The sequence below is a fragment of the Xenopus laevis genome, chromosome 9_10L (assembly GCF_017654675.1).
Source record: "Xenopus laevis strain J_2021 chromosome 9_10L, Xenopus_laevis_v10.1, whole genome shotgun sequence".
NCBI lineage: Eukaryota > Metazoa > Chordata > Amphibia > Anura > Pipidae > Xenopus > Xenopus laevis.
The window spans coordinates 125,476,284-125,591,862 of record NC_054387.1 but is presented as its reverse complement, the minus strand read 5'-3'; the positions used below and the strand labels follow the sequence as shown (position 1 = coordinate 125,591,862).

The 115,579-nt window shown below is 42.6% G+C and overlaps 4 protein-coding genes across 8 annotated transcripts; 1 reads left to right on the top strand and 3 right to left on the bottom strand.

Moving 5' to 3' along the window:
* Nucleotides 1-15,121: 15,121 nt before the first annotated feature.
* On the bottom strand, nt 15,122-42,260 carry bicdl2.L (BICD family like cargo adaptor 2 L homeolog). 2 transcript variants are annotated; one of them, XM_018236741.2, is made up of 12 exons: nt 42,144-42,260; nt 24,077-24,190; nt 22,630-22,681; nt 21,979-22,301; nt 21,384-21,599; nt 20,737-20,853; nt 19,124-19,270; nt 18,707-18,883; nt 18,328-18,450; nt 17,563-17,693; nt 16,860-16,980; nt 15,122-16,420 (listed from the first exon to the last, which is right to left on the bottom strand). In XM_018236741.2, exons 4-12 carry the CDS (start codon nt 22,282-22,284, stop codon nt 16,277-16,279), a joined length of 1,482 nt encoding a protein of 493 aa, XP_018092230.1. In that variant the 5' UTR covers nt 22,285-22,301; nt 22,630-22,681; nt 24,077-24,190; nt 42,144-42,260; the 3' UTR covers nt 15,122-16,276. The 2 variants fall into 2 exon arrangements, with proteins under 2 accessions (XP_018092230.1, XP_041432648.1); XM_041576714.1 differs by lacking the exons at nt 24,077-24,190; nt 42,144-42,260 and adding an exon at nt 22,993-23,027.
* A 6,502-nt stretch (nt 42,261-48,762) lies between these two features.
* thoc6.L (THO complex 6 L homeolog) lies at nt 48,763-66,554 on the bottom strand. 3 transcript variants are annotated; one of them, NM_001096372.1, is given in 14 exon segments: nt 48,763-50,122; nt 50,307-51,050; nt 51,324-51,452; nt 52,358-52,468; nt 53,548-53,610; nt 54,378-54,427; nt 54,514-54,616; nt 58,619-58,690; nt 59,953-60,001; nt 60,083-60,120; nt 60,213-60,316; nt 62,457-62,521; nt 62,608-62,723; nt 66,220-66,554. In NM_001096372.1, coding segments are annotated over 13 exon segments (1,002 nt in total). In that variant the 5' UTR covers nt 66,238-66,554; the 3' UTR covers nt 48,763-50,122; nt 50,307-50,966.
* Nucleotides 66,420-100,060, top strand: srrm2.L (serine/arginine repetitive matrix 2 L homeolog). Of its 2 annotated transcripts, XM_018236737.2 has the most exons (15): nt 66,420-66,559; nt 72,683-72,944; nt 75,175-75,276; nt 75,449-75,613; nt 75,781-75,861; nt 77,903-77,959; nt 78,059-78,091; nt 78,220-78,261; nt 80,638-80,706; nt 81,198-81,348; nt 86,741-93,573; nt 94,272-94,526; nt 95,317-95,418; nt 95,925-96,017; nt 98,360-100,060. In XM_018236737.2, the coding sequence occupies exons 2-15, from the start codon at nt 72,706-72,708 to the stop codon at nt 98,367-98,369; spliced, it is 8,232 nt and encodes a 2,743-aa protein (XP_018092226.1). In that variant the 5' UTR covers nt 66,420-66,559; nt 72,683-72,705; the 3' UTR covers nt 98,370-100,060. The 2 variants fall into 2 exon arrangements, with proteins under 2 accessions (XP_018092226.1, XP_018092227.1); XM_018236738.2 differs by lacking the exon at nt 78,220-78,261.
* Nucleotides 98,518-114,992, bottom strand: mmp25.L (matrix metallopeptidase 25 L homeolog). The gene is made up of 10 exons (XM_041577201.1): nt 114,511-114,992; nt 108,695-108,827; nt 107,469-107,607; nt 107,114-107,382; nt 105,302-105,478; nt 104,435-104,513; nt 103,686-103,768; nt 103,443-103,595; nt 102,967-103,224; nt 98,518-99,409 (listed from the first exon to the last, which is right to left on the bottom strand). Exons 1-10 carry the CDS (start codon nt 114,604-114,606, stop codon nt 99,141-99,143), a joined length of 1,656 nt encoding a protein of 551 aa, XP_041433135.1. The 5' UTR covers nt 114,607-114,992; the 3' UTR covers nt 98,518-99,140.
* Between the last annotated feature and the right edge of the window lie 587 nt (nt 114,993-115,579).

Below are 115,579 nucleotides of genomic sequence, written 5' to 3'. Positions count from 1 at the left end.
CTCATCCCTCCTAAACTCACTCCTACTGTACCTCATCCCCTCCTAAACTCACTCCTACTGTACCTCATCCCTCCTAAACTCACTCCTACTGTACCATCTCACTCCTACTGTATTACCTCATCCCTCCTAAACTCACTCCTACTGTACCTCATCCCCTCCTAAAACTCACTCCTACTGTACCTCATCCCCTCCTAAACTCACTCCTACTGTACCTCATCTCCTCCTAAACTCACTCCTACTGTACCTCATCTCCTCCTAAACTCACTCCTACTGTACCTCATCCCCTCCTAAACTCACTCCTACTGTACCTCATCCCCTCCTAAACTCACTCCTACTGTACCTCATCCCCTCCTAAACTCACTCCTACTGTACCTCATCCCCTCCTAAACTCACTCCTACTGTACTCATCTCCTCCTAAACTCACTCCTACTGTACCTCATCCTCCTCCTAAACTCACTCCTACTGTACCTCACCTCCTCCTTAAACTCACTCCTACTGTACCTCATCCCCTCCTAAACTCACTCCTACTGTACCTCATCTCCTCCTAAACTCACTCCTACTGTACCTCATCTCCTCCTAAACTCACTCCTACTGTACCTCATCTCCTCCTAAACTCACTCCTACTGTACCTCATCTCCTCCTAAACTCACTCCTACTGTACCTCATCTCCTCCTAAACTCACTCCTACTGTACCTCATCCCCTCCTAAACTCACTCCTACTGTACCTCATCTCCTCCTAAACTCACTCCTACTGTACCTCATCTCCTCCTAAACTCACTCCTACTGTACCTCATCTCCTCCTAAACTCACTCCTACTGTACCTCATCTCCTCCTAAACTCACTCCTACTGTACCTCACCTCCTCCTAAACTCACTCCTACTGTACCTCATCCTCCTCCTAAACTCACTCCTACTGTACCTCACCCTCCTCCTAAACTCACTCCTACTGACCTCATCCTCCTCCTAAACTCACTCCTACTGTACCTCATCCCCTCCTAAACTCACTCCTACTGTACCTCATCTCCTCCTAAACTCACTCCTACTGTACCTCATCTCCTCCTAAACTCACTCCTACTGTACCTCATCTCCTCCTAAACTCACTCCTACTGTACCTCATCTCCTTCCTAAACTCACTCCTACTGTACCTCACTCCTCCTAAACTCACTCCTACTGTACCTCATCCCCTCCTAAACTCACTCCTACTGTACCTCATCTCCTCCTAAACTCACTCCTACTGTACCTCACCTCCTCCTAAACTCACTCCTACTGTACCTCATCTCCTCCTAAACTCACTCCTACTTTACCTCATCTCCTCCTAAACTCACTCCTACTGTACCTCATCCCCTCCTAAACTCACTCCTACTGTACCTCATCTCCTCCTAAACTCACTCCTACTGTACCTCATCTCCTCCTAAACTCACTCCTACTGTACCTCATCCCCTCCTAAACTCACTCCTACTGTACCTCATCCCCTCCTAAACTCACTTCCTACTGTACCTCATCTCCTCCTAAACTCACTCCTACTGTACCTCATCTCCTCCTAAACTCACTCCTACTGTACCTCATTCTCCTCCTAAAACTCACTCCTACTGTACCCTCATCTCCTCCTAAACTCACTCCTACTGTACCTCACCTCCTCCTTAAATCACTCCTACTGTACCTCATCTCCTCCTAAACTCACTCCTACTGTACCTCATCCCCTCCTAAACTCACTCCTACTGTACCTCACCTCCTCCTTAAATCACTCCTACTGTACCTCATCTCCTCCTAAACTCACTCCTACTGTACCTCACTCCTCCTTAAATCACTCCTACTGTACCTCATCCCCTCCTAAACTCACTCCTACTGTACCTCATCTCCTCCTAAACTCACTCCTACTGAACCTCATCCCCTCCTAAACTCACTCCTACTGTACCTCATCTCCTCCTAAACTCACTCCTACTGTACCTCATCTCCTCCTAAACTCACTCCTACTGTACCTCATCCCCTCCTAAACTCACTCCTACTGTACCTCACCTCCTCCTTAAATCACTCCTACTTACCTCATCTCCTCCTAAACTCACTCCTACTGTACCTCACCTCCTCCTTAAATCACTCCTACTGTACCTCATCCCCTCCTAAACTCACTCCTACTATACCTCATCCCTCCTAAACTCACTCCTACTGTAACCTCATCCCCTCCTAAACTCACTCCTACTGTACCTCACCTCCTCCCTAAACTCACTCCTACTGTACCTCATCTCCTCCTAAACTCACTCCTACTGTACCTCATCTCCTCCTAAACTCACTCCTACTGTACCTCATCTCCTCCTAAACTCACTCCTACTGTACCTCATCTCCTCCTAACTCACTCCTACTGTACCTCATCTCCTCCTAAACTCACTCCTACTGTACCTCATCTCCTCCTAAACTCACTCCTACTGTACCTCATCCCCTCCTAAACTCACTCCTACTGTACCTCATCTCCTCCTAAACTCACTCCTACTGTACTCATCTCCTCCTAAACTCACTCCTACTGTACCTCATCCCCTCCTAAAACTCACTCCTACTGTACCTCATCTCCTCCTTAAACTCACTCCTACTGTACCTCATCTCCTCCTAAACTCACTCCTACTGTACCTCACTCCCTCCTAAACTCACTCCTACTGTACCTCATCTCCCTCCTAAACTCACTCCTACTGTACCTCATCCCCTCCTAAACTCACTCCTACTGTACCTCATCTCCTCCTAAACTCACTCCTACTGTACCTCATCTCCTCCTAAACTCACTTCCTACTGTACCTCAATCTCCTCCTAAACTCACTCCTACTGTACCTCATCTCCTCCTAAAACTCACTCCTACTGTACCTCATCCTCCTCCTAAACTCACTCCTACTGTACCTCATCTCCTCCTAAACTTCACTCCTACTGTACCTCATCTCCTCCTAAACTCACTCCTACTGTACCTCATCTCCTCCTAACTCACTCCTACTGTACCTCATCTCCCTCCTAACTCACTCCTACTGTACCTCATCCTCCTCCTAAACTCACTCCTACTGTACCTCACTCCCCTCCTAAACTCACTCCTTACTGTACCTCATTCTCCTCCTAAACTCACTCCTACTGTACCTGCATCTCCTCCTAAACTCACTCCTACTGTACCTCATCTCCTCCTAAACTCACTCCTACTGTACCTCATCCCTCCTAAACTCACTCCTACTGTACCTCATCTCCTCCTAAACTACTCCTACTGTTACCTCATCCCCTCTAAACTCACTCCTACTGATACCTCATCCCCTCCTAAACTCACTCTACTGTACCTCATCCCTCCTAAACTCTACTCCTACTGTACCTCATCTCCTCCTAAACTCACTCCTACTGTACCTTCTCTCCTCCTAAACTCACTCCTACTGAACCTCATCTCCTCCTAAACTCAACTCCTACTGTACCTCATCCCCTCCTAAACTTCATCCTACTGTACCCTCACTCCTCCTAAACTCACTCCTACTGTACCTCCATCTCCTCCTAAACTCACTCCTACTGTACCTCATCTCCTCCTAAACTCACTCCTACTGTACCTCATCTCCTCCTAAACTCACTCCTACTGTTACCTCATCTCCTTCCTAAACTCACTCCTACTGTACCTCACTCCTTACTGCTACCTCATCCCCTCCTAAACTCACTCCTACTGTACTCATCTCTCCTAAACTCACTCCTACTGACCCTCTTCCTCCTAAAACTCACTCCTACTGTACCTTCATCTCCTCCTAACTCACTCCCTACTGTACCTCATTCTCCTCCTAACTCACTCCTACTGTACCTCATCCCTCCTAAACTCACTCCTACTTACTCACCTCCTCCTTAAATCACTCCTACTGTACCTCATCTCCTCCTAAACTCACTCCTACTGTACCTCACCTCCTCCTAAATCACTCCTACTGTACTGCCTACACCTCTCCTCCTAAACTCACTCCTACTGTCCTCATCCCCTCCTAAAACTCACTCCTACTGTACCTCACCTCCTCCTGTAAACCTCACTTCCTACTGTACCTCATCTCCTCCTAAACTCACTCCTACTGTACCCTTTCATCTCCTCCTTAAACTCACTCCTACTGTGTACCTCATCTCCTCCTAAACTCACTCCTACTGTACCTCATCTCCGGTCGCTAAACTCAACTCCTACTGTACCTTCATCTCCTCCTAAACTCACTCCTACTGACCTCATCTCCTGCCTAAACTCAACTCCTACTGGTACCTCATCCCCTGCCTAAACCACTCCTACTGTACCTCATCTCCTCTAAACTCACTGCCTTACTGTACCTCATCTCCTCCTAAACTCACTCCTACTGTACCTCATCCCCTCCTAAACTCACTCCTACTGTACCTCATCTCCTCCTAAACTCACTCCTACTGTACCTCATCCCCTCCTAAACTCACTCCTACTGTACCTCATCTCCTCCTAAACTCATCCTACTTGTACCTCATCCCCTTCCTAAACTCACTCCTACTGTACCTCATCTCCTCCTAAACTCACTCCTACTGTACCTCATCTCCTCCTAAACTCACTCCTACTGTACCTCATCCCCTCCTAAACTCACTCCTACTGTACCTCATCTCCTCCTAAACCTCACTCCTACTGTACCTCATCCCCTCCTAAACTCACTCCTACTGTACCTCATCTCCTCCTAAACTCACTCCTACTGTACCTCATCCCCTCCTAAACTCACTCCTACTGTACCTCATCTCCTCCTAAACTCACTCCTACTGTACCTCATCCCCTCCTAAACTCACTCCTACTGTACCTCATCTCCTCCTAAACTCACTCCTACTGTACTTTACCTCATCTCCTCCTAAACTCACTCCTACTGTACCTCATCTCCTCCTAAACTCACTCCTACTGTACCTCATCCCCTCCTAAACTCACTCCTACTGTACCTCATCTCCTCCTAAACTCACTCCTACTGTACCTCATCTCCTCCTAAACTCACTCCTACTGTACCTCATCCCCTCCTAAACTCACTCCTACTGTACCTCATCTCCTCCTAAACTCACTCCTACTGTACTTTACCTCATCTCCTCCTAAACTCACTCCTACTGTACCTCATCTCCTCCTAAACTCACTCCTACTGTACCTCATCCCCTCCTAAACTCACTCCTACTGTACCTCATCTCCTCCTAAACTCACTCCTACTGTACCTCATCTCCTCCTAAACTCACTCCTACTGTACTTTACCTCATCTCCTCCTAAACTCACTCCTACTGTACCTCATCTCCTCCTAAACTCACTCCTACTGTACCTCATCCCCTCCTAAACTCACTCCTACTGTACCTCATCTCCTCCTAAACTTACTCCTACTGTACCTCACCTCCTCCTAAACTCACTCCTACTGAACCTCACCCCCTCCTAAAACTCACTCCTACTGAACCTCATCCCCTCCTAAACTCACTCCTACTGTACCTCATCCCCTCCTAAACTCACTCCTACTGTACCTCATCTCCTCCTAAACTCACTCCTACTGAACCTCATCCCCTCCTAAACTCACTCCTACTGTACCTCATCTCCTCCTAAACTCACTCCTACTGTACCTCACCTCCTCCTAAACTCACTCCTACTGTACCTCACCTCCTCCTAAACTCACTCCTACTGTACCTCACCTCCTCCTTAAATCACTCCTACTGTACCTCATCTCCTCCTAAACTCACTCCTACTGTACCTCATCCCCTCCTAAACTCACTCCTACTGTACCTCACCTCCTCCTTAAATCACTCCTACTGTACCTCATCTCCTCCTAAACTCACTCCTACTGTACCTCACCTCCTCCTTAAATCACTCCTACTGTACCTCATCCCCTCCTAAACTCACTCCTACTGTACCTCATCTCCTCCTAAACTCACTCCTACTGAACCTCATCCCCTCCTAAACTCACTCCTACTGTACCTCATCTCCTCCTAAACTCACTCCTACTGTACCTCATCTCCTCCTAAACTCACTCCTACTGTACCTCATCCCCTCCTAAACTCACTCCTACTGTACCTCACCTCCTCCTTAAATCACTCCTACTGTACCTCATCTCCTCCTAAACTCACTCCTACTGTACCTCACCTCCTCCTTAAATCACTCCTACTGTACCTCATCCCCTCCTAAACTCACTCCTACTATACCTCATCTCCTCCTAAACTCACTCCTACTGTACCTCATCCCCTCCTAAACTCACTCCTACTGTACCTCACCTCCTCCTAAACTCACTCCTACTGTACCTCATCTCCTCCTAAACTCACTCCTACTGTACTTTACCTCACTCCTACTGTACCTCATCCCCTCCTAAACTCACTCCTACTGTACCTCATCCCCATCTAAACTCACTCCTACTGTACTTTACCTCATCTCCTAAACTCACTCCTACTGTACCTCATCCCCTCCTAAACTCACTCCTACTGTACCTCATCCCCTCCTAAACTCACTTCTTCTGTACCTCATCCCCTCCTAAACTCACTCCTACTGTACCTCATCCCCATCTAAACTCACTCCTACTGTACCTTATCCCCTCCTAAACTCACTTCTTCTGTACCTCATCTCCTCCTAAACTCACTCCTACTGTACCTCATCCCCTCCTAAACTCACTCCTACTGTACCTCATCTCCTCCTAAACTCACTCCTACTGTACCTCATCTCCTCCTAAACTCACTCCTACTGTACTTCATCTCCTCCTAAACTCACTCCTACTGAACCCCATCCCCTCCTAAACTCACTCCTACTGTACCTCATCTCCTCCTAAACTCACTCCTACTGTACCTCATCCCCTCCTAAACTCACTCCTACTGTACCTCATCTCCTCCTAAACTCACTCCTACTGTACCTCATCCCCTCCTAAACTCACTCCTACTGTACCTCATCTCCTAATAGTCTAAACTGCCGCCTACTGTACTCTACCCTGTCCCTTAGCCTAAACTAACACCTACTGTGCCTCATCCCCTCCTAAACTGCCACTTACTGTATTCTACTCTATTTCCTATCCTAAACTGCCACCTTCTGCACTTAACTCTATTCCCTATCCTAAACTGCCACTTACTGTTTTCTACCCTATTCCCTATCCTAAATTGCCGCCTACTTTACCCTATCCCTATTGTAATCTGGTATCTACTATGCCCCATCCCTATTTTAAACTGGTACCAATTGTTCCTTAACCTAAACTGGAACCCCCTTCCCTATAAGGGATATCACTGATAGTCTGGGACCTGACCCCCATCCCTATGATATTCTAGGAAGCCTCTTCTCTGGGTGGGAAACAACCTCTGTTTCTTTCCATACTAAATTGGGAAGGGTCTCCTAACCTTATCCTAAATCAGGCTTTTTAGGCCTGTGACCCCCTTGTTCAACTGTCATGTCCATAATAAACTGGAGATCAAACTGGGTCCCCATCCTTGGTGGGATTTCAGCCACATCTCATGCTCAGCTGCTTTATTAGAATGTATTGTGTCCCATTCCCAATATAAACTGGGACCAGACCCCCCCACCCCCAGGCTAAGATGGGACCTTGAGTACCCCAACCCCATGCTAAAGTGATGCCCATCCCAAAACTGAAGCCCTGGATGATCAGTCCTGACCTCTGCAAAGGGACAGACTGCACCATTTCAATATGAGGGTGGGAATAAAAGCTCTTACCCCAGAATAAACACAGTTCCCACCCTCATATTGACATGGTACAAGTCCATTCCCTCTGTTGAGGGAAGGTTTTCACAAATACAGAGGGGGTGTTTGGGAACACAAATAATGGCCGCATTTGCAGCTCTACCAGCTGGATTTCACTATGGCAACATCATTCAAGTTTTCCTATGCCGTGGGCCACTTATCCACAGTTTCACATGTTCTAGGCCCGATTATTATTTTCTTTCAGCACAGATGAGATTCGGAGTGTTGGACAAGGCATTTCCTGTTATCCAGATTGTGCGGGGCCCCTGTACATATTTACATTTCAAGTCTGAAAATTCTGATGTAATCCACCTGTTAAATGATGTGTCAGAGCCCTCTTCACCCCTCTAAACTAATGGATATTTCCTACAGTCTCTAGATGAAGATGTGAAAATGGGACGTGCCATTAAGTGTAGGGGCGGGTGCAGCAAGTGCCTGGCACGCTGGCAGAAACAACACCCACGGGGGATCATATATTGGTGGCTGCCATTCCATTTATGCAGCTGCATGAGCCTAAACTGGCCCAGCTGTCACCAACATTAAAATTAAGCCGTGTAAGGAATGCTGGGAAGTTAACATCCCCAACAGCTGGACTGACCCCCTCAGCTAATCCTTAGTGTATACTGTGTGGAAGGAACCATTGTCGTGAGAGAGGGGATTATTAAACATATGGTTACTAGAAAATCAGATAAATCCTTGACATACAGTAATGGAGACCATAACCTATACATTTCCATGGATTCAAATTTACATGCCATTTTAATATTAAAAAAAGAATGATTCTAGCAACTTTTTTAGTTGGTCTTCTTTATTCCACATTACTTTTGTGCCTGTGACACCATGGTGCCCTTAGATAGAAAAGCACGATTCATGGATTGCAAAAAAGGTGTGGCTTGTGGGGAGTGTGAGGGGTTTGGGTTGCTCATGGGCGGAGTTTTGACATAATTGGGGAGTGGCTTTGCAAATCAGGGGTGTGACCTTGTGTGCAAGGGAATTTTTTGGGACTCTAGTTTACTTGTTGACAAGGTCCACAACCCAGGGGACCAATAAATGGGGGCTCTGGGGCAGTAACCCATGGCAACCAATGAAAACCTGCAGCTAGTTTAAAAAATCGAGTCACTGGTTGCTATGAGTTACCGCCCAAGTGTAAAAATGACCAATGTTGATGAATGAGCCGTATTGAGTGCTGTGTTGTCAAGGGATAATTGGCTGAACCAAATTCTCCAAATCACCCATTGTGCCGTTACTCTGAGAGTCGCAGAATGATGGATAATAAATAAAAATGTTACCAGTGAAGACTAATTGTAGATTAGCATTAAATACCGTTGTATGTGCCGTACCAAAAAGATAAACGACTCCTTTAAAAATGCCAGGCTTAAAGCCTCACCTGCCTGATGGCAAATGTGGGTGTCACTGACGTCACAATGCTAACTGCCAGTTTCTGAGGCATTAGGTGTGCCGTCGCCCGAGGGAGTGTTTGGTTGCATTATATTGTATTTCACATCTGGGCTTGTCCCTACCCTGCTAATGACTGTGCAGTCGAAAGTCCTGAGACTGGGGCGGGTCCTTTCTCCTGAAATATAAACTGGAATTTCATCTTCTCATACTCAGGGGAGTCTGAATAACAAAATGCAGAATTGTGCTTAGTACAGGGAATACCTATGCTGCCATAGTTTTATGGGATCTCTCTGTACAGACTATGAGCAAACTTAGGGGCTGTTCCTGCTGAATTGTGCTTAGTACAGGGAATACCTATGCCTCCATAGTTTTATGGGATCTCTCTGTACAGACTATGAGCAAACTTAGGGGGCTGTTCCTGCAGAATTGTGCTTAGTACAGGGGAATACCTATGCCTCCATAGTTTTATGGGATCTCTCTGTACAGACTATGAGCAAACTTAGGGGCTGTTCCTGCTGAATTGTGCTTAGTACAGGGGAATACCTATGCTGCCATAGTTTTATGGGATCTCTCTGTACAGACTATGAGCAAACTTAGGGGACTGTTCCTGCTGAATTGTGCTTAGTACAGGGGAATACCTATGCTGCCATAGTTTTATGGGATCTCTCTGTACAGACTATGAGCAAACTTAGGGGACTGTTCCTGCTGAATTGTGCTTAGTACAGGGGATACCTATGCTGCCATAGTTTTATGGGATCTCTTTGCACAGATTATGAACAAATTTAGGGGACTGTTCCTGCAGAATTGTGCTTAGTACAGGGGAATACCTATGCTGCCATAGTTTTATGGGATCTCTCTGTACAGACTATGAGCAAACTTAGGGGCTGTTCCTGCTGAATTGTGCTTAGTACAGGGAATACCTATGCCTCCATAGTTTTATGGGATCTCTCTGTACAGACTATGAGCAAACTTAGGGGCTGTTCCTGCAGAATTGTGCTTAGTACAGAGGAATACCTATGCTGCCATAGTTTTATGGTATTTTATTATTTCCATCTCTCACCAACCTTTCCGCCCCCCCTCCTTCAGATATCAAGCAAATCCCCTCACCAAGATTGTAATACTGACACCCCATTATGCTTATGGTTGTTTGGCTAGGCATGTTCTACACGTGTTGTTTAGCAATGAGACCATCAGGCCTAGTGGGAACTCACCAAACTCTACAATATAAAATTTAATTCCTGAACCAGCAAGTGTATTTTTTAGTTGTAATATTAGTGTGTAGGTGCATCTCAGGTCATTTTGCCTGGTCATGTGATTTCAGAAAGAGCCAGCACTTTAGGATGGAACTGCTTTCTGGCAGGCTCTTGTTTCTCCTACTCAATGTAACTGAATGTGTCTCAGTGGGACCTGGATTTTACTATTGAGTTCTGTTTTTAGATCTACCAGGCAGCTGTTATCTTGTGTTAGGGAGCTGCTATCTGGTTACCTTCCCATTGTTCTGTTGTTAGGCTCCTGGGGGGAAAGGGAGGGGGTGATATCACTCCAACTTGCAGTACAGCAGTAAAGAGTGACTGAAGTTTATCAGAGCACAAGTCACATGACTGGGGCAGCTGGGAAACTGACAATAAGTCTAGCCCCATGTCAGATTTCAAAATTAAATATTAAAAAAATCTGTCTTTTAAGAAACGGATTTCAGTGCAGAATGTAGCTGGAGCAGCACTATTAACTGGTGTGTTTTAAAAGAAAACATTTGTTCCATGACAGTATCCCTTTAAAGCTGTCCACTACTACAAGTGACGCTTGCATGCATTCCTCAGCAGAGCAACATGGGCGGGGCATGAGTCGTATGTGGGCGGGGCATGAAGCAGATGTGGGAAGGACACGGAGGGAATGTGATGCCTTTGCTGTACACTGTCCCCTGATTATTATTAACCCTGATGAGAATTATTCTAGTGCAAGCATCTCTTGAGGACTGGGGCTGTCAGGGAATGCTGGGAAGTGTAGATGATGCCGGGACTCTGCCTACACTCTGAGCTTTGTTTGGCACTTGTGTGTTGCTCCAGCACAGCAGGCTCCTTATTAACTCAATGGGCCTCCCTCTCCTTGTGTCTAAAGCCAATTCTTTCCCTGCACTTCTCTGTCCCTTGTTTGTCCTCAGACCCCACCCCCTGGCATAGTAGCTTAACTGTCAGCTTTTTAACCGTGGCAGTCGGGGTGAGGCCAAAATGTGACTACAGCTTGACTGGATTCTCAGAAAGACCACAGAATAAGCCTTTGGGGAAGCGACTTTCTTAATTTCCTGGCTTCCTGCTATATCGAGCACTGCGGGTTATGACTCCTGAGCTAATCAGGATTATTGTTCTCCCCCTTCCCATGCAGTACAAGAAAGCACTTGTTACTGAAAGCAGTTTTTGTCTGTCCCTTCCTGTTCTTTGGTTCTGACTCTCCAAACAATGTAGCAGAAGTCAGTTCTCCTTCAGTGGGTGCTACCAGTGCATCGGAGGCAGGGCTATTCCCTTGTATAAGTTCCTTTTTATCAGAATTCGGAGTGACCCACCCATTAACTGCTTGATAAATACGCCCTTGAGTGTCACACGTTTAGTTGAAATTGTTGGTTTGGGTGTTATAGAAGTGATAGTTCCCCCTTTAATACTGGTTCCTGTTCTTTGAATAAACCGCAATACTCGGCTTGTCTCGGCTATCAGAGATGTAGGGTTGTACAAAATAACAGTCGTGGGATTGTGATATCATTGCTGCCCCCCCCCCAAAAAAAAACAGTATTAAAGGAATTGTGCAAGTAAAAATAAAAACTGGGTAAATAGACAGGCTGTGCAAAATAAAAAATGTTTCTAATATAGTTAGTTAGCCAAAAATGTAATGTATAAAGGCTGGAGTGACTGGATGTGTAACATAATAGCCAGAACACTACTTCCTGCTTTTCAGCTCTCTTGCTTTCCACTGATTGGTTACCAGGCAGTAACCAATCAGTGACTTGAGGGGGTGGGGCACATGGATCATAACCAGGGCCGCCATAAGAAATCACTGGGCCCTGTACAACAACATTTTCAGAACCCCCTGGGCCCCCGCCCACCACAGCCGGCAAGCCCGACCCCAGATCCCGCCCACTACACACCACCACAGACCGCACAGACATCAGCGCTAATAAAGGTAACCCCCCCCCACACACACACACAAGTTATAAAAAGCTATTGATGGTCAGGCCCCCCTTATAAGTTAAAAAAAAAATTGGGGCCCCAGAGAAAATCTTTAACAAAAAACATTGGTGGCAGGGGCCTATAGAGTATTAAAATAATACATTGGTGGCCAGGGGATTAAAAAAAAACACACACACACATTAGTGTTCAGTAGAATTGAACTTGTGGCTTAAGGACTTCAACTTTGCCTCTTTTCATGAATGCGGGTCTTTCCGCTGCTTCAAGACTTCAATTTCAACTGTTTTCGTGACTTGACTTCGGGTCATTTCGCCACTTCAGGACTTTCATTTCAGCTGTTTTCCTGACTTTGGGTCTTTTTGCCACTTCAGGACTTCAATTTCGGCTGTTTTCGGGACTTCGGGTCTATTCGTGGCTTCTGGACTTCAGCTGTTCGGGGACTTCAGGAGAGGCGGCCGGGCCAGGACAGCTGGGCGCCCAAGGTTGCCTGGCCAGCCGTGCCGTCCCTACCCGCGTGCGCACGCAAACAGACGCACAGACAAGCACATGCGTGCGTGAACAGGCGCGCCCCGATGCAGAGCTTGTCTGAGATAACACTTGCCGGACTAGGGGTAGGCCTTGAAAAAGCTGACATTGCGAAACGCGCGTCTGCGTTCCTGTTTTTACAGATCTTTAGTCTTTTTAAAATCAATTTTTAATACTTAAATCATCGGTCAAATATTGGAGGGGTGGTGGGAACTGCTCAGTTCGTATCTATTTCTCTCTTTCTGCATATCTATTTTCTCAGGAGGCCGCGGATTTGTGTTTTTTTTAGGATACATTAGCCTTCAACAGCAATAGGGCTTAGTTAAATTTGAGAAAATTTAGAGAAATTAGAGAAATTTTTATCCTATTAATTGTGGTCACTCTAATCAATTCAATTATTACCTTCTAATGAATTATTCTGCACTATCAAGCACTTTATAATTTAATTCTCAAGCAACGTTGCTAGTTATAAAATTCACCATCATTTAGCTAAGGGTAATTGGTGGCTTATAAACTGTTGAAGCCGAGGTATAAAGTATTCATCAATTTTCGACCTTAAAATCGAATCCCTATAGGGCTAATATTGCACTGCACTTTATTTAAACTATTACTGATCAATTCTAAACAGCTTTTTAATGAATTTAATATAAATATAGCACTGCACGTTATATTTATACTTGAGTTTTAAGTATAAATAATAAGTAATTGAATAAGGCCACAAGCTGGCCCATTCTGTGACTACTGGTTTTTGAGTGATTAAGCAAAATTTTACTGAATTAATCTGATCTAGGTCAGACCTCTGCATTAATACAAGGATAAGAATTGTTTTATTATACAAGGGAATCACTGGTGTGTTTGGACTAGGGGTAGGCGTCAGGGAAGGTAAGTGTCTGGCACCCCACAAACTTTGAGACCTAGGCACGTGCCTCTTCTGCCTACCCCTAGTTCCATCCCTGAGTAGCGGCATGGCTTCGTCGCTGTAAAAGGAGGCCCAGCTATTTAGAAAAGTACAGCACAGCCACAGCCCGGGCCCGGTACAGCAGTACCCCCTGTGCCCCCCTGATTGCGGCCCTGATCATAACTGTTGTTTTTTGAATCTGAGCTGAATGCTGAGGATCAATTGCAAACTCACTGAACAGTTATGTCCCATGTGGCCCCCATTTAAGTCACTGACTAACTCAGAGTTAGAGAGCTGAAAAGCAGGAAGTAGTGTTCTGGCTATTATGTTAGACATCCAATCACTCCAGCCTTTATACATTACATATTTGGCTAACTAACTATATTAGAAACATTTTTTATTTTGCACAGCCTATCTATTTACCCAGTTTAATTTTTACACTCTACAGTTCCTTTAAGGCTTCTGACTGCTACGCAGGGTGTCACTGTAAGTGAGAATGTGATGGGGTATGCTGGAGTGAATATGTCTTTATATGCTGGGGCGACTATGTCAAGAAACACTGAGGAATCTGGGTCATCAAATACCGGCGCCACTGGGACTCATATTGCTGGTGACACTGGGGCTCATTTATAAACACTGGGTAAATTTGCACATGGGCAGTTACCTATAGCAACCAATCAGCGATTAGCTTTTTGTAACCAGCTGCAAGTAGAACAATGAATGCAGCAATCTGATTGGTTGCCATGGGTTACTGCCCATTGGCAAATGTTGATAAATGAGCCCCATCGTGTTTTATATTTTTGGGGTCACTGTCTAATGAATTGCTGGGGTCACTCGTACCATGTCCACGAAATGCTGGGGTCACTGAAACATATATTGCTGGGGCCAATGTGCCACAGCGAATCACAAGGTGTGACTCATATCATTGGTGACACAAAGTTATATGTTTTTAGGGCCACTGTCTAATGAATAACTGGGGTGACTCTCGTATATTTCTGGGGCCTATGTGCTGTATATTACTTTGGCCATGAAAAAAAAATCTAGAAAAAAAATCCATATTTTAATTTGATACATTTTGTATTGTAACTGTATATATTATTTAGTGAATTTGCAAGGCTCTCTACTCTAGCCCTAAACTACAACTCTCATCAGTCTAATGGCAGCAAGTGTACATCTGTTGCTATAACCACCTACACCCAGCAGAGGGCAGGATACAGCCATTCCATTGCCCCTAGTGAATAGGCAGTTGCAGGAAGGTGTTGGGAGTATTACTCACAATTATATTTACAGTGAAGCGGCCGTTGAACATGTGACTGGCTGAGGATGATGGGAGTAAAAACCACTTACCACCACTCTAAACTGTTACGAAGGGACGTGTTGCTTAAATTGAGGCACTTTAAGTTTCTATGCATTTCAGCACACACCTATGTGTAGATAAAGAATGCAAAGGATGCTGGAATTTGTTAAAATAGGCATATAAATATTCATTTCTATATACAGCCAATCCATGGACAGTATGTACAGGCTATAGAACTTTACAGGATCAGTGTACAATGCACCATTTATTGCGTCGCTCAGCTCCCTTCCGTCCCCAAATCGCATGGCAGGAGTCATTGTCAGTTCCAAAATGGGAGGAGCCACCCATCATGGCGTCTGTCTCCTTCTCTGCTAAGTAGCGCAGTGATACCATAGGCAGCTTGGGGTTGATATGCCCCACCCACTGCAGGGCACCACAAGAACATTCATCAGGGAACGTGTTGTCATACACACTCAGGGTGGAACAGGATAGTAGCTAATGAAATGGTCCTCTAATCACTGTAGGCACTTCATTATCTCCCAGGAGTCTGTGCAGTACGATAAGATCATTGAGCACAGCCAATGAGATGAGTGCATGAGCTCACAGAGGCTATAAAGGATAGATTGGGGGTGTAGATGTAAGGTCCTGGTCCAGGTCAGAATTTTCTAGTAAGGGTCAGGTTGACCTTCTTGATGCCTTCTGATCACTGTAGACACCTCATTATCTCCCAGGAGTCTGTGCAGTACAATAAGATCACTGAGCACAGCCAATGAGATGAGTGCACATGCTCGCAGAGGCTATAAAGGATAGATTGGGGTGTAGGTGTAAGGTCCTGGCCCAGGTCAGAATTTTCTCGTGAGGGTCAGGTTGACCTTCTGGTTGCCTTCTGATCACTGTAGGCACCTCATTATCTCCCAGGAGTCTGTGCAATATGATAAGATCATTGAGCACAGTCAATTAGATGAGTGCATGAGCTCAAAAAGGCTATAAAGGATAGATGGGGGAGTGTAGGTGTAAGGTCCTTGTCCAGGTCAGAATTCTTTCTTGAGGGTCAGGTTGACCTTCTGTATTTCCTCCAACTACAGAAAGTCAGTAAACCTTGAGAAAGTCAGTAGGTCTGTAAGTTTAGACAAAGAGGTAACCTTGGGAGATGGGCAGTATCCTGAGCATGTGACACAGTACCAAGGAGTAGGACAACGTGCAATGTTCGGTCTTTCCCTCTCAGAGGTATTTCCAAAATTATATTAAAAAAAATAGTAACATTGCTCCTCATGGGCCGCCAGTCCGGCTGCTCCTCGTGGGCAGTGTCCTTCACCATCATATATTCTTGAAGAAGGAGAAGATCCTCCCTCGTTTGCTGTCCCTTCTCATGAAGGAATTCGGAGGGGTCTCTGGAACCTTCTGGGTCTCTTGCTGTTTCTGGGATTGCAGCTGCTGGTTGATCACGATCTGCATGTCGTCCTGGAAAGAGAAGGAATGGCAGCGACTGAGATGTCACACCAGGGTTTCCCTGATACTATGGTAGGGGTGTTAAAGGGGTAAGTCCACTTGGCATGAAACCTTGGCACATAGGCATTAAGTACAGTGTTAACTTTCTCCCAGGTACATCAATCCAGTCTCCTTCCAACATTAAACCAGGTTCAAAGTTCTCATCTCTGAACTTCCTGCTTCTGGGTTGCTCTCATTCCCATGGACAGGCAATGGGGTGGGGCACCAGTGAGATCATTTTAACAGGAAAACTCACAATGGCCTCATATTTTGGCCTAAACCCAGCCTCCTGCTTGTTTATGGGAAAGAGAGCAGCCAGCACTTAGGTACCCAAGTCTTATACCACAGTGACTTACCCCTTTACAATCCTTGCACCTCAACACCCCATACAGTTCTTAATACCCCCACTTACCTGCCAGGCCTCAAGCTCTTGACTCAGCATCACCTTCTGTTGGATGGTGCTCAGCAATTGGAGGTTCAGGCTCTCTTTTTCCATTTGACACCTTGCCAGCTCTTGTTCCAACTCCCCTTTCCTAAAACACAATATAAATTATATACATACATAACATACCATCCAACGTTTGAAACCCCAACATGAGACAATGTAGAACACACATTGTAGTCTGTAGCATGAACCACCCATGTCTCTCCAGATGTGAGTTACTAGAGCTCCCAAGAAGTGTACAGAGAATGGACTTCCATAACAGCTGGAGATCCAGTGGTTGATCTAATGGTTTGTCCAGTGGTCTCAGCAGTGACTACAGGTATATAGCACAACTATGCAGTCTCCAGGATCCGTATGCCTGCCACTATGTAGATGTACATCTTGGAAGCTTTGAAGTCTGCAGGACATAGTGTCCCAACGGAGAGCATGAGTAATGTATGAGGGAATACAGCCCTCAAGCATAGAGTAAATCAAGTCACTGGCCCACTACAAATGGTGTAACCAGGATTATACTAGGGGTAGGTTTAAGAGGCACATGCCCAGGGCACAACAGTGGTAGGGGGTGCCAGGACCCCATACATACACATCTGCTGCCTATCTCTGGCAGGGACAAGTACTGAGTTTTCTCCTACTACGTCAGACCTTGGTGTGCTCGGCTTTGTCCACTTACTTCATAAGAGCCTCGTCCCGGTCCAGCACAGCCTGTTTCACAGTGCTGTCTAAATTATTCTGCTTTAACAAATCCCGGAGTCTCTGCACCTCTTCTCGAAGGTCGGTGAGTTCTATATGCTGCATGGTGACCTGGAAAATGATAAAAGAAAAAATTCTATATGGTGCTTGGTGATTAGAGGTAGAAATGAGAGTTCTATATGCTTTATGGGGATCTCGATTACGGAAAAGAGTTCTTACTTAGTAAGTTAGCTTAACACACGTCCATCAAGTTCAACCTTTTAAATCTATATATAACCTGCCTAACTGCCAGTTGATCCAGAAGAAGTGAAAAAAAACAATCAAAGCCTCTCCAATTTGCCTCAGAGGGAAGAAAATTCCTTCATTGACTCCAAGATGGACCAGTCCCTGGATCAACTTGTACTATGAGCTATCTTTCATAACCCTGCATTCCCTCACTTGCTAAAAAGCCATCCAATACTTTATATGCTGCATGGTTATCAGCTGGAGAGAGGAGACATCTATATGTCCATATTCATGGGGACCTAGACATGAAATGAGAGGCCTATATGTTGCATGGGGACCAGGTGGAAAGAGGAAAGTTCTCCATGCTCTTAGCCATAAACTGTTGGATAGTGGAAAGATATTTACAAGAACTTACAAGAGGCAGGGCTCTATATATAAATCGGTGAGTTGAGGAAGGGGATAAACATATATAAATAAATGACAAGTGAGAGTGAACCCATTCTGACATTCCAGCCCTCACCTGGTCCTGTAGCCTCACAGTCTCCTCTTCGCTATCTCTGAGCAGATCCCCTTCCCTCTCTGTCAGATACGTGCCCATGCAGTCAGATGTAATACTTTGGGTCTCGACAGAATTTCTCCCCATCTACGGAGTAGCAAGAATTCATTGTTAGCAAGGTTCACCCATAAGGAGTCTTCATGGGCAAAGATGGAGGCAAGCCTGCCCAACAAAGGTATTATAGGCTTATAGGGAGCGAAAACATATGGGGTGTTGCAGTAGAAAGCAGGGAGTGCAGATAATTTGAGTATCCAACTGGGAAAGAATGCAGAAATAGAACCTGTTGCAAGCTGTATGGAGAGGGTGGGAAATAGGGCAACCCTGGGAAGGCTGGAGCAGTTACCTCATGATCCTGGCCTGCAGTGCTCTGCTGGATCTCCATGCGCAGTGAGGACTGAGTGCCACGCAGGGAGAACTGACTGTCCCTCATTTGCAGCTCATCTTGCAATTCCTTCACTTGGAGCTGCATGGTGCGATGACTGTCTCTCAGCTTCTGGGCTTCTAACTCCAACTGTTGAACCTGAAATAGATACCTTGTGAGCATCTCCCACACTCAATAACTATTCTCTTTTACCAGCATCATCCTGGCAGTGAGGCCAAGGATTATTCACAGGATACTGGTTTTGTGTACAAAGTTATACAGATGAGGCAAAGAGCCAGGTGTATGAGGGTTCATGCTGGAACCTCAAGTTCTACTGCTGGTTTTGCGGCCTCAAACTTCCACTGGCCTACCTTGTGACCCCATTTTCTTTGCCTTTACCTGCAATTGGGCCTCCATCTTCTGTCTCTGAAGTTGAAAGACACCCTCTTTCTCAGAGATCAGCTGGTTCTGCACGTTATCATTCTCATCTTGTAACTGTTTGGTCTGTGACTCCATTTCCTTTTTCTTTTCCAGCAAGAGAGCATTCTGGGATCAGAGCAAAGAAAATCTCAGAGAGGACACTCAGATGAAGTGGGCTAAAGAAATGCATTAGCCTAAAGTTTTTTCTTGCCTATGTAGGGGGAAGGTTGTTGGGTAGCTTTAGCCTTTCCTATTACTACAAGTCAAGGATGCCTGTTTGACAAACATACAGGATCCTCTACCACCTTCTATCCATAGACACAGGTTATGGCTGTTAGACATGCTTACAGGATCCACCCCTCTATTCTGACCATGGGCACAATTCATGGCTCTTTGATATGCTAAGGGAACAAGCCATGTCTTTTTATATGCCTACAGGATCCTACCCTTAATGGCTCTTTGACATGCCTACATGAACCTTCCCTTCCTTCCAACCAAAGACACAAGTCATTGATGTTTGACATGCCGACAGGAGCCTCCCCACCTTCATGACTATGGACATGGTCATGGCTACTGTCATAGCTGTTTGGCATGCCTACAGGATCGTCCCCTCCCTTTTGACTAAAGGTTATGGTGTTTGACATGCTTAGAGGAGCTTGGCCTTCCTTCTGACCATGAAGTCATGGCTCTTGGATCCTTCCCATCCTTCTAACCAAGAACACATTTCATAGCTGGTTGACATACCTACAGGAGCCTCCCCTTCCTTCTGACCAAAAACACAAGTTATGGCTGTTTACATGCCTACAAGAGGCCCCTGCCCCTTCCTTTTGACCATGAACACGACAAGTCATGGCTCTTTGATATGTTGAGAGCATGAGTAATGACGTTTTACATGCCTACAGGGCCCTCCGCTTTATAGCTCTTTGACATGCCTACAGGACCCTTCCATTCTTTCTAACCAAGGACACGTCATAACTGTTTGACATACCTATAGGTGCCTTCCTCTGACCAAAAACACAAGCTGTTTTATGTGCCTACAAGAGCCTCCTCTTCCTCTGAACCAAGGACACAAGTCATGGCTATTTGACATGCATACAGGATCTTCCACTTCAAGATCCTGTGTCTTTTCTCCTGAGTCCCAGGCTGCCTGAGTCTGACTCTCTTGCTGTAATTCTCTTTTCTGGGAACTATTTCACTTGTTTTTTTTTTACTTTTTAAAAAATATTCCATTCTAGGCCTCGCTACTGTTTACTTTCATTATGTGCATGTGCAACGAAGAATGGCTTTTGCTTACACATAGGGAGAGTAAAAAAGCCGAAAGTATAATATAACTATTTATTAAAACAAGTAAGAGAAGGAAAAAGGCTTAGTTTTCCTTTGCCTGTTGGCAAAGGGATTTTTTTAACCCTTATGTGCTAAGCAGAGAAGGAATTAACAAAAAATGTACTTTTATGCCGGAGAACGTCTGATTGGATAATCTAATGTGCATGTTAAACAGCCACAATCAGAGCCAGAATTTCAAAGCCTGAACCTCTCCAACTACAACTACATATTTTACATGTATCATCTATAAAGGCTATGTAGGATCTTACCTCACTCCGTAGGCTCTGCAGACATGGAGCAAATTGTCCTCGGCTGATGGTTAGGTCACGATTTTCTTCCCTCAATGACTTCAGCTCCATGGTAAGAGTTTGTTGTACCTGAGAAGCCTGGATGAGAAGAAGAAATAAGACACCAAGGTAGGAGGGGTGAATCTCAAAAGGTTTATGTGCCAACCTATTTACCTTCATGTTTAAATAACATAATAGATTTATATATGTGAATATTTGTGTTTATTCCTAAGAGCTGGAGCAGCCATGATTGCTCTGCCGAGGTAACCTCATCCACAGACTGTAATAAAATGGTGACCTCCAGTGGCAATATATCATGAAAAATGATGGAACTTGTATTGTGTAGTCTCATTTACTGAAGAGACACGTGACAATGTTGTTTGGAATAACCGTGCTCCCCTCATCAGACCTCACAGAGAGGAATCAGAGAGCACTGACAGGATTATGGCTTTACACAATAATAGGATTGGGAAATTCCATAAGAAGGAAGGCGGGTGGGGGACTGTGACTGCCATAAGTGGATTTGTCTGAACTGTCTCTTTAGATTTGCCATCTGCTCTGTATTCCATCTGACAGTCAGGGCAGTCTTTCTCACTCAACAAGAACACTCTCTCTCCTATGTGACTCACCTGCGCCAACTGTTCCACAAGTCTCTGGTTCTGTTCTGACAACTCTTGTGCGGCACTGGCTGACTCTCTCCCACACTCTCTCTGCTCAGACAGGAGCTGTTGCATCTGCAGTCTGGCTTCTGCTAGGTCACTTTCCAGGTCTGCCACTTGTGCTCTCCACTCACTCTCCTGTACCTCCATCTTTAGCCGCATGTCATGTTTTTCCTGCTCTATCATCTGCAAGGCAACAGTGGTTACAGACATTATGATGTCACTCATGAAATTACAGTATCTTCCTTAGCCCCTCAAATCAGTTTCTGCTACCCTCATGTACCTCTATGTATTGGAGTCAGAGTACCTGAGGAGATTGGGAGCATATAGAAACTCCATGCTGACTAGAGCTCAAAGCAGCAATGCTAACCACAGTGCCTTAACCCACCCTTGTCAACTGATGAAGGGTAGCATGTACCCTGCCCATTATTGCTTAACATTTAATTGTATATTTACAGTTCCATCCCTTCTATCTTCCAAGGCCTTTCTCAGGATTTTATGATATGATCTCCAGCATCCATCTCCTGCCTTGTTAGATGTCTTACCATCCATGGTTATAACTCACCTCTTGGGTTTCTCTCAGTTCCTCTTCTAAAGCATCTTTTGCCTTCATGAGCTGGTCATTTCTCTCCAGTAAAGCCTTCCCTAGTTCTGCCGCAAGGAGTAGATCCTTGTCCTTCCTCTCCAACACTAAGCTCAGATCTTCATCTTCATGTTCCTCTTCGTCCTCCCCCATGTATGAGGGTCTTCGCTCGATTAAGAAAGGATAGAAATGTTCCTCCATGCTTGGAGAAGTGAGTCCTCCGTTCCAACCCATACTTCCTAGATACTCCGCTCCCCCTTCATGAGATTCTGCTCCACCTGAGGTCATTAGAGGGATGAGGGGGGCTGTTGAATGGAAGGAAGAAGACTGGTTAGAAAAGGTGAGAGAGGATCAAGACAAATTCCCACTGTTTAGATTTGGACAGCCCTTCAGGAACCAAACATACAGTTATGTGGGTTTTTTGTCACCACATACACATTGGGTATATTATTTTAATATAAAAGAATGCACATAGCTGATGCAGTGAGTCATCATAAATCACACCTACCAAAAGAACACGTGAAGTATGTATTTATTTTTTTAAGAAGAGACACTGAGCGGAAATTATGCAACTCTTCATTAAATATGTAATTGCTAATTAAATGACAGGTTCATGTTTAGAAAAGTACTTACCTTATCCCTCCTTTGGCAGCAGATGGCAGACTGGACAACCCAACCGTGATGCCTGTCAATATTAAAAACAGCGTAGACTTAGAAAAGAAGAAGGAAGGATACGTTCCTGTGGTCTGCAGACTGGCTAGAGACAGTATCATATTAGATGATGAAGCACATTACAGTATATGGTCAGAAGTAATGTGACTTGGACCGACCAAATGTAGATTATACACTATACCAACTGCATCAAGTAGAAGACACAACCCAAAATAATGATGTATCTGCAGAGCTAGCCAGACTGATGCTCTACCATTGTCCCAAGGATATGTCATATGCTGGTAGCCATATTGATCATCTACAAAACAAATGAAAACAAAGTACCGCCATTCAGAAAGAGACTCTTTCCCACAGCATATGACCTGAAATGTTTGTCCCCCCCTCTCACAGCGGCAAATCCTCCAGCGTGTAATCTCCTTAGTCTGAAGCACTGGCATAGGCACAGCCCACCTTTTATAGGATTATCACGCTAAACTCTACGGTTACAAGGATATTAACTTTCACCACAAAACAGATGAGGATGATGGGATTTGTAGTTCCACAATGGGCGGTGGGACAAAATTATACGATAATATCTATATCTATCTATTTGCAATATTGCATATTATGTCCATTGGTATTTACTGGCTGTTTCAACCTTAACCTCAACAATGTGCCAGAGAAAGGGCTGATACCCAATAAGGTTTCTCAGGCTTTTCCCCTGGAGACCCAAATTAAGTTGCAGAATCAGGTCAATCCTAAACCACACAGAGCTCCAAAGTTGAGACCAAATCCATCCATGAAACAAAAAGTCACGTGACTTCCCTTCACACCCCTAATTTACATATGCAAATTTGGATTTGGTTCGGCCAAGCATGAGTATTTGGCCGAATCAGAATCTTGCTGAAAAAGGCAGAATCCTGGTTTCCGTGCATCCCTATTAAAAATCCATGAACTGTGTGATGATTTTGGTCATCAGCCTGCCCAAGACCTCCACTTTTCATGCTATTATTACGTTTAAATATTGCTGGCCCTAAATATGTTATATATTGAATAACTGACCCATTAAATGACAAGATTGAACCAGTACAGCCCGCTCTGAAAGGACCAGAGATAAGTCCACATAAAGTGGCCAGTGCCTAGGCATGAGCCCTATGTCTGATTATCTGATCCTTAGCCTAAGAACCAAGTGCTTGAATCAACTCAGGTTGGCCCACCACTGGTTGACAGACATGGCTGAAGACATCTTGAATATCATCCAACTCCAGGGTTTTCTCACTCTCAGTCTAGGTTGAAGATTCTCTAGTCTAGCTACAGAACCCAATGAAGAGGTAAATAATAATAATATCAAGCACCTAATTCCAACTAGACCAACAAATAACCCAAATTTATCTGTAGTTCACTTTATCTCACAGTTTTGTTGTTATACCTGATTTGTCAAAAACAGCCGAGAAGTCTCATTCCGTGTACTCAAAGTATCTCAGATACTGAAAGCTCCTCACAGTTTCTGTTCTTCATCGTCCTGTCTTCCTGAGCTCCATCACTGTTGTAAAAGAAACTTATTTTCATACTGGAAATTTTTTTCAAAATACAGATTATCAACATGTTCACATTGTCAGCCTCTATGGCTACATTTGTACGTATTAAAAGGTGGAGGCCACCGCTTGGAGCTACCATGCAGATCAGGCCAAAAATACATTCTCTTACAGTGTTATTATTAATAGGACTGGGATTTTCCATTGCACTGCTAATCAGTGATGAGAAGAGACTCCAGTTGCGTAGCAACTTTTTTACACCTGACTAGTGAACCATAGCTACATTTTTCCACTGTGCACTCGCCCAGAGTTTCTCAAACCAGTCTTGCTTGTAAGAATTGTAATTGACTCTCCTCATACTTCTACATATTTCGAGAAGACACGGGCGAAGACACGATTATTATATCAATCTCTAGCAGGGCTTCCTTTTGGTCAGGAGGGGCCCAATCTTTATATAGTGGAGGACTGCATAACTTATGGCCTTCAGCTTTTGGTAAACTACAACTGAGTGCACATAGGTTGGGCAGTGCGACTATCTAGCTCGTTCTCCCTAAATTCAACTGCTGTTTCTCCCCCACCCCTAATACAGTCTAGTGCATGCGCCATCACACTATGGTTGGTGCTACTCCAGTTTGGGGGGCACCCGTTGCTGCTTGGGGGTAGCAAGTTTCATTGCAGGCAAAAAAGAAACCCTACAACATTTTGTACCTGTTATTTTACCCTCTGCACCTAACCACACTATAGTAAATGAGCTTTTATGTATAAAACTATAAGAACTAGAACACTTCGAGGCATATGAAGGCATGCTGTGACATTTATACTTAGTTATGTAAAACATTCCAGAACCTCACAGTACAAAAGATTTATAGGTGCTTGTCAGAGCGTCAGCTGTCACTGTCTATGGCAGGGGTGTCCAAACTGCGGCCCGAGGGCCACATGCGGCCCAGGATGCATATGAATGCGGCCCAGTTTGAAACGCTTGGTTCCCGAGGAAATAGGAGGAGGGGGGGTTCTGCCCATTGCCCAGTTAGTAATAATAATATAATAATAAGTCTATTTAATATCCAGGTGTCCCATATTCCAGTGTATAGCTCCATCTGGTTATCCAACTGGCATTTTAGTTCTTTTCTGTATATTTCCTTTACTTTTACAAATCAAATGTGTTTTTGTGTATGTCATGTGTGGCCCCAGACAATTTAATCTTTTTCCAATGTGGCCCGGCGAGCCAAAAGTTTGGACACCCCTGGTCTATGGTCAATGATTGGTTATTTATCTCTAGGGGGAGCTTTTGCTATTTTTCCTTGGTTCATCATCTTTAGGGGGAGCTGTTCCTCGCAGATACTATTAAGATATATTCATAAATATTAGATATATTGCATAAATGGCCCACTATGTAGAAAACAATTTGCACAATGCATACCTAGGCCCAGGAATTTTTACCTTTGGGCAGGGATCCAAACAACATATTTGGGATAATATATGAACATTTTTCCAGTGGTAGTGTTGACATGCATGCTCTTTAAATCCAATCATTTTATTGGTTGCTATGGGTTACTAGACCTTAAATAAACCTTGCATCTGGAAACTGCCAGCATGGCACAGGGGTCCCATCAGCCCTAAAGCCCCCTCCCCCCAGAAAACCAAAGACAATAAGCTCTCATCAACAACTGCTAGACAGAACTGTTTGCTTCCACCCAATGCAAACTGGGAAAATATGGCGTAACCAACTTTCATATATAATTGTGATTAGGAAATGTATTTGCAGTTTCCACAACAAGAGATTTTTAAGGGGGTTATTTATTAAAATGAAAATTGATCTCATTGTCCCGATAAAAAAGGCTCGACCAAATTCCCATGCCCGATTCTGCTTTATCTATTAATAAATGAACTCAATTTAAACGGATTGATAATAAACAAGAAAAAATCGAGCGAAAACCCAAATCGTATGATTTATCTAGGCTTTTCTTACAAAAAGCTTGATTCTTCTGAGTTTTTGCCCAAAAATGATGAAAAAGCTGGATTTTTGGGCTAAACCCCCTGAAGACCATGATAACTCTGCCATTGACTTATACAGGACCTCAACAGGTCTGAGATGGTAGATTTTCCGATTCTGGCTTTTTGCAACATCTCGAAAACCCCAACCAGAAAAATTCGAGGTTTAATAAATAACCCCTAAGTATTTTTTACTTTTACCCAGCCTTAAATGTAGTGGTGTCTTTTCTCTCATTAATTCATGGGACATTCAGTGACTAATTTTAACTTCATTTCACTTTATTTACTGTTCTTTTTTCAACGACTAAACACATTCTCGCACTCTTATCTCCTACAGATAAACCAGATGTAAACATTAGGTGATGAACCTATAGGCCTCGCTCTCTATTTATAGCTGGGATTATATTTAATGTAGGTCATCACTTGTTCTGATACAGGTTTATACTAGAAACCAACAGCCCTTCTGCAAACAAACATATAGTAGAGTATATTCTTCTATTCCTGGTTTATCAAAGGGGTAAAAGTCACATCATATCTCCATAAAGTCAGTGTTGTCCAAAATAAACAGAGATAATTAGCACAGGATGGTTTTTTTTATTACGGAAAGGTGTGCCTTTAAAAACATTCCAAGTGGTGTTTCTTTTTCAAAATTGTCTAATTATGAGCCTTCCACCCCACCCCTTGCACGTGTTAGTCTCAGATTCTGACATTCTTCCAACTGAAAGACCCAACTGGCTGGAACTACAACCAATCACATTCTTACTTCTTGTAAATGAAGTCAAACAAGATGGCCGAAGCCAGAGATGAAAGGGAATTTGAAACAGCTGGGTATAAAGGAGCCAACAGAGGGCAAGATGTTAGAGTAGGACATAGGGGATGTTTTTAAAGAGATTCTTGTAAAAATCAGGAAACCTGTCAGTGTCCCTTTAATGAAGGATTATAAGAAGTTCATTATAGTGTAACTTATCAATGCGTGGTCACACAGTTCCTAAAGCAAAGCTCCCTAGTCACTAGCACATACTGATAAATGAATGTATCCTTTAGAGTTATTTATAACTGTGTCTTTGGAGTCCGAAAGATGAATCAGGCTGTTGTAGTTTCTCGTCGTACAAGAAACACCTATAACAAATGACAAAATACTTGGGTCCCATGACTGACCGTAAAAGAGAAGCTGAAACTGAAGAAGACGCTCATTGTTCAAGAGTATGTATGACCAATCAGCTTCCAAGCCTGCGCAATTTCTCATAAGCCCCGCCTCCTCTAAAACAGGTGGTATTAATAGCAGCAATTTGATAAGAAGGAATGAAACTCTCTCTTAGACCTATTGTCCTCCTTTAGTAGAGACTTTCATTGGAATTTCCCAAATGTGTCCTTTTTACTGCAAAAAAAAACCCCCTTCCCTGCATCTAAAGAGAAAACCTTCCTTCTTCTAGGGATTCCATTATGTCCTCTATAACTAATTTTATTGCTGAAGAGACTTCCCCTTGTATAACGTATTCTTGCAAAATGTTCATTTCCTCTACTCTAATGTTACTAATCCCAGCACCTCCAGCCTATGATGGTAACTAAATTCCCTTCATTCCCTTCCTTGTACTCTCCCTGCTATAATAACATAGGTTTTCTATAGAGGAAATCCCTACTGAATCCTCTGGGTCATGGTCTTCACTTATATAATATTCTAATATTCACTTATTCTCCTAGAGTCGCAGGGTATTTTCTAAAGCAGTCATAGAATAATTATTTCATCTGACATGTTACATAAGGCATTCAGTCCGGTGCAGGCCTTGGATTCCCCAGCTAACATAAAGGAATGGTCATGTATGATTCCATAAGACACAGATTTATATGCCTATAACTGATATATCATGATGGCTGAGCAATCTCCTGTTTACCATTACTCAGTATCCGTAGCACTTGATTCTATATAACATTAGAATTGTCATATTTATTTTGTACAAGCAAGCAGAAGACAAGGCCAAGCTCCGGGACATAAGGCTGAATATGCAAGCAGAAAATAAAGCCTGTCTCCAGTACATAATGGCTTATAAGCAAGCAGGGAATGAAACTGAGACCCTGAGAGCAAGCAAAACATTATGACTGAACATCAAACTATACGGCCATATAAGCAAGTAGGAAATTAGACTAACCTCCAGTCTATAAGGCCATAGAAGTAAGTATGAAACGAGACTAACCTCTAGAATATAAGCGTAGAGATTCAATAAACAGAACCATCCAAACAGAGATAAGTAAAAAGCATTTATTGTAATGACATGGCTTTGACCTCATCAAATTCCTACATTTACATGATAAGCTGATTATTATTTCTTCTGGTCTATATAGCCATATAAACAAGCAGACAATGAAACTAATTGCCCGTCTATAAGGCTACACAAGCAAGAGGAAAATAAGACTAACTTCCTGTCTATAAGGCATTATAAGCAAGCAGAAAACAAGACATCTAGTCTATAAGAGATATAAGTAAGCAGAAAATTAGACTATCCTCCAGTCTATAAGGCCATAAAAAGAAGCAGAAAACAAGACAAACCTCCAGTCTATAATTTGATATACGTAAGCAGAAAAAAAGACTAACCTCCAGTCTATAAGGTGATATAAGTAAGCAGAAAAAAAGACTAACCTCCAGTCTATAAGGTGATATAAGTAAGCAGAAAAAAAGACTAACCTCCAGTCTATAAGGCCATAAAAACAAGCAGAAAATGAGACTAACCGTCATCCTATAAGGTGATATAAGCAAGCAGAAAATGAGACTAACCTACAGTCTATAAGGCCATAAAAACAAGCAGAAAATGAGACTAACCTTGATTCTATAAGGTTATATAAGCAAGCAGAACATGAGACTAACCACCAGTCTATAAGGTGATATAAGCAAGCATAAAATGAGACTACCACCAGTCTATAAGACCATATAAGCAAGCAGAAGACAAAACTAACCTCTAGTCTATAAGGTGTTATAAGCAAGCAGAAAATTAGACTAACCTGCAGTCTATAAGGCCATAAAAACAAGCAGAAAATGAGACTAACCTCCAGTCTATAAGGTAATATAAGCAAGCAGAAAATTAGGCTAACCTTCAGTCTATAAAGTGATATAAGCAAGCAGAAAATCAGACTAATCAACAGTCTATAAGGCCCTATAATCAAGCACAAAAAGAGACTAACCTTCAGTCTATAAGGCCATATAAGTAAGCAGAAAATAAAACCAACCTCAAGTCTATACGTGTTATAAGCAAGCAGAAAATGAGACTAACCTCCCGTCTAAAAGGCCATATAAGCAAGCAAAACTAACCTCAAGTCTATATGGTGTTATAAGCAAGCAGAAAATGAGACTAACCTCCGGTCTATAAGGGTATTTAAGCAAGCAGAAAACAAGATTAACCTCCAGTCTATAAGGTGATATAAGTAAGCAGAAAATAAGGTATTATAAGTAAGCAGAAAATGAGACTAACATCCAGTCTATAAGGCCATAAAGACAAGCAGAAAATGAGACTAACCTCCAGTCTATAAGGCCATGCAAGCAAGCAGCAAACAAGGTCAATTCTCCAGTATATAATATCATACAGGAAACCTGTAAGACAGCATACGTGTGGCCTAACCTCCAATGTAAGCAAGCAGAAACTGAGACTACTCTCTGGTTTATAAGGCATATAAACAAGCAGAAAATAAGTCTAAAATGCAGTCTGTAAGGCCATGTACACAAACAGAAAACGTGATTAACCTCCAGTCTGTAAGGCCATGAAAGTATACATAAAATGAGACTAATCTCTAGTTTATAAGGCATGTAGGCAAGCAGAAAATGAGGCCAACTACACAGCATAGGGCCATGTAGGCAAACATGAGTCAAGGGCTTAAGGCACAGCACATGCAGAGCTACCTCATCACCCAGTTACATTCATGGTTCTTCATGTTTTGTATCAGTGCTGAGCCATTCTGTTGGCAGTAGGATATTAAAAACACATCTGAATGAGAGCTTTGTGTCTGTAAGTTAAAATCAAACACTGCAGCTTAAAGGAACGTGTCACTATTATTCTCCCGTCATCTACTAGTAAAGAATCCAAATTCTTTTAGGCAGCCATACAGTAAATTCTGCTGAAGGCTGATTTTTTTTCTCTCTCTCTCTCTCCTTTTAAGATCAATCACCTGTAGGGTTTAAAATTCTTCTTTCGGTGGCTTTACCCATAAATTCTTGCTCGGCCCACAGACTTCCCCTGAGGTTTAACATGATCCTCAAATATATTTACCAAGAATGTACAGGGGATAATAGAAGCCCATATTGTTCTCTACATAAAGCTCCCTGTATCACTAGCATTGCACTCTGCCAATTCATCTTTTAGTAACTCGACCCTGATGCATTGTGCTTTAAGGCTGGTGAGTTTGTGCCAATGCAAAGTGTTCATTTAGCCGTGCAATTTGCCACATTAAAAGGACAACAGAGGTGCCTTTTAGGAGAACTGCTCAAAGAGGCATCTGATCTGCTCCTTTTAATGGAAAACTATACCCCCAAAATGAACACTTAAGCAACAGATAGTTCATATCATATTAAGTGGCATATTAAAGAATCTTACCAAACTGGAATATATATTTAAGTAAATATTGCCCTTTTACATCTCTTGCCTTGAGCCACCATTTTGTGAGGGTCTGTGTGCTGCCTCAGAGATCACCTGACCAGAAATACTGCAGCTCTAACTGTAACAGGAAGAAGTGTGGAAGCAAAAGACACAACTCTGTCTGTTAATTGGCTCATGTGACCTAACATGTATGGTTTGTTTGGTATGTTTGTGAATACAGTGAATCCTACGATCCCAGGGGGCGGCCCTTATTTTTTAAAATGGCATTTTTCTATTTATGATTACCCAATGGCACATACTACTAGAAAAGTATATTATTATGAAAATGGTTTATTTAAATGAAGCAGAGTTTTACACATGAGCAGTTTTATGCAATATCTTTTTATAGAGACCTACATTGTTTGGGGGGGTATAGTTTTCCTTTAAAGGAAAGCTATACCCCCAAACAATAGGATGCGAAAAATGCAAAAATCCCGACAAATTCGTGATTTTGTTTTTATAAAATCGGACTTTTAAAATATCACAAATTTTTCGGAATTTATTAAACCCCGAGGATGGAAAAGTCCGAATTCGAAAATCCGGCATTTCGGACCTGTCGAGGTTGCATAGAAGTCAACGGGAGAAGTCCCAATGATTTTTTGATGTGCGCTGGATTTCGTGCAATACCCCGAAGTTTTCAGGCAAAAAAAGCATAACAAATTGATTTTTTTCATGCACAGCAAACTTTCAGGAAAACTTTAATAATAAATAAGAGTAAAATACCAGAACGGATTTGATCGGAATTTGTAGCAGAAAATGTTGAGATAAAATCAGACTTTGATAAATAATACCCGGGGCATGTTTACTAACATTGGAGATAATTTTCGTGATTTGTTTTTTCATAAAATCTGACTTTTAAAATATCACAAATGTTTCAGAATTTATTAAACCCTGAAAATGCAAAAGTCAGAATTCGAAAATCTGGCATCTCAGACCTTTCGAGGTTGCATAGAAGTCAATAGGACAAGTCCCAATTATTTTTTGATGTGCGCTGGATTTCGTGCAATACCCCGAAGTTTTCGGGCAAAAAAAGCACAAGAAATTGATTTTTTTCCTGCAAAGCAAATTTTCAGGAAAATGTAATAATAAATAAGAGTTAATCGGAGTTTGCAGCAGAAAATGTTGAGATAAAATCGGACTTTGATACATGTTTACTTGGAGACAACTTGGAGATAACATTGGAGATAAATATCTGTAGAGATTTCTAGAGATGTTGCCCGTAGCAACCAATCAGATCTTTGCTTTTGTTTTCTAAGTTATAGGTGGCTGTTTAAATCTAATTGCTGATTGGTTGCTATGGGGAACATCTCCAGAAAACTCTAGATATTTATCACCAGTGTTAGTAAACATGCCCCAAATATATTGCATAAGACAGCTCATGTGTAAAATCCTTCTTCATCTGAAAAAAACATTTTACATAAAATTATTCTTTTTTTACTAGCATGTGCCATTGGGCAATCGTAAATAGAAAACTGCCATATTAAGTGCTAAGGGCCGCCCCCTGAGATCCTACGACTCACGGTGCACACAAACAAACCAAGGGCACACATACAGTACATGTTAGGTCACATGAGCCAATTACAGAACAAAGTTCTGTCTTTTACTCCCACACTTCTTCCTGTTACAGTTAGAGCTGCGGTATTTCCTGTCAGGTGATCTCTAAGGCAGCACACAGACCATGACAAAATGGCGGCTCAAGGGAAAATATGTAAAAGGGCAATATATACTAATATCTATATTCCAGTTTTGGAAGATTCTTTAATAGGCCACATAATATGATAATTTACCTTTAATTCTCAATAACTCCACCTTTCTGTCACATTTGTATTTAATTAATCTGCAACTGGATTCCGTATAACAGGAGGAGAGGCAATCACAAGGTTTAACAACTGTATTCGTTACAAGGTGGGAGTGGAAAGTCACACACTTTACTCGTGGCTTCTCAACATGAAAGATTACAGTAGTGAGATATTAGCATAGAGCAGGGTGGGGCTGTAGTTTCATATGAAGCCGAAAGACAAGCTGATTGGTTAGCCTTTATGCATACTTAATAGTGCTACAGCAAACAGACAACGACTTATGGAATCCAAATTGGTCATAGTAATAAAAAATAAAACAATTGATGGCAACATTTTTTTTTTCGGGGGGGTGGGGCACCAGGCAAGGCTTCCCCTCTTCTCCACTACTATTTGTAGTGTACGATGCACATGGTTTCCCCAGCGACAGAACCATGAAAAACCTACACAAAGTGAATGTGACTTCAGGCCCTCTCATCAATCCATGGCAAAACCTAGTTTCATAATGAGAACAATTCACATGGGAATATGTATGGGCAGTGTCAGGCGTTTATAGGCGCTTCTGCTACTTCGCCCATGCACTGTTGAGAAAGGTGTTCTGCTTAATTTCCCACATGTCATCAGTCAGAGATAGAGAGAGCCACGCCTGCATATGTGCAAAGTGGAAATACTCGCATTTTCTGGCCTAACGAGACGCTCCTGCCCATTTAGATTTCAGTACTGGAATGCGGCGTCTCACTAGAACACTGCTGAGTACTGTACAAATATTGTGCATTTTGGATACTGCTAGAGGCTCCAGGTTATATTAGCTGCCCAATCCTAGTAAGCTGTTGTACAACCATACATTGCTTGGTTGTTGCTGGGGTAGTTCACCTTTGAGTTAAATTTTAGTTTGCTATAGAATGGCCAGTCCTACGCAACTTTTCAATTGGTCTTCATTTTTTCTTTACTATAGTTTTTGAATTATTTGCCTTCTTCTTCTAACTCTTTTCAGCTTTCAAATTGGCCTTCTTTTTTCCAACTCTTTTCAGCTTTCAAATTGGCCTTCTTCTTCCAAATCTTTCCAGCTTTCAAATGGGGGGGGTCACTGACCCCCCCCATTTAAAAAACAAATTTATTGTTATTACTACTTTGTATCACTCCTCTTTCTATGTGAGCCTGCTCCTATTCATATGCCAGTCTCTTATGTAAATCGATGCATGGTTGCTAGGGTCATTTGGACACTAGCAACCAGATTGCTGAAACTGTAAACTGGAGAGCCGCTGAATAAAAAGCTAAATAACTTGAAAACTACAAATAATAAATAATGAAAACCAATTGCAAATTGTCTCAGAATATCACTCTCTACATTGTACTAAAAGTGAACTCAAAGGTGAACGACCCCTTTAAGGAAACTTTGTTACTTCTATTTTCATTGCGGGTGAGGGAAAAACAGTGCGTAGTCTTTCTAAGCCTTCCCATTGGTGCAAAAATAGTCCTTTATTGTATGATCAAAGCTGTACACAAAGGGCTGAATGCAGAGAGCCGTGAAATCACAACATTCTGAAGAGAAAGAAGCGTTTGTCTGTCTGGTGACGTCGGCTGCCATTATGGAACCCTGAAGCCTTTATCTAGAAAGATTTCCCTCATGCTTCTGCCTGTCTGTGGAATTCTCTGCTGCCTCTTATCTGACTCCTGCAGCTGCACTTATGGGCCCCAGGGACCCCTACTGTAAGGGGGGCTAACTCTTAGCTTGAATTGCAATAAATCTTCATTTTTTTATATTTTTTGTAAATATAGAAATAAAGGTACGGGACCTGTTATCCAGAATGCCCGGGACCTGGGGTTTTCCGTATAACAGATCTTTCCATAATTTAGATCTTCATACCTTAAGTCTACTAGAAAATCATATAAACATTAAATAAACCCAATAGGCTGGTTTTGCCTCCAATAAGGATTAATTAGATCAAATACAGGTATGGGACCTGTTATCCAGAATGCTCAGGACCTGGGGTTTTCCCAGATAAGGGATCTTTCCGTAATTTAGATCTTCATACATGTAGGGGAAGATTTACTAAGGGTCGAATTTCGAGGGTTAAAAAACCCTCGAATTCGACCTCAAAGTAAAATCCTTCAAATTCGAATACGAATTCGAAGGATTTTAGCGCACAAGCTTCGATCGAACTATCGAATAAAAATCGTTCGATCGAACGATGAAGTGATCGATCGAAGGATTTTTATTCGACCAAAAAAACCTTAAAAAAGTGCTGGGGAAGGTCCCTATAGGCTAACACTGGACTTCGGTAGCTTTAATTTGGCGTAGTATGAAGTCTAATTTTTTTTAAAGAGACAGTACTTCGATTATCAATTGGTCGAACGATTTTTACTTTGAATCGTTCGAATCATTCAATTCGATCGAATTTGACCAATTCGATGGTCGAAGTACCCAAAAAAATTACTTCGAAATTCGAATATTTTTTTATTCGAACTATTCACTCGAGCTTAGTTAATCTGCCCCTAAGTCTACTAGAAAATCATGTAAACATGAAATAAACCCAATAGGCTGGTTTTGCTTCCAATAAGGATTAATTATATCTTAGTTGGGATCAAGTACAGGTATGAGACCTATTATCCAGAATGCTCGGGACCTGGGGTTTTCCAGATTATCGATCTTTCCATAATTTGAATCTTCATACATTAAGTCTACTAGAAAATCATATAAACATTAAATAAACCCAATAGGCTGGTTTTGCTTCCAATAAGGATTAATTATATCTTAGTTGGGATCAAGCACAAGCGACTGTTTTATTTTTACAGGCAAAAGGGAAATTTTTAAAAATTTGGATTATTTCATTATAATGGAGTCTATGGTAGATGGTCATTCTGTAATTTGGAACTTTCTGCATAATGGGTTTCCGGATAACTGATCCCATACCTGTTCCTCTAAAACTGATCACAGTCAACCTGTATTTTGGGTTAATGAGGGTCAGCGACCACCGGAAACTGAATAGCTTTTTTTAGCTGCAGAGAAGGAAGACTAATGATATAAAAGAACATGCAAAATAAACAATGGAGGTCGGGTGAAAAGTTGCTAAGAATAGGTCCGTCCCTAACAAGCGGCTGACGTCCAATGGGCGCTATTATTAGAAGAGCAAATCCGGTCCATATATTGTTTTGTCTTTCGAAAAAAAGGCTTTTATAATATCATTTCCCTGGAACGACCTTGTTTGTTTAACCATAATTTCTTTAGAAAAGAGACCACCCCACCACCTGTTTCTTTTGTTGCTATGGGTTACTAGACCCACTATCCTCTAAATCGCTGATGCTCCGCTATTCATTCTGGAAAAAGTGCTCTATAATGATGGGCAACAGAGAGGCCTGTGCCATCCATGTGTTAGCTAGGGGCCACAAAATGCTTTAGAGGGACACCTACAATGATCAGGAAATAAATACAGAGGCCCAGAATACACTGGAACACACCAGTCCTGCTTTCAGCCTGAACAAGAAAGGTCATTGAGATCAAGGAAATAGAAATGCCTGGGAATAAGGCGCCATTTACATGTGACTTTGAAGCAGTCAGTGTTATCAGCGTCATTGTCAGGGGACACTAATGGGCACAAGTGCTGCTCCTTATCTGTCATTATAAATGCCTTCCCTTTACTGCTCACCCCTATGTGCAGTCTAATCAATAACATGACCTTGCTTGCCCCACCAGCATACATATTCTTCAGCACACCACTTACTTTTCCTTTTTTCTTTAGGGTGCATTCAACTCCTCCAGCTACTTCCAAGCCTGGTTTTCATACAACGATTCCCATAGGGAGGAAGCACACCAAACATATGATTTTGCCTTTTAGGACATTTATTCAGCAGTGTTGGCACAAGCTTTCGGGGTCAACCCCTTCCTCAGGTGCAACAGACTGACACTTGCGCCTGAGGAAGGGGTTGACCCCGAAAGCTTGTGCCAACACTGCTGAATAAATGTCCTAAAAGGCAAAATCATATGTTTGGTGTGCTTCCTCCCTATGGGAATTCTTGCTTGCCCCACAACAACCATGTAGTGCCACAATTAGTAGCTTAGTAAATACCAATATCCTCATGGGTCTGTGGTGCAAGTGTCAGTCTGTGTATCTGTGGTACAAATGTCAGTCTGTGTATCTGTGGTACAAGTGTCAGTCTGTGTATCTGTGGTACAAATGTCAGTCTGTGTATCTGTGACACAAATGTCAGTCTGTGTATCTGTGGTACAAGTGTCAGTCTGTGTATCTGTGGTACAAGTGTCAGTCTGTGTATCTGTGACACAAATGTCAGTCTGTGTATCTGTGACACAAATGTCAGTCTGTGTATCTGTGGTACAAATGTCAGTCTGTGTATCTGTGACACAAATGTCAGTCTGTGTATCTGTGGTACAAGTGTCAGTCTGTGTATCTGTGGTACAAGTGTCAGTCTGTGTATCTGTGACACAAATGTCAGTCTGTGTATCTGTGACACAAATGTCAGTCTGTGTATCTGTGGTACAAATGTCAGTCTGTGTATCTGTGACACAAATGTCAGTCTGTGTATCTGTGGTACAAGTGTCAGTCTGTGTATCTGTGGTACAAATGTCAGTTTGTGTATCTGTGGTGCAAATGTCAGTCTGTGTATCTGTGGTACAAGTGTCAGTCTGTGTAATCTTGTGACACAAATCTCAGTCTGTGTATCTGTGACACAAATGTCAGTCTGTGTATCTGTGGCGCAAGTGTCAGTCTGTGTATCTGTGACACAAGTGTCAGTCTGTGTATCTGTGGTACAAATGTCAGTTTGTGTATCTGTGGTGCAAATGTCAGTCTGTGTATCTGTGACACAAATGTCAGTCTGTGTATCTGTGGTACAAGTGTCAGTCTGTGTATCTGTGACACAAATCTCAGTCTGTGTATCTGTGGCGCAAGTGTCAGTCTGTGTATCTGTGGTACAAATGTCAGTCTGTGTATCTGTGGTACAAGTGTCAGTCTGTGTATCTGTGACACAAATGTCAGTCTGTGTATCTGTGACACAAATGTCAGTCTGTGTATCTGTGGTACAAGTGTCAGTCTGTGTATCTGTGGTACAAATGTCAGTCTGTGTATCTGTGGTACAAATGTCAGTCTGTGTATCTGTGGCGCAAATGTCAGTCTGTATATCTGTGACGCAAATGTCAGTCTGTGTATCTGTGGTACAAGTGTCAGTCTGTGTATCTGTGGTACAAATGTCAGTTTGTGTATCTGTGGTGCAAAAAGTCAGTCTGTGTATCTGTGGTACAAGTGTCCCGTCTGTGTATCTGTGACACAAATGTCAGTCTGTGTATCTGTGGCGCAAATGTCAGTCTGTGTATCTGTGGACAAATGTCAGTCTGGTGTATCTGTGGTACCAAGTGTCAGTCTGTGTATCTGTGGTACAAAATGTCAGTCTGTGTATCTGTGGTACAAATCTCAGTCTGTGTATCTGTGACACAAATGTCAAATCTGTGTAATCTGTGACACAAATGTCAGTCTGGGTTGATCTTTTGGCGCAAGTGTCAGTCTGTGTATCTGTGACACAAATGTAAGTCTGGTGTATCTGTGACACAAGTGTCAGTCTGAGTAATCTGTTGGGACAATGTCAGGTTTGTGTATTGGTGGTAAAAAGTGTCAGTCTGTGTATCTGTGACACAAATGTCAGTCTGTGTATCGTGACACAAATGTCAGTCCCCGTGTATCTGTGGTACAAATGTCAGTTTGTGTATCTGTGGTGCAAATGTCCCGTCTGTGTAAACTGTGGTACAAAGTGTCAGTCTGTGTATCTGTGACACAAAAACTCATCTGTGTATCTTTTGACACAAATGTCAGTCTGTGTATCTGTGGCGCAAGTGTCAGTCTGTGTATCTGTGACACAAGTGTCAGTCTGTGTATCTGTGGTACAAATGTCAGTTTGTGTATCTGTGGTGCAAATGTCAGTCTGTGTATCTGTGACACAAATGTCAGTCTGTGTATCTGTGGTACAAGTGTCAGTCTGTGTATCTGTGACACAAATCTCAGTCTGTGTATCTGTGGCGCAAGTGTCAGTCTGTGTATCTGTGGTACAAATGTCAGTCTGTGTATCTGTGGTACAAGTGTCAGTCTGTGTATCTGTGACACAAATGTCAGTCTGTGTATCTGTGACACAAATGTCAGTCTGTGTATCTGTGGTACAAGTGTCAGTCTGTGTATCTGTGGTACAAATGTCAGTCTGTGTATCTGTGGTACAAATGTCAGTCTGTGTATCTGTGGCGCAAATGTCAGTCTGTATATCTGTGACGCAAATGTCAGTCTGTGTATCTGTGGTACAAGTGTCAGTCTGTGTATCTGTGGTACAAATGTCAGTTTGTGTATCTGTGGTGCAAATGTCAGTCTGTGTATCTGTGGTACAAGTGTCAGTCTGTGTATCTGTGACACAAATGTCAGTCTGTGTATCTGTGGCGCAAATGTCAGTCTGTGTATCTGTGACACCAAATGTCAGTCTGTGTATCTGTGTACAAGTGTCAGTCTGTGTATCTGTGGTACAAGTGTCAGTCTGTGTATCTGTGGTACAAATCTCAGTCTGTGTATCTGTGACACAAATGTCAGTCTGTGTATCTGTGACACAAATGTCAGTCTGTGTATCTGTGGTACAAGTGTCAGTCTGTGTATCTGTGGCGCAAGTGTCAGTCTGTGTATCTGTGACACAAATGTAAGTCTGTGTATCTGTGACACAAGTGTCAGTCTGTGTATCTGTGGTACAAATGTCAGTTTGTGTATCTGTGGTACAAGTGTCAGTCTGTGTATCTGTGACACAAATGTCAGTCTGTGTATCTGTGACACAAATGTCAGTCTGTGTATCTGTGACACAAATGTCAGTCTGTGTATCTGTGGTACAAGTGTCAGTCTGTGTATCTGTGGTACAAATGTCAGTCTGTGTATCTGTGGTGCAAATGTCAGTCTGTGTATCTGTGACACAAATGTCAGTCTGTGTATCTGTGGCGCAAAGTGTCAGTCTGTGTATCTGTGGTACAAATGTCAGTCTGTGTATCTGTGGTACAAGTGTCAGTCTGTGTATCTGGGGGTACAAGTGGTCAGTTGTGTATCTGTGACACAAAAGTCAGTCTGTGTATCTGTGTACAAATGTCCCGTCTGTGTATCTTTTGGCGCAAGTGTCAGTCTGTGTATCTGTTTACACAAATGTCAGTCTGTGTATCTGTTGTACAAATGTCAGTCTGTGTTCTGTTTTGGTAACAAGTTTTCAGTCTGTGTATCTGTGACACAAATGTCAGCTGTGTATCTGTGGTACAAGTGTCAGTCTGTGTATCTGTGGTAACAAGTGTCAGTCTGTGTATCTGTGACACAAAAGGTCAGTCTGTGATCTGTGGTACCAAGTGTTCAGTCTGTTGTATCTGTGGTACAAGTGTCAGTCTGTTTTATCTGGGTACAAATGTCAGTCTGTGTATCTGTGGGACCCAAATGTCAGTCTGTGTAAACTGTGGTACAAGTGTCAGTCTGTGTATCTGTTTGGTTTCAAATGTCAGTCTGTGTATCTGTGGTACAAATGTCAGTCTGTGTATCTGTGGTACAAGTGTCAGTCTGTGTATCTGTGGTACAAGTGTCAGTCTGTGTATCTGTGGTACAAATGTCAGTCTGTGTATCTGTGGTACAAATGTCAGTCTGTGTATCTGTGGTACAAGTGTCAGTCTGTGTATCTGTGGTACAAGTGTCAGTCTGTGTATCTGTGACACAAATGTCAGTCTGTGTATCTGTGGTACAAGTGTCAGTCTGTGTATCTGTGGTACAAATGTCAGTCTGTGTATCTGTGGTACAAGTGTCAGTCTGTGTATCTGTGACACAAATGTCAGTCTGTGTATCTGTGGCGCAAATGTCAGTCTGTGTATCTGTGGTACAAGTGTCAGTCTGTGTATCTGTGACACAAATGTCAGTCTGTGTATCTGTGGCGCAAATGTCAGTCTGTGTATCTGTGGTACAAATGTCAGTCTGTGTATCTGTGGTACAAGTGTCAGTCTGTGTATCTGTGGTGCAAATGCAGTTTGTTGCTACAGATCTAAAAAGCCACAGCAACCAATCAGACGTTTGCTTTCAAACAGGAGAGCGGTAAATGGGAGCTGATGAGAGTTTTGGTGATTGTGGTATAAACTGCGGTAGCTGTTGGGGGAAGGGGGGAGACTGAGGGGAGAGAAAGGCAGAGAGAGGGAAAGAGAAGGCGGGAGGAGTGTGAGGCACATAATGGGTTTGAGGGAAGAGATGTACAGGAATGAGCAGGAACAGTGAGACAAGTCAGACCGGTGTAGCCTGTCCCTGTGACTTTACACTGGTCATACTGGTACTTGTCACACACACCTGTCACTATAGCTCACAGCTCTCACCTTCCACCAATATCTATACCTGTGTGACACAAACACCTACAGCTCTTAATGGCTATCCCACTTATGTATACAGCTCTCTCTAACTGTCACCCAGCCATATCTACAGCTCTCAAGTCCAAAATTATATTCCAAAACATTCTTTCAAAGTTAAAATATATGTATATATAGCTGTCACCCAGCCATATAGCTCCATACAGCTCTCCCTAACTGTCACCCAGCCATATATACAGCTCTCCCTAACTGTCACCCAGCTATATATACAGCTCTCCCTCACTGTCACCCAGCTATATATACAGCTCTCCCTCAGTGTCACCCAGCTATATATACAGCTCTCTCTCACTGTCACCCAGCTATATATACAGCTCTCCCTTACTGTCACCCAGCTATATATACAGCTCTCCCTCACTGTCACCAAGCCATATATACAGCTCCCCTCACTATCACCCAGCCATATTTACAGCTCTTCCTGACTGTCACCCAGTCATATATACAGCTCTCCCTGACTGTCACCCAGCCATATATACAGCTCTCCCTGACTGTCACCCAGCCATATATACAGCTCCCCTCACTATCACCCAGCCATATATACAGCTCCCCTCACTATCACCCAGCCATATATACAGCTCTTCCTGACTGTCACCCAGTCATATATACAGCTCTCCCTGACTGTCACCCAGCCATATATACAGCTCTCCCTCACTGTCACCCAGTCATATATGAAGCTTTCCCTCACTGTCACCCAGCCATATATACTGCTCTCCCTGACTGTCACCCAGTCATATATACAGCTCTCCCTCACTGTCACCCAGTCATATATACAGCCCTCCCTCACTGTCACCCAGTCATTTATACAGCTCTCCCTCACTGTCACCCAGTCATATATACAGCTCTCCCTCACTGTCACCCAGTCATATATACAGCTCTCCCTCACTGTCACCCAGCCATAAATACAGCTCTCCCTCACTGTCACCCAGCCATATATCCAGCTCTCCCTGACTGTCACCCAGTCATATATACAGCTCTCCCTGACCATATATCTATCTATCCATATACAAGTATTCCTTGCTGTGTAACATAGGCATATACAGAACAGAAAAGTTGAATAAAGTATCTCTGCCAAAGTATCCCCGATATATCGAGCCCAGCACCGGTTATTATACTGTACATAGTTTTGAACTTTGCTGTCTCTCACCTGTTCAGTGCAATCTCCAGCTGCTTCTCAGGTGCTCCTGGCTGCTGTTGGCTGCGCTCTCTTTCTCTCTCTCTCTCTCTCTCTCTCTCGGTGCACTTCTGACTCTCTCCTGCCCTCTCCCCACCTCCCTCCAAACTCCTCCTCCCTAGGTAACGTACACAGATCCCAGGTGTGGCTGCTAGGGAGGAGGCCTATGGGTTACACTGTACCAGGAGATGGGACGTCTATTCCCACTTGTCTCCTGAACTCGACACACACATGCATCTCTCTCTCTCTCTGTCTGTCTCTGTCCTACAGGCAGCCTCGAGGCTCTACAGGGCCACAACTGCACGACTATCTGCGCCCTCATACTCAGGTGTGTCATAGAACTATCACAATGTTATATCTCACAATGAGAAGATAAGAATCCTGCACCACCTGACCTACTTACTGTACTTTATCAGCCTTGACCTTTCAGCAGATCAGTGTTTTCTGCTCTTATACACAGTATAGTCGCTGCACTGAGCACAATCCTATATTCTCAAATACTATTCTTCTGCTGCTGCTGTCAGTTACTGGTGCTGAGAGTCTGACCCATAAAATACTGTATATTTACAATATAAATGCCATAGTACCGGTTATTACAAAGTTAACATTTAGTATGTTATAGAATGGCTAATTCCAAGCAACTTTTCAATTGGTCTTCATTATTTATTTTTTATAGTTTTTAAATTATTTCCCTTCTTCTTCTGACTCTTTCCAGCTTTCAAATGGGGGGGGGTCACTGACCCCATCTAAAAAAAACAAATGCTCTGTAAGGCTACAAATGTATTGTTATTGCAAATTTTTTTCTATTCAGGCCTCTCCTATTAATATTCCAGTCTCTTATTCAAATCAGTGCATGGTTGCTAGGAACATTTGGACCCTACAAACCAGATTGCTGAAATTACAAACTGGAGAGCCGCTGAATAAAAAGCTAAATAACTCAAAAACCACAAATAATAAAAATGAAAAACAATTGCAAATTGTCTCAGAATTTCACTATTTACATCATACTAAAAGGTGAACAACCCCTTTAATTGAGATATACATTACATGGCAGCTCAGAAACCAGTGCACTCTGCAGCAGAATTTAATAGTCATCTCTAGAGGATCAATTTATATGGCCGATTGCTGGATGATTGGCGGCCTCTCATCTCAACAGCAGCCCAGAGCACACTGAGCATGTGCAGTGCCAGTGACACTCAGCAGATGGAATAATATAATCCAAGATCGTCAGCTCCTCTGCACAGCCCTAAAGTACCTGGATAATTACTAGTACAGTTATCCAGAAACCCATTATCCAGAAAGCTCTGAATTACGGAAAAGTTGTCTCCCATAGATTGCATTATAATCAAATAATCCAAATTTTTAAAAATGATTTCCTTTTTCTGTGTAATAATAAAACAGTAGCTTGTACTTGATACCAACTAAGATATAATTAATCCTTATTGGAAGCAAAACCAGCCTATTGGGTTTATTTAATGTTTTCATGATTTTCTAGTGGACTTAGGGGCAGATTTATCAAAGGTCGAAATTAATTTTCGAATGAAAAAAAATTGGAATTTCAAGATATTTTTTGGGTACTTCGACTAGGGAACAGTCCAAATTCGATTCGAAATTGAAAAAAAAATGTACTGTCAATTGGTGAACTTTGAAAAATCTATTTTTATTTTTTTTTGAAAAAAAAACTTCAAATCAAATTCAATCGAATGCGCTATTCCTTCGATTCATATGGTTGGAATCCGGCCCTATTCAATCAAAAAAAAAAAAAAAAAAGCTTAATTTTGGTTGGTCTTTTTGAAGATCCAAATTATGGAAATATACCGTATCCAAAAAACCTGAGGTCCTGAGCATTCTGGATAACAGGTCCCATAGCTATATATATATATATATATATAATATATATATATATATATATATATATATATATATATATATATACACACACACACACACACACACACACACACAGTATATATATAGAACGAGAGAAATAGAAAGAGAGAAAGAAAAGAGAGAGAGAGAGAGAGAGAGAGAGAGAGAAAGAGAAAGAGAGAGAGAGAGAGAGAGAGAGAGAGAGAGAGTATGATGGTTGTAAACATCATTATTATTATCATATCATATATAGAGAGAGAGAGAGAGAGAGAGAGAGAGAGAGAGAGAGAGAGAGAGAGAGAGAGAGAGAGAGAGAGAGAGAGAGACCGATAGTTCTAAACATCATTATTATTATTATTAGTAAGTGATTTTTTTCTGCAGCGCATTACAAATATGACTGGCTCAGTCCCTGTGCCAGTGAAGCTTACAATCTATTTTCCGCATCAGTCCCACTAGGATATACTGTAAGCCATTGTGAACCCTTCATATACAGGTATGAGATCCTGTATACCGGAAAAGATCCTGAGAAGATCCTGAGACCCGGAAACCCATTATCCAGAAGGCCCCCTCCCATAGACTCCATTATAATCAAATAATCCACATTTCTAAAAATGATTTCCTTTTTCTGTGTAATAATAAAACAGTAGCTTGTACTTGATCCCAACTAAGATATAATTAATCCTTATTGGAAGCAAAACCAGCCTATTGGGTTTATTTAATGTTTAAATTAATTTCTAGTAGGCTTAAGGTGCGAAGATCCAAATTACGGAAAGAAGCGTTATATGAGAATACCCAAGGTCCCGAGCATTCTGGATAACAGGTCTCATACCTGTATTCTTTATCAGTTTTAAAATGTATTTAGACAAACGCTCCAAAATTGTCCTTTCTGTTGAGTTTGCCCGTGGCATGAACCAGCCATTGTGATCTCTCATTGGTTCTACAGACTCGCACCTTAAATGACTGTGTGTAATTACATTTCATTGCTGGCAGGTATCACATGGCACAGCTCAATCATTAAAGGACACACACATATATATATATTTATGACAAGCTCCTCACATAACCTAATAATTCCTTATACAGCACCATCCACATAGTGATATACTGTATCCATTCTATCTTTATCCACTTCTAATTCTCATTGGGACCTTATATATATATATATATATATATATATATATATATATATATATATATATATATATATACTGACTTTATCCCACTCCTTGCCCTCTCTCCATATTGTGCTTATATATATAATCAAGACTATCGCTCATTTCCCTCACCAGACTTCTCTGCTGCCCAATTGCCCACAAAGCGTCTTTGAACAGCTTTTATGTATAAACGAGTTGTCAGGTTTAAAGGGGGTTGTTTACCTTCAAACAACTAGTTGGTTTCAGATTGATCACCAGAAATAATTACTTTCCATTTTCTATGTGTCACTGTTTTTCTAATATTGAAGTGTAAAGTGTCTTTTTTTCACCTTCTAAAGCAGCTCTGGGAGGGGGGGGGGGGTCGCCGACTGTTCTATTTGTAAACTGTTCTAAATTGATACATTTACCGGTAGTTGATACATTTCTTATCTTTGTCCCTGCTGAGCAGAATCTCTGGGTTTCATTACAGGCAGCTGTTAGAATTGATACAATAGTTGCTAATACTCCAGAGATGCTGCTGATAGAGTCCTGCAGCGGGTCGGGTACCCACAGGTTACCCACAAAAACCTACGGTACCCTGCAGGTTGCGGGTGGAAGTTCCGGCTGCGGCTATCGACGTGGGTCGGCGGTTCAGCGGGTCGGGCCGCGGGTCTTCTCAATAGCGATTTTTACTCCTTTTTTCTGATCACGCCTACTTCCGATGATGTCACTCCCGGTTTACGACAGCACTTCCTGATTCTTGATGGTCAGCGGGTCGCGGGTCCGGGTTACAGATAAGGTACTTGCGGGTCGGGAAGCGGGTCCAAGCGGGTAAGAATGCGGATTGCAGGTTGGGGTCGGGTATGGGTTCCAAAAAATGGACCCGTGCAGGACTCCAGCTGCTGAGATATGTATCAACTAAATGTTGTAAAATTGTAACAGTTCAGAATCTGCACCTGAATTACTGAGCTGCCAGACTCAAACACCAGAGACATGGACTAGTGATGTGCGGGCCGACCCGAGGCCCCTGGACAAAATGCTCGGGTCGCGGGCGGGTTGAGCTCTTCTCCTGCTCTCCTCGCCCGCGACCTAGTACTGCCGGCTTCCGGCACCGGAATTTATAGACTTCCGCCTGCCCCGCCCCTTGTGTGACGTCACTGCGGGGCGGACACGTGTCTATAAATAAAGGGGAACAGCGGGCGCGGTCAGGTGCAGGTAGGGAGTGGGCGGGTTACGGTCGGGTGCGGGTCGAGAAATTCCCAACCCGCACATCACTGACATGGACATTCAACTTCACTTAGATTTTGGAAAAACAGTACAAAATAAGTAATGGAAAGTAATTGTAGAAAGTCTTTTTTTTCTGGAGAACCATCTGAAAACAACTGAACTGAAAAAAAGTGTTTGGAAGGTGAACAACCCCTTTAACCAAAGCAGCCCCATTTATAATCTCACTGTCACCATTCTGCCTTTTTCAGCAGGATTTGGTTCGGGATTCAGCCTTTTTGACAAGGATCTGGTTCGGGATTAGGCCTTTTTCAAGAGGGTTTAGTTCGGGATTCAGCCTTTTTCAGCAGGATTCGGTCGGGAATTCTGCGTTTTTCAGCAGAATTTGGTTAGGGATTCGTCATTTTTCAGCAGGATTCGGTTCGGAATTCGGCCTTTTTGAGCAGGATTTGGCCGTATCCTTCTGCCTGGCCGAACCAAATCCTATCAAGAATGATAGCCGCTCCAGACTCACCCCTCGTGGGTTTTCTTTCTCCACTCAGTTCCACTCCAGTACCGGGTGCTCAGCCACCAGCGTCCCAACTAAGCCTTATAGAAACAGATAGGCGGCACTCCGGATAAAACGAATAAAGAGAATTTATTCCAACAGTGGATGGATCCACATTGCCTTACGTGTTTCGGGAAAGAATTTGAAATAAGAAATCCGAATAATAATTTGTATATGCAAATTAGGGACGGGGAGGGAAAGTGCGTTTAGTCACGAAACAAGGAAGTAAAAAATGTTTTCCCCTTTCCACCCCTATTTTGCATATGCAAATCAGGATTCGGATTTGGTTTGGTATTTGGCTGAATCTCTCGCAAAGGATTTGGGGGTTCGGCCGAATCCAAAATAGTGGATTCGGTTTATCCCTAGTTATTGCTACTTGTTATTCCTCATCTTTCTATTCAGGCCTTTCTAACAATAACAATACATTTGTAGCCTTACAGAGCATTTGTTTTTAGATGGGGTCAGTGACCCCCATTTGAAAGATGAAAAGAGTGAAAAGAAGAAGGCATATAATTAAAAAATAAATAGCGAAGACCAATTGAAAAGTTGCTTATAATCAGCCATTCTATACTGTGGGGGGTTATTTATCAAAGTCCAAATTTATCTCAATATTTTCTGCTACAAACTCCCATCAACTGCGCTGAGGTTTTTAATGCGTATTTATTATTACATTTTCCCAAAAATTTGCTTTGCGGGGAAAAATTTGATTTTCACAATTTTTTCAGATTTTTCCTCCGAATTTCACTCTTTTTTCGGGTTTTTCACCGAAAACTCTGATTTCTTATGCTTTTTTGCCAGAAAATTCAGAAAACTTCGGGGCATTGCACGAAACCCAGCGCACATCAAGAAACCATAGGGACTTCTCCCATTACATAGTTACATAGTTAGTTACATAGTTAAATTGGGTTGAAAAAAGACAAAGTCCATCAAGTTCAACCCCTCCAAATGAAAACCCAGCATCCATACACACACCCCTCCCTACTTTTAATTAAATTCTATATACCCATACCTATATTAACTATAGAGTTTAGTATCACAATAGCCTTTAATATTATGTCTGTCCAAAAAATCATCCAAGTCCCTCTTATAGTCATTAACTGAATCAGCATCACAACATCACCCGGCAGTGCATTCCACAACCTCACTGTCCTGACTGTGAAGAACCCCCTACGTTGCTTCAAATGAAAGTTCTTTTCTTCTAGTCTGAAGGGGAGGCCTCTGGTACGGTGATCCACTTTATGGGTAAAAAGGTCCCCTGCTATTTGTCTATAATGTCCTCTAATGTACTTGTAAAGTGTAATCATGTCCCCTCGCAAGCGCCTTTTTTCCAGAGAAAACAACCCCAACCTTGACAGTCTACCCTCATAATTTAACTCTTCCTTCCCTCTAACCAATTTAGTTGCACTTAGTCTCTGCACTCTCTCCAGCTCATTTATATCCCTCTTAAGGACTGGAGTCCAAAACTGCCCCCATACTCCAGATGAGGCCTCACCAGGGACCTATAAAGAGGCAGAATTATGTTTTCATCCCTTGAGTTAATGCCCTTTGACTTAAATACAAACCCGACAGGTCTGAGATGCCTGATTTTCAGATTCTGACTTTTCCATCCTCTGGGTTTAATAAATTCAGGAAAATTCGTGATTTTTAAAAGTCCGATTTTAAAAAAAAAAATCAAAATTTTTTTCGTGATTTTTGCATTCGGAGTTTAGAAAATAACCTCCTAAAAGTTAACTTAAAGGTGAACCACCCCTCTGGTATGGCTGCTATTGTGTCCATCGCTTATAACTCTTAAACACTCTGTATAAACAGTCAACAGAAATACCACAAAAAACAGTTTTTATTACAAAAAAACAAACAAATAAAAAAAACCTCATGATATTTTCAGCCGGCACAGAAACAGTTATCAAGCAACAGAAGAGGGGGATAAGGAGACTGCGGTGAGAGTCGAAGGATAGAAAGACAGGCCAGTAGAAGGGGAGACAATGATGGATATCACAATGATGGATATCACAATGATGGATATCACAATGATGGCCGGAGGCTGGAGAATGAAACTGGGAGGCTTAGGTATCCGTGGGACTAAGGAGAAAGTGACACTGTAAGTTTTGTGTTAGAAATACAAAAAGCCTTTGAGAGTGGACAGAATACCTGGCGTCCCAACAACATGGGGACAGAATAAATTGTCGGTGTCTGACTGGAGACAGATGGACTTCTGGGTATAAAGGAAAAGAATGAGAGAAAATGTTCTGTGCCGGGAGGAGGAGGAGGAAAATGTAGAGGATAGGATGGGAAATGTGTGAGAGATAATCCTGTGCTTGGATTGGGATCACGTGACTGGCTGCTAAGTATTGGAGGAATTGGGAATATCTGAGAGATATGCACAGAGTAATAGGCATGGATTCATGGGACAAGGACTTGCACATTGAGGGATGAAATAGAATGTTCAGTCTGGGAATAGATGAACAACAATGTTCAGGGAGGGAGGATCTGAGGTGAAAGGGGTGGTTGAACTATAATTTAACTTTTAGTTACAATGGTCGACTCTAAACTTGTCAACTGGTCTTCATTGTTTATTTTTTACAGTTTTTGAAATATTTGCCGCCTTCTTTCCAGCTTTCAAAAGGGGGTCACTGACCCCATCTAAAAAACAAATGCTCTGTAAGGCTACAAAATGTATTGTTATTGCTACTTTTTATAACTCTTCCTATTCATATTCCAGTCTCTTATTCAAATCAGTGCATGGTTGCTAGGGGAATTTGGACTCCAGCAACCAGATTGTTGAAATTACAAATGTGAGAGCCGCTGAATAAAAAGCTAAATAACTCAAAAACCCACAAATAATAAAAAATGAAAACCGAATGCAAATTGTCTCCCTACATCACTCTCTACATCATACTAAAAGTGAACTCAAAGGTGAACATTCCCTTTAAATGAAAGAGAATATTTAGTGTACTACAGACTGGGATTATATGAAAGTGAATGTTCAGTGAGGGACACTCAAGTGTTTTATAGACTGGGAATAGATGAACAATAATGTTCAGGGAGGGAGGGAGGGGAGTCTAGGATTAAATGAAAGAGAATGTTCAGTGAGGGATACTCGGTATTCTATAGTCTGGGAATAGATGAACAATAATGTTCAGGGGGGAGGGGAGTCTGGGATTAAATGAAAGAGAATGTTCAGTGAGGGATACTCAGTATTCTATAGTCTGGGAATAGATGAACAATAATGTTCAGGGGGGAACGGAGTCTGGGATCAAATGAAAGAGAATGTTCATTGAGGGATACTCAGTATTCTATTGTCTGGGAATAGATGAACAAGAATGTTCAGGGGGGAGGGGAGTCTGGGATTAAATGAAAGAGAATGTTCAGTGAGGGATACTCAGTATTCTATAGTCTGGGAATAGATGAACAATAATGTTCAGGGGGGGAGGGGAGTCTGGGATTAAATGAAAGATAATGTTCAGTGAGGGATACTCAGTATTCTATAGTCTGGGAATAGATGAACAATAATGTTCAGGGGGGAGGGGAGTCTGGGATTAAATGAAAGAGAATGTTCAGTGAGAGATACTCAGTGTTCTATAGTCTGGGAATAGATGAACAATAATGTTCAGGGGGGGAGGGGAGTCTGGGATTAAATGAAAGAGAATGTTCAGTGAGGGATACTCAGTATTCTATAGTCTGGGAATAGATGAACAAGAATGTTCAGGGGGGGAGGGGAGTCTGGGATTAAATGAAAGAGAATGTTCAGTGAGGGATACTCAGTATTCTATAGTCTGGGAATAGATGAACAATAATGTTCAGGGGGGAGGGGAGTCTGGGATTAAATGAAAGAGAATGTTCAGTGAGAGATACTCAGTGTTCTATAGTCTGGGAATAGATGAACAATAATGTTCAGGGAGGGAGGGGAGTCTGGGATTAAATGAAAGAGAATGTTCAGTGAGGGACAGACTGGGATACACTGGAAAGTGTTTAATGTGGGAAAGATTTAGATGTGATGGAAGAGAATGTTCAGTGCAGAACAGGTTAAGTGAAAGTTAGAGAGAACGCTCGGTATCGGAAGTTGGTGAATACATCAATCTTAGGGCCACTGCCAGCTGCTGTGAGAACCTATAAGGAGTAAAAAGAGTGCAAATTAACAAAGAAAAAGGTGTCTCTCACATCCAAAGCCTTGTTGTGCTCTCTCTCTGTCTGTCTCTCTCTGCAGGTGCTGAACTGATTTCCCTTCCTGCACTGCCGCCCCTCACCCCATCCTCTTCCTCTCTTTTTTGCCTTCCCCCCCTCCCCCGACGACCAGGCCCTTTCACTCAGCTAAATAACAATATGTTACAATATATAAGCACAGGGCACTCAGACCCGAGCCTCCAACACTTTCACTCCTACCTTATTTTCCTGCGATGATTCATTGACGCTCAGGGAATAAACACAGCGAGGGGTGCTGGGAATCTGCGCTTTGATCTCCCCATTTATCTGACAGTGATTAACAAATGGGGCCTGGCCAGCACACAGGATCTGGGGAGATATAAAGTGTCAGGAGTGAGAATTAGGAAATATTAGCGATGCAGAAGCAGAGGATCAATAAGATGCGGATAAAGGAGATAGAAGGAGCAGCCACAAGACTAGAAGATACATTTAGTTAAAGGATAAGTTAACCTTAAAGTTAAGTGAATGTAAAGTTGATGAGGGGGCTATTCTAAGCACTTTTGTCATTTACATTCATTATTTATTTTCTTTTTTTAATTCCAAGATATTAAAGGATACATGTACTGTTAATATGAATGAATTGTGTTACAACAGCGCCACCTGCTTGTCAGTTTCCCACCAGTCTGACCACCAAGTAGTCAAGGAAGTTGTCAGGAGAAAGAAAGAGGCTGCTCTGATGTTCTTCTGCTTAGGAATAAAATTAGAAATCTTTCTCAAATCTTTCCTAAGCAGAAGAACATCAGAGCAGCCTCTTTCTTTCCCCTGACAACTTCCTTGACTACTTGGTGGTCAGACTGGTGGGAAAATGACCAGCAGGTGGCGCTGTTGTAACAAAATTCATTCATATTAACAGTACATGTATCCTTTAATATCTTGGAATTAAAGAAAATAAATAATGAATGTGCATTGCAAAAGTGCTTAGACTAGCCCCCTCATCAATTTTACATTTAGTTATTTTTAAGGTTTACTTATCCTTTAATGGAGGGGGATAATGCTCAAAGTAGATGAGGTCCCTTTTAGCAATGGTTAATTGGGAAGACGTGGGTTAGAGGAAGAGGCAGGAGCACACTGGTTGGTGCATAGGGTATGTGGCAAGGCAGGGAGGTCTGTACCTGGGAGGAGGAGAGGGTGGGGTGTTTGCTACATTTGGCCCAAAGCACTGAGAGTTGTGCTGGGTCAGGAGACTGTTGGAAGGGCCGGCACAATTCACTCACCATGTCCTGGTAGAACATGACTTGTTGCTGGCTCTCATTTAATGGAAAAATGGTTGTTGGCGTCATGGAGCGAAGGTGCCAAAGACTCAACTTGGGGCCTCCACCACAAACCTAGGGGTGAGAAACTTAAAATATTAAGGCCTTGTAAACAGAACCCGGACAGTCAGTCAGTCAGAAACTGATGGGCAGCAGCAGGGGTCTCACACACACCCATATGTCTGCCACCCCTGAGGGTCTCAAAGACACATAACATGGCTGCCACTCCTGAGGGTCTCACAGACACACAACATGGCTGCCACCCCTGACGGTATCACAGACACACAACATGGCTCCTGAGGGTCTCACAGACACACAACATGGCTCCTGAGGGTCTCACAGACAAACAACATGGCTCCTGAGAGTCTCACAGACACATAACATGGCTCCTGAGGGTCTCACAGACACACAACATGGCTCTTGAGTGTCTCAAAGACACATAACATGGCTTCCACCCCTAAAGGTCTCACAGACACACAACATGGCTCCTGAGGGTCCTCACAGACACACAACATGGCTGCCACCCCTGAAGGTCTAACAGACACACAACATGGCTCCTGAGGGTCTCACAGACACACAACATGGCTGCCACCCCTGAAGGTATCACAGACACACAACATGGCTCCTGAGGGTCTCACAGACACACAACATGGCTCCTGAGGGTCTCACAGACACACAACATGGCTCCTGAGGGTCTCACAGACAAACAACATGGCTCCTGAGGGTCTCACAGACACAACATGGCTCCTGAGGGTCTCACAGACACACAACATGGCTGCCACCCCTGAAGGTCTCACAGACACACAACATGGCTCCTGAGAGTCTCACAGACACACAACATGGCTCCTGAGGGTCTCACAGACACACAACATGGCTCCTGAGGGTCTCACAGACACACAACATGGCTCCTGAGGGGTTCAGTGATGGCCTAGCAGCCAGTTGGATCTCACATAGAAACTAGGCTAGCAGCCATAGAGTCTTACAGATACAGAAGGGTCTCCTTGAGTATCACAATCACACAAGGCTGACAACTTTTGGACCTCACAGTGACGCATGACCTTGCATATAACTGATACTAGAAACCCTGGCGTCCTACAGACTTAATGTACCTTGGGGGACACCCACCAACCTTACCCTCCAATGTAGGATCTTACCATCCAGTCTGAGTCAGTGGTTAAGCAGCTGATCCATTTCCCATACTGCGGCCGAGCGCATTCCTAGACAGAGCACAGAATGGTGGTTATCAGGTAGCTGCCAGTGCTCAGTATTAGGGCTGCACCGAATCCAGGTTCTGGTTCAGGATTTGGCACGGATTCTGCCTTTTTCAGAAGGATTCGGCCGAATCCTTGTCTCTGGCCGAGCCGAATCCTAATTTGCATATGTAAATGTTCACACTTTTTCCTTTCCTGCCCATAATTTGCATATGCAAATTAGGATTTGGTTCGGCCGAATCTTTCTCAAAGGATTTGGAGATCCCAAATAGTGGATTCGGTGCATCCCTACTCACTATTGAGTATGTAAGAAAGTGTGGTTAGTACCGCTGCTATCCCCACGCTGAGTCTCAAGCTCAGTTCCCACCACAGTGTGGAATTGTATGTTCTCCCCGTGTTTATGTGGCACTTGCAAACCCAACACGCGTGGCAATTAGACAGTAACCATTGCTGGGAATGACTACGCCTGATCTATAAAGCATTGTATAATAGGCTGTCACCGTATAAAGGTGAGTAATAATAAATATCGAGCGGTTACATGAAAACAAAGGCTGGCATCAATACTTTCTTATAACCAGGCTCCCTCACCACCATGAGGTTGAGTTAATGATTGAACTGGAGTAGGAGCGCCCTCTACTGGCCAAGAAGAACAGCAGCAGCTGCAAACAACAGGGCAGCCAGACTGAGTGCATCATGGGTGTTGCACAATCATATATGTAAATCAATAGGGTTTTATGTGAGTGAAGCTGGAACCTCACATTCCTCAGTATTACCTCATACTTGTATACTTCAATCTTGTGAGTCTGCGCGCCATTTCGAAGATCTGCAAGGGGAGGAGACGATGATGATGATTCAGAGAGTTGCAATAAATATTAGAAAACATGATGACGTCACAATTCACACTCTCACCCCAAATCCTGACGGTTCCATCCTCACTGCCGGACACGCACTCCCTTTGCTGCTCCCGCAAGGCCAGGCAGTGAATGTAATCCTCGTGCCCTTCCAGCGTCATCTACGGACCAATGAAAGTGTTAAAGGGCAAGTTCACCGTTATATAAACTTTCTGTATATTTCTAAGGAACTCATTTTTTCAAGGGTTAAATTTCGAATTCATGGGAGTTTTTTTTAAAATCTCCCACGAAATCAAAATTCGACCAATCGAAATATATTAAAAAATCAAAATTTTTTAAACTCGGGTGAATAGGATTGACCTGAAAACTCAAATCGAATTCGAATCAAATTTTAAAAACTCGAATTGAGTTTTTCTCCGGAAAAAAACCTCCCATTGACTTAAACAGCAATTCGGCAGGTTTTAATTGGCGAATAGTCGAAATCGAGGCCAGCGTATGATAAATCTTGAAAATCTAATTTGAATAACTCCCTAGTCGAATTTGACAGTTTTGACTGTAAAAAAGTCGACCCTTGATAAATTTGCCCTTTAACGGCCTGCAGTTGAAAATGCTCTCTGGTTGTCGGGGTCACTATCACACCCAAAAAAAACAAAAGGGGGGGGATAACTATGTATATATTTATTTATATATATATATATATATATATAAAACCTTTCGCCACCCTCATTCAGGTAAAGAATTTCATATAAAACACCGAATCACTTGTACAACCACACATGTCATTTATATTATATCTTGCCCCTGCGGTTTGACCTATGTTGGTAAAACCCAGAACACTTTAAGAGAAAGAATGGGAAATCACAGGTCCTCTATCAAAAGAGCATTTGAGTTGGGTAACTCAGACCTTCCCCTATCTAAACACTTTTTGTTGAAAGGCCATAGATTGCCCACTTTGAGATTTATGGGCATTGATTTAGTGCCTGAACCAAGTAGGGGTGGTGACTGGGACCGTATGTTACTACAAAAATAAGTTTATTGGATAAAAACATTGGATACTGTGGCCCCAAGAGGATTAAATGAATACTGCTCTTTTTCTCCCTTTCTTGATAATAGATAGTAGCAACAGGCTTCTAAATTATTATGTAACTTAAGTCTTGTGTCTTAGCCTTTTTTAATAGGATATATTTTTTGCCACCGCGTTTGGTTTTAACATTTATATGACATGCTTTAAATGTTTTTTAACATTTTATTGGTTTTATAGGTAGCACTTTAAAATATTTATATAATAATGTGTATTTTGTATTTTCTTACAGCCCTAAAAAAAACTTTTTGGAAATCACATGTCAGTTGATTGAAGGTTCACTTAATGATTATCACACACACCTGCAACAGGGGCGTGGCTTGGTGGTGGGTGTATGGTGGGTGAGTCTATAAATTATTTTCACTTGTCTGTTGATGTATCTTGATAAAGGTCCAAGGTGAGGACCGAAACGTCGATCAAATAAAGGACTAACTTTTTCACAATAAACCCTGGTGTGCAGCAGCATCTTTCTTGAGAGTATATATATATATATATATATATATATATATATATATATATATATATATATATATATATACATACATACATACATACATACATATATATATATATATATATATATAGGCACTAGGGTTGCCACCTTTTAAAAAAAATAAAAATACCGGCCAGTGGTGGGGGCGGATAATAAACGGGCGGGTCGTGACGCAAAGGTAGGGGGAGCCGGCGTTCAGTGATGCAAAAAGGGGCGGGGTCACAGGGAAGCACCACAAAAGGGGTGGGGCCACATCGCAGAAGCGAAAGGAAATGTAAGTTTTTACTGGAGGGCAAGGGCTTTTGTAAAGGGTATTACAAATTACCGGCAGCTTCATTGGCGGTAAATTTGTAATACCGGCCCCGGCCCTGGCAGGCTGGGTGGCAACCCTAATAGGCACCCAAAGGTCACCACCTCTTAAAACGGTCACCCCAGGAATTGCCTATACAGAAAATACATCCCTCAGTGGGTCAATGGTATGAGTGTGGCTGGTCACTGTTTGGTGAATTGAACCCCCACAAATAATCTGTGTTTTTGGGTAGTGATAGTGGGTTCAGTGTGACCCTGATGCTGTCAATGGGAAGGGCCTGCTGAAGGGTGCGGGTGTTTTAACAACAAAGCAGTAAACAACACACCCGATATGAAATCAGCCCAGTTCATTCTAGGAAGTAAAACAACTTGTCTTGCAGATTTTATGGTTTTATTATTTTTATGACCGCTCTTACTGTTCACGTTCATTTCTCTCCATTTGGAGGCGGAGTTGTAGCACCGAGGGAGGGCCTGCGGGATGCAAGGGCCACAGAAAGCTCAAGCAGGGCCATATCCAATTCAGCCATGTTTTAGCCAAAACAAAAACCTGAGCATTCTGTGATTATTGGCTACTTTTTTTTTTTTTTTTGTTAGGTCTGGGGCTGTATGTACGGTCGAAGCAGCTTACAGTTAAAGGGGAACTATCATGAAAATGTAATATAAGCTTCATCATACTGAAATAAGAAACTTTCTAAATACAATCAATTAAATATTCTGTACTGTTTCTGAAATAATCAAGTTTATCTTCACTATCCCTCTCTCAGCATCTGTTTCTCTTCATTCTGTCTTCATTCAGTAGTTGGGTGTCAGATGAATGATCCAATATATATTATAGGGGGACTCCTTTTGCCTAGAAGATGTATTAGAGCTCACTCTATTAAACTCACCAGACATCATGTCTCTCTACATGCAGGATTTGTGCAAAAGGCAGTTATTTTGTTACATTTTGTTTGTACTGGAATCAGTTATTTGAGTGAGCTCTAATACATCTGCTAGGAAAGGAGCCCCCCTATAAGATATATTGGATCTAACTGTCAGTGAATATCTGACACCCAATTGCTGCACAAAGACAGAATGAAGAGAAACAGATGCTGAGAGACGAATAGTGAATATAAACTTTATTATTTCAGCAACAACGCAGACTTTTTAATCGATTGTATTTCGTTTCTTACTTCAGTATGCTGAAGCTTATATTACATTTTCATTTTTGCGATAGTTCTCCCTTAAGTTAACTTTTAGTATGTTATAGAATGGCTAATTCTAAGCAACTATTTAATTTAATCCTTCTTTATTCTGAGTTATTTGCCTTCTTCTTCTGACTCTTCCAGCTTTCAAATGGGGAGGGTCTGTAAGGCTACAAATGTATTGCTATTGCTACTTTTTATTACTCATCTTTCTATTCAGGCCTCTCCTATTCATATCCCAGTCTCTTATTCAAACCAATACATGGTTACTAGGGTAATTTGGATCCTGGCAACCAGATTTCTGAAATATTAAACTGCAGAGCTGCTAAATAAAAAGCTAAATAACTCAAAAAACACAAATAATAAAAAATGAAAAACAATTGCAAATGGTCTCAGAATATCCCTCTTTACATCATACTAAACGTTCATTTAAAGGTGAACAACCCCTTTAAAGGAGAAGGAAACCCTAAAAATAAATAGGCCATATTTTATATAGTGATCTAATTGCACGAGGCTAAAGTGTCAATAGGCTTGTCAATAGCAGCAATGATCCAGGACTTCAAACTTGTCACAGGGGGTCACCATCTTGGAAAGTGTCTGTGACACTCACATGCTCAGTGGGCTCTGATTGGCTGTTGAGAAGCTAAGCTTAGGGCTCGTCACTAATTATCCAGCAGAAAATGAGCTTCCCTGGCTGTAATATAAGCTGATGCTACAGGTTTGCTGATTATTAAATGCTGATGCTAATTGCACTGGTTTCTGTGCTGCCATGTAGTAATTATCTGTTTTAATTACTAATCAGCCTTATATTGTGACATTTCTATTCTATGTGTACTGTATATTGTGAGTGGGTCCCTAAGCTCAGTAAGTGACAGCAGCACAGAGCATGTGCAGTAAATCAGCAGAAAAGAAGATGGGGAGCTACTGGGGCATCTTTGGAGACACAGATCTTTACTGCTAAAGGGCTGTGGTTGCCTTGGGCTGGTACAGAAGCACAAAACACCATATACAACATTTATAGTTACTTCTTTGGTTAGGCTTTAGTTCTCCTTGAAGTTGAATAGTCTCGCCTACAAACCCACATCCTCATACTTACTGTAAAGGTTCCACTCTCCAGGTCCATAGAGTGAATGTTGTTAGTTCCCCCGGCAAGGAGCAATGAGTTATCCTGAGGGGAAAAGAAAGGAAAGAGCAATGTGACAAACTAAATCAAAATGTGAGAAATAAGCAGCAGTGCATTCCATGGAGGAGCTGGCGGGGGGCATTTTAGAAGTATAAAAGGAAAGCTATTTATATAAAAGATGGATAGGGTATAGGTTGTACCGGGCAATGAAGAGGGTAGGTGCTATAAGGTGGTCTGTACGTGGAGCCAATGGGTAGTTATCTTAGTATGGAGTTTATCTGGGTGATATGTAGATGTGAGTAGATTATGGCTTTTTATATATAAGTGGAGGCTGGTGAGAAGTGCAGGTCATTAGAGGGGTGAGTTAGTGTGAAGAGGGGAAGGGTGGAGGCTGGGGAGGTGTAACTGGAAGGTTATTCATGAATAATGAGGTCTGGAAAGTGCATTGGGAACTTAAAGGGCACGTCAAATCCCAAAATAAATTTGTGCCTAATAGGAAACATAATTCTAATCAACTTTGCAAAATATATTTATTAAACATTTCCAGTGCTTTTAAAATGATGTGTAATAACAATTGCTATTGAAAGCAGCATTTGCTTAACTCCTGGTTGTTACTGTCCAAACCATGTTGCAAAAGTCTTGGCTCCCCAGCAGCAAAGACAGGTCTGTTAATCAGCTGCCTTGTCTTACGTTAGACATCAGGGCAGAGACTAGAAAGAAAGAAATGTCTTCAACAGCAATACTTATACTAGGGATGCACTGAATCCCCTAAAGTAGAACCCCCATTTTACATCCCCTGATTTTAAGTTTTCCCTCATTTCACATTGTTGTTTTGTTGTCCCACCTATATATTGTGCATAATACATTTCCCTGATTTTACACCATTTTGTTCTGGTCCCCTGAAAAACGTAAAATGGGGGTTCAACTGTATTTTGGAATCCTTTGGGAAAGATTCGGCTGAATACCGAATCCTTATATGCAAATTAGGGGTGGGAAGGGGAAAACATTTTTTTTACTTGTTTTGTGACAAAAAGTCACGAGATTTCCCTCCTCGCCCTAATTTGGATTCGGGAATCGGTTCGGCCGGGCAGAAGGATTCGGCCGAATCCTGCTGAAAAAGGCCGAATCCTGAACCGAATCCTGGATTCGGTGTATCCCTAACATATACAAATAACTTAAAAACCAAAGAACATTTGTAATGAATGTTGCAAAGATGCTTAGAATTATTGTTTTCTTTTATTAGGCAAAAAAATTTTTTTTGGGTTGACGTTTCCTTTAATAAAAGGGGAGAGTGGTGGGGGTCTCACTTTCTCATTCAGGATCATGCTGTTGATTTCTGGAGTCTCTAAATTGCTTCTGAAAGAAACAAAAGGATCAGCAAACAACAATACTTGCAAGTTGTACCTGAGCAACATCACAGACTCACCCCCGGCTCACCTGTTGGGGATACAGCGAGTCCATAACTGGGTACAGCCCTGGAGGAGAGATACGTTACATCATAAGTACGTCCGGAGGGCGTTGATACATGGACCTGTAACACAATGGAGTGATAATGGGCTGCTCCTACCTTCTTATGGATATCGTTCCAGTTCCATCCCTTCACCTCATTTCCTCCTGAGCTGATCAGGTGACGCTCGGTGGAGGTTAGGCTGTAAATGGGCCCCAAATGTGCTACAAGAGGAGAGACACGGGTCACTTTACTGATTCCATTCCATCAGATTGTAGAAGAAACCTGAATGTGTGCAGTAAATTTCACCCTTCATTTACTGCTGTGGATAGGAATTGTCAGACGGTCCCTAACTGCTCTGCAGGGAAACAATCATACTTATGAACAGCAGGGGGAGCCCCCGCCTTACTTCCCAGCCATGCAGCTTTGTTTGTTTCCCTGTGTAGAGATTTGTATTGGATTTTATTTTTGTCTTTACATTCCCTTTACTGTTTCCAACTCCAGCTGCAGGGACAAAGATCATGGAGCCAGATTTAAACAGATAAACTGGGATTCTATTTGGAGGATTATTTTGCTGCAGCCACTGGTTCTGCAGAGTTGGAGAAAGTTTGTATTAAACAATACAAAAACTATAAAATCCACATTAGATGACATGACAACACAGGACCCAGTGCAGTCTGTATATTCTGATTATTAATCAGTCTTGTTGTATTGGCTTCTGGCAGATATTATTTGACTTGTGCTGTTTTGATCATTTATGATGATCCCTAAGCAGCCCAGACCACACTGAGCATGTGCATAGTCTTGGTCTTGCAAAGATGTATAACAAAGTTACAAGATGGTGACCCCCTGTGGCCAACTTTGAAAGCATAAAACATTTGTTTGATTAGGCTTATGGTGCATATTCTATTTTATACTTTACTTCCCCTTTAAAGCAATCTAATGTATCAGCCTATACCACTGATTCAGGGAGAGAATTCCACATCTTTACTCACAATTTTAAGTAAAAATTTGAATGTCTAATATTCGATTGAATAGTCCCGACCCAAAAATTTGTCAGGAAGGCAATGAACATATTCAAATGGTTCAACGGACTTCTGCCATTAACTTGTACATGAACTCAGCAGATGGCAAATATTCGAATTAGAACCGTTTCCATGGGCGAGCTGTGATAAATCTCACATTCGAATTGGGGGATTAAAATTCTAATGTGTGAATTTTGACACGAAAAAAAAAAATTCAAAATTTACTATTCGACCTTTAATAAATCTGCCCCTTAATATCTTGTATCGACCTGCCGCTATAGTCTCCACCAGGGCATCATTTAATTATTAACTGCACTTAGCTATAGGGATGCACCAAATCCAGGATTCGGATCCAGCTGAAAATGCAAATTAGGGGCGGGGAGGTAAATCGCGTGACTTTTTATCACAAAACAAGGAAGTAAAAAATTTTTTCCCCTTCCCACCCTAATCTGCATATGCAAATTAGTAGGGATGCACCGAATCCATTATTTTGGATTCGGCCGAACCCCCGAATCCTTCGCGAGAGATTCAGCCGAATACCAAACCAAATCCGAATCCTAATTTGCATATGCAAATTAGGGGTGGGAAGGGGAAAACATTTTTTACTTCCTTTTTTTGTGACAAAAAGTCATGTGATTTCCCTCCACACCCCGCATATGCAAATTAGGATTCGGGTTCAGTTCGGCCGTGCAGAAGGATTAGGCCGAATCCTGCTGAAAAAGGCCGAATCGGATTCGGTTTTGTATTCGGCCGAATCTTTCGCAAAGGATTCGTGAATTCGGTGCATCCCTACTTAGATATAAAGCAAAAGAATGGGGGATAAAAGATTAAGAAATGCGTTTTCTTCTCTCCTCATACCTTTAGTCTTTAAGGGGTCGCTCACCTTTGAAGCCACTTTTAGAATGACGTAGAGAGTGATATTTTGAGACAATCATTATTATTTACAGTGTTTGAGTTATTTTGCTTTTTATTCGGCAGCTCTCCAGTTTGCAATTTCAGCCATCTGGTTGCTAAGGTCCAAATGACCTTAGCAACCATGCATTGATTTGAATAAGAGACTGGAATATGAATAGGAGAGGCCTGAATAGAAAGATGAGGAATAAAAAGTAACAATAGCAATACATTTGTAGCCTTACAGGGCATTTCTTTTTTAGATGGGGGTCAGTGACCCCCATTTGAAAGCTGAAAAAGAGTCAGCAGATAATTTAAAAAAACTATAAAAAAATAAATAATGAAGACCAATTGAAAAGTTGCTTAGAACTGGCAATTCTATGACATGCTAAAAGTTAGCAACCTTTATTAAAAGGGACGGCTTGTTTTCGGCGTGACAAAAGCTCACCTTGGAACACTGCAACCGGCTGTTTGCTCAGCTCTTTGGCCTCTGAACTCAAAGCGGCAGAAAGACTGCGGGGAGGGACGACAAGGAGAAATATAAGAGACTGTGAGACGGACAAAATGCAAAGCTCCTTCTGAGACTCGCTGGGCCTTACCTGAAAACTCCAATCTGACCCAAGTTGTTTCCAGCCACTAAGAATTTCCCACACGGGGAGAAGCACTGGCTGAAAACTGTCATATGGAGAAGCTCCAGGGAGCGCGAGATGTCGGTCTGTGGGGGAGAAACACAAAAGAAAAGTATATTAAGATGTTTTTAAAGGTACCGCACTACATGTCTATGAACATATGGACATAACAAGCTCCCTATGATAGTATGTAGTATAGTGTGATGTAGAGAGGGATATTCTGAGACAATTTGCAGTTGGTTTTCATTTTTTATTATTTGTGGTTTTTGACTTATTTAGCTTTTTATTCAGCAGCTCTGCAGTTTGCAGTTTCTGCTAGGGTCAAATTTACTATAGCAATACTGCATCGGTTTAAATAAGAGACTGGAATATGAATAGGAGAGGACTGAATAGAAAGATGAGTAATAAAAAGTAGCAATAACAATAAATGTGTAGCCTTACAGGGCATTTGTTTTATAGATGGGGTCAGTGACCCTCCCCATTTGAAATCTGGAAAGAGTCAGAAGGTGATAAATAACTCAAAAATGAAGGACTTCAAACTTGTCACGGGGGGTCACCAGTTTGCCACTTCAGCAATCTGGTTGCTAGGATCCAAATTCCCCTAGCAACCATGCATTGATCTGAATAAGAGACTGGAATATGAACAGGAGAGGCCTGAATAGAAAGATGAGTAATAAAAAGTAGCAATAACAATATATTTGTAGCCTTACAGAGCATTTGTTTTTTTAGATGGGGTCAGTGACCCCCTTTTGAAAGCTGGAAAGAGTCAGAGGAAGAAGGGAAATATCGTGAAACCCCCATTTTACATCCCCTGATTTTAAGGTTTCCCTCATTTTACATAGTTGTTTTCTGGCCCCACCTATATATTGTGCACAATACATTTCCCCGATTTTACATTTTTCCTGGATTTTACACCCCCTGAGATTTTTCCCCTGAAAAACGTAAAATTCTATTTTAATTCAAAAACTATAAAAAGAAAAAAATGAAGGCCAGTTAAAAAGTTGCTTAACATTAGCCATTCTATCACATACTAAGGGGCAGATATATCAAGGGTCGAATTTCGAAGTTAAAAATACTTCGAAATTTGACCAACGAATTGAAATACTTCGAATATCGAACTCGAAGTTTTTTCATCGAACTTGGGTATCCGGCGGTCGAAGTAAAATCGTTCGATTCGAAGGATTTCAGCAATCGGTCGAACGATTTTACCTTGGCTTCCAAAAATTTAGAGAAATGCTCTAGAAGGTCCCCATAGGCTAACATTGCACTTCGGCAGGTTTAATTTGGCGAAATATTGAAGTCGAGGTTTTTTTTAAAGTGACAGTACTTTGATTATCGAATGGTCGAATATTCGAACGATTTTACCTCTAATCAAATTCAAAGTCGAAGCCGTAGTATCCTATTCGACGGTCGAAGTATCCAAAAAAATGACTGAATTTTTTTACTTTGAAAATTCCCTCGAATTCACTTCGACCCTTGATAAATCTGCCCCTAAGAGTTAACTTAAAGAATCTAACCAAACTGGTATACATTTGTTTAATTAAATATTGCCTAATGGCACATACAACTAAAAAAGTACATTATTATGAAAATGGTTCATTTACTTGAAGCAGGGTTGTTTTATGCAATATATTTTTATATATATCATTTGGGGGGTATAGTTTTCCTTTAAAGGTGAAGCACCCCTTTAAAAATGTAAAGGTGTAAGGCAAACCCGGGCTTAGTTTTGGGGCGCCTCTGTGGTACTCCGCAACACAATTAGCAAAGCAAATGGGGCTATCAGGCACTCAATGGAATCCACCAGGGCTAAAGCAAATAAAGTAAAAATAATATTTATTTGTAGAATTTAAAATGTACACATCTCTATGGGCCCTATGTGTTTCGTGCCCTAATGGCACTTAGTCATGGGCTCAATCCGTGGCACCCCAGCCTGCGCAATCTTAATGACATGGGACACGCCAGGGAACTGCTGTAATTAATAGAACAGGAGGACAGCCATTTACAAGAAATTCAGCCTTGTGTTATATAATTGATGTTGATCCACTCCCTTAGCCACAGGTTTGGACTGGAGCACCCACATCCCACATTCCCACCCATGTTATATAGTTTATATAAACAAGCTGCTGTGTAGTCATGGGGGCAGCCATTCAAGCACAGGATACACAGTAGATAACAGATAAGTACTACTATAGTTTATATAAACAAGCTGCTGTGTAGCCATGGGGGCAGCCATTCAAGCACAGGATACACAGTAGATAACAGATAAGTACTACTATAGTTTATATAAACAAGCTGCTGTGTAGCCATGGGGCAGCCATTCAAGCACAGGATACACAGTAGATAACAGATGAGTACTACTATAGTTTATATAAACAAGCTGCTGTGTAGCCATGGGGGCAGCCATTCAAGCACAGGATACACAGTAGATAACAGATAAGTACTACTATAGTTTATATAAACAAGCTGCTGTGTAGCCATGGGGGCAGCCATTCAAGCACAGGATACACAGTAGATAACAGATAAGTACTACTATAGTTTATATAAACAAGCTGATGTGTAGCCATGGGGGCAGCCATTCAAGCACAGGAGATAACAGATAGGTAATGAAGTATCCTATTGTATACTACAGAGCTTATCTGTTATCTACTGTGTACCCTGTGCTTGAATGGCTGCCCCCATGGCTACACAGCAGCTTGTTTATATAAACTATAGTAGTACTTATCTGTTATCTACTGTGTATCCTGTGCTTGAATGGCTGCCCCCATGGCTACACAGCAGCTTGTTTTTATAAACTATAGTAGTATTTCTGAAGCAAACACACCAGTTGTACCAGTGCAGATTATATTATAATTACTTTAAAACACTTTCATTTTCTGGTGTTACAGTTCCTTTAAATGAGCAGCAAAGTGTAAGCTCTTATGGGCAGCTTCTCCTATTGGGAAAGGTAACGTAGACTTCTGACAGGATCTTCTGACTTGGCTGATAGATCTGTGGACATTTCTCGTGCAGATATTGGTCAGACAGGTCAGTGAGAGGAGCAGCAGCATTTATCAGCCCAGCACGTACTGACACCTTTATGGAGATATTCGGATTCTAAGACAATTTGCAGTTGGTCCCCCTGTTTGTGATTGTCGTAGCTTTTGGATTTCCCATTTGAGATAGCGAGTCTTTTCTGGTTGCTAGGGTCACTGTTACCCTAGCAACCAGGCAGTGGGCCTGCAGCACGAGTAGGAGAGGAGCCAGTATAAAAGCCACACATGGAAGCTGCTCTCTGAACGCCATTGGTCCCATTTACTTTAGACAAAGGCCATTCCTCAATAAAACATAAATAAGACCAACTGCAAATTGTCTCAGAGCTCTGAAGCCCACGTCAAACTAACCGGCAGTTGCCCTTTAAGCACAGACATGTGAGGACACCGGGAAACACAATACAATCACCCTCGGATCGGATTCTTTGCTGTTCCGACTGAATGAACTACATATCCCAGCATGCCCCATACTGCCAGCTGTAGCTCTAGAACAGCAAAAGAGTCGCACGGTCAGATCCCGAGACATTTCTATCCATCCCCCCCATCCGTTCACCTCAGCGTTAGTCAACATGACGTCACGTGCTCCTGCCGCTCGATTCCCGGGAGTGGAGACGCAGGAAAGTGACGTTGCACCAAAGCGCGCAGGATGTTGGGACGTGTAGTCCGGCGGGCGGAAAACGGGAGGTGACGTCAACCATCCGCCTCTCTGATTGGCCAGTGAACTTCCACCTCCCGAGCGCTGGTCACGTGGGACTTCCCGCACGCTGGGAACGCACGGAACGTACAGCACGCAACTGTGTGTGGAGTGGCGCAGCGAAGTGTCGGTGCGAGGCCGCGGAAGCGCAAGCGGTAAAGCAGCCCGGAGTCCCGGGAAGGGTCACTCTAAGGCGGAGGTGAGAGGCGTTTGAGGGCGGCGGGTGGTCGATTGGTGGAAATGGCGGGGGAGAAGGGTAGGGGGGAAGCCTTTATTAACGCCGATAAAAATGGAGGAAAGTAAACGTGGGGCGGAACAGGAAACTTGGCTCCGCCGGTGATGGGCCCGTGTTACTGCCCGTGTGACGTGTAGTTCTGATCTCTGCACCAGCCTCACTCGCCTTATGTGATTAATATTCATTATTAACCGGACAGACCTTTATTCACACGCTTCCCTCTCACTTCCACCTGCTTCTCATCCCCAAATGTCTCATATACAGACACCGTCACTCTCGGCTCATTTCACTGCTGTGTCACCTTATGTGTAAATTCACTTCTCTGCACCGCTGCTTCTGACTCCTGACACAATGTATACCGCAGGCCCACGTTCTACCATTACCCACAAGCAGCTGTTAGCTGGGGGGACACTTTACATTGGCTAAATCTGTCCAACCGAGAGTCGTGTCACAATCACAGGGGCTCTGGTATATTGGGAGGGAGCAGTGGCCATATTTGGCAAGTTTAGAGGCTGCAACATATGGTAAGAGTTGTGTGTTAGTGTAAGAGACTTGTGTTAGTGTAAGAGACTTGTGTTAGTGTAAGAGACTTGTGTCAGTGCAGTGATCTCAACCAGTGGCTCTTCAGTAACATGTTACTCTCCAATCTCTTGGATGTTGCTCCCAGTGGCCTCAAAGCACGTGATTATTTTTAAATTCCAGGCTTGGAGGTAAGTTTTAATTGCATAAAAACCTGGTGCACTGTCAGTCTCCTATAGGCTCAGTCCACATAGGTTTCTACCAAATAGCCAATCACAGTCCTTATTTGACTTCCCCATGAACTTTGTCGTGCTTGCGTTAATCCCCAACACTTTTTACATTAGAATGTGGCTCACGGGTAAAAAAGGTTGGAGATTAGCGTGTGAGAGTTGTATCAGAGGTGTCGTGTCAATGGGTGAGAGTTGTCGGCGGGTGTGTCGGCGTTGTTGGATCGGGGCGCTCATACAGAGGAGCGCAAGGACTCCAAGGGAGGCAAATGGGGTGGAACAGGAGGATTTACTAGCCAGCTCCCCAGATGAGGTATGAGGGATACAGATGTTAAAGGAGAAGGAAACCCCCTGAGCGCAAAATCACTCCCCTTCCCCCGTGTTGCTCCCCCCTGGCCTACCTGTCACTTACCCCCCTGGCCTACCTGTCACTTACCCCCCTGGCCTACCTGTTACTCACCCCTCTGCGCAGGTCCTGTCCACGGAGTTCACAGTCGCCATCTTCTCCCAAGTGGTCTTCTTTCTGCTTTGACCGGCGTTTTTGACGCATGCGCTGTAGGAGCATTTTCTGGTACGGATCTACTGCGCATGCGCCGAATGTCACGAAGTGAAATCGGAAAACTTTGTGACTTTTGGCGCATGCGCAGTAGATCCGTACCGGATAAATGCTCCTACTGCGCATGCGCCAAAAACACCGGTCAAAGCAGGAAGAAGACCGCTTGGGAGAAGATGGCGCCTGTGAACCCCGTGGAAAGGACCTGCGCAGAGGGGTGAGTAACAAGTTAGGGCCATTTGCCCAGGGGGGGGGGAGGCAGGGGGGGCAACACAGGGGAGGCGGGGGAGGGTTTGTGCACCCAGGGAATTTCCTTCTCCTTTAAGGCCGGGATCCCTAACTAGTTACTCGCAAGCAACATGTCACTCTCCAACCCCTTGGATGTTGCTCCCAGTGGCCTCATAGCAAGTGATTATTTTTGAATTCCAGGCTTGTTTTGGTTGTATAAAAACCAGGTGTACTGCCAAACAGAGCCTCTCATAGGCTGCCGATCCACATAGGGGCTACCAAATAGCCAATCACAGCCCAGTAACTTTTTCATGCTTCTGTTGCTCCCCAACTCTTTTTACATTTGAATGTGGCTCACAGAAGAAAAAAATGTTGGGGATCCCTATGTTAAGGGCTGAACAGGACAGGCTGAAGTATTAGTACATGGGGAATAATAAAGCTTTCCCGGGTGATGAGCTTAGTTGTGGTCCTGGAGAGGGTGGCATGAGGGAAAGCGAGTCCCAGAGAGGTGTATTCGGCAATCAACAGGAGAGACAAGGGCGGTGTTTGCTGGCAAGAATGTTGCAAGTGGTTTCACAAGATAATTGTGGGTTGTAAAGGAATGAGTAGAATATACAAGTAATGAGTGGGCCAGTCCGATACCTGTGGGACCTGCAGGTCGTGTGGGTTTGGGCCAACCTCGCACCCCCCTCTCCTGATCGTGGGTGAGTCCGGGTTGAGATCTTCTGCCTGCTGCCCCCGCCCGCGACCGTACAATGCCGACTTCCAGTTCAACTTTTATAGATGTGTGCCTGCTCGTCTGCCCCTTTTGTGATGTCATTGGCGGGCGGACACGGTCTATAATAGGAACCCAGAAGTCGGGCACGGGCAGAGAGAGGGCTCATATCAGAGGGGCTCGGCTGGAGGGAGGGCTGATATCGGGTGGGTGCAGGTAAAATCTGACCCGCACATCACTATAATACACTGATCCAACAGGGGTCACAAATGGATGAGTAATGAGCCCTTCTATATCTGACTGTTTTTTTCTAATTTTGAAGTGTAAAATTTAATTTTTCACCTTCTAAAGCAGCTCTGGGAGAGGAGGTGGGGTCGCCGACCCTGCAAATTGTTCTAAATGGATACATTTAGTTGATACATTTCTTATCTTTGTCCCTGCTGAGCAGAATCTCTGGGTTTCATTACAGGCAGCTGTTAGAATTGATACAATAGTTGCTGATACTCCACAGATGCTGCTGAGAAATGGATCAACTAAATGTTGTAAAATTGTAACAGTTTAGAGTCTGCGCCTGAATTACTGAGCTGCCAGACTCAAACACCAGAGACAGGAACATTCAACTTTACACTTAGATTTTGGAAAAACAGTAACACATGGAAAGTAATTGAAAAAAGTCTCTATTTCTGGGGAACAGTTTGAAAACAATTGAACTGAAAAAAAAAGTTTTTGGAAGCTGAACAACCCCTTTAAGGGAAAATTAACAGTTTATATAAAGTTGAAGACATTTTGGTGGGAAAGAGAAGATTTTGCCCAAATGAAAGGGAGGGAGTTGTAACAATGTGGGAATTTAATTAACAAGTGTGAGTATAGAATTTAGCAGCCAGTGCAACTAATATTGGATGGATTTACCCAAAACATTGTAAGGGCCTAGGCATTGGGCATCAGAAGATTTTTTTTTTTTTATCTGTAATGTATTTTTGTATCTCTGAAGGTTTATAATCTAGGCTGGGTCTGGATTAATAAACCCTTGTTGTTCTTGACTGGTTTGAGCCAATTTCTGTATTACAAAGTTCTAGAGGCAACATCATCCTTGGTTACCTAGTGCAGCACAAACCTTATATACCCTAAAGATCACGCACTCCGGCTCCAGTCCAATTCAGTGTATCTTTCCACTCCTTCAATCCTCTGACAGCACAGACAACGCAGAACATTGAGAATGTGGAGAAATAGTAACCAGGGAGAACTAAGCTGAACACACAGATCTTTTAACACCAGCTGTTCCACAGTTTGTATCTTCTGCATTATAAATACCAGGCCTGTGCGTAAATCCTTCCACTCCGACTCCTCTTTTCATGGTACCTCCAAACCACCAAAAAAAAACATTAAAATATAATGCACTGTTGCCCTACATATAAACAAGCTGCTTTGTAGCCATGCGGCAGCTACATAAAGGAGAACTAAAGCTTAACTAAAGAAGTAGCTAGAAATGTTGTACATGATGTTTTGTGCTTCTGTACCAGCCCAAGGCAACCACAGCCCTTTAGCAGTAAAGATCTGTGTCTCCAAAGATGCCCCAGTAGCTCCCCATCTTCTTTTCTGCTGATTCACTGCACATGCTCTGTGCTGCTGTCACTTACTGAGCTTAGGGACCCACTCACAATATACAGTACACATAGAATAGAAATGTCACAATATAAGGCTGATTAGTAATTAATACAGATAATTACTACATGGCAGCACAGAAACCAGTGCAATTAGCATCAGAATTTAATAATCAGCAAACCTGTAGCATCATCTTATATAACAGCCAGGGAAGCTCATTTTCTGCTGGATAATTAGTGACGAGCCCTAAGCTTAGCTTCTCAACAGCCAATCAGAGCCCACTGAGCATGTGAGTGTCACAGACACTTTCCAAGATGGTGACCCCCTGTGACAAGTTTGAAGTCCTGGATCATTGCTGCTATTGACAAGCTGAAACTTTAGCCTCGTGCAATAAGTTCTCTATATAAAATATGGCGTTTTTAGCCATATTCATTTTTAGGATTTAGTTCTCCTTTAAGCTGTAAAATATGAGAAAAGGCACAGGTTTCCTACCAATGAGCTCTGATCAATACAATGGTCTTTTATAATAAATATATATGTATGTATGTATGTATGTATGTATGTATGTGTGTGTGTACCGGTATGTATTTATTATGTTTGTATATATATATATATATATGTATGTGTGTGTGTGTATGTATGTATGTATGTTAGTTACCTTAAAACGCTTTAATTTTTTATATTTTCCATGTTGATTGAAAGAAGTTAATTGCACAACATACAAGGCATTTGATCACTGCCAAAGCTCAAAAATATAAACCACATCCTTTGGTAATTCTAAAACAAAATCAACTACATAAACCAAAAAACAATTGGGGAAAACCCAAAACAACTAGTATAAGAATTGAACCTGGCATATCGATGTATAACAGCTGTTAAATACAATCCCAAATTAACTAAAGTATTGTCCTTAGAAACACAATGGCTTCTTCCATTTCCACCTTCACAGAAGCTCTTACATCTGATTTCATTATTTTCACTTTTCATATTTAAAGGGGAACTATTGTTAAAATGAAAATGTAATAGAAGCTTCCTCATACTGAAATCAGAAACTTTCTAAATAAAATTAAAAATTCTGTACCTTTTCTGAAATAATCAAGTTTATCTTCACTATTCCTCTGTCAGCATCTGTTTCTCTAGTTCGGTGATCCCCAACCAGTAGCTTGTGAGCAACATGTTACTCTCCAACCCCTTGCATGTTGTGCTCAGGGTCCTTGAAGCAGGGGCTTTTTTTTAATTCCAAGCTTGAAAGCAAGTTTTAATTTCATAAAAACGAAGTATAGTGCCAAGTAGAGCCGCTTGCAGGCTGCCAGTCCACATAGGGGCAACCAAATAGCCAATCACGGCTATTATTTGACACCCCAAGGGACTTTTTTTGTACAGTTTCTGAAATAATCAAGTTTATATTCACTATTCCTCTCTCAGCATCTGTTTCTCCTCATTCTGTCTTCATTCAGTTGGGTTTTAGATAATCATTGACAGTTAGATCCAATATATCTTATAGGGGGGCTCCTTTTGCCTAGAAGATGTTTTAGAGCTCACTCTATTAAAATCACCAAGCATCATGTCTCTCTACATGCAGGATTTGTGCAAAAGGCAGTTATTTTGTTTTATGTAATATTTTGATTTTGTTTGTACTGCAATCCGTTATTTGAATGAGCTCTAATACAGGGCTCCCCAACCACCGGCCCGCTGCCCAGGACCGAGCCGCGGACAGTCCTGATCTGGGCCGCCGAACATTTAACGCGGTGCTCCCAAATTGGACGCTGACCCCCGATCCCCTCCGACCCCTGGAAAAAAATTGGCTCTTTTTTTGGTCCCCTGGCCAAAAAAAGTTGGGGACCCCTGCTCTAATACATCTGCTAGGAAATGAAGCCCCCCCATAAGATATATTGGATCTAACGGTCAATTAATATCTGACACCCAACTGCTGCATGAAGAGAGAATGAAGAGAAACAATGCAGAATGTTTAATTGATTGTATTTAGAAAGTTTCTTATTTCAGTAAGATGAAGCGATAGTACCCCTTTGAGATTATTAGTAGTTGGTACATTTTTGGCGACTCTAACTTTGGATACCCAACATTATTCCACAGCTCTGATAGATACCCCCTTGGATTTTTGGGGTTAACTTCTATTTCCAAAGTTTTTTTCAGGGCTAATGGCACAGAAACTTTGGTGTTCGCCATGGGTGTAAACTTTTGTACAAACATCTTTACTCTTCTTTGTTGCCTCTCTCCTCTAGGACCCTAACTCCCTAGCAGCACAATGTACAACGGAATTGGACTCACCACCCCAAGGGGTAGTGGTACCAACGGCTACGTCCAGCGGAACCTGTCCTCGGTCAGACACAAGAAGGACAGGACCGATTACAAGTCCGAGGAGGAGCTGAAGAAGCTGGAAAACCTCCTTATGAAGAAACCGAACCAAGATATTTTAGATCACGAGAGAAAAAGGAAGGTGGAGCTAAAATGTTTGGAACTGGAGGAGATGATGGCGGAGCAAGGGTGAGCATTGCATGAACTGATAGATATAATAATAAACTGTGTGTTAAACTGTGTGTTTTGTTGGCTAGACATTAAGAGAAATTTGCATGTCCGTGTCCCAGACTCTCCCTTTAAACGAGCATACCTTTGCTTTTGTAGGCACTTCCACAACTGGTCTCTGCTCCGGTTAAAGGAATTGTCCAGTATAAAAATAAAAACTGGGTAAATAGATAGGCTTTACAAAATTAAAAAATGTTTCTAATATAATTAGTTAGCCAAAAATGGCTGGAGTGACTGGATGTCACGCATAATAGGCAGAACACGACTTCCTGTTTGCAGCTCTCTTGGTTTCCACGGATTGGTTACCAGGCAGCAACCAGTCAGAGACTTGACTGAAGGGCGGCCACCTGGGTCATAATTGTTGCTTTTGAATCTGAGCTGAATGCTGAGGATCAATTGCAAACTCACTGAACAGTTATGTCCCATGTGGCTCCCCTTGCCTAACTCGGAGTTAGAGAGCTGAAAAGCAGGAAGTAGTGTTCTGGCTATTATGTTACACATCCAGTCACTCCAGCTTTTATACATTACACTCGGGCGCGCCGCCAATGAGGCGAGCTGAGCCGCTCGCTCCAGGCGGCAGCGCCTGAAAGGATTCCAGGGGCGGCAAAAAGCCGCTCCTGCACCTTTAAGAGCCGAATTTCCGGTTTTTGAACCGGAAATTCGGCTGTACTATTGCGAAAGAGCGCAATTGCGCTCTCAGCAATAGTGTTTCTGCCTCCCCTCCCGACGCGTAAGTTGGTGAGGGGGGGCGGCATTGCAGGAGCCGCCTCAGGCGGCTCCTTAGTCAGAATCGCCGCTGATTACACTTTTGGCTAACTAACTGGTGCTGGTCTGGACAATCACTATAAAGTACTGATCTAACTAGGCTTTAACCTCCCCTGTGCCCAGGGGCGATCCTGGACCCTCTGCCGCCTGAGGCAGCAGCAGTTGCTGCTGCCCCCCCACCCCTGGAAATTCGCTCTTAAAGTACCAGGAGCAGCATTTTTGCTGCCCCTGGTACCTAGTGGGGCGCTGCCGCCTGAGGCGACAGCCTCAACTTGCCTCATTGGCGAAGCACCCCTGCCTGTGCCACAACATTTATAGGGGAGAGGTTGCCCTAAGCAATGGTTTCATAGGCTTGTCCTTCCTCCCCCACCTGCAGCTTTTAAGAGTGTGGTTGCCCAAACCAACACCTATTTTTAAAGGCACAAGACCACCATTAAAGGGACTGGTGTGTGGTTGCTACAAAAAAAGGGCATATGTGGGAGCACTCCAAGGCAAAATAAAAATACACTGGAAGTGCCGCTGATCTGGCCAGGATAGTTACAAACATACAAAAAATAAAAAAATTGATCAACGCACATTCCCTGGTCCCATTTCATAAATAAATTTAGTATCTAAGCTAATGCATGTAATTTGCAAAACGGGTTTTAAAGGGGAACTCCACACAAACATAATTTAAGCTTTTTGAATAGGAAAACATAATTTCCAGCAACTTTGCAGTTAACATCGATTAAAAACTATCCAGACTTTTCACGATTTTTAATGGTTTGGAACAGTTCTCTAAGCCTAGCCCCCTGCTCTCCTGCTGATCTGTCTGACTACTTTGCTGAGCTGGCTGACTACTGTTAGGTTGTATCAGCAGCCATCTATCCTCAAACTGCATCCACCAAACCTCACAATTCCCTGCACATGTGATTTTAGTAAGAAATAGAACATCACAGTACAATGTATTGTGGGTTATGTAGTTCCTGCATGCTGTCTGTAAGCTGTGGAGAAGTTGTTACAATTTGTAACATCAGTATTTAGTCCCTCCTTCCCTGCCAGGATTTCAAATGATGCAGAAAGTGAAGATTTCAGCATAGAAAATGGCATTTATTCATACTTTTTGAAGACACAGGTAACTGTGATGGGTATATTAGGGAATTCTTTGTTATGTGGGCCTCTATATCAAATTTAGGCTTGGAACGCAGAGTTTCCCTTTAAGTGACAAAATTATGATCATAAAATTGATAAGCCACCATATAGTGGTCCTAACTCTTTATCTCAGGTCAAGTTTTTTTTTTTCTGGGTTGGCATCTCCCTGCATATCAGCTTCTCTGTCACTGAATAAAAGGAAGGAGAATGAACATAAAAGAAGCAACACATGACAAAGCTTTTCAAAATGTGTCCTATCTTTATCCCCCCTCTACTACTTCTCCCCGTGCTCCAGGTACAACGATGCAGAGATCCAAGAGAAAGTCGCCACCTTCAGACTGATGTTGCAAGAGAAGGATCTGACACAAATCAAAGAGGAGGAGAAGCAGAAAGCAAAGTAAGTGATTCTGGCCCCTAGCCCACAGGAAGGGAACTGGCAATTGTGAGCTACAGACTCTCATTGGGAGCCAGCAATTCCCTAACTGTCTCTATAGTATGGCTTGCACCTCATCTCCTTCCCATCCTTGGGTTTTACTACCCATGCTTACACATTGTCTCTTTGTCTGAAGTGTTTCAGAGACTCATCAGATGGCTGAAGCCAATGAGAAGAAGAATGAGCGGCTGCGTGCGGCTTTTGGAATCAGCGACAGCTACGTAGATGGAAGCAGTTTCGACCCAAACCGAAGAGCTGCTAATGCAGCAGCCAAACAGCAGGAGCAGCAAAAGCAGTATAGGTAGGAGCTAGCTTAGCTTTCATAATACATAGGTGGAGGATTTGTTTTTTTTATTTTCTAGCTGGCGCTAAAGGAGAGAAATTCCTCCATCTCTTTTATGAGAGTAACACTTTTACCTGTTCATTGGGGCTAAGCTTAATAAGCTAACGAGATTCCTCTTCTTGTAGTCTAGTTGAAGATTCTGGCAGTTCCCGTTCCCCTTCTCCTGCCAAACACAAGAAAAAGAAGAAAAAGAAAGATCGAGGGCGGTAAGTGTGTTTTTAGGGCTACACGTGGTTATTTTTCTGGCTGGAGGCGGGGCAGTTCTTTGGCTCCTCCTTTGTTCGCCTTCCTTTTATTCAGCTCTGCCCCCTTCCTCCATTATAGTCAACCTGTATTAACAGCTGTCAGATTTGTTGCCAGTTTTCTAGACACACTGTTAAATAGAGGCTTAAAGTAGTTGTTTACCTTTGAATTAACTTTTAGTATGATGTCCAGCATGATATTCCCATTTTTTATTATTTGTGGGTTTTTTTTGTTAAGCTTTTTATTAAGCAGCTCTCCAGTTTGCAGTTTCAGCAGTCTGGTAGCTACGGTCGAAATTACCCTAGCAACCATGCACTGATTTAAGTGAGACACAGGAATATGAATAGGAGAGGGTCTTACTAGAAAGAGGACTAAAAGAAAGTGGAATTAACAATAAATGTGTAGCCTTTCAGAGCAATTTGTTTTATTTAGATGGGACCCCCATTTGAAATTAGGAATGGGTCAGAGGAAAAAGGCAAATAATTAAAAAAAACTAGGGATGCACCGAATCCACTATTTGGGATTCGGCCGAATCCTTGGTGAATTTACATATGCAAATTAGGGGCAGGAAAGGAAAAAGTCGGGAACTATAGCAAAAATGAAGTTTAATAGAAGCTTCCTCGTACTGAAATAAGAAACGTTCTAAATACAATCAAATTCTCCATTGTTTTTGAAATAATCAAGTTTATCTTCACTGTCCCTCTCAGCATCTTTTTTTCTTCTTTCTCTCTTCATGCAGCAGTTGGGTGTCAGATATTCATTGGCAATTAGATCTAATATATCTTATAGGGGGGCTTCCTTTCCTAGCAGATGAATTAGAGCTCACTCAAATAACTGATTCCAGTACAAACAAAATCTAACAAAATAACTGCCTTTTGCACAAATTCTGCATGTAGAGAGACTAAGGGGGGAATTCACAAAAGTGTCGGGAACGAAAAAATGTCTTTAAAATGTCGTAGACAGTGTCGTAGCAACAGCAGACAAATTCACAGAGCATTTCTCCGCCAATTTTCCGACATGTGCGACACTTTTGAATTAGTGTCGTTAAAAGTGGGCGTGGTTTTTTCGGCGCCACTTTTCCCGGCATTTTTATGAATTGCTCGTAAACTCATTTTTTTTACCGACAATTGCGGTATTGCGCTTACCTGAAGTATGTGTAAAGCTGGCGTATAGATCACTGTCGGGGCGTCCGCTATCAGGAACGGTTACATTCGAGTCCGCCTCTTCTGAGCTGGCTGAGCAGCACTTTCGGTCGCGATGTACGGATTTTTGTCAGACTGCGGTCAGATGTTTCTGCGCTGGGAAGAATGCGATCGTTTATTTCAGACACTGATCCGGTGTTTCCCGCAGTCTCTAATGTCGGCGTTCTCTTACACGCGGTCTCTGATCTTGCCTGGGTATGTTTCGGCGATGCCTTCCACTTCTCCACATGATACCTGCTCCGGTGTACAGAGGATATTACGCCATATAGGCTTTATCTCCCTTTTCTATAGGTATTCCCAGCGCACCTCTCATTTTCTTTTTCCGAATTATTTCACATGTGGATAAGTGGATCCATTGATTGAACTTTGGTGCAGCTCTTCCCCCCCCCCCTTACCGGATTGAGCCCGGCCTTCACCCCATTGAATTAATGATTATCTAAAACCCAACTGAATGAAGACAGAATGAAGAGAAACAGAAACAGATGCTGAGAGCGGGATAGTGAAGATAAACTTGATTATTTCAGAAACGGTACAGAATTTTTAATTGATTGTATTTAGAAAGTTTCTTATTTCAGTATGATGAAGCTTAAATTGAATTGTAATTTTTACAATTTTTTAGTTCCCCTTTAAGAAAAATGGCATGTCAAAAAGGTGAAGTACAAGAAAGCCGGATAAGAAGCCAAAAACAAACCAGGTTTCCTTTGTGATTTCTGCCCTTGCGACCATCGACGTTTTTGTTACTTGTTTGCAGCATTATCTCTCTGAGGAGCTTACTGTTCTAATCCGTTCTGTCATCCCTCAGGTCTTCAAGTCGCTCTCCCAGCCACAAGGACAAGAAAGCCAAGTCCCATAAGCACAGGTAATCCCCAAGGGTCTCTCGCTCATCTATTTTTTTTTTTTATTATTTTACAAAAAAGCACCACCCCCAAAATACTTATTTCTTTTCCCCTTTCTCTAGATCTGACTCTAGCTCTAAGAAGCGGAAGCACAGGTGAGTGTTTAGAATCGTTCGTGGGGTCGGGTTGTGCCGTATAATTTTGTTTCAGTGTATAAGTGCATGGCAACATGTTTACGCATGCCTGAGTATTTATATCCTCTTTACTGTCTCTTATGCGGCAGCCCAAAGAGCAAACGTAAATCCAAGGAGAAGAAAAAAAAGAGGTAATGGCCTACAATTAACTGTCATTACCTTTACACAGTGAAACCCCCCCCCCCATTAACATAGCAACCGTTTTAATAACCAGCATTATTGTCCAGGTATAATAACTCCACCCTTTAATATTTAAAGCAGTGATCCCCAACCAGTAGCTCATGAGCAACATGTTGCTCTCCAACCCCTTGGATATTGCTCCCAGTGGCCTCAAAGCACGTGATTATTTTTGAATTCACGGCTTGGAGACAAGTTTTGGTTGTATAAAAACCAGATGTACTGCCAAACAGAGCATCAATGTAGGTTGAAATAATCCACATAGGGGCTACTAAATGGCCAATCACAGCCTCATTTGGCACCCCAGGAACATTTTTCATGCTTGTGTTGCTCCCCAACTCCTGTTACTTCTGAATGTTGCTCACAGATTCAAAAGGTTGGGGATCCCTGATTTAAAGGAACAGTAACAGCAAAAAATAAGTGTATTAAAGTAATGAAAATATCATGTAGTGTTGCCCTGCACTGGTTAATCTATAGTATACTTATCTGTTATCTACGGTGTATCCTGTGCCTGAATGGCTGCCCCCATGGCTACACAGCAGCTTGTTTATATAAACTATAGTAGTACTTATCTGTTATCTACGGTGTATCCTGTGCTTGAATGGCTGCCCCATGGCTACACAGCAGCTTGTTTATATAAACTATAGTAGTACTTATCTGTTATCTACGGTGTATCCTGTGCTTGAATGGCTGCCCCCATGGTTACACAGCAGCTTGTTTATTTAAACTATAGTAGTACTTATCTATTATCTGTGTATCCTGTGCTTGAATGGCTGCCCCCATGGCTACACAGCAGCTTGTTTATATAAACTATAGTAGTACTTATCTGTTATCTACTGTGTATCCTGTGCTTGAATGGCTGCCCCCATGGCTACACAGCAGCTTGTTTATATAAACTATAGTAGTACTTATCTGTTATCTACTGTGTATCCTGTGCTTGAATGGCTGCCCCCATGGTTACACATCAGCTTGTTTATATAAACTATAGTACTATGTATCTGTTTTCTTCTGTGTATCCTGTGCTTGAATGGCTGCCCCCATGGCTACACAGCAGCTTGTTTATATAAACTATAGTAGTACTTATCTGTTATCTACTGTGTATCCTGTGCTTGAATGGCTGCCCCCATGGCTACACAGCAGCTTGTTTATATAAACTATAGTAGTACTTATCTGTTATCTACTGTGTATCCTGTGCTTGAATGGCTGCCCCCATGGTTACACATCAGCTTGTTTATATAAACTATAGTACTATGTATCTGTTTTCTTCTGTGTATCCTGTGCTTGAATGGCTGCCCCCATGGCTACACAGCAGCTTGTTTATATAAACTATAGTAGTACGTATCTGTTATCTACTGTATATCCTGTGCTTGAATGGCTGCCTCCATTGCTACACAGCAGCTTGTTTATATAAACTAGTAGTACTTATCTGTTAACTACGGTGTATCCTGTACTTGAATGGCTGCCCCCATGGCTACACAGCAGCTTGTTTATATAAACTATAGTAGTACTTATCTGTTATCTACTGTGTATCCTGTGCTTGAATGGCTGCCCCCATGGCTACACAGCAGCTTGTTTATATAAACTATAGTAGTACTTATCTGTTATCTACTGTGTATCCTGTGCTTGAATGGCTGCCCCCATGGCTACACAGCAGCTTGTTTATATAAACTATAGTAGTACTTATCTGTTATCTACTGTATATCCTGTGCTTGAATGGCTGCCTCCATTGCTACACAGCAGCTTGTTTATATAAACTAGTAGTACTTATCTGTTAACTACGGTGTATCCTGTACTTGAATGGCTGCCCCCATGGCTACACAGCAGCTTGTTTATATAAACTATAGTAGTACTTATCTGTTATCTACTGTGTATCCTGTGCTTGAATGGCTGCCCCCATGGCTACACAGCAGCTTGTTTATATAAACTATAGTAGTACGTATCTGTTATCTACTGTATATCCTGTGCTTGAATGGCTGCCCCCATGGCTACACAGCAGCTTGTTTATATAAACTATAGTAGCACTTATCTGTTATCTACTAGTGTTTCTGGAGCAAACACACCCGTTTTACCAGTTCAGGGCAACACCGCATTATATTTTTATTACTTTATTTCTGATGTTACTGTTCATTTAACTGACGAATTCTACCTAGTAAACGATCTTGAGGCTTTACTTTAGTGAAGTATTTTGGATACCTCGGGTTCTGTTTTTCTTAAATGGTAAGCAGAGCTGCGAGTGATGATATTGTGAGCTTTCAGATAGTAGTATTTGCAGTTGCTAATGTCAGATATATGCCATTTCCTCACATGCTCTTTTTTTTCTTATTATTTAGATCTCCTAGTGCCTCCCCAAAGCAGAGAGATGTTTCCTCCTCTTCACGAGAAGAAACCTCCCGCAGCAGGTACTTACGGAGCGATATCCTTTATGTGAAGTTGTGGATTCTTAAATGGGTGGTTCATCTTCAAGTTACCTTTTAGTATGGCTAATTCTGAGCAACTTTTCAATTGGTCTTCATTTTTTGTTTCTTTAATTATTAGACTCCTCCTTCTGACCCTTTACAGCTTTCAAATGGGGGGTCACTGACCCCAGCTTAAAAAACAAATGCTCTGTAAGACTACAAATGTATTTCTACCCTCTCCTATTCATATTCCAGTCTATTTAAATCGGAGCATGATTGCGGGGCTAATTTGGATCCTAGCAACCAGACTGCTGAAATGGCAAACTGGATTGCCGCTAAATAACTAAAACACAAATAATAGAAATATTAAAACCAATTGCAAATTGTCTCAGAATATCACTCTACATCGTAGTAAAAGTTAACTTAAAGGTGAACAACCTCTTTAATGAGCAATGCAAAAGGTAGGCGGTCTCATTGTCGATTACTATTTTTAGATCGAGAAGCAGCCCCCCAAGAAGCAAATCTGATCGAGCCAAACATTCGAGCGCTGCAAAGGAAAGCCCAGAGAGAAAACGATCTGTCTCTCCGAAAAGAAGTCGAAGAAGTGAGAGAGGCCGTAGTCCAGCAGAGAGAACCTATAAAGATGTGAGTGGTTCATTTAACTTTTAATTGGCATATATATTGTCTTCAGTATTGTAGTTGAGTTCTTCCCTTCAGAGGTGAAACTACACTGCTATGGGTATGTAAGTTCTACAAATAACTATGATATGATGCCTATACATACACCCAGTTGAAAGCAGGAGGAACGATGAAAGACTGGATGGATTAAACAAATTCATGTTCAGCAGTTGGTCATTAGATATCAAGCATATCTGTATCCATTCTTTGTTTAAACGTATACCCCTCGATGCCAAAAATGATGTGTAGGTGCCAAGAGACGTTGGGCTGTAAGCTTGAGATAAGCTGTACATTTGAGGTGTGCCCTGCTGTGTTCCTTTAAGACAGCAGCATTTTTTTTGGGCAATGCCTTTAAAATGTAAGTGTTGCCAATCTAAGCTAATCTTTAGTGGCCATGAAATGTTGCTTGATTTTTAAGGCCATTAGAAGAATTTGGTCTCAGTATGTTTATCCTCTCGGTTCTCCTTTAGCCCCCTGGCATAGAGATGGAATGAGAGTATCACTTCCTACATTTAGAAAGTTTCTTACTTCGATTCGAGGAAGCTTATATTAAATTTTCGTTTTTGCGATAGTTCCCCTTTAAGCAGTTGCTGGGCACCATCCTGTGGAGGCCGGACATGCTGCCAGGCAGTGAATAGGAAAGATCAACATGAAGCCAGAAGTAATATATGAAAGTCATTAAACCCATACAGTTTACAGTCACTTATTATTCTGGGACTTTTTCTCATTGAACCTGTCTTGGGTATATCTTATCCATAACATCTTTACAGGGGACCAGATCTAATCCATGGTACTATTTTTGAGAGATTTTTGGGGAAACTACCCCGAAAAAGTGGACAGGAGTCCAACAAAAACTCTCAAATTCCTTCATTTGTCTGTTGAAGATGTTCCTTGTAGTTTCAACAAGTATATTTTTTTTTAGTTGTAATATTGTTGTGTAGGCAGCCATCTTAGATCATTTTGCCTGGTCATGTGCTTTCAGAACGAGCCAGTGCTGCACTATGGCACTGCTTTCAGGCAGGCTGTTGTTTCTCCTACTCAATGTAGGAGAGAAAGGAGTCTCAGTGGGACATGGATTTTTACTATTGAGTGCTGTTTTTAGATCTACCAGGGAGCTGTTATCTGGTTACGTTCCCATTCTTCTGCTGATGGACTGCTGGGGGGGGGGGTGGAACAGAGGAGCGTGATATCAGTTCAACTTGCAGTACAGCAGTAAAGAGTGACTGAAGTTTATCAGAGGACAAGTCTCATAACTGTGGGCACATGGGAAACTGACAATATGTCTAGCTCCATGTCAGATTTCAAATTTAAATATAAAACCATCCATTTGCTCTTTTGAAAAACGCATTTCAGTGCAGTCTGCAGGAGCAGCACGATTAACTGATGTGTTTTGATAAAAACATGAACATGTTTTCCCATGACAGTATCCCTTTAAAGGAAAACTATACCCCCAAAATGAATACTTAAGCAACAGTTTTTATGATATTAAGTGGCATATTAAAGAATCTTACCAAACTGGAATATATATTTAGGTAAATATTGCCCTTTTTTTCCTCTTGCCTTGAGCCACCATTTTGTGATGGTCTGTGTGTTGCCTCAGATCACCTGACCAGAAATACTACAGCTCTAACTGTAACAGGAAGAAGTGTGGAAGCAAAAGACACAACTGTCTGTTAATTGGCTCATGTGACCTAACATGTATGGTTTGTTTGTGTGCACCGTGAATCCTACGATCCCAGGGGGTGGCCCTTATTTTTTAAAATGGCAATTTTCTATTTAAAATTACCCAATGGCACATGCTACTAAAAAAGTATATTATTATGAAAATGATTTATTTACATAAAGCAGGGTTTTACATATGAGCTGTTTTATGCAATATCTTTTTATAGAGACCTACATTGTTTGAGGGGTATAGTTTTCCTTTAATGATCTTGTTATAGGATGTCATGAACTCTGGACAAGGATAACTGAATCCTCTGTGTTGGGTTGTCAGGACAATGAGGCACACAATTTAGCTAATGGACATGCTCCCTTTAGCCTTGAAGACTACATGAGCTCACTGTAGGATTGAAACCAATTACAGGCAGGTTATTTACCAAACTTGAGTCACCGCCCCAATAACATTTCTGCAAGTTCCTGTTGGGTGATTGGTTCCTGGAAACACCTGACCTCCCTGAAAAGTGTGCTGTAACCCTAGAGGGGCACACACCCCATTGCCAGGATTGTCTTTGTGCAAAAGTTGTATTTGCTTGAAAGGAGAATTCAAATTGTAATAAAAAGAAAACCTCCCCCCCCCCCCCCGGCAAATGCCCCTAATTTTTTACTTACCCCTCTGTGCAGATTCTGGCCATGGGAGTTCATGGGCGCCATCTTCTTTCTTCGGTCTTTTTCTGAAGTTTCGGGCGCATGCGCAGTTGGAGTAAATGTCCTGTCCTGAACCACTGAGCATGTGCCGAAAGTCATGGAAATTTCTGAAATTTTTTTGGAAATTTCCATTACTTTAGGCTCATGTGTACTTGTTCGGGCCTGGAAATTTACTCCAACCGCGCATGCACCGAAAATGCCGCCACACACGATTACCGGAAAAGAAGATGGCTGCCGTGGACTCCGAGGACAGAATATGTATGGAGGGGTGAGAAAGAAATTAGGGGCATTTGCCCGGGGGAGGGGAGCAGGTAGGCTGGGGGGAGGAGGGGGGTCTACACAGGGTAGGGAGGAGGGTTTTTTTAAACTATGGGTTGAATTAGTGACTAGGAACTATGTGATTGTGGATACAGTGTTTGCTGCAGTTGACTTGAGAAGAAAGCCGCTGCTAAAAGGATTGAATAGAAAGGTGATGTGATCTCGGGAATCGAGGTAGTCACCAAGAGTGCATTCTTTATATTGACAGTTGCGGTACAGTTTTATTTCATGTCTTTTGTTACATGCAGCGTTGCATATTCTGTTGTCCCACAGCCGCATATATTGCCTATAAGTCGTGTGTAGCTGAGGGTCGGCTAACTGTCCAGGGCTTGATGTGAAGCTTTAAGACGACTTCCATCCAAAAGACATTGTTTATATGATCGGCATTTAATTCACTCCAATAAACACTCGTTAAAAATGTTCAGCTATTATGAAGCTATTTGTGAGTGTTACTGCAAGTGAAAGCAATATTTATCCCTTTCTGTTCTCTAGTTCTGATTTGCAACCACAGAATGAAAACAAGTTCTCCACTAGGTCTGCCAATCAGCTGGCTACTTCTGGGTTGTACTAGTAGTCAGGCCCAGCACAGAGGAAAAACTGGCAGACGGAGAACTGCTTTTACTAGCAGTCACATTTTCAAAGAACTCTTTAAGCAATTGTACATTTTTAACACATATTGGGTGCTAAGAATTTTGGGATGGGCACCCCCATTAAATTGCTTACAGGTGAGGCCACTTCAGGTAAGAACAAAGAATAGCTCTATGGACGTCATTTTTTTTCTTCCCAATTATGGACAGTTGGAAGCCCATCTACCCAAGCCACAGATTTTCTATATTCATCGAGTACTTTTGAAGGTAGTCTCCGTACTTCTCTGCTGAGAAATGTCTGAAAAGAACCCCCCAAATCATTGTCTAAAATAATTGTATCCATAGCCCAACCTGACACTTATCTCTGTTCCTGGGTGCTCCAGATTGTTAGCCTCTGTGTCTGCTACCAGCAATGCTACGGAGTTGTTTTTGAAGACCTGCCTTTTCATCTGATCCCACAAGCTTTCGACACATCATATTCACTGTTGGGTTTATATCTGATCTTAATTTGCTTCCACTACACAGTCCCATTTTTTTTGGACCTTACTATTATTGCCTACCTTTTCATTGGCCCAAACGACAGCACTGCAGTACCCAACCATAAGCAAAAGACCGCAGTCATCGTTTTAGGATCGCTTGAAGAGCCACGCCCACTAATCTAGACAATGCATCCAATACAATGACTCAATATTCCTGCTGGTCCATCTCATTGAATTCAGATGTTCTTATTTCCAATTTTGAACCTGCAAAAACTCATGTTCTATCTGGGATTCCTGTTGTCTGTCTAACTTTACAAAGGGTCCCAATATTCTGTCAAATATCCATTTTTGCTTTAGCTAGAAACTGTTTCTTGGATTAGTTGTATCACATCTGTTTAAATTTGCAATGATACTATTCTAATGAAGCCTGTTTTACTTCTAATTTTTATTGTGTTGAAATCTATTTTGGTTTACTTGAGTTAAAGTGATAGGTTTTTCTACAGTGTGCAAATTTTTAACTTGCATTTAGTGTATTTATGACTAGTGCTCACTTATATATTGGGTGCGCGTGTTACTGAAGGGTGCATGGGTTTAAATGGCCTGTGTTAGGATATAGTTGTGTACTCATTTCATTTGTTACCCAATGAATCTTGCCCGTCGACTAAAAGAGCAATAGCAACCAATACCATGCAGTACCTTTTGTTGGCATTTGTATTTCTTTTGTTGTCGAAGTGTCACTAATAATGTGTGCTATATTACCTTCCGTAGTGAAGTATGTAGAAGAACTTAGTATCATATGTGAAAGAGCAAATAGATGTTAATTTTATATTTTTTAAATCTGATGTGGGACTAGACATGTTCGATTTCCAGGTGCCCTCATTCATGTGACCTGTGCTCTGATAAACTTTAATCTCATCATATGAACATTTCTTTAGAGAGACTCACCATGTAGAGGAGGCTCAGGTGCTCTGCCCCAAGCCTTCAGCATAAGGGAGCGGACATCACCGTATTGTTTTGTAGGGCGGGCACTTAAAGAGCAGTCCTCCGGGCAGTAGTAGTAAAAACAGGTCTTTTATTGAGGTACGATCACAGGCTGTGATACACACTTGTACCTCAGTAAAAGACCTGTTTTTACTACTACTGCCTGGAAGACTGCTCTTTGAGTGCCTACCCTACAAAACAATACTGTGATGTCAGTCACTTTTTACTGCTGCACTGCAAACTGGAGTGATATCACCCCTTTCCTTTCTCCCCCAGCAACCCATCAGCATCAGCAGGACAATGGGAAGGTAATCAGATAGCGGCTTCCTGACACCTGCATTGCTAGAAATTCTCCCATGCCCCACTTACGGTAGTTTTATATATGAAAACAACGCTCAATAATAAAAATCCAAGTCCGGCTAACCTAAGTTGTGACTCCTTCTGTTACACTGAGTAGTAGAAATTATAGCTTATCTGAAAGCAGTTCCATTGGTCTTTCTGAAAGCGAAAGATCAGGGAATCATGACCCAAGATGGCTGCCTACACATCAATATTACAACAAAAAATTGTTTTAGCATTCAAATAATTTTGTTATGGTAACACTTCCTTTTATCCCCTCTTTATCGACAGAAAGTATCAAGAAAACAGCTAGATCAGAGGGACCTTTCGCTTTCTACATCTCCTAAAAGACGTACTGAGAAAGAGGACATACAAGATCTTGATAAGGAGAGAGCACGGGAAAAGGACTCTAGATCTGAAAAAAAATCCTCCCGTCCGCAAGCTCTCGAAGATTCACCCAGTTCCAGCAAGTTGTCCCGAAAAAGAGTTAGACCAGAGAGTCCACAAGGGAATGAACGCTTCTCCAATCAAAAAGGGGGAGAAAGGATATCAAAAGTATCCTCACCAGAGCTCAGGAAGTCCCTCGCGGGAAAATCTGTGTCTGCAAAAGTGTCAAGGAAGGATAGAAGTACTTCTAGAAGTAAAAACTCTCCGCAGAAAAACACAAAGTCCTCTCCAAGATTTGAAAAATACTCTGGAAGCAGGCGGTCTCCTGTATCTTCTAGCAAGAAGCGTTCACCCAGTGTCCGTTCCTCTTCTTGTTCATCATCTTCCTCTTCTGCAACCTCTGAAAGTGTAAAATCCAGTCCATTAAGAACAAAAAACGTTGAGGGAAGAGGCCTAACCCACAGCAAGGAGGGTAAAGTCACCAGAGCTAATTTAGGTGCAAGAGATGGTAAACCTGGGAGGTCAGTGAGTCCAATAAAAGAATCAAAATCAAAGGTTTCTCCATTTAGGCGAAATACTCGCAACAGCGTTTCCAGGAAGAGAAGTGTATCAAATAGTCCCCCTAGAGGTGTTAAATCAAAAACACCTCCAAAGAAACACAGATCTCCTTCAAACACACCTCCCAGGAGGGCTCGATCAAAAACTCCTTTACGTAAAGCCCGATCTCCCGCATATTCTCCCCACAAAAGGGCACGCTCCCCACAGCGGATAGCCAAGTCTCCTAGTGATTCACCAAGAAAAGAGCGTGTCCTGTCTAATTCTCCGAGCAGGAATCGATCAAGAACACCACAGCGTTGGGTGAGATCTGTTTCACAAACCCCCCCACGACATCAGAAAGAACGGGACAGATCATCTCAGGGACATGGGAAATGCAGATCTCCACAGCGGAGGCTGGATACATCAAGAGAAAGCAGAGAAACACACAAGAGGGATTTTTACAAGCAGGCATCTAAAAGTAGGGCAAATTCCCATTCTAGATCACCAGTGGGAAATGCAAAACCCAGCAAGAGATCACCTCAGAGGAAGGCTAGATCTCGTTCTAAGTCTCCATACACTAAACAAAGGTCAAGAACTTCCTCTCCAACTCGGAAAGTTAGATCACGTTCTAAGTCTTTAAATCAGAGGAAGAGATCTAGATCTAAACAGAGACGGAAGAAATCTCGATCCGCCACTCCTCAGAAAAGAGGTAGGTCACGCTCCAAATCAGTGCAGCAACGTAAACATTCACCTTCTTTGTCGCCAAATGATTCGAGGTCACGTTCCAGGTCACCTGTGAAGGACACCAAGTCACGTTCTAAGATTGTTTCCAGGCATTCTAAATCGATTAGTCGTTCACCTCTGAAGTCCCGTTCTCGAACACCCAAAAGAAAAGGTCGATCCCGTTCAACATCTAGGCAGAAACAGTCCTACTCCAGACTAACACATGCAAAGATAACTTCTCCCAATGTGCGTGAGGTCTCAAAATCTAGACAAAAGTCATCTTCACGCTCTGTGTCACCACAGCAAAAAACGTATACTTGCAGATCTTTGTCACCCAAGAAACGTAGCAGTGGCCACTCTAGAGGAAACCAAAAGAAAATTGCTTCAAGGTCACCCACTCCAATAAAGTCTATGTCCAAAGCAGAGAGGGCAAAATTAGACTCTTGCAGACAAGGTTATAGCTCTTCGCCTGAGCCAAGAGTAAGAAACCGAAAACAGAGTCATTCTCCTGAACAGGCTAAAACCTATAAAACAACTATTGCTAAACAGTCCTTGCAAAAAGAGAGTTATCGCAGGAGCCGGTCAAGATCACCTGCGTCTCTGAAGCAACATGGTAAATCAACAGAAAACAATACTCTTACTAGCAAGAAAACCTCTTCTAGAGCTAGCACAAGTTCTAGAGTTGTGTCTCCGTCTCCAGAGCGTAAAGCGATAGGTCAGCGTCGGTCTCTGGAAACCAAGTCACGGGAATCATCTAGACAAAGCCAGGGTGATTTTTCAAGGTCTTCAGCAAAAGTGATAGACTCTCAGTCTAATAAAATGGTTGCTCGTAAAGAAAGATCAAGAGTCTCATCCCCATGTGGTCAGTCTGGTTCCTCTTCAGAACGTGAGATTAAATCTAAAACGCCTCCAAAAAAAGGATCATCTGGAATGCTTATGGGGCATAAAAGCAGTTATCAAGATAATTCAAGATCCTCTTCAGAAAGTAATTCAAGGCTCAAATCACCTCCGCTTAAGCACAAGTCTTCAGAGCTAGTCAGGAAAACAAAGCATTATCAGAGCAAAGCTAGGTCTAGCTCATCATCCTCATCGCATTATGATTCGAGCCGTTCAAGAAGCAGAAACAGGTCTGGATCTTCATCAGGTCGGTTATGTAAAGTAAAACCATTACAAGTAAGAGCAAGTTCAAAAGGAAAATCTAAGAGTCTGTCTTCACAGAAGGTTAACTCTGGATCATCCTCAGAATGTGAATCAAGATTATCAAAGGTAGCAAAGTTGATAAAACACAAGATTTATACTAGGTCATCTGATGATGAATCCAAATCAAAGAAACCCCAAACCAAGCCTAGATTTGAAGAGTCCCTAGGAAGTGCCGCAAAATCAAGGATGCCAAAACATAGAGATGGGGCAAGATCGTCTTCTGAACATGAACGTAAATCTCAATCTATACAGCACAGAGCTAGTTCAGCCTCTTCTTCAGAGCGTCCGCTAAAAGAAAAAGTACCTCAGCGCAGGCCTAGTTCTGAATCTTCATCGGCAGAACGGCAACCTACTCGGGCACGTAAAAGCAGATCAAGTTCTGGATCTTCTGAACGCCAGTCTAACTCTAGACTATTGGAACAAAAAAAATCTTTGTCCTCATCAGTTCTGCATTCTAAATCTAGACCAAATGAAAGCAAAGCAAGCAAAGAGTGTTTGAATCAGCAAACTAGATCCAGACCACCGCAGAGAGAAAACCATTCTGGGTCATCTTCTGAACATCAGCCTTTAACCAGGGCACTGCAGAGAGGAAGTAGCTCTGGATCGCAATCAGATAAAGTTAGAACTAGGCGAGCCCAGCACAAAAGTTCTTCTGAATCATCCTCTGAACATGAACATAAGAGTAATCAATCTCAGCGCAGAACTAGTACTTCACCATTACAACATGACAACAAATCTAGGTTGTCCCAGCGAAGTAGTTCAGAATCAATAGAAAGAGAACATAAATCTGGACCACCTAGTCATAGATCTAGTTCTGAATCTTCATCGGATCAGGATTCAGATTCAAGGCTCTCTGAATCTAAAGACTTTTCTCGATTGGATCGTGAAGATCGATCCAGAAAGTCTACATCTAAAGACAGTGTTCCTTCACCTCAGCGTGATACTGAGCATAAAACATCTCAACAAAAACTTATTTCTAGATCATCTTCTGAAAGTGATAGCAGACATAGGACTCCTGCACAAAAATCTGTGTCTCCAAAATCCCCTCACAGTAAAGGTGGTACAGAACTGAAGAGTGAGAAAAAAACGCATAGTAGCAGGTCTGAATCGTCATCGGAGAGAAAATCATCATCTAAAACACCTCCACACAGAACACAGTATGGCTCACCTCTGCGGGCACTTAGATCTTCCACTGATGCAGTTACCCGGAGATCAAAGTCTCCAGCATTGACCACAAATTCTGACCAACGGCAGACATCTTTACATACAGGTTCACCACTACAAATTCCTCGAAAATCAGCCTCACCTCTTTCACATAAAGATACAACTTCTAAACGGCATAAATCCAGTCTTCATTCTGCAAATACCAGGACTGAATCTCTTGCATTTGCTGATGAATCATTGGTACAGTCTAAATCAACGGAGTCTGAAGACCAGTTTTCACTGTATGCAGGTTTGGTTCCGCCTCGTGAAACCAATAAAACCAAGTCTTCTCCCAAGGAAAGTATGACTGATGCCCATTCCACAGTTCAAGCTTTACTCTGTCCAGCTATTAATGGATCAGAGACTAAATTAGATCTGCCTCTTTTGACTGAGGGCCAGCAGTTCGATTTAAAGGCTACTGCATCAAACCCCAGCATGGAAGAGGTAACGGCTGAAACTGAATGTGTGTTATCAGAAATGACATCGGAATCTCTAGTAAATGAACTGTCCCAAGGACACAATGTAAGTCAGAAATACCCATCCAAGAAAGGGAAATCTGGATCTCTGTGCTCATCGTCATCATCATCTTCTTCCTCCTCTTCCTCCTCTTCTTCCTCTTCGTCATCATCCTCTACTTCATCATCATCCTCTTCTTCCTCCTCCGCCTCCTCATCTTCAGAAGATGAGGAAGATAACTCTTCAAAAAAGCAAAATATTGTAGTGTCACCACCTGCAAAGAAGTTAAAGACAACTGAAAGACAGTCAGCATCTTCACCATCTTTTAAGCTCAGAACTCTTGAAAACGTGGATTGTGATAAATCTAGGTCATCTGCACCTAACACACCAGATGTGGCTAATAAAAAAAGTATACATTCACCAGAACTGGAAATAACAGACGCTGTACAATTACAGGCAAGCATTAAGTCAGGACGTGAATTAAAGTCACCTACTCTGTCTGCGACAAACAGTCTTACAGAACAGAGCCCTGACTCTCCACTGTCAGGGGAAAAGCTTGCACCAAAAAAGAAATTGCACATTGAAAACAAAATGAATGAGTCACCAGGACCTGAAGACTGTTACAAGCAATATCATGCTACTATTCAGGAAAGCAGCCCAGCAAAATCACATGAGAAATATAATGAAGCATCACCCAACAATTCTGGTCAGGTTGAAGTGACTAATGATGAGTGTAGAGTAAGATTAGAAAAAAGTATCTCAAGGTCTCCACCAAGGAGTTTCAAAGCTGCCATGTCACCAAGCAAGTCTCCGTCTATGGTAACTTGTGAAAGGGCAGACTCTTGTCAGTCTCGGAGCCGGACACCTTCCCCTGATATATCTGACAAAAGGGACGCTCCGCTTCAAAAGAAATCTACTCCTACAAGAAAAGGTTCAAAGTCTCCAAGTGCAGATCATAAGTCTGAGAACAAAAAATACAGCAGCTCCGATTCATCTTCTGAAGACAGCAGTTCTGATTCTTCAAGTGAAAATGAACACAGCTCTTCGGAAGAGAGGTCAATGCATGTAGGTTTAGAGGCCTCTCCGAGGAAGGACACTATCCAAGATCCTCCTCCAATAAGGCGTATTGCATCCCCAGTAAAGAGCAAATCATCTGTCCCTCTGAAACCTGAGCCCTTAAGTGAAAAAACAGTCAAAGATGTTTTAAGAAAGAGCCGCTCAGTTTCTTCTTCCAAGTCACCTGTTAGAGAGAAGGATCGCTCATGTTTGGCAGGCAGGGAATCCCCGAGACAGAAAAAACGATCCCTTTCACATTCTCCCTCCAGAAAAGGAACATCTAGAACACCACCACGGAACAAGGCTAGAACACCTCCCAGAGCATTTAGATCCCGCTCCAGGTCAAGGACTGATAGGCGGTTTCGCAGAGAAAGCTCAAGATCACCCCCAAGGCGTTATCGTTCTCGTTCACCTTCCTGGCAGGAGCGAAGGCGGTGGGGCCGCCGTAGATCTCCATCATCTAGACGTGGACGCTCTAGATCTCCCACGAGGGCTGAGAGACCTTGGCGTTCTCGGCGAGGCCGTTCTGGGTCTTCCCCTTGGAGAGGTAGATCAAGATCATTGTCTAGACATGAATCTTCTCGTTATCCCCGGCGTGGTAGATCCAGGTCTTCCCCAAGAAGAAGATCGAGATCTCCACGTAGACGAGATAAACAAACCAATTATCGCAGGGAAAGATCTAACTCTTCAAGACGAAGAAGATCTCGGACTCCACAGAAGAGGTCCCGTTCCCCTGCAAAGAGAGCCAGGTCCCGTTCAATTGATAGAAACAAGAGTTCACAGAGCTCCAGAGCTTTAACTTTGCTTAGCGATGGGCATTCACCAGCAGCTACGCAAGAGAAATCTAATGCTAATAATGAGAATCAGAGGCTGGTGTCCGAAAAATCTAGACTGTCTCAAAAAAGTGACCTTTCTCCTGTCCGTACTTTAAGCCCAGCTTGTAAAAGTCGTTCAACCTCCCCATCAAATTCCACTACTCATCAGAAATTTGCCATTGCTGTTTCATCCAAGCTGAAGTCCCCATCACCCCAACTTCTTGAAAAACACAGTGATAAACTGGGAGGAAGTTCAGACACTAAGCAGACTGGGTACATAAAAGATGATGTTGCTTCCAACAAGAGAGACTCCAGTAGGGGTTCACCTGCGCAGCCAGAGCATGTACTGGATGAATGTAGCAGGTCACCACCAAGACTACTTAGAGATGTCCCTGGAACCCCTCCAGCATCTAAAAGTGGGGAAGACAGTTCAGACGTAATATTCCATGACCAGAAAAAAGATAGTAAGATGGCTGTAAACATAGACTCCCCAAAAGATGAGGCCTTGACATTGACTGAAGGCACATCTTCTTCTATGACCGCAAATGTTGAAAGTAGGAATGAGAGGCTTGCATCACCTGCACATCCATTGGGCTCTGCTGGAGAAAGCTTGGCTTCACCATCTTTAACCTCAAAGTCAAGGAAGCAGAGTAGTTCATCCGACAGTCCTTCCTCTTCATCCTCAAGCTCGGACTCTAGTCCCAAGAAGCCTTCTGTGGATGCTGGGAATGTTCCTGCTGCAGACAGGTAGGTGTATCTTAATTTTTCTTTGTGCCAACATATTCCGCAGTACTACATTTCTACATTTTTCACATCTGTCCCTCCCTGTAGAACATACTGTACTATTTCAGGTCCCTATCACAATCACTTACGCTGTGGTCAGTTTTTATCAGAAACCAGTTGGCCTGCCAGTATGTTTTGGGCATGTGTGTGGAAACTGGCCTTAGTCACTGGATACTTTCGGGTGTTGTATGTATTGTTTTTGGCTTTGTGGGGTTTTTGGAAGTATTGAAGTACAGCTGTTCTCTTCTGGATCTTGTCCATTACATGCCAGCCACCTTGTCCCACCCAGTTAGGTGCTTTTGAGAGTGTTTTTTTATTTAGATTTTTATTTTCAGTTATGAAATAAAACATAAATGATTGCATAAACATTACTCAGGAGCTGCATATACTGGACAATCCCCAGTCTGCAGGAATGTTAAGACACAAAATACAGTGTTTTGATTTCCTGACTGCTTTTGAGTGTTTTGACCAATTAGTATATGATTGTATATAACTAATGAGCCACATAGTCTTTGTCTGCAGTTAGATCTAATGAATATGCTGGTGTTTGTTGTCATTTACAATAAGCCTGGCTCTTCTCTTGACCCATATGTGGCCAATGTGTAGTTACACACACACAGTAATCTATCTTTTATTAAGGTCTGTCTTTCTTTTCTTTACAGGGTTCCCAGCCCTATGCCGGCAGAACCCCCCAAAGCAGCAGAGCCCCCTGTTCCTTTAGAAAGGAAACGGAACTCACGGAGCCGCAGCTCATCCACTTCCTCGTCCTCATCCTCCTCCTCGTCATCCTCCAGTTCTTCGTCCAATTCAGATTCCTCCAACTCTTCGTCCTCTTCTTCAAGCTCTTCATCGTCTTCTTCTTCCTCTCCCTCCAACAAAGCCAGCAGCAAGAAGGGCACATCTCCTGTTTCTAGACGGTGAGTTTCTTCATTTTCTTTTTTTATATCGTGCTTTCAAAGCACCCTTGGTGCACAGTGCTCAAGTGCAGAGTGCAAGGTGCTCCCCGAGAGTCCTACCAAAGGTATGGGCTCCAATAACCAATTGTCCCAGGCCAAGGCCAGAAGACAACATGAGTCGTTGGGCTCACCGATTGTGAAGCTAAGTTGAGCCCCATCTTTCCTCACCCCCCAGCACAAAAAGGCACAGGCAGGGAGTAAGGCTCTTCAGACTCCCCTCGCCTCACTGCTATTGGTAGTCCCTTTACCCTGTGTTCCACGGAAGTTTCCCCCAGGGCACCAATCCCTGGCCCAAAGGACTCCAACACCCAAACCCATGAAACAGAATCTTGCACACAAAAGATGAAACAAACACAAAAAAAATAAGTGCCAAGTGCAAATAAGTGCTTGTGCCACGAGTGCCCGTTAAGGTTCCGGCTGGCGGCCGGCATAAAACAATTTTCTGCCTAGCCAAAAGGCCAGAGCAAAGAAAAAGGTGCTTATAGGAAGATTAAAAGCATGATCCTGTGTATGGGGCACAGCAACTCTGGCTTGTCTATAACCTTTTAGACCTTTGGCCATAGCATCAAGTATTTTCCCCCGTCTCATCAGAAGGGTCTGCCGCTCCCAACTGACAATTCAGGTACTTCACTTGATCTTAGCCAAAAGGCAGAGAAGCGATTGAAGGTGCGTTTCATCTCTTCCTGGTTAGATTGTTTAGCCGGCTGTCTAATAATGCTAATGGAAATAATGTTTATCCGTCACTCCACAGATCGCGCAGCCCAAGGAAACCTATTGACTCTCTGCGTGACTCCCGTTCCCTAAGTTACTCTCCTGCAGAACGAAGGCGCCAGCCATCTCCCCCACGAAGGCGGTAAGTCGAGGCATTCATCAGAAAAGCTTAGTGCTCCCCACTTACATGGTGAATAATCAATTTTAAAGGCTCAGATTACTGGCAAGACAGATAATGTATAGCTTCTACCTAAACTATATATGCTGGGTGGGAAGGAACTAAAATGCAGAGTTTATTACCCTTGAGTCCACAGGATTTACTGGACTGCAGCTCCCAGCATGCACTCTTGATTATATGTTGAAGGATGCTGAGATTTGTTGTCTAGCAATATCAGGGGCTCCACATTAAGGACCAGACTCAAATGAAAGCAAATTGTTTTTCACACGTGTCGATGTTTTTTGTCTGCGATATTATTTATGCTTATATATTATGCACCCCTCATGCTAATCATTTGCTCCATGTACTTTTCTCTCCTGTACACATTGTCCAGCCGCTAACAATGCTTTGCACGATGTCTCGCGTTAATTTTTTGGGGAAAGCCTGCGTTTTATGTGCACAAATGATAATCTGTGCTTTATTTACTTTAGAGAAAGGGATTCTGGGAGGAATCGGGACTCACCAGAACGGAAGAGGCGAAAGGATTCACCCGGCTCCAGACACTCTCACAAAAGAACGTCAAGGTATTCACAGAGCCCTCTGTCTTCTCTAGGGAGAAATGCTTAACCGCTACAATGTAATGGCTGTCACCCAGACTGAACAGCAGAGGGCGCTCATGTGACATTCCATTTAAAAGACCAGTAAAATTAAACATTTTTTAAAAAATTTGTTTCTACTTAACAAAAAAAAAACCACCAAGACAATTAACTTTAAATTTGCAAAGCCTGTATTAAGAAATAACTTACCTATTCTGCGCTTGCGCTCCTCTTCAGAAATGGCGATAGGGCATCGATCCATCGTGCCGCGCTCGATTTCTCCTCCCTGCCTTGTGAGGAGAAATCAAACGCCGTACGATGGATTGTGGCCGTTTCTGAAGAGGATTGCATGCGAAGAATCGGTAAGTTATTTCTTAATAAAGTCTTTGCAAATTTAAAGTTAAAAGTGTCTTGGTGTTTGTTTTTTTTGTTAAGTAGAAACAACATTTTTAAAAAATGTTTTTAATGTTACTGGTCCTTTAAGAACTGCTAATATTTTTGAAAAAAATGTAATGTCCCCATTAACCATTAGCATTAGTGACTGCTAGACACAGCACAGTATTTTTATGTCCCCTTGGAGGTTTGAGTCTTCGGGTGAAGGTCCAGTTGGCTCATAACTATATATAGATATATATTCAGATATATAGAAACATTGGTGCATCAGCCATAGTTCCAATATTCTATAGAACAGCCGATACGACTTCAAGAAGCATGTAAAAGCCATTGTTCTTAAAGGGATACTGTCATGGGAAAAAAAAAAATTCCAAAATGAATCAGTTAATAGTGCTGCTCCAGCAGAATTCTGCACTGAAATCCATTTCTCAAAAGAGCAAACAGATTTTTTATATTCAATTTTGAAATCTGACATGGGGCTAGACATATTGTCAATTTCCCAGCTGCCCCAAGTCATGTGACGTGTGCTCTGATAAACTTCAATCATTCTTTACTGCTGTACTGCAAGTTTTCCCTCCCCCCCCCCCCCAGCAGCCAAACAAAAGAACAATGGGAAGGTAACCAGATAGCAGCTCCCTAACACAAGATAACAGCTGCCTGGTAGATCTAAGAACAACACTCAATAGTAAAAAACCATGTCCCACTGAGACACATTCAGTTACATTGAGAAGGAAAAACAGCAGCCTGCCAGAAAGCATTTCTCTCCTAAAGTGCAGGCACAAGTCACATGACATGGGGCAGCTGGGAAATTGACAAAATGTCTAGCCCCATGTCAGATTTCAAAATTGAATATAAAAAAATCTGTTTGCTCTTTTGAGAAATGGATTTCAGTGCAGAATTCTGCTGGAGCAGCACTATTAACTGATGCGTTTTGAAAAAAACATGTTTTTCGATGACAGGATCCCTTTAAATGTTTTCACTGATCAAGACTGCCCCCCCCCCCCAAACACTGTTATAGAACCAGCTACAGGGTTAACTAACTTCACAATTGAGGGGAGACACCACACTTGGGAATTCATTTAATTTGCTTCCTGGTATATAGAGAACATTTTATGTTGGGTTCTATTTGCAGACTGGCATAGTGACCTAGAAACAGGGCATTTACCCCCATATGTAATAAAGGCACTTAAGTTTGCCCAGGAGCAGTAACCCATAGCAACTAGGGATGCACCGAATCCACTATTTTGGATTCGGCCCGAATCCTTCACGAAAGATTCGGCCAAATACCGAAACAAATCCTAATTTGCATATGCAAATTAGTGGTGGGAAGGGTAAAATATTGTTTACTTGTTTTGTAAATTTCCCACCTCTAATTTGCATATGCAAATTAGGATTCGGTTCGACCATGCAGAAGGATTTGCCCGAATCCTGTTGAAAAAGGCAGAATCCTGGATTCGGTGCATCCCTAATAGCAACCAATAAGATATTTGCTTTTGAAATGCTACCTGTTGCTACGGGATTACTGCGCCTGGGCAAACGTAGTGGGGGGCATTTATAACCACCCAGCTGCAGATTTCCCCCAATCAGATGTTTGCTTTCATTGGTTTCCTTGCAGCTGGCTGGAATAATCTAATCACTGATTCTATGGTTTCTATGGGTAACTGCCCAGGTGCAAATTTGCCCAGAGTTTTTAAAGGAGCCCCGGTGCCTTTTATTACATAACCCACTTAGAATTACATCTCTACTACAGTTATTGGATTTGACTGGATTCCTTTTAACAGAGGAAAAGGGGGTAGGACGGTTGGTTATTTTATGAATTGAGATGGGCTGCGGGTTCATGAGGTTGTCCTGTTTTATTATACACAGCGTGTTTACTGATTACACATGTTCTAGAGTGACCGTATGTAACACGTTTGTTCCTCTGTCTCTCATATCAGGTCTCCATGATCCGTTGCCGTCGATTAACCTGATTTTTCTTGGACGTTTCCTCCATCTATCTGCAATGACTATGGGACTTGGTTCGTTCGGTGACCCTTTTTTGCCTGCAAGGGTGCAGACTATTTACTTTTGAGTGACCCATATTGCTTTTTTTTGTGGGGGGGGGGGTCTGAGGCAGCTGAAACTGTGACTGATACAGGGGGCCTGTGACTCCCCTGCATCCATACTGTGTCTGACTGCACTACATTGGGACGGCTACATTCACCCCAGGATTGGCTCTCTTGCCCACGTTGTCCCGACTATCTTAAACACGGAATATGAAATGTGAACTTGCACCCACCTCACTCGGGTTGTGTCCTCCCTTGCGGGTGACGCCACCCAGCCCTCTACTGGGAGATGCCGTCTATAGACTCCGTATATCCCCCCCCCTCCCCCGCCGTCTAGGTTACGTCTGCCCAACCCAGCTCCCGTCTTTCGTTCTGCATCAGCAATTTCGTAATAAGTGAATTTAAAAAGTGAGACTTATGTTATGTGTTTAAAATCTTTTTTTTTTTTTTTGTAATCTGTACAGCGAGAGAATCCTTTCTGTCAATAAAAGAATGGGCAAAACCCGGAGGTTGTATTAGTCACTGCCGTGGGCTTGGTACAGAGTCCCCTCTGAGTCTGCGGTTGGTCGATATTTTAATGTCTTCCATGCTGCGCGAGTTCCCATGTGAGGCTGCTCTTTAAACAAAAGACTCAGGGCTAGGCTGTAGATTATGTCTGAGCAGTTGTCTAGCGTTAGCGCAGAAGAAGCAGCAAATGAAAGACAAAAGTCAACCACGCCGGCCAAAGGAGGCCAGACCTTGTCGCCGAATTCCTTCCATCGATGCAAATGCAGCTGCAGTCTCTCTGACCCCTGCCTTCTGGGTCATCCGTAGGAATGGCGGGGCTTTCCATAGGACAGTACATCCAGTTCAGTGCGGTGCTCTGGGGGTATCCCGGCTCTGCCTCCACGTTGCCTCCTTGGAATTTCCAGTACTGCTTTCCCTTGAAGAAATAAGTGTCACCTGTGGGACAGATGGGTGGAAGAGTTAAATGATGTGTGAATGAGGCATTATTTACATAAAGAATTACCTTCTAATGGAGACTGGGGTGGATCATACATGGGTGCAGTGCAGAGAAACCTATGTTGGGTCAAGGATCATCAAGAAGGTTCTTCTATAGGTCTTTAGGAGAACCATATAGAGAAGAGTTGGTCTGTGCAGGGAACCAAAGCATTTTTGGATGGGAAAGAAGCGACTTGAGGACTTGAGTCACCTGACCTGTAATCTGGCAAATTCCAGTGAAGTCAGATCCCATTGGCTAGATACGTGTCCTGAGGCGTGTTTGTTGTGAGAAACTACTCTAGGGGGGCAGAGATGGGTCAAGATGTTACAGTGCAAAATGTCTCCTCCAGCTGGCAGCTTTGTTGTCTGGGTTAGCAAAGATCTAGTTGTTCTCTGCAAGAGCACCCTCTTGTGGCGAGGCATTCTCACTCCAGCTGTTGAGTGACGGGCCAGATATTAGGACTAGTCTTCATTATGGACCAGTTGCTCAGTCAAAATGGCTCTTGAGAAACTTGAACGGCAAGGATTTTGACAAAGGTGGTGTAAATCTGAGGGGGGGGTGGTATGCTGAAATTTAAAGAAAAACTTCAATAAAGTCTGGTTGTTTTGGAATTGTGTTTCTAATTTTATTTACCCAGTAACGCTGTGCAGAAGAGGCAGCCACTGCCCCCCAGCAGCCATTAACTATTGCTCTATGAGGCTACAATATTGTCATTGTGACTTTTATTATTTTTCTTGCTATTCTATTCATATTCCAGTCTTTCATTAAAACCAATGCCTGGTTGCTAGGGTCATTTGGGCTTTTGTAACCAGGTAGCTGCTGAGATTCCGAACTGTAGAAAACCTTACCCTACATAGACCCCCCCAGCCTAGCTGCCCCCCTGGGCAAATGCCCCTAACTTTACTTACCCCTCCGTGCAGATTCTGTCCAGCGGAGTTCACGGCAGCCATCTTCAGCCGCCTCGGTAAGCTTCGGAATGAGACCGGCGATTCAGTGATTTTCGTGAGTTTTGCCACGTGCGTAGTTGTTGCGAAACAGAAAATTGCTACAACTACACATGCCCCGAAACGCCGGTCTCATTCCAAAGATTACCAAAGAGAAGAAGATGGCTGCCGTGAACTTCGCTGGACAGAATCTGCACGGAGGGGTAAGTAAAGACTTAGGGGCATTTGCCTGGGGTAACAGCTAGGCTGGGGTGGTAGGAGGGAGGGGGTCTATGTAGGGTAAGGTTTTTTTAATTAAGGGTTTGTTACTCCTTTAAGGATTTATGTAAATATAATTTCAGCATAAGAAGCAAACATAGATATTATGGGTAAAGATAAGAACCCTTAATCATGTTTGGTTGTGTAGGACTCCCAGGTTTACTTCAGGAATACTCTGTACGTTTTCTATGGATTGGCCTGTTCTTGACTAAAAAAATCCTTATAGGGGGGGTTCCCATTGTATTGAAGTTGATGTGCAGTACAAATACAAGCAATACAAATGTGACCAGTAGAGGGGGCCCCTGTTCCAACTGCCTGATTTGGACCCTTCACACTTACAGCAGGGTTGCCAGTTGGTACACGACAGTAGAGAATGGGATTTGATGTATTTGGGTTTTAGGTATATTTTTCTTAGCATCCGCATGCCTATTTTATACATGTTTATTTCATATGATTGCCTCTTTGGTGCCAGAACAGTTCCCGATCTCTGACGGACTGTATGAATCGGTTCTTTGACTGCCACCTCCTTCAGCAGAACCGGTTTAGTCCTGTGGGTGTTGGGTATCAGTGGTGAACCCATTATCCATTGCAAGTAAGTGAAGAGTTCCACGACTATATAAAGAGGCCTTGGAACGACTTAGTGACGTCTAATTTCCTCCTGTTCTACTACAGGTTGGACATTCATTTTATTATACAAATTGGACCAGTGTTATTAGTGGAGTTCCGCAAGCCTCTGTACTAGGTCCCTTGCTTTTCAACTTGTTTATTAATGACCTGGAGGTGGGCATTGAAAGTACTGTTTCTATTTTTGCAGATGATACTAAATTGTGCAGAACTATAGGTTCCATGCAGGATGCTGCCACTTTGCACAGTGATTTGTCTAAACTGGAAAACTGAGCAGCAAACTGGAAAATGAGGTTCAATGTTGATAAATGCAGGTTATGCACTTTGGCAAAAATAATATAAATGCAAGTTATACACTAAATGGCAGTGTGTTGAGATGGATCTTGTGTTTTTTGTGCATAACAAGTTGTCATTCTGTGGCTACTAAAGCAAATAAAGTTCTGTCTTGCATAAAAAAGGGCGTTAACTCAAGGGATGAAAACATAATTCTGCCTCTTTATAGGTCCCTGGTGAGGCCTCATCTGGAGTATGGGGGCAGTTTTGGACTCCAGTCCTTAAGAGGGATATAAATGAGCTGGAGAGAGTGCAGAGACTAAGTGCAACTAAACTGGTTAGAAGGAGGGAAGACTTAAAATTATGAGGGGAGACTGTCAAGGTTGGGGTTGTTTTCTCTTGGGGAAAAAGGCGCTTGCGAGGGGACATGATTGTAACTTTACAACAAAAAAAAAGTCAACTTTTCAACCCAACTTTATGCTGGAGCCGTTCTAGTATTACCCAAATAAGGCACGTTGAGATGTACATAGTTGGGAAGGGCTTGGAGAATCCCAAGTACAATGAGATCTGTTGCTATAGGTCACTACTGTTACAAACAGGTGGAAATATGGTGGGGGTTTGTAAAGTATTTACAGAGGTAGTTTCAGGGTTTTCAGAGATTCGGGTAAAATGAGGAGATTGTGAAAGGCTTGGAGACTCTCTGGTACAATGAGAGTTTTGCTGAAGGTATGTAGTGTTCCAGGAACAGAATTCTGGTGCCCGGGGCTTGGAAAGTTTTTGGCACATGAAAAGGCTTTGGAGATTATCTGGGACCTGGAGATGTAGGGTACAGTTAGCAGAGTGTTGGGTACAATGTTAGGTAGGTCATTGTTTGGGGAAAAAACAAGGCATGACTAGTCTAGAAACGGGATATTTTGTGTCACGTCCCTTGGAGAATTCTCAACAATTTTGTAATATTCCTAACATCTGGTATTGTTTGGCCAGAACCAGGGAGTCTGTTCTAGCAGGAGGGCGGCCAAGATTGTTTAGGCAGTGCTACAAAATGAAAACATTAAGTGAGAATCCCTAATACAATGCAGACATAGATTTTGTAATTCTCAAGCACCTAGTTTGATGGAGTTAAGACTCCTAGGCACAGAAGTATTTTGAGCAGGGCTGGCAAGTCCCAGGTGTATAGTTTATGTGGGTAAAATGGAACTATGGAGTTAATAAAATCTCAGAAACAGAGTATAGGTAAAGCTGAGTAAGATCTGCGAGAGATGGAGTTGAGGGTTAGGGTGGGAAATCTAGAGTGTACAACCGAGTTAGCAGGATGAGGTCTCTGAAGTCCCTGTCCCTATTACCAGAGTCATTTACAGAGAAACCCTTCGGTTTAGTTACATAATGAAGCACACGTAGAAGGCAGGGAAGTTTCTCACCGTTTTCCCAGCTTATTATGTCATCGATATCAGATGGCACGCCTTCCCATAATCTGCTGTCTTTTGGGTACCCAGAGTCCATCTGTCCTCTATTGTCATCAAACCTCCAGAACAGATTTTTACGAAAGAAGTAGGTCTTGAGGTTGTGCTTCCAAACAAAAGCTGCATCCACTCCGTCTGTATTCAGTCCGAAGTCGGACAAAGGACGAGGGTATCCTGGTTCCACCAAAGTGTCCTTGAAAACCCAGAACGAGTTTCCTGCACAGATGTCATAGGACAATAATTTATGTCACCAGGCTCCATCACAGCCTTCTATGCAGAAGGTGAACTGCCCCTTTAATATAATTTACCCAGTAATAAACATTCATATAGAAAATATTATGGGGAAATACTGTGGCACTTTCATTTGTTCAATCTTTCTGGCTGTGGTGGGAATATATAACCCAAATTCTCTCGTGACCCTAACAATAACTCACCCGCAATAAACACAATCTTGCTGTCATTGTTTCTCTCATACACGGCGTCCAATTTGGGCAGGTCAGGAGGGAGTCCCAGCCAAAAACGGTTGAGGTGAGCAGGGTTGAGTGAGACCAACTGCCTTGAGGACTGCACTCTCCAGAAATACCTGTCTAAAACCGAAAAAGGTGTTATCTGGAAAATAATATTGAAATTAAACACCAACCCATAAAAGAGAGGGCAAATACTATGTTGGCTCTTACTCTTAAAGAAGAACGCTTCTCCTCGGATGTTGGCAATGGCATCGAAGTTGGTTGAGCAGCGATCTGGGAATGGGAGACGGGATCTAAAGGGAAGTAAGAATGTGTCTGAGATTAATAGGGGCTTGGGAATCGGTTAGTGATGATTGGGTTCTGTTGATGATGTGTGCTCCTATTAAGGCATCGTTGGTTAGGTTTAATTTTTCCTACATGGCAACAGTGACTAGTGTAGAGCTGCCCACCTGGGGGGCTTTGAGTTGTAACTTTGCTGGGCTCAGCCTGAATGATAGGGAGATATTTGAGGAAGAGGCCTAATTGTGCTCCTATATACACCTGAAAGCCCATCTTTAATGGCAGGTAGGATTAGTTTTAGGGAGAAAACGTATTTGTTGTCCTACATACAAGCTAAGGAGGTCCTGGCCATGTTGGATCTTCAAAGTGGGTTGAAGCTCGACAAAGACTGACTTACAAGAAGACACCACGGGCCATGGCCTACTGTCAAATGAGTTTTAATGAAAGTTTTTGAACTTGAATTGGTAAAAAAAAAAAATGGCTGGCATAGTAGCAGAAGGTCTTAGAGATGGTGCTTATGAGCATGGACATGTGACAGACTGTGCGGTATGTTCAATTCCATTAATGGTTTGTGTACACTGTGATGGCTGGTCATTCACTGATTGGTGTGGTTACAGAAGGGCTACTGTCGAGAACAAGGTGCCTTTTTTGGTACAAGAAAGTCCAGAAAATGTACTTACCCTGGAGTGGGCCCACGTGGCGGGAGGACGCGCCTGGTTGGTGTAACAGCAGGAGGTCTGTTCCCAAATTCTGGACGACCTGAGGGGTTAAACGATAAATACATAGGCATTAAAATAAGAACTGGAAAGAGCTGGAAACATGCAGTGAGGAGTTGTATGGCTCATGGTTACCAATATAATTAGTATTCCATTTTGTAATGTAAGGTGAAATCAGTAAGTGTAATGCTGTATGTATACTGTACATAAACTTAATGACGACTGGTAGCTTAGAAATAAATCCAGCAGCACTCCGAAATTCATTCAGAAAGGGTTTATTGCCACCAGCAGGCAGTGTTTTGGACCTTACCAAGCCAAGGCTTGATAAAGGGTACGACTACACCATGGGTTTTGGAGTGCTGGATTTATTTCAATTTGGTAAATATTTACACAGTAGGAGGCTTTTACAGCCTGCACCCAATACAACAACTAAGGTGGCCATACACGCATCAATATTATCATATGAAATGAGGTTCAGTTTGTGTCTGGTGGGATATCGGTAGTTTCTGTGATCGTACAGGATGGACATTTTTTATTGGGTGCCTTTTGAAGGTTCCTGAACATCGGCAAAACTTAATTCTCAATCGTCAGATCGAGGTGGAATTATTTCGTTTCTACCAAGGGTTGCAGGAAAGACCATAATTGTAACCTGTATGGCCAACTCTAGTGTTCAGAGACCATGAAGTGCCTAGAATCTTCCAATGTGTTATTGCCCTGTCACAGTCTCACTCAGCTTAACAATTCCTCACATAGTACAACCAAGTGCTCCTGCTAATGGTCTGCACCTCACAACATTTTTACATTAATTTATTTATTAATAAAATGCCTTACCATAAAGAATTTGTATCCCCTCCACGTCATCAGGGGGCAGTCGGTATTTGGTTGGGTCCCCTACAGTCCCCTGATAGTACGGCTTCATGATGGAGTTTTCACTGGAAGAGTGATACAGCCCTAGAGAGTGTCCGAATTCATGAACTGCCACTGCGAAGAGGTCAGTACCGTCCTCGGCTAAAGGAAACAAAACAAAAAATGGATCATAAACCAGGTTAATTAAGTAAGATGATGGAGACCACAAGATAAACAAACTGTGTTTTGAAACAAGAAAGAGGAAGTGAAAGAAGATAATGGAAGGCGTGGCCTATGGTTCTATCTTTCTTGAGTTTGAGGCGTAACAGGAGGAAACTATTAAGGTTAAGAACAAAGATTCTCTCTATCTTTGTGGAAACATGAAGCCTGGTAATGGTAATAAATGACTAATTAGGAGGATGCTCAGGCAGCTGATGCATCTTCAGTAAGAGGCCAAGGCAAACCTAATCAGATGATTGTGACCCTAAGGGTCAAGACTGCCCACATGCTATCTGCAAGAACATTTGAGAGAAGTACATGTGTATAGAGCAGAACCTTCAGACATGTCCTTATCATTATGCTTCTACTGTTAATGTCAAGTCCTTTGCCACCAATGCCAGAGGAGTAGGAGACCATCAGATGAAAGATGGCCAACAATGGCCTCAACCTTAGAGGCCATCTCCTGAATTAGGGGCAGAGTGTGACATTTGTTTTGAGGCGGGTACAAACAGAAGACTTTCCAAAGGCAAACCTATAATTATTTCGCAAAAATTGCACCCCTATTTAAATATGTAAGGGTATTAAAAGGTCCAAGGCGTTCCATAAGCATATAAAGGTACAAGGCTGAAGGCGAAGGGTCATGAAACTCCAAGGTGACTTCTGATATCCTCATGTTTTACAACAGGGGGTATATTATCTTTTTATAATACACAAGTTTTAGTGAGTCGTCAATTTAATCAATAAGAATTGATTATAACTGATGACATCATTAAGGATATTTTTAGGATATTGTGTATTATATATTAATATTTAGCAGATGGCCTCTTTTTTTTGGGGGGGGGGGTCCTTGCTTACCTAAATCTTCCTAAACCTTCTTTATTCTCCTCCTATATACTGTATGTGGACACCCCAACCTTAGCCTCCAGTCCTCCTAATAGGTAGAATTAACATTTTAGAGTGTGAAAATGAATCATTATCTGTTATATACTAGAAATCCCATTGGAGTGCATGGAAACGGATGAATGATGGCTCCACTAAGAACCTACCACTGGGTAACGGAAGTGTTTGGCCCATCAAATTGGGTCAGGTCTAGTGTAGAACGATAACTTGTGTGTCCTTTGAAAGTTATTTTTAAAGTCAGCCTCATCATGTAGACAGTAATAAATAATATATGGTGCCTGTTCTCAATTTTGGCTAAAATTGTTATTTTTCAAAATGACACCCTCCTTTAAGCTCCCAGGTGATTGGGTGATACTTTGGGATAATAGTAAGTAAGCGTAGGTTAGTGTGTAGGAACCAAGGGAAGTCTTCATAGAGGGTAGGATAGGAATTGTGCATGACGTTGCATGACTGAGATATATTTGGGAAGGAGGCACATTTAAGAAGTGGTCCCATTCTGCCACGAGGTTGTATCCAGGCCACCAGGGGTGATGAGAACTGGGAATTAGCTCCATGTATGAGTAAGTCAAGAAAAAAAGAGGATTCAAATAAGACACTAATAAGAGCTTCCACGACTGGAAAGGCTGTGCCATTTATACAAGTTTGAGAAGTGACCCTCTTATACAAGCTGAAACGTACTATTATATGACCAAGATTCATCCGCATCCATATGAGTGTCTCCAGACCTATCCCCCACACCAGGGAAGAAAGCATGACCTAGAGTTCCTCCTTGACCATCAAAGGGATAGCCATCTCCATGGGACCCAGCAACAAATTCTACACGTATGTCGGACTTCTCTTGCGTTTCACTAAATTTCAGTTGCGTCTCTTGGCTCCAGACTGCAAGAGCAGTGTTTATCAGGGTGCGGGTGACATCATGCGACAGGGTACTGGGGGAGTTTTCCAACCTATCAGAGACATAATATATTGAATGGAGGCATTTGCCATGGTTTTTGTCTTGAGTTTTTTTTATCTTTTTACCTCTAATTCTCACCTCCAACTCAGCAACTTTTTATCCCACACAGAGCCGCTCAGAACATATCTCTTAGTGCGACGAGAGCGGCGCTCGGGCCTCATAATGATATCGGGAAGTGAACATCGTGGCTTTTTCATCATGAGCACAGTCGCATCATCTAATAATGATAAGTGAAACGAAGAGAGTGATAAAACATATTGAAACATCATTATTTTTTTTCAAAAAATGGAGTCCACAAAATTTCAACTCAAGCCACTTGACACAGCTTTGGTATCTGGCAAATGTGATGTAAATGAATAATCTTTTCCATAGCACACTGTCTGATTTTCTCTAAATTCAAGTCTATAGTCCATGGACTTGACTTTTGTACAGATTGAGGAGGCCTAACTGAAGCCTTCAACCCATGTGGTCAAATACTTTTCTCCACTGAAATGATCACATAGCAGATGCATTAGTTCAGGGGTGGCCAAAAGGTAGATCGGTATCTACCAGTAGACCTTCAGCTGGAGATCAGTAGATCTCAAGACACTGTCAACAAACAGCTTGTCTAACTCACCCTCCTGTTTCATGCTTTTCATCCAGATATTTATTAAGTTAAGGTCACATAAGAAATATAGGTTTGTTAAACATAACAATATACATTTTCTTTTAAATCCATATTTAAGTTATATTTTCCATGGAATAGAGCGCGAACAATGTTTTATAGATGTAGATCATAATGGGACATCATCAATAAAAGTATCATTAGTAAAGTATGGGCGCTCCTGCATTAGTTTCTTCCAGAAGGTCTGCTCCATCTACAGAAACATTCCATTCTTGTTAAGGTCTGGCCCATCTACAGTAGTGAATCCTTTTTTTTTTAAGAAGACGTGGAACCATTTACATGGTCCTTCCTTGTCCGGTCATGCCAAAACTGGAGTTCTGTTGACCTTAGCAAGCCCCCCTCCCAACAAGTCATCTAAACAATAAGCATAGTATATAAGCCACCATAGTCCACAAATGAACTTAATAAAGTGCCCTACGGTCCTCAACAAAGTGTCACTGAAGACCCACATTGCACCTGAGTGCCCCAATAACCCATACACATATTATTGTGCAGAATTGCATTTTTTTCGCATCTACAGAGTGGCAGTACCCAGTATCTTCCATTGATTTTTTTTGTAGTTGCTATGATGACCTGCTAGGTTCTGCTAGGTTCTCCTGCTAGGTTCTCCTACAGAATTGTCACCATAATGATTCCTTACCCAGTTCCCCGGTTTCCGGCAAGCCTGCTACTCTTTGCATAGCCTTGACTGCCTCGCGAAGCCCCTCCAGTGTTTGCTGCTGAGCTGAAAAAGGGTCTGGAGGAGGAAGGTAGCCATATCTTGTCAGCCAATCCTATGATTAGAGATTTTATTTAGAGCAGTTCCGTCCAAAGGAAAAAGTCTTCTCTAGCATTAATAATGGGATAGGTACAGAAAAAAGAAAATGATGGCACAATAATTGAATTAAACTCAAATCTTTACATGAGAGTTACTTTGACATGATGCAGACAATGCAATTGTACAGACACATTTTCATTGGTCCTTTTTTTATACTTGGTTTTTGAAAGAACTTCTCTTTTAAGATTCATGATAGGAAGGAAGGGTGAAGATTGCATAACAGAAAAGGGTACTGAATTTAAGGATAGCATTGAGGGGTATTTACAGAAAGGTTGGGGAATATAAGAAGCCAGAGAGTGATGACAGATTGGTAGCAGAAAAGAAGAACTATGTTATTATGGGACACAGCGGGCAGGGGGATTATGTTTAAAGGAGAACTAAACCCTAAAACTGAATATGGCCAAAAATGCCATATTTTATATAGTGAACTTATTGCACGAGGCTAAAGTTTGAGCTTGTCAATAGCAGCAATGATCCAGGACTTCAAACTTGTCACAGGGGGTCACCATCTTGGAAAGTGTCTGTGACACTCACATGCTCAGTGGGCTCTGATTGGCTGTTGAGAAGCGAAGCTTAGGGCTCGTCACTAATTATCCAGCAGAAAATGAGCTTCCCTGGCTGTAATATAAGCTGATGCTACAGGTTTGCTGATTATTAAATTCTGATTCTAATTGCACTGGTTTCTGTGCTGCCATGTAGTAATTATCTGTATTAATTACTAATCAGCCTTATATTGTGACATTTCTATTCTATGTGTACTGTATATTGTGAGTGGGTCCCTAAGCTCAGTAAGTGACAGCAGCACAGAGCATGTGCAGTGAATCAGCAGAAAAGAAGATGGGGAGCTACTGGGGCATCTTTGGAGACACAGATCTTTACTGCTAAAGGGCTGTGGTTGCCTTGGGCTGGTACAGAAGCACAAAACATAATGTACAACATTTCTACCTACTTCTTTAGTTAGGCTTTAGTTGTGCTTTAAGAGGTGAGAGGGTCTAGAATGAGACATTGTCTCCATGTTTTAGTGGAACCATAGTGATAAACCTTAAACTTATATGCATATAACAATGAAGTAGTGCAGGTGTTATTTTGTAGGATGAACTGGTTGGCAGTTAAAGCCCAGGAGTATAACATTACATCTCTAATTGTGTGACATCTGTTGAAGTAGAGTCACACTGACTACCATTGGAAGGGGATCAGAAAGCTGTTTAGTTATCTACTCCACAGAGTAGTAGTGTTGAAAATGTGCAAATGATTGAGGTAATGATAGGAAAAGAGGTTGATACTGGGCTGGAAGGATTGTTAGGAGCGGTGAGGTGATACCTGAGGAGCAAGATTGTGGAAAGGATTGGACTATGATGGTGATGCTGAAAGAACACACAAGGGTAGAAAGGTAATATAGGAAGGGAGTTAGAAAAGTGTGTTAGTTTGCTATTTGTTAAAGTGTAGTTTAGTGGAATTGCTGGGATTGATGGAAGGAAAAATTGGAATTAGCAGGAAGCAGATACTGATGTCAGTGGGATTGTGATGCTGAAGGATGCAAGTGCTGTTGTGAGTAGTAGGGTGATGGTAGAGATGAGGGCTGTAGAGCAGTACTGTAATGCTAGAGGATGTGATTAGTAGGGCAATGCTGGTGGAGCATGATGAATGTACTGATGTAAGAAGTAGGGTGATGCTGGAAAGGTAGGATGAATAGACTGATGCGAGTAGTTGGGTAATATTGTAGGAACAGGTTGGAGGGATTGTTTGGAGTAAGTCAGTGATCCTGAAGGAACAGGACTGAGCAACTATTGGTAGAAATAGGGTGATGCTTGAGGATCAGGATGAAGGAATTGAAAGAGTATGGGATTATTAAAATACCTCTGGACAAGCAGGAAGACAGTAGTGTCTGAAGTAACAGGGGGAGCAGGGTACTGATGGTAGAAATATGGGTGCTGTAGGTTGAGGGTTGTATGTAGGTGCTTATGTAGTAAAGTAGCAGAATGGAAGTTTTTTTAGTAGGATGCTGGAGAAGGATTTTGACACTGTTGCATAGTAGCTAGAAGATAAAAGTAAAATGCCAGAGGGGCTACTGTAATTTGCCATCAGCAGTCACTATTTATTGGGCTTGTGGGGGGCTGCTTGGGCCTCTGTGTACTTGGAATGCCAGGGCCTATTGTGAAACCCAGTCCGTACTTGGTTGTCTGATGCCACTGGAGTAGTAATGTAGTGCTACTTGAGTAGTAGTGTGGTACTACTGAAATAGTAGTGTGGAGCTACTGGAGTAGAAGTGTGGTGTTACTGGAGTAGTAATGCAGTGCTACTGGAATAGTATAGTAGTGTGGTGTTACTGGAGCCGTACTGAGGTAGTAGTGTGGTAGTGCGATTGGAGTAGTAGTGTGGTGCTACTGGAGTGGTAGTGTGTAGCTACTGGAGTAGTAGTGTGGTGTGACTGAAGTGGTAGTGTGGTGCTACTGGAGTGGTAGTCGGGTGTTACTGGAGTTGTAGTCAGTGCCACTGGAGTAGTAGTGTGGTGCTACTGGAGTAGTAATGTGGTGGTGCGACTGGAGTAGTAGTTTGGTGCTACTGGAGTAGTAGTGTGGTGTGACTAGAGTGGTAGTGTGGTGCTACTGGAGTAGTCATGTGGTGCTACTGGAGTAGTATTGTGGTGGTGTGACTGGAGTAGTAGTTTGGTGTGACTGGAGTAGTAGTTTGGTGCTACTGGAGTAGTAGTTTGGTGCTACTGGAGTAGTTGTGTGGTGTGACTAGAGTGGTAGTGTGGTGCTACTGCAGTAGTAGTCGGGTGTTACTGGAGTAGTAGTCAGTGCCACTGGAGTAGTAGTGTGGTGCTACTGGAGTGGTGGGGTGTTACTGGAGTAGTAGTGTGGTGTGACTGTAGTGGTAGTATGGTGCTACTGTGGAGCAGCAGAATGGGGAAAATTATGTGAAAACTTGGTGATTCACGAGTAGTGGGATGAGTTACTGCTGGGAATAGTTAATTGATTCTATGGGAACAGGATGGAAGAATTGGTAGGAATATCAGGGTTATGCTGCAAGAGTAGGATAACAAATATTGATGGGAACAGTTGAATCATGCTGAACAGGATTGAGCAACTAAGTGTAGTAGTAGGTGATGCTGAATAGGGTGAAGTTATTGAGTGGATGGTTCATACTGAAGGATAAAGGTGGATCATGAATTTATGAATATCAACAGAAGGGCGGTGTGGGAAGATCAGGATAACGTTACTAATGAGAGTAGAAGAGTGATACTTGATGATATGGAGAGGGTGAAACTATTAGGGTAATTCAGAATGGTGGAAATAGTAGGAGAGTGATACTGGTACTTTTCTGATGGAAGCAGCAGTAGGGAGACTCTGGAGGATAAGGAAAGTTCTGATGGGATTCGTAGGTTTGAGATAGGGATACTAATGAGTGTAGGGTAAACTAAACCATCAGGATGGAGGTAATGATGTGATAAGTATTTGATACTAGAGCCTAAGGATGAAGATACTGATGTTTGTGAAAGGGTGGTACAGGGATACAGGAGGATAAGGATGGAATAGCAGGGTGATGCTGAAAGATTAGGAAAGAGGTACTGATGGGAGTATTAGGGTGATGCTGAAGGGCGAGGATAGAGTTACTGATAATAATAGTGTAATGCTAATGCTGGAAGATCAGGTTGGATTATGTAGTGGTGCAATCGAGGAGTTAATCCAGGAGAGATGGATTGATTACTGGTGGGTGATCACAGTGCAAGGGCTGAAGGATTGAGATAGTGATTTGAGTAGAAGACTGTAGTACTGGGGATGGAGGTAGCACTAGTAATAGTGAGTAGAAGACTGTATATCAGAGATGATGAGTAGCACTATAATTAGTGAGTAGAAGAACTGATATACTGGGGATGGAGGTAGCACTAGTAATAGTGAGTAGAAGACAATGATACTGGGGATGAGGTGATCTACTTATTTATAGTGAGTGAGAGTATTCTGATATACTGTGCGATGAGAGTTTAGCACTAATTGAAATAGGGTAGAGAGACTGATGATACATAGGGGGTTGGGGGATGGAGTAGCACTTTATTAATAGTTGAGTAGAAAAGGACTGATGATACTGATGAGGGATGGATGGTAGCACTATAATAGTGAGTAGGACTGATGATACTCGGGATGGAGTAGCACTAGTAATAGTGAGTAGAAGACGGATGATACTGGGGGGGATGGAGGTAGCACTAGTAATAGTGACTAGAAGACTGATGATACTGGGGGATGGAGTTAGCACTAGTAATAGTGAGTAGAAGACTGATGATACTGGGGGAATGGAGGTAGGCACTAGTAATAGTGAGTAGAAGACTGATGATACTGGGGGGATGGAGGTAGCACTAGTAATAGTGAATAGAAGACTGATGATACTGGGGGATGGAGGTAGCACTAGTAATAGTGAATAGAAGACTGATGATACTGGGGGGGATGGAGGTAGCACTAGTAATAGTGAGTAGAAGACTGATGATACTGGGGGATGGAGGTAGCACTAGTAATAGTGAGTAGAAGACTGATGATACTGGGGGATGGAGGTAGCACTAGTAATAGTGAATAGAAGACTGATGATACTGGGGGGATGGAGGTAGCACTAGTAATAGTGACTAGAAGACTGATGATACTGGGGGATGGAGTTAGCACTAGTAATAGTGAGTAGAAGACTGATGATACTGGGGAATGGAGGTAGCACTAGTAATAGTGAGTAGAAGACTGATGATACTGGGGGGATGGAGGTAGCACTAGTAATAGTGAATAGAAGACTGATGATACTGGGGGGATGGAGTTAGCACCAGTAATAGTGAGTAGAAGACTGATGATACTGGGGGATAAAGGTAGCACTAGTAATAGTGAGTAGAAGACTAATGATACTGGGGGGTGGAGGTAGCACTAGTAATAGTGAGTAGAGGACTGATGATACTGGGGATGGAGTTAGTAATAGTGAGTAGAAGACTGATGATACTGGGGATGGAGTTAGTAATAGTGAGTCGGGTGATGCTGGACCGCAGGCTGAATACAGTTGTAAGAGTACAGGGGTCCTGGGATCACAGTGCAAGGGCTGAAGGATTGAGGTAGTGATGTGAGTAGAAGACTGATGATACTGGGGGACAGAGGTAGCACTAGTAATAGTGAGTAGAAGACTGATGATACTGGGGGGGATGGAGTTAGTAATAGTGAGTAGAAGACTGATGATACTGGGGATGGAGTTAGTAATAGTGAGTAGAAGACTGATGATACTGGGGATGGAGTTAGTAATAGTGAGTAGAAGACTGATGATACTGGGGGGGGATGGAGTTAGTAATAGTGAGTAGAAGACTGATGATACTGGGGATGGAGTTAGTAATAGTGAGTAGAAGACTGATGATACTGGGGGGGGATGGAGTTAGTAATAGTGAGTAGAAGACTGATGATACTGGGGATGGAGTTAGTAATAGTGAGTAGAAGACTGATGATACTGGGGATGGAGTTAGTAATAGTGAGTAGAAGACTGATGATACTGGGGATGGAGTTAGTAATAGTGAGTCGGGTGATGCTGGACCGCAGGCTGAATACAGTTGTGAGGGGTCCTGGGATCCAGTCGGGTCAGTGCAGGAGGAGGTTCGTGTAAGTTTGGGTGCAGTTATATCTCACCAGTCCTTTGCTGACGTCTTTTGCGCTCGGGTTCCCTCCAGTCAGGACCAGACTCCCCCACAGCAGCCACAGCACTAACATGTCGGACCTTCCCATGCGCCTCTCCCGCGCTCTGCACCTCAATTTCCGCGCAGCACCTCCTTGGTCTTCTCTTGCGTAACTTGCGCCTCTCTCCGCCACTACTTTCCGAATATCAGCGCTCTAGGATTCTGTGTCCTCAGCTCGTCTCCTGTTAATATGCGACTCTCCTTTCTTGCACTTTCAGCCAACTCTCAGCGCTCTTATCTCCCTTCTCTTAAACCCATGTATACTGCCTGCGCCCTCCTCTCACAGCCCTTATTGGGGTACCCTGTGCTTGCCCTCACTCTGGTCCCTTAGCAACTGCCCCTGTGCGACAATTCAGCGCCCACCCCGTCTGATCTGCCCCTGAGCATCTTTACATCTCCCTCCTCTCCTGCTGCTGCTACTGCTGCACTCTATGCTCTGCAGTCTGTCTGCACTCCATCACTTATACTCCTTCCTTCTGCTCCTCTTCCCCCTCCTGTTGCCCCTCCCATGTGCACCTCCCAGCACCCACAACTCTCTGTCCTACTGCTGCTGCTCTCACTCCTTTCCCTAGCCGGCCCTCCTGCTCTCATGCTCACTGCCACCTGCTGGGTACTAACTGCCACCTGGGAGGAATCCATTCCTTTTCTTGGGAGGAGGGTGGGAACATTAGTAGTGATGGGCGAAAATTTTTCCCGTTTCTGCTTCTCCAAAAATTTGCGAAAAAAATTGTGAAACCTGAAAATTGACGCCCGTGTCAATCTTGATGCCGGCGTTAAAGGCAATGAGCATCCAAATAGTGTTGACACACAGCGATTTTTTTACGCCATCGACTTTTCGAACGGGCGTCCAAAATTTTTTGACGGCGGCAAATTTTAGCAGGAGTATCATAAATTTATTCACCAGCGGTGAAATGTTGAAATGTGATGTCATTGGTTATAAATGGCGCTTAGTGATGTCATTGGTTATAAATGGTGATTAGTGATGTCATCGGTTATAAACAGGGCAGCCATCAGGGGGGGAC

Bases quoted from the DNA above. Each gene is read 5' to 3' on its own strand.
- thoc6.L (XM_041575756.1), bottom strand. The intron at 60,317-62,456 runs GTGAGCTTTTGT...CTCCTCTTGTAG, and splicing joins GCCGGTTGCAGTGTTCCAAG to CACATTTGGGGCCCATTTAC. The intron at 58,691-59,952 runs GTGAGACCCCCA...TTTTCCCCTCAG, and splicing joins GCATGATCCTGAATGAGAAA to GATAACTCATTGCTCCTTGC.
- bicdl2.L (XM_018236741.2), bottom strand. From the start codon at position 22,284: ATGACCTCAGGTGGAGCAGAATCTCATGAAGGGGGAGCGGAGTATCTA. The intron at 19,271-20,736 runs GTAAGATCCTAC...CTCTGATCCCAG, and splicing joins TGCAGAGCCTACGGAGTGAG to AATGCTCTCTTGCTGGAAAA. The intron at 16,981-17,562 runs GTAAGTGGACAA...ATTGTGTTTTAG, and splicing joins CGGGACGAGGCTCTTATGAA to GAAAGGGGAGTTGGAACAAG.
- srrm2.L (XM_018236737.2), top strand. From the start codon at position 72,706: ATGTACAACGGAATTGGACTCACCACCCCAAGGGGTAGTGGTACCAAC. The intron at 78,092-78,219 runs GTGAGTGTTTAG...CTTATGCGGCAG, and splicing joins TCTAAGAAGCGGAAGCACAG to CCCAAAGAGCAAACGTAAAT. The intron at 94,527-95,316 runs GTGAGTTTCTTC...GTCACTCCACAG, and splicing joins ACATCTCCTGTTTCTAGACG to ATCGCGCAGCCCAAGGAAAC.
- mmp25.L (XM_041577201.1), bottom strand. From the start codon at position 114,606: ATGGGAAGGTCCGACATGTTAGTGCTGTGGCTGCTGTGGGGGAGTCTG. The intron at 108,828-114,510 runs GTGAGATATAAC...CTCTAATCATAG, and splicing joins AAGACGTCAGCAAAGGACTG to GATTGGCTGACAAGATATGG. The intron at 103,225-103,442 runs GTGAGTTATTGT...ACATCTGTGCAG, and splicing joins CAAGATTGTGTTTATTGCGG to GAAACTCGTTCTGGGTTTTC.